Genomic DNA, 140,889 nt, shown 5'->3' with positions numbered 1-140,889 from the left:
TAGGGACTATTCGAGAAGCATCTGAAGATTGGACAGATGAATATACGGAAAACCTTTAGAACAATGCCTGGTACTGTTTGCCATAATTAAAGACAGCAAATCCCTCTTTCCAGAGATGCGTCACTATTAAAACTGAAATAAGGACTTGAAATGTATAATCAGCTTTGGCTTCTTGACATACTCTTTAAAAAGCTACACAGAAATTATTTAGTTAACAATTTATGGGAAGTGGACATGGCTCAACTGATAGAGCACCCACCTACCATACGGAGGGTCTGGGTTTGATACCCAGGGCCTCTTGACCCGTGTGGAGCTGGCCCATGTGCAAGGAGTGCCATGCCACGCAGGGGTGTCCCTGCGTAGGGGTGCCCCATGCGCATGGAGTGCACCCTGCAAGGAGAGCCGCCCTGTGTGAAAAAGGACAGTCCTCCCAGGAGTGGCACCGCACACACGGAAAGCTGACGCAGCAAGATGACGCAACAAAAAAGAGATGAAGTTTCCCAGTGGCGCCTGATAATGCAAGTGGACACAGAATAACACACAGCAAATGGACACAAAGGGCAGACAACTGGGGGGAAGGGAGAGAAATAAATAAATCTTTAAAAAACAAAAACAAAAACAAAACCCCACAACAATTTATTACTGATTGCTGCAAAATTCAGTGACTAGACTCCACAAAATAAGAGCTGAGCCAGAACAGTTCTCTGGGAGGGCACACCTAGGAGCTACCCAGACTGGCGTCTGTGCGGGCACCTTGCCTCCAGAAGGAAACACGTGCGTCAGAGAGTGGGACTGCCAACGGAGCAAAGCAGAGCCTGCTCTACAACCTTGAGGCTGGCCCCGAGGGCAAGCTCCTTGACCAGAGACGTGAGCACTGGGGGGTCCTGGCTTGCATGCAGGAAACTTCCAAAGACGCCCACGGTTGTTAGGGGTTTAAGCTCGCAACTCACTGTTGGTGGGTGAAAAGCACTTTCTGTGTCTCACCTGCCCATCACTGACACTTTGAAGGGAAACCTCGAAGTCTGCACGTGTCAACTTAAGAATATTATTTCTTTTTTTTTTTTGTACTGGTTAATTGAAAATTTTTTTGATATACCAATGTAATTTACATCGAAAGCAATGTAGCTCTGAAAATTGTCTTTCCACCTCAAAACACACTGAGATTTACATGGGGGGTGGACACACCTCATCCCGCTCAGGCTCACACTACCCTGCGCAGTGGCCTGGAACCCAGGCTCAGAGGCAGGAGTGCACTGCGAGCCCACGGCCGCCCCCAGCTCAGTGCTCAGCTCCCTTACGGCAGAGTGTTCAACAGATGGTGGCACCTCCTTTCCAATCAAACACAGAAGCAAGTTTCCAAAAGGGGATCTTCGGCTCTGCCATGTTCTAAAATCCACCTAACCCAAATTTGTAAACCTGCAAAATCAAATAATTGTGTAATCATAGAGAGCTGCAACGAAGTACAAATACAGTTACAAGATTAAAATTCACAAGGGACAGAATAAGATTAGTAATAAAATTCAACTAATTATTCATCAAAAAACTCTAAAAGAATGTAAAAAATGAGCCAGGTACAAAACAGAATTTAATGAAATATGAAAAATGCACCAGGTAATATTTGATGATATTAAGTAATTAATGCTAATTTTTCAGATGATAACGGTATTGTGGTTATGTTAAAAAAACAACTCTATGTTATTGAAACATTAATGGCTGAAATGAAAAAAATAAAAGAAGAAAACTGGACTTAAAAATTAACCAGGTCAAAGTCCAGAATAAAATAACATTCTTGCCAAATCCAGGCCTCAAGACCACTGAGCAAGCAGACACCACGGGATGGTGAGTTTCCACAGTACAAGAAGTCGAAAAAGTATTAAAGCTAATTTGGGGGCTGGAACTCTCAAAAAAGTGTCAATATTTTATAAGCTAAAGATGATATGGGGGTTGGGTAAAATAACAATCTAAATACTTTCAAACATTCAAACTGAGGAAATGGTCATTTGATTACTATAAATACCAACTCAAATTAACACTCTAAAACCGCATATGAATCAAAGAGTTACAAAGAGAATACACATATTACATACTCTTCCAAACATTAACTAAGGCTTCATCGACTGAGAATAAAAGTAATGGACCTGAATCATAACCAATGATTAACCATCAACAGGGGAAGAAAATAAAATTATTGCCAGAAGAGAGGCATTTAAAATATGTTGCAACATTTCATTTCTTTTTTTCCTTTAAGAGAATACTTTACATTGGTGTTGAGGGAAAAAAATAAATAAAGTAAAACACCTGGTGATAAAAGGCAAAGTGATCGTGGAAAGAGCTGGAAACACACAGACATCACACATCATCTAAGTGACTCAGAATGAAAAAGTGCCTGCTCCAGCTCCCTCCACACAGGCCCTAGACAATGCACGCAGCCGAGGCTCTGACCGAGCAGAGGCTGGGAAGCCACAGATGAATAGCAAACACCCCGAAAACGTCAAAACCTAGGAGAGAGGGAAGGTGGGCTTCATGTCTACCCCAACTATTGGGACCATTAAATGCCACCCTGCCTTTACACTCTGACTCCGTGTTATAATATGGCATTCAGAAAACACGGAGAGAACCAGATGATTATATTACTGATATGTCTGCTATAAAACCTATTTTATAGATACTATGTCTGATTATAATCTGGGCATTGCTGAAAATAAAGAACCATAATTATATAGCTACTAAACTCCTTTGCGTGTTTGAAACTGATTTTACTCTGCATTCTAATTCCCTTATTACTATCACTAAAATCTTACTTTTTGGTGGACTTTGCTTCTTGGTATTTGATCCAAGTCCTTTGTCACTCTTTCCTGATTCTGTGGAGAGAAAACAGGTAGAAGAAAGTCCTCGAAGTGCTGGTGCTTCTTGCAGCAGAATCTGGCAGAATGAACAAATATGAACATTTTAGAGTAATGCTTTGCATTCATATAGCATATTTTAATACACAGTTTTCTTAAACATGCTTTTTGGAGTTTTGGAAAATATAAAATAAAAGGTAGAAACAAGAAAAAAACCCCACCTGTGTTCAAAGACAACTAGTATTAACATTTGGGTACTTCTCCTACTGGGCTTTATCCTATGCATATATTTTTTAGACAATTTTATTCACACACTGCAGAAGCCACCATTTGCATATTTTAAAGCCTCCAATTTTCTATTAACTTACAAAATGCTAATTTTTTTGGTAAAATACTTTTCTATACTTAGAAAATAAAGTAGAAGAAATGCTATTCAGCCATTAAAAATGACATAGGCGAATACAATTACTTTGAAAGTTTTCACAATATATCTCAAGTGAAAACACACAGGAATCAAGTGTTAACTCACTCAGCATGTATTTACCAATGCCTACCAAATGCTGGGCACTCTTCTAGAAGCTGAACACACGAAAGAGGAGCATATATTTATTTTTACGTTTATGAACGTAAGCATTTGTGTGTATGCACCTGTACACAGAAAAGTGGGAAAAACCGTTTGGAACTAGATACTTCAGGAGCAAAGAGTGGATTCTGATTAGAGAGGCTTTTTTCTCCTCATCTGCACCTTATCATGAAAGCGGTAAAACTATATAGAGAAAGTCCTGCAGACCCCTCAGAGCCCAAAACCAACGCCCTCTAGTCAAATCTTTTGATGTGAAAGCCCCACTGAGGCAGGGTGCCAATCAAGTTCACTCCCTTCGACAAAAGTGCCCACCTTCCCTAAGCCCACCCCTATAAAACCCTGGTCCAACCAATAAGAGTCTTCCTTTTTCCGTCTTGGAAACTCCTTTGCCATCCACGGAACCCCAAGGCTGCTTCTGGCTTCCCCTGCGGCAGGGAAACGTTGGTTTCCCGAGTAAAACGCGGTAGTCTGCGAAATCGACTCCGACTGTCTTTCGCGCAGAGAACAGTTACTGCTTTTGTCACATGAGCCACTTTTCATTTAAAACAAGGGATGTGGTCTTGGTTTTATATATACATGGAGAGCCTTGCTCTCTCCCCGGTTTCACCGGTCGGGTAACGTAAGCCGGCCTCTTGGCGGCTGCCAGGTAAGTTACCTGGCCAGTCACCTCAAATCCCCCTCATTCCCTCTCTAGGTGAGAGACGACGTAAAGACGTTGTCCTCGGAGCAGCTGCACGGCAGAAGCACCTGGCGGGGTGCACGGCCGGAGCTGCCAGGCGAGCTGCGTGGGGTTCCGGGGCCAGCAGGGGCGGCCCCCGCGCGCTCGGTGTCGCCCCTGTGCAGCAGCGAGGCCACGCGAACGTCCCCGGGGCCCCCACGGTCGCGTGCGCCCAGCCCGGCCCGGGGAGCGGGGTCCGCGGCCCACGTCGGAAACCGAGCGGGAGACACGGCCCGGGCCCAGCCGGCGCCGCGCGCTCCCCTCGCTCTGCGCGGCAAGTCGCTCCTTTACCTTCAGCACCCCGGTTTGCCCTTGCCGCAGCAAAGCCCAGGAGGCCATGGCTGCGACACCGGCGTCTGCGCGCGCACCTCCGCCGCGAGGGCCCGCCCCTTGGGTCTCATCCGCCAATCACAGGTAGGAACGAGAGTGAGACGGGACGGAGGATGCCGTGGATAGCGAAGTTAGCGCCTGCGCGCTCTCCAGCCTTGGAAGTAGCACTAGCCAATCACACGCATGGGCGAGGGTGGGGCGGAGCCTGCGCCGCCTGCGCGCGCAGCCTCAGTGGCGTCTGGTGAGCCTCCCTTTGCCTCGAGGCCACGCCCCCGGGCCGAGGCCGCCAATCAGGGGCGGTGCGCGCAGCCGGGACCCCTCGGAGCTCGGTCGGCGGGGCTGGGGGCCGCCCTCCCGGAGCGTGTGCGCCGGCGGCTGTGGGCCCTCCGCCTCTCTGCTCCCATCTTCTCGGCCTTAAGTGGACCTGTGCCCAGGTGCACAGCCCGCTGGCCCGCGCGCGCTGGCCTTTCTTCTGGTCAGCACTGCTCGTCCTCCGTGCTGGGGCTTTTAAAGGGCGTCTGGACCCCTCCCGCCGGCCGTGTCACCCTTGTCCAGGCCCGCCCTACAGGACGGCCGGACCCTGGACGTGCTCAGGACGACGACAGCACCGATTTCGGAGTTATAGGAGAGTGTCGCCCCGAAGCGGGGGCTTTGCACTGGAAGAGTGATTGCGGAGTGAGGGTCGTTACCAACTCCACCCCCCGCCCCAGGTGCCCACGGATCCCCACCTCCAACTTCCAGGAGAGGAAAGGCCGTTCCACACGGGGTGTAAACGGGTTGGGGAGGGCTCTCGGGCTGCAAGATGAACTGGCAGAAACAGGTCCCACTGAGAGTCACCAAACGGGACTCACTTGCATCCAGTGGGACCTCCCCCACCCACCCTGGGAGGCAAAGAGAACAACCACTGGCAGTTACCTGCTTCTCCGGGTACAAAAGAGAAGAGAACCCTTTGTCCCTCCAAGATGAAGGGGAAAACAGCCGCAGGCCACTTTCAGCCGTAGCAGGGTGGTGTGTGTGCACCTGCCACGGTGGCTTGGAAAGGAGGGTACATATGTCTCAGGAAGAGTCTTGAGGAGGGAGGGACAGGTTAAGAGGGGCAGCTGGTCATCAGAGGAGCATAATTTTGACTGAGGGTAACTGGCAACGAAGCAAAAGCACGATGCTTAAGCCTGGAGGTTGCAGGGACTATTAAGCAGTCTTGTGAGGAAGTCGATGAGGACCTAAACTGAATTTAGCCAAAGGGACCAGAAAAGACAGAGCCAAGGGCAAGGAGTAAATATAAAGTACTGCAGAAAAATCAAAGAAGCCAAGGTCAGAGAAAGGGATGGCGGTTTCAAGAGCATTTGGGGAGAGGAGGAGAGGGCTTATATGGCAGTTTCCTATCAGCTGACGTTGTTCCTCCAGTAGTGAATTCTCTGTCAGTCTCTTGTACGCATCCTTCACCTCTGCCTAGAGCTCTAGCAACTGTTGACCCAGCATTTTTAGACAGAACCTCATAAACTTAACGTTTGTGTATATTCCTTTATTAAGCACTTAAAATTCTATCAAAACTACTAGAAAGCACTCCTTTTGTCTCCTAAGAGTAAATTAAAACTTCTTTTTAAAAGAATTGGTTCTGTGTTAAAGTAACAGTAGCTTGGAGAATCACTAGGACCTATACCCTGAACATTTAATTTAATTCCAAGCTGTTTGGGCCAAAGGAGAAAAAAGAATCCTCAGCTCACTCACCAGCCATAGGGATGCCCTAGTTCTGCATTCTTGTCTAACACAAATATTTGTTCATAAGCCACAGAGATGATGGTAAAATAACCAGTGCATTGCTGCATTAGCCTATTTTTAACGTTTTTCCCCCTCCCTGAGATGGCCCTCTCATATGTTTGCTCCTTGTTTTTGCTCATTCATTGTGCTCGTTGCCTGCTCTTTGCTTTTGTTCTTTTTTTGAGTTTGTTTTGTTTTGTTTGCTGTTGTTTGTTTATTCTTTATGAGGCACAGGGAACCGAACCTGGGACCTCCCGTGTGGGAGGCGGGCACTCAACTACTCGAGCCACATCCACTCCCTGCTCATTTGTTTTTCTTTTTTTTTAAACATTACACTAATTTTTTAAAAAAGTTTTATTTATCCCCCCTTGCTGCTTGCTTGCTGTCTGCTGTCTGTATCCATTTGCTGCACGCACTTGTGTCTGCTTATCTCCTTTTGTCGCTTCATCTTGCTGCACCATCTCTCTGTGGGCACAGGCCATCAGCTCTCTGCAGGCGCAGCCCAGCTTGCCTTCACAAGGAGGCCCTGGGAAGTGAACCCAGGGCCTCCCATATGGTAGATAGAAGCCCAATCGGTTGAACCACATTGCTTCCCTCTTGTTGTTTTTGCTCATTGTCTGTTGTTTGTTTTCTTTAGGTGGCACTGGAAACTGAAACTGGGACTTCCCATCTGGGAGACGGGCACTCAATTGTTTGAGTCACATCTTCTCCCCACTTTAGCCTATCTTAAAAATAAAATTTAATGGTGTCTTTTAAAAAATTAGAAAGCTTTAAATAATTCTGTGACTTTAACAGTAACTTGCCTTATTAGGTAATATCATTTCTTTAGGTAAAAGAGAATAAAAACTAGTAGCTCAGTAAACAGGAAGTATATTTAAAAGCCTTTTTTGGGGGGCGGGGGGTCAAGACAAAATAAGGAAGGACTAGTAAAGTTAATGTAAATTGGATGTACCTAAAACTGAGTTTTAAAGACACACATAATGGCTTCTGTTTCTGGCAGTATTAGCTAACATATTATGAAAAACCCTTGCACTACAAAGTATGCAGAAATTCTGGATAAATGATTACAATCAATAATTTCAAATAATCTTATGAAAGAGTAGGAGAGATCCTTAGGACCAAAAAGAAAAAGGGAATAAGAAACCAGAATAAGCCATGGCTGCCCTGAGAGGATTTGCTGATTTCAGTAAGCCAAAGCCTTGATTACCAGACCTCAGGAGAACAGGAAGCAAGACCTTGGATCTGCGAAACCTGGGAGCTGGGCTGGGAGCTACTGCAGAAAGCTGACACCCCCCCTTGATTGCATGAACCTGGACAAAGCCACCTGCTAGCAAAGAAAAGCCGCACGAAGTGTGTATCTCAGCCTTGGATTTGGTTGGGAATTCAGTGCCTCAAGATCTGCAGTCACTAGAGTCTGGGCTTCACAAAATACACACTTCTTGTGGTCTGGAACATTCTAAGCTATTTTTAAAGTGATCACACAAAATCAAGATAGGCAGCACTCAGAAGTGCCTGGCAGACTCAAAAGCCAAATCCACTCTGGAACAATTCACTTGCAACCCAGGCCTTGAGAATTCCCACAGATTGCCCCAAAATATATGACTTTCAAGTGTAACATTACATAGCACATAAGGACAGAACAACAGAAAACAGAACTGGAGCTATTGAAATTGCCAGATACAGACTATAAGATAAGTATGTGTGAAGTGATTAAAGAAATAGGAAGAGGGAATAAAAAGCATGAAATGCAAGGGATTATTTTTTTTTAAAGATCACAAAGATTTTGAAAAGAGTCAAAGATGTTTTCTAGAATTGAAAAAATACAGTCATTGAAATTTGACAGCTCTAGTATAATTAAATAATAAATTAGATATAATCAAAAGAGGTTTAGCACCTGGATTATATATTGGTAAGACATTTCCTAGACAAGAGCATATAGAGACACAGGTGCACCTTTATTTAATATGTTATGAACCTTCACTCTCCTTATTTATTGTTAGATTGTCCAAGATCTGGCCAGTGAGATCCCCTTCAAGCAGGCTCAGACAAGCATTTTTAAATAGCCGTGTTAAATTAAGTTCAAGGATGTAGATGAAATGTTGCTCATAATTAATGAACACATAGGAAGTCTCAGTAAAGAAAAAGAAACTATAAAAAAGACCAAAATGGAAATGGTAAAACAGAAAAATACAATATCTAAAATAAGAAATTCACAAAATCGATTTTAGAGGAAATTGGAGATGACAGAGGAGTCTGTTAACTTGAAGATACAACCACCAGAAATTACCCAAAATGAAGAACAGAGAGGGAAAGGAGTGCAGGAAAAGCAAAGCAAAGCATAAACAAACAGACCTTCAGGAACCTGTAAGAAAATGTCAAGAGTTATAAAGCATATGTATTTGAGATCCCAGAAGGAGAGGGGAAAGATAATGGGACAGAAAAATATTTGAAATAAGTCACCTGTGACAATTTGAGATTATTTTGTGAGTCCCAAAAAGAGAAAGGTTATGTTTGTTAACTACTCTATTCCTCTGGACATGATACCCATTGATTGTATTAAATTGTATTAAATTGAGGTGGCGGACTTGGCCCAGTGGTTAGGGCGTCCGTCTACCACATGGGAGGTCCGCAGTTCAAACCCCGGGCCTCCTTGACCCGTGTGGAGCTGGCCCATGCGCAGTGCTGATGCGCATAAGGAGTGCCGTGCTACACAGGGGTGTCCCCCACGTAGGGGAGCCCCACACGCAAGGAGTGCACCCCATAAGGAGAGCTGCCCAGTGCGAAGGAAAGTGCAGCCTGCCCAGGAATGGTGCCACACACATGGAGAGCTGACACAACAAGATCATGCAACAAAAAGAAACACAGATTCCCATGCCACTGACAACAACAGAAGCAGACAAAAAAGAAGATGCAGCAAATAGACACAGAGAACAGACAACAGGGGGGGCGGGGGGAAGGGGAGAGAAATAAATCTTAAAAAAAATAAATTCAATTGAGGGGTCTCTGGTTAGATTACTTGATAAGATCAAATTAGGGCTTTTGATTGGACTACATCAGTGAGGCATGACTGAGGTTAAGTCTCTGCCCCCTTGCTGGGTCTGATATAAAAGGAAACATAGGAAAAGGGAGCTGCCATATTTGATCTCACCATGTGAAAGAGAAAACACTCCAATTTTGCCCAAATTTGTGCTGCAAGAGAAGCCCCTGAGAGGCTCAAAGGGGCTGGAGCCACAAAGCAGCTTAAGAGGAGACAAACCCTGCCATATGCCTGGTTGCCCTTAGCTGAGCCCATACCTTGGCAGCTATCACCTTCCATCTTGCTTTAACACATGGCAGCTGATTTGGTGAGAAAGCACCTCTAATGGTGCCTCAATTTGGACTTTTCATGGCCTTGGAATATAGGCTTTTGCCTCAAATAAATCCACTTTATAAAAGCCAACACATTTCTGGTTTTTTGCATCAGCAGCCCTATGGCAACCTAAAACAGCACCCACCTCCCCAGGCTTGGTGAGAAACAATTTTGAGGTCATAGCTAACACAGTACGACAAGAAAAGATATGAAACAACAACAAAACAACTGAAGGTTAGAAAGGAAGAAACAAAACTGTTACTATTCACCAGTGGTATGATTGTAATTGTATCCCTTAAGAATGCATTTGATTTTAGGTAACAGAAAACATGACTGTGGCAGTTTGATATTATTGATGAATTATGGAAAGAAATATTATGTTTGTAAACTGGTCTTGATACCCTTTGATTATATTAAATTCAGGGGTTCCACTTTTACTTGATTGAATTAAGAGTAGGGCTTTGATTTGGCCACATCAGTAGGATGTTGAGTCCCTGCCCCCTCGGTGGGCAGAAACTCACACAGAAAATGACACAGCAGAGGAGAGAGCTTAGTTTTGATGCTGAAGCCCTGGGGAGAGAGCCAAGCTGTTTGCCTGATAGTTTATACCTGGTCTTGTAGAGAGTGGAGCAGCTGAGCCCAGAAATATATGAGCCCTGGGAAGAGAGAGAAGCCTACGCCAGCCTACAACTGAGAAGGGAAGAAGTGGGGACCATGAAGCCATAAGAGAAAGAGGAAGGCTGAACCCTTGCAGAACACGGTAGCCATCTTGCTCCAATATGTGGCAACAGACTTTGGTGAGGGAAGTAATTTACTTTTTTAAAAAATATATTTATTATTTATTTATTTCTCTCTCTTCCCCGCCCCCCCCAGCAGTTGTCTGCTCTGTGTCCATTCACTCTGTGTTCTTCTGTGTCTGCTTGTATTCTTGTCAGCAGCCCCCACAATCCGTGTCTCTTTTAGTTGCGTCATCTTGTTGCATCATCTTTCATGTGTTTGGCGCCATTCCTGGGGAGGTTGCACTTTTCTCGCACTGGGCGGCTCTCCTTACAGGGCACACTCCTTGTGCGTGGGGCTCCCCTACACGGGGGACACCCCTGCATGGCACAGCACTCCTTGTGCACATCAGCACTGAGTGTGGGCCAGCTCATCACATGGGTCAGTAGGCCCGGGGTTTGAACCTTGGACCTCCCATGTTGTAGGCAGATGCTCTATCCATTGGGCCAAATCCACTTCCCTAACTTATTCTTTATGGCCTTGTGACTGTAAGCTTCTACCCCAAATAAGTACCCTTTATAAAAACCAACAGATTTCTGGTACTTTGCCTCAGCACCCCTTTGGCTGACTAATACAGTGACTTAGAGTAGCTTTAAAAAGGTGGATTTATTTGTTCCATGTAATGAGAACCCCAAGAGTTGGCCATCTGGGACTGTGGTGGAAATTCAATGATGCCATTGATTTGGACTCTTAACATCTTTCTGCTAATTTGTGCTTAGGAGGTGGGTCTTTGTCCTCATGCCAGCCCCTTAGGGTGTAGGGTGGTTGCTGTAGCCCCACATTTGTATTCAAGGCAGGAAGAAGGAGGAGGAAAGTGGTCATGACTGTTCACCTGCCCATTCATACAAGGGAAACACAACCTCTCATTGCCCTTGCCACAAGAGAGCCAGGGGGAAGAGATTTTAGATAGGGATTTGGGGGGTGTATCAGAGAGATATAAGGGTGAGAGAAAAGCAGGGTAGCCGAAAGAAGACAGTGAAGCAACCTAGAGACTCACAGCAGAAGGAAACTGCTGAACTTCCGGGAAGATGGCAGACTAGAAAGACATGGGACTCTCTTCTCTCCCAGAAAAATAGCTACAGGTCAGGCAGAAATGGCCTGGAAAAATGTGTTTTAGGGTTTAGGACACTAGGGAAGGCTGGACACCACCCAGAAGGGAGAGAGGCAAAGGAAAAGAAACTCAAAGGCAAACAGAGTTAAAGCTGCAGCTGCAGCTGCTGGTGCCATCCACCCCCTGTAGACAATTTTTAATTCTCCAGCCTTGAGCCAGCTGCTACAGACAAAGGGGCCCACCTTGTATTAGTCAGCCAAAGGGGTGCTGATGCAAAGTACCAGAAATCTGTTGGCTTTTAAAAAGGGTATTTATTTGGAGTAAAATCTCAGTTACAAGGCCCTAAAGAATCTAACTCAAGGTTATTTCCTTCCCTAAGTCTGTTGCCCCATGTTGAAGCAAGATGGTGGGTGACATCTGTGAGGGTTCAGCCTTCCTCTTCCCTCTGAAGTCTCCATGGGGCTTCTTCTGTCGTTCTTGGTGCTGCTTGTACGGTGTGGATCCAGTACCTTTTTTGTTTGTTTTATCCATTTTTTAAAATTAAAGTTAATAGATCACACAGAACGTTACATTAAAAAACATGAGTTCCCATATAACCCACTTCCCACCCCCCACCCCCATCATTTTTGTAAATTGTATTTTTTGAAGATATATACATCACAAAAAATGTTACATTAAAAAATATAAGAGGTTCCTGTATCCCCCCCCCCCCCATTCCTCCCACACCAACGACCTCCCCCATCATTGTGGCACACTCATCGCACTTGGTGAACACATTTTGGAGCACTGCTGCACCACGTGGATAATAGTTTACCCTGTAGTTCACACTCTCCCCTAGTACATTCAATGAGTTATGGCAGGATATATAAAGTCCAGCATCTGACCCTGCAATATCTTTTAGGACAACTCCAAGTCCCAAAAATGCCCCCATATCACATCTCTTCTTCCCTCTTCCTGCCCTCAGCAACTACTGTAGCCACTTTCTCCACGTCAATGCTACAATTTCTTCTATTACTAGTAGAAATAGTTTTATAGTAGAATATCAGTAAGTCCACTCTAAACCATACTTTATTCCTCCATTCTGTGGACCCTGGAATGGTGATGTCTCCTCCACCTCTATATCAAGAGGGGGCTTAGGTTCCACAAGGATAATGGCTACAATTCTTCTGCTTGAAGTTGTAGGTGCTCTTGATTCCCTGGTGTGGTGGTTGACCATCTTCACCTCCCAGTTAGCTGGCCTGGCTAAATCCAACAAACCAGAGAGTAGGAGTTGCAACTCTGCTGAGGCTCAGGGCCCAGCAGGCACATGGGCAGTCCAGAAATTCAAGTCCCCTGAGTACACACCATCCCTAGTGCCAACCAGAGGTTCAGTAAAAGTGACAGAAGAGGTATGTGCAGAAAGGTCACATCTGAGTCTTGCTCAATCACACTTAGGAGCACAAATTCCAAAGTAGGGCCCACTGATATGGCATAGAACTCCAAATCTATCTGCCATGAACATATACCCCGTGGGTCTCTGTAGCTTTCAGGAGAACCAGTACCTAGGGTTGTATCTACTTTGGCTGTTTCTGGGGTCCTGCTGAGGCATGCACAAGTGTGACCCCTCTGATGCCCTCCTGACTCTTTTTTGAAGTCTCTTAGCCATATAAACTCATTTGTCTTTGCCATTTCCCCCTTTTATTCAAGGTCAAAAAGCAGTTTTTAACACATGATCCTACATGTAAGCTGAGATATTCTGCTAGTCTGAGTTGACCCTTTTATTCAAGGTCTCTTTATAGTTGCATCACCAGTTAGTGATTGGTAGTAATCCCTTGGTGCCAGGGAGGCTCAGCCCCAGGAGTCATGTCCCATGTTGGGGGGAAGGTAATGCATTTACATGCTGAGTTTGGCTGAGAGAGTGGCCACATTTGAGCAAGATGGAGGCTCTCAGAAGGTAACTCTTAGGCACCCTACAGCTCTAGACCTAGTTCATATCTCAGGCACACAGGCTCATAAGCATAGTCATCAGTATCAAGGGCTCATTCGACCATCCTTCCTTGTTGGTCTTTGCTGTTGCACTTCGGGGATTATTGCTGTTCCATTGGGGAATGTGACATTCCCCTGGGTAGGAACTCACCATTCCCTCAGTTGTCATTTGTAACTGTAACTATTATGAAAATACCCAACATATATCAGAGCATTTTTATGTCCCCTATATACATGCCCTGGAGAACTCCCTCCCAACCATGTGCCCCCCATCAATAACACTCCATACCACTGTCTGGTATCTTTTTTGTGAAGTGGCAGCTGCGGAGACTCCGGCTCTTGTCACGGCCAATGAAAAACCCAAGGAAGAAGTTAAGACTGAGAACAACAATCATATTAACTTGAAAGTGGTGGAGCAGGATGGTTCTGGGGTGCGGTTTAAAATTAAGAGGTACACACCACTTAGTAAACTAATGAGAGCCTATTGTGAACAACAGGGTTTGTCAATGAGGCACATCAGATTCCAATTTGACAGGCAGCCAGTCAATGAAACAAACACAAGTGCACCTTTGGAAATGGGGGATGAAGATACAAGTGATGTGCTCCTGCAGCAGACAGGTGGAGTCTATTGAAAAGGAAGCCTGCTACTTTACTCCAAAACTCTGTTCCTACAGACCAAGAAAACATTCTCAATTAGGAAAACCACAATTTGGTTCCACCACATCCTGACTACTACAGTATAGTTTTCTCTATTCTTTCATTTTACCCTTCCCTGTTTCTTTATTATACACAAAGTAACTGGTGTATGTGCCCAAGCATATTTCTTTTTTTAAAAAACTAAATGGCCAATGTTATGTTTTGATTGACATCAAACGGAGATGAGATGGGGAAAAACCACTGGTTCTGTGAAAATACCCTCTTTCTCCATTAATGGCGTGCTCATTCAGCTCTTATCTTTATATTCCAATAAGTTATTTTGCATTCACTGTTTAACAAAACCCAACCACATAAGAAATCCTAGCATAACTTGTTCGATTGGAGAATTTTAATGTTTTTTATTTATCATTGTAAAACCAAGGACAATTTTATAACTTTTTTGTACATATCTGTTACATGTAGGGCAATCTGTCTTCAGGGATAAATTACTCTAAAAGAAATGAATCCTAGATAGTTTTCCCTTCAAGTCAAGCATCTTGTTGTTTAAATAAACTTCTTGTTTAAAATGAAAAAAGAAAAGAAAAAAAAAAAAAAAAGGCTCTGTCGGTCCAGCTTCTTCCAGTCTCAGCTGTAGGCTGGCGTAGGGTGTATTTCTTTCCCCAGGGCTCATTAATTTCTGGGCTCAGCTGCTCTGGTCTCTTCACAAGGTCAGGTGTAAACTATCGGGTGAATGGCTCATCTCTCTTCCTGGGGCCTCTGCTGTGTCTATGGAACTCCCTTCCTCTGTGTATCTTCTCTGTGTATCTACTTCTGTGTTCTTGATTGAGCACCCATTTATATAACCCTCCAAGGGGGCAGGAACTCAGCCCTGCATGCCCTAATGGCATAGTCGAATCAAAGCCCTAATCTTGATTTAATCAAGTAAATGCAAAGCCTTTGAATTTAAATCAATCAAAGGGTGTCACGCCCAGAGGAACAGACCAGTTTACAAACAAAATCAATATCTCTTTTTGGAATTCATAAATAATATCAAACTGCTACACAAGTCCCCAGGAATGTGGAGAGAGAGGGACACAGCCCAAGGCTCACTCAGCTTCTGCCCCACGCATTTTGGTCTGCTGCATCCCAGGAGCCCTTCCAGGTCAGGAGGGGCAGTGCCACCGCTAGCCTTGGGAGCCCACCAGGGACTAGAGGTGCGACCCTCTCAGACTCCCTCTCCACTGACGGGGACTGGTTGTTGAGTGTGCAGAGGGGAGTGGACTTATTTCCTACCTGGGAAGAGAGGGGACTGCTGGCAAAGGTTGGAGAACTGCCTCTGAGAAAGTTTGATCTGCAAGTCTCTGAAGACCCCAGAGGCAGGCTCCTCTGCAGGGAAAACATTCAGACTGGGGTTTGAACTGAGAGGGCTGCTGAGGGGCGCCATCTGCTGGTGTCCAAGGAAGTGCATGTGAGGAAATTAAAAGTAAGGGAAGCAGACTTGGCCCAGTGGATAGGGCGTCCGTCTACCACATGGGAGGTCCACGGTTCAAACCCTGGGCCTCCTTAACCCATGTGGAGCTGGCCCATGCACAGTGCTGATGCGCGCAAGGAGTGCTATGCCACGCAGGGGTGTCCCCTGCGTAGGGGAGCCCCACGCACAAGGAGTGTTCCCCGTAAGGAGAGCCGCCCAGGGCGAAAGAAAGTGCAGCCTGCCCAGGAATGGTGCCACACACAGAGAGCTGACGCAGCAAGATGACGCAACAAAAAGAAACACAGATTCCCGTGCCGCTGACAACAACAGAAGTGGACAAAGAAGAACACACAGCGAATGGACACAGAGAACAGACAACTGGGGTGGGGGGGGGCGGGGAAGGGGAGAGAAATAAAATAATAAATCTTAAAAAAAAAAAGTAAGTAAGTGGAAAAAAAAAAGTAAGAGAGGCTTTCTCCAGCCTTTCTGGCCTCCCTTCCAAGGCCCTGGGAAGCAGGTCTGCAACCCATTCCTGGCAAGGCCCAGATTTGAGCAAGTGACAGGGACAACCCTAAAGACCCAGAGCAGGCTGAACCAAGAATCAAAGAGCAGCAGTGACACACAGCCTCCTGCCACTAGATCCCCAGGAAAGAGAGACAGACACACAGCCTCCTGCCACCAGCTCCCCAGGAAAGAGAGACAGACACACAGCCTCCTGCCACTAGATCCCCAGGAAAGAGAGACAGACACACAGCCTCCTGCCACCAGCTCCCCAGGAAAGAGAGACACTGAGCATCTGAGTAAACTCCCCATCCTAATCAGATGCCTAGACATCTGCAAAAAATTAGAAATAATACTAAGAAAATGGAAGAAATGGCCCAAGCAAAGGAATATATCAAAGCCCCAGAAGAGACTCGGGATTTGAGACAACTAATCAATAAAACTCATGCAAATTTCCAAAATTAAATTAATGGGTTGAGAGGCAATATGGCTAGAGAGGTCAAGGACATCAGGAAGGCTTTGGGCGAGGACTGGCCCTCCACCTTGGCGACCACCGCAGCAGTTCACTGTGTCGCCGACTCCGAGCTCTGGGTCACAGCTGTCAACTCCACTCCTCTCCCCGCAGGCAGGTGCAGGCTCTTCCAGCAGCACATCACTGGTCGTCTCCGTAACACTGGCCGTCTCTGCCCTGCAACAGAAGTGCTTTCCGTCTTCACGACATGGCTCTTGGCAAGGGTAAGGAGCTGGGGCCAACCCAGCCTGGGCTGCTGCAAAGGATGAGTGGATCGCCTTGAGGGGGCTGAAAGAAATACCTCCAAAGCGGCAGGGGAGTCTGAGGCCCCGCGCGCAGGCCACAGGCCCCTGTCGATGCTGGGTTCCTGAACGGTCTGCCTGACTCAGGTCTTGACCTCAGGGACATCCCGACCCAGGGCCCAGAGGTACAAGCCCCGTTCCCGAAGGAGCCTCACGACCTTGAAAGAAAGTGCTGCCTCACTCAAGCCTCTAAAGGACTTGAGACGTGAAATCATAAATTCAGAAAGCACTTGTCGTTGGAAAGTAGAGCTGGAGGAGTCTGCAATCAGAGAAGACAGAACACTGCAACGAGAAAAAGTCTGTAGAAAAAAAAGGTCCCACCAAAATAACAGACAAATTTGAAGAGAAAAGGATTCAAAGGGACATTCTGATGAGGGAGCCAAAGAAACTGCCAATATTAAAGGAATTCCTGGGTTTTGGTTGAGAGTTTTAAAAAATGTTCAAGCGCTTGCTTCTTAAGGAACATGATGAACTTGTTTTAAAATATTTGAAAGATAAGACAAATGAGTTTTACATGGTTAAGAGTCTTCAAAAGAGTCAGGAGGTCATCAGAGGGGTTGCACTTATGCACACCTCAGCGGAACCCCAGAGACAGCCAAAGTGGATACAACCCCAGAAACTGGTTGTCCTGAGGGCTATGGAGACCACAGGTTCTATGGTCATGGCAGATGGCTCTCGAGTTCAATGCCACGTCAGTGGAATTTGTGCTCCTGAGTGTGATGGAGTTGGACTCAGAGGTGACCTTTCTACACATGCCTCCTCTGTCACTTTTACTGAACCTCTGGTTGGTGATGGGGTTGGTGTATACTCAGGAGACTTGAATTTCTGGACTGTCCATGTGCCAGCTGGGCCCTGAGCCTCAGAAGACTTGCAACTCCTATCCTCTGGTTCACTGGACTTACCCAGGCCAGCTAACAGGGAAGTGAAGATGGTCAACCACCACACCAGGGAACCAAGAGTGCCTACAACTGCAAGCAGGAGAATTGCTCCCATCATTCATGTGGAATCTAAGCCCCCTCTCGATATAGAGGTGGAGTGGACATCACCATCCCAGGGTCCACAGGATGGAGGAATAGAGTATGGATTAGAGTGGACTTCCTGACATTCTGCTATGGAACTATTGTGACTAGCAATAGAAGAAATTATAGCACTGATGTGGAGAAAGTGGCCACGGTAGTTGCTGGGGGCAGGGAGAGGGAAGAAGAGATGTGATGTGGGGACGTTTTTGGGACTTGGGGTTGTCCTGAATGACATTGCAGGGACAGATGCTGGACATTATATATCCTGCCATAACCCACTGGCTGGACTGGGGGAGAGTGAAACTACAATGTGGACCATTATCCACGTGGCGCAGCGGCGCTCGGGGGGTGTGTTTGCCAAGTGCAAGGAGTGTGCCGCGGGCGTGGGGGTTGTTGATGTGGGAGGAGTGGGGTGGGGGGGTGTGAGGGGTATATGGGAACCTCTTATACTTTTTGAATGTAACATTAAAAAAAAGTAATAAAGAGATTGTGGGGAAAAAATAAAATATTCGAAAGATGTTGAACTAAAGTTCTCAGATTCTGGGGAGCCTCTAAACTACATATTTGAATTTTACTTTGAACCTAATGTATATATTAAAAATGAAATGCTCATGAAGACATATATGCTAAAGTCTCAACCAAAATCTAAACCAAGAAAATGAAAAAAAGAAAGAACAGAAAAAAAAAATAGAGAAGAAATCAAATCCTTCCTTTTCTCAGTGATTTGAAATTTAGAGCTGCGTAGAATGTGAAGTAGATTGGAAGAAAGGAAATAATGTTCCTGTGAAAACCATTCAGAAGAAATGCAGGGAAGCAGATATGGCTCAACGGATGGCGCTTCTGCCTGCCATATAGGAGGTCTGCCTACCATATAGGAGCTTCTGCCTACCATATAGGATACCCAGGGCCTCCTGGCCCATGTGGCGAGCTGGCCCATGTGGAGTGCTGCCACGTGCAAGCAGGTTACACTGCACAGGGCTGCCCCCACACAAGGAGTGGCCCCCACGCAAGGTGTGCAGCCCCAGACAGGAAAGCAGACCACCCAGGAGTGTTGCTGCCCTCACGGACAGCTGACACAGCAAGATGATGCAACAAAAAGAGACACAGAGAAGAGACAATATGAGACACAGCGAACTATGGAGTGAGGTGGCGCAAGAGAATGATGGCCTCCCTCCCACTCTGGAAGGTCCCAGGATGGGTTCCTGGAGCCGCCTAATGAGAATACAACAGACACAGAAGAACGCACAGCGAATGGACACAGCAGACAATGGAGGGAGGGGGAGAAATAAGAAAACAAAAGAGAAGAAATGCAATGTGAATGGAAAAATTCAGACAGTGAAATCATTTCCAATAATTCATTCTTGAACTTGCTCAGTCCCCTGTAGTTCCTGAACAAAGATGTCTTGGTAAAAAAGAAAAAGCTATCCTTGCTGAGGACTTCAAATTAGGTCAGATTTTGCATGATCATGGAATCAATATTTCATTTCTTCGGAGAATTTTCTCGCGTTTCTGGAGAGGAATCTGATAATGAATCTGACATGATGCTTGATGGGATGGGAAGGAGGAATCTGCAAAAAAGCTTAATGAATACAGAGTATCTGGCCAGACATGCTTAAACTGCAAGATATAATATATAACCTTGTTTATAATAATCTAAAACCAACAAATACTTCAGAGGCTTATGAGTATTTGCTTGTAGTATGCTTATGAGTATTTGCTTGGAGTATGCCAAGAAAGTTTTAAAGTACTAATTAATTCTACATGGCTTTTAATAGTATTATTTTTTGTGACATAAGAAGAATGAGTAAATTCCACAAAGCAGGTTAGTTGTTCCTACATATTTGGTTTCCATGAAGTCCTTTTGACAAGTATCTCTGAGACTCCAACTATGATAATTATTTGAACTATTGGCCAAGATAAATATAAATACACATATGTATTTTTTGGCTCAGTGGTCTGCTATCCCTAGAGGTATTTTCATTATTCTGGTAAAGCAAGTCAGTGGCTTATTAAACTAGAAAGTGGTTTGTTTTTGTTTTTATTTTTAAAGATTTATTTTTTATTTCTCTTCCTTTCGCACTCCCCACCAGTTGTCTGTTCTCTGTGTCCATTCGCTGTGTGTTCTTCTGTGTCTGCTTCTATTCTTGTCAGTAGCACCGGGAATCTGTGTCTCTTTTTGTTGCGTCATCTTGCTGTGTCAGCTCTGCATGTGTGCGGTGCCACTCCTGGGCAGGTTGCACTTTTTTCACTCAGGGTAGCTCTCCTTACGGGGCACACTCCTTGCACGTGAGGCTCCCCTATGCGGGGGACACCCCTGTGTGGCACGGCACTCCTTGCGCGCATCAGCACTGCGTGTGGGCCAGCTCACCAAATGGGGCAGGAGGCCCTGAGTTTGAACTCAACTCCCATGTGGTAGATGGATGCTCTATCTGTTGAGCCAAATCCACTTCCCTGGTTTGTTTTTTTTTTATCTGCTAAATCAATGACTAGTTTATTTTTTTAATGTCCAAAGTGGCAATTAATGTTAATAAATTTAGTATGGTTGTTAATGTGACAGTAATCAATAAGCTTCATCGTAAGTTTATTTAACACTGTAGTGTTAACAGAAAGCTTTTAAAAGTTTGCATGATTTTCTTGTGTATAAGGTGAGCAAACAGTTTTCCTGGAGAATATGGTCCATGTTGTATTTCATTGATAATCTTCATTTTTTTTTATTTTTTAATATTCACTAAGCTTTGTTCATGTTTATAATGGCTTGGAGCTGTGTACCCCTGAAAAACCCATTCAATGATATGTTTTAGCAGTATGGAAACTAAAACGCTTTTTGGTACCAGAAAGTGGGGTGCTGCTATTACCAACACCTAAATGGAGACATTACTTTGGAATTGCATAACTGATGGAGAGAGTAGAATTGTGAGGTGCTTAATGGAAAAGCCTGCATTGCTCTGAAGAGTCATAGAAATACAGATGATAAAGGTTCTTCTGACGAGTTCTTAGAAGGACATGATGAATGTGCTGAAAACTGAAGAGAGGTGACCCTTGTTTTAATGTGGGAGGGAACTTGGGGGAACTGAGTTCTGATGTTGGATGGAAAGCAGGATTTGAAAGTGAAAATTTAGGTATTTAGCTGAGGCGGTTTCTAAGCTAAGACGGTGCAGCCTGGTTTCTCCTTGAAGCATATAGTAAAAGGTGAGAGGAAAGAGATACTCTGAGAACTGAACTCTAAAGTACAAAGAAACCAGAAATTAATGGTTTGGAAAATTCCGAGCTTATCCAGATTGTGTGCTCTGAGACTGAGGCCAGAAGTGGCTCTTTCAGGAAAACCCCTGAGCGTGTCCCTGGAAAATAGAGCTCCACGGAGAGTTTAACTGAATGAGCATGGAACCAGTCAGTCATTTCAGGGAGGTCGGGATTGGAAATGTAGTTATGCAGGAAGGGAAAGTTCTGTTGTCAGATGGTTTGGACCCCATGAATGTATACTAAGCTGACAAGATTATTATGAAATTTTAGCAGAACTCCCGCTTGCCTCTACTGAAAGGGACAGAGAAGGGATGACCTGAAGGAGGGAGGACTTCAAGGGCAGGACCATGGAAGCTCAGGTCTGGACAAAGCTGCCTTCTCGGGCCAAGAGAGCAGGCCCACGGCAGTCTGTGCAAAGGGCGGGCTCACCCCTGCCCTTGGAGGGGGCAGGCCATGTGTTCCAGCGCTTCCAAGGGGCGGGCCTTGAGCGCCATTTTTCAGGGAGAGTGCCACCACCCCAATGCTTGGAGAGGGCAGGACCTGTGTCCCAGCATTCAAAGAGCCTCGCCGCTGCTGTAATGGTTGGAGAGGGTGGGGCCTTCACCCCCGTGTTCTTGGACAGATTGGCCACTGTGAAAGCACTCGGAAGGGGTGGGCTGCCACTCCATAGTCCTGGAGGACAAGCCATCCATTCGTAGATGATCTCAGGCTGTATTCACCAGCCAAAGGGGTGCCGAGGCAAAATACCAGCAATCGGTTGGCTTTTATAATGGGTGTTTACTTGGGGTAGAAGCTTAGTTGCCAGGCCATAAAGCGTAAGTTACTTCCCTCACCAAAGTCTGTTTTCACGTGTTGGAGCAAGACGGCTGCCGACGTCTGCCAGGGCTCAGGCTTCCTGGGCTCCTCTGGGCTCAGCTCCTCTGTTTTCTCCATTAGGTCAGCTGTAGACTATGAGGCTCTCTAGACTTTGCCTTGACGCACAAGGTCAGCTGTAGACTGCTGGGTGAATGGCTCTGTCTCTCTCCCTGGGGTTTCTGCTGTGTCTAAGGAGCTGTCTCTGTTCTTCTGTGTTGTTCTCCTGGCTCAGGTCCTCTCTTCCCGGGGCTGGCTTCTCTTTCCTCTGTGTGCTGACTTCCTGGGGCTTCAGCATCAAACTCCAACATTAAAATTCCAACATCAAAAACCCTCCAACTCTGTCCTTTGCCATGCCTCTTATCTGTGAACCCCCCCCCCCCTGCCAAGGGGTGGGGACTCAACTGCCCTAATGATGTGGCCCAATCAAAGCTCTAATCATAACTCAATCAGGCCCAGGTACAGACCGGATTGCAAACATAATCCAGTATCTATTTTTAGAATTCAAAACCATATCAGACTGCTACACAGGTTTTGAAATTTAATGGCATTTGCCCTGCTGGGTTTCAGAATTGTTAGGGACATGTGACCCCTGCTTTCCTTCCAGTTTCTCACTTCTGGAATGGAAATGTTTATCCTGTGCTTGTCCCTCCATTGTACAGTGGAAGCAGATAACTTGTTTTCTGGGTTTCTCAGGTGCAATGATAGGAGGGATCGTGCCCTAGGACAGACCACGCCCACAACCAATTTTGGCGAGACTTTGAATATAGTATTGTTACTGAAATGACTTGGGACTTTTGGGATGTGTTGATGGGATGAATGGAAAGAACGTGTCATTTGGGGTCCAGAGGTGGACTGTCATGGCTTGGACCTATGTATCCCAGAAAAAACATTTTCTTAACCTCAGTCCATTCCTTTGGGTGTGAACCCAATGCACAGGACCTTTTGATGAGGTTACTTCAGTTAAGGTGGCCCAAATGAATGAAGATAGGTCTTACTCCTATTGCTGGAGTCCTTTATAAGTAGAATGAAAGCCAGGCACATCAGGAGGGAGAGCCACAGGAATGAGCTGGAAGTCAACAGAACCCAAGAAGCCAGGAGGAGCTACCATGTACACTGACATGTGACAGAAAATCAAAACCAAAGAGCACAGGCACTCACCCCGGAAGCTATGGTCTTTCAGAAGAAAGCATCGCCTTGATGAAACCTTGATTTTGGACTTTTCCGAGCCTCAAAACCATGAGCCAAAAAATTCTTCTTGTTTAAGCCAATGCATTGCATGGTATTTGTTTTAACAGCCAGGAAATGAAAACAATGTTCTTTTATTGTATTCTGAAATGTCAAAAAATAAAATGAAGGGAAGCAATAAAAAAAAATAAAAGACACTGAGCAGAAAGAAGAATTTGAAAGCCTGAATAAAAAAATGACAACACATGGGAATGAAAGACATGATAGGTGAGACTGAAAACATATTAGAGAGAAGCAGATGTAGTTCAAGCAGTTGGGCTCCCATATACCATATAGGAGAGGTCCAGGGTTCAATTTCTGGGGCCTCCTGGTGAAGGCAAGCTGGCCCGCCTGGCCTCCTGGCCCACACAGGAGTGCTGGCCCATGCAGGAGTGTGCTGGCCTGCATGCAGCGCTGAAGTAGCAAGATGGCACGGTGAAAAGAGACACAGAGGAGAGACAATAAGAGATGCAGCGACCAGGGAGCTGAGGTGGCACAAGAGATTGAGCACCTCTCTCCCACTCCAGAAGGTCCTAGGATTGGCTCCCAGTGCCACATAAAGAGAAGACAAGCAGACACAGAGAAACACACAGAGAATGGACACAGAGAGCAGACAATGGGAGAGGGGAGGAGAAATAAATCTTAAAAAAAAAAGAATGGGTGTATTAGTCAGCTAAGGGGGTGCTGATGCAAAGCACCAAGCAGTTTAATATTGTTTATGAATTCCAGAAATAGATATTGGATTACATTTGTGAACTGGTCTATTCCTCTGGACATATTAGATTGTATTGGATTCAGAGGTTTCACTTTTACTTGATTAAATTATGATTAAGGCTTTGATTGGGCCACATCAGTAGGATGCCTTTGGTAGGTGGAAATTCACAGAGAAAATGACAAAGCAGAGGAGTTAGTTGGAGTTTGGGAGGCTGGAAGCCCGGGAAGTAAACACACAGGAGAAGAACACAGAGGAATAGAGACAGCTCCTTAGACAGGGCAGAGGCCCCCAGGAAGAGAGAGAGCCTGATAGTCTACAGCTGACCTCATGGAGAGATCAGAACAGCTGAGCCTGGAGAGGAATGAGCCCTGGGAGAGAAATGGACTTAGGCCAGGCTACAGTCAACATTGGAAGAAGCTCGGCCCACAGAGCCTTAAGAGGAAGAGGAAGCCTGAACCCTGGCAGACGTCGGCAGTCATCTTGCTCTAACACGTGGCAACAGACTTTGGTGAAGGAAGTAACTTATGCTTTATGGCCTGGTAGCTGTAAGCTCCTACCCCGAATAAATGCTCTTTATAAAAGCCAACAGTTTTCTGATATTTTGCATCAGCATCTTTTAGCTGACTAATACAACACCAATTTAAATGCACTTTAAATTTTAATGTGTTTTTCAATACATACACATGTAGGAAAAGAATAAGAAATGATAGACAACAAATTCAAACTCAGGATAGTGGCTGCCTTGAGAGGGGCTGCTGGAGTGAGGTCCAAATGGAAAGGGTCCCAGGGCGTCACCTCTCTTGGTAGTGTTTATTTCTTGAGATGTATTGTGGGTGCACAAGTATTTATTATATTACCCATACATTTTTGACACATATGAAATATTTCATAATACATTTTGATAAGCAAAAAAGAGAGTTAGGTTTCATTCGGTGTGCCAACATTATAAACGATAGTTTTCAATACCTACTTTTTAATGGAAAAATTGTAGATTCCAGGATTATGGCTGGAAGGTCTATGTCTATGTCTAGAGCGTGTTCGCCTAGCCTGACCTTGCGTATAATAAGCTTGCATACAGAAGCCGGCTCTAAGTCACTAGACACTGCTGTTTGGACAAAACTTGATCCAGCTGTGAAGATCTACTTCATTGTTCTCACATTTCACAAAGTGGACTGTTACAGGAAACTTCCTCTAGTCCTGAGTGGCCACTGGTCACTACATTGGGCTTGTACTAGAGAGCTGGTATCTAGTAAGTACCACTGTCCTCAGAATGAAAAGGTATGTCAAACCACACCAAATGAATTCTCTGTTTTGTTTTTGTATTATTTTTGCAACTTTACTTTAAGTTTGAAATTATTATATGTGTATATATTACATGTAATATATATGAGATTATATATATATACACACAGACACCAAAATCCACACCAAATGAATTACAAGTCACTTTAGAAAACAGTAATCTGGACTCCAGCACCTACAATCTGATCTATTGGACTTACCACACTCAGCTAAGATGGAGTTGAAGAAGGACAACCACCACACCATGGAGCCTAGAGTGATTACAACTGAAAGTGGGAGGATTGCATCCAGCATCCAGGTGGAATCTGAGCCTCCTCTTGACATAGAGGGGCAATGGACACAACCAATCCAATGTCCACATAGAAGAGGTGGCATTGGATTGGGAAAAGTGGACATGGTGGACGATGGGTATGGGGAAAGGCAGGAAGAGATGAGAGGTGGAGGCGTCTTTGGGACATGGAGCTGCCCTGGATGGTGCTTCAGAGGTAATCACCGGACATTGTAAGTCCTCACAGGGCCCACTGGATGGAATGGAGGAGAGTATGGGCCATGATGTGGACCATTGACCATGAGGTGCAGAGGTGCCCAAAGATGTACTTACCAAATCCAATGGATGTGTCATGATGATGGGAACGAGTGTTGTTGGGGGGGGGAGAGGTGGGGTGGGGGGGTGGGGTTGAATGGGACCTCATATATATATTTTTAATGTAATATTATTACAAAGTCAATTAAAAAAAAATAAAAATAAACCACATACCCAAAAAAAAAAAAAAAAAGAAACAGATACTCACAAAAAAAAAAAAAAAAGAAAACAGTAATCTGGCCTTCCATCCTTAATAGTATGTATTCCAAGGACAAAAGCTGCTGCAGTGTTACATCTTCTCACTCAGAAGACTCATTGCTGTTGATATTGTTGATATTATGTGAGGGCCTCCGATTTCTAGATAAGGCAAACTGCACCCCACCCCCATAAGTGCATCTGTTTAAAAAAAGACTTATTTTATTTCTGTCTTTCTTCCCACCGCCTCGTAGTTTGCACTTGCTGTGTCTCTTCGTCTTCCTCGTTTCATTTAGGAGGCTCTAGGAACTGAACCCAGGACCTCCAATATGGGCGGGAGGTGCCTAATCGTTTGAGCCATCCACATTCCCTGCTTTGTTGTGTCTCTCATTATGTTTTTCTTCTTGTGTCTCTTGTTGCGCCACCTTGCCACGCCTGCCCAGCTTGCCAACTTGCTGTCTTGCTCACCCTCCTTTAGGAGGCACTGGGATCCTCTGCTCCCTGCTTTGTTGTGTCTCTCATTATGTTTTTCTTCTTGTGTCTCTTGTTGTGTCAGCTTGCTGCACCTGTCCTTCATGCCAGATCACTGTCTTTTTAGGGACCGAACTAGGGGCCTCCCATATGGAAGGCAGGAGCTCAGTCACTTGAGCCACAACCACTTCCCTGTAAGTGCATCTTAGAGCACACATGCACATTCCTAAGCCTGATAGCTCTCGGTACTAGAACCACTCCTGTGGCATATCAGAAGCTTCAGAGACATGTTTATGATCTTGCAAATCCTGACTTGGCTCTGTGCCTTTCTTGTTCTCACCCTATATAGCCCCTCTAACCCGCTGAGCGGCGGGGAATGCGCCTCTGAATGGCCTGCGGCCACCCAGGACCAGCTTCCTGTGTGTAACTTCCCTAATAAACTGTTACATTTGCTCTGTGGAGTGGCCTGCTTTGTTTCTCCGCCTTAAGTGCCCATTGAACTTCGGCAGAACCTATTCTGTAGGGCCACAGCCTGACATATTAGTAGCATTGTTTTGGATTCTTTTTTATTGAAAGATGGAACAAATAAATAATGATGTTAGCTTTGTTAGGAAATATGATTTGTGTTAGAAGTATAATTGTGAAACAAATTATAATAAATGAGTCATATTTCTAACAAGGGACTGGTATCCAGAAGATAGAAAGAACTCTTAGAAATCAACAATAAAAAGACAGCCCAATTATAAAATGGGTAAAGGATCTGAATGGACATTTCTGCAGAGAAGACATATAAATGGGCAATAAAAATTTGAAAGAAAAGTCACTAGCCACCAGGGGAGTGCAAATCAAAACCACAATGCCATACGATACCACAGCCAACAGGATGTCTGTAATGAAAAGACAAGAGCCAGTGTTGGTGAGTGTGTGAGTCAGGGCTCTCTAGGGAAACAGAATCAACAGGAGACATCTGTCAGTAGTACGTGATTTTATCAGAGTCTCTCACACAGCTGTGGGGATGCACAGTCCAGGTTCTGCAGGCTTCTTATGAGTTCTGGGAGATGCTGGCTGTCTAAAGACGAGCTGGGAAATTCTCTCCCAATGCTGAAATCACTTCTCCTTTTAAGGGATTCAACTGATTGGCTAAAGCATCACTCTTGCTGATGGCAGTCTCCCTGATGGATGTTATTATAACCTGCTATCTGTGATTTACCACTGCAGTAAAGTCAGTGGTGACTAACGTCCATAAATGCCCTTGTATTACAGTCAGCCGAGGGCTTGCTTGACCAACAACTGGGCTCAGTCACCTGGCTGACACAATAGTCTAACCATCACAGTGAGAAGGTAGAGAAATCAGAGCTCTCAAATGCTGCTGCAGATGTAAAACGGTGCAGCTGTTTGGAAAACAGGAAGTCCCGTTTCTGCTTCGACATGTTAAAGAGCTTGGAAGTCACCCCTCCCATCCTCTCAAGTAAGAAAACTGAGAAACTTGAAAACCAACAACTCTTAGCTCCATTGGAGGACAAACAGCTGAAAACTAGAGTGAGGTGAAAATGGAGAATCAGAACCAGCGGGAGCCAGCGACAGTTTCACTGCAAGTCATTGCCCAATTGCCAGATTGCTGGAGCCTGAGATGAGGGTAAACTCCAGGGAGCCCCAGCCTTAAAACTTTCTCAAGTTTTACCTCCCTGAGGCCCCCAGCGTTCTCAGGGTGAAGACGGAGAGAAACCCAGGAGCCACCATTCTGAAGCCCGCCCCGCGAGCCCGGTCTGTCCCCCTCACCAAGGCCTGCTCCAGGAGCCCAACCAGCCCGTGTCTCACCTGGCCCGCTGGCCCCGAGGAAGGGAAGAGCCCACCCCAGGCCACCCCAGCCTTCTCGTCCCGCCTGAGGGGGAAGAGCGCCGAGGACCCTGGGGCTGCCCCTGCCCTCCCCCAAGCAGTGGGGCTCCCCAAGTGCGGGGGCCCCAGCAGGCAGACGCCAAGGCCAGAACCTACTGGGGAGCAGATCCCAGAGAAGCCCAAGACAAGGGGAGACCAAAGCAAGGACACCAGAAAACCTGTCAGCCTCCGAAACCAAGCGACAGCAGACAGCGATCGCGGGGGATCGCCCCGCCAGGGCACCCCCAGACCGCGCCCGAAAGGCCCGCTGACCTCTGCTCAGGTCCATGCGCGCGCGTGTCCATAGCAGCCTTACTCGTGATAGCTGAGGAGGGGACGGAGCCCAAGTGTCCATCCACTCGGGAGCGAACAGACGCAGCGCGGTGGCCAGACAATGGAGCACTGCTCAGGCGTGACCGAGAAGGACGTGCTGGTGCCCGCGCAGCCTGGGGGAGCCTGGAAAGCACGACGCCACGTGACAGAAGCCAGGCCTAAACACCACACACCGGACGAGTCCTTTTAGGTGTGACCCCGCAAATCCATGGAGACTGAAAGTGGGTTAGCAGTTACCGGGGGCTGGGGGAGATGAGGAAATGGGGAGTGGCCGACTGCTAGTGGACACAGGTTTCTTCTGGGGAGTGAGGCAAGTGTTCTCAAAGTAGATTGCAGTGATGGCTATGCAACTCTCGGAATATACTAAAACCCACTGAACTGTGCACTTGGAAAGGGTACATTTTAATGTATGTGAAATATATCTCAATAAAGCTGCTGAAAATCAAACCTTTGATAGAGGAAAATATTATAAAAGAAAGCAATTGTAATTTGGGCGAAGGAGAGTCCAGCTCAGGAGGCACGTGATGGGAGAACCAAGGTGGAAAAATCAACGAGTACGTGAGCCTTCCAAAATGTCTTTCCTTGCGTGCTCGCCGGTGTCCTGTGAACCATGGCACCCAGCAGCAGCCCCTAGATTTTGAGGCTTAATGCCATCTCCACTAGGATCCAGGTATCTGTAAATTTGCTGGTTCCATGGTTTTCAGCATCGAGAATTCAAGAGAAGCCTGGGATTCTTGTTGCCAGAGGGTAGAGATGCTTTAAAAGCTTCAAGACTGACGTTGGCAAGACAGAGGAACAGGCTGAAAGAGGCTCCCCCAGCTAAGCTGTGACAGGAATAATAATTACAGTTAATGAAACCAATTTAGCTTGCGAACAAGCTGTGACTCCATAAGGATAATCAAAAATAAAGAGATTTCTTTTTCCTTTTCACACATCTAGTATTCCATTCAGGTTGACTTTACAAGAAACACGCCATTCATGTTTAAAGGTGTACATGTTCTTAAGATGGGTGAAAGCCTACCTAGGAGCAACAATTGATAAAGTCGCTGCCAGCAAAAGACTTTCAAAGCGTCTCGTCCCTACTGCCCATCAAAGGTGCTGGAAACATAGCTTACATCACGAGTGTGTAGGAAATCTACAAATCCTTACAGATTCAACAATATTTACATTGCCTAAATCATGCTGATTCACTTGGGGAACATAAAGAAAATGAGATTTTGGAAAACATAAACTGACTTGTATTTTGTCATCAAATCCAACTGCAAATGGCCAAAACTTGCTCAGAGCTTTTGTGAGTATTAAACCTACAGCCAAAGCAATAATAGCCACAAAGTAATGGCATGACTCTGAGTATATGGCTAGGCCCTTGAGGTACCCTGCTGGGGGGCATTTCACTGCTTTCTGCTCGCAGCTGTGCATGGCCGGGTGAGGGGACCTGGTGCAGCCGGCCATGCTCGACAGCCTGGATTCTGTCTACTTCAAGTTGGAGATCATGTCCACCTTGGTTCAAGGGCTGGACCAGCTTCTACTCGCCACCAACGCTATGGTAAGTGGCAAGGCTTCCGCTTGTGGGTTTAGCCCTCTGCCCCAAAAGGAAGCATCTCTCCAGACAGCGCTTGTTACTATTTTTCAGGTCTTACTGGCTTTCTGGAAGCCCAGCTGATGCCTGTTCTTACCACTAGGTTTGACTGGAGTGGCTTCGTGAGCAAGGGCAAAAAATGACCATTATAAAGATTACAGAAAATTTACATCAAAGAAATGTTGGTGCAGGGATGGGAGGGGGAGCAGGGTGGGGGTTGGTTTGTTCTAGCCATGGAACTGGGAGGAGGAGAAAGGAACAGGGGGACACTGGGGACTTGTAAATCTGTGGTTAAAACTACAATGGTGGGGGAAGCGGATGTGTCTCAAGCAGTTGGGCTCCTGCCTACCACATGGGAGGGCCTTGGTTTGGTTCCTGGTGCCTCCTAAAGGAGACAGCAAGCTGGCACGATGGGCAGGCGGCAAGCTGACACAGCAAGATGATGGGACAAGAGACACACGAAGAGACACAACAAAGCAGGGAGCGGAGGTGGCTCAAGCAATCAGGTGCCTCCCTCCCACATCAGAAGTCTCAGGTTCAGTTCCCGGTGCCTCCTAAAGAAACAAGGAAGACAGAAAGACACAGCTAGTGTGGACAGCAAGATGGTGGGGAGGAATAAATAAATAGTAAATCTTAAAAGAGAAAACTACAATGGTGGAAATGTTCTTGTGGAAACTATGGCAGGGGAGGGTTACTGGTGCAGGGCATTGGGGTTGGGGGTATATGTGGGAAAGGGCGCCCCTGGGGCAGGCTTCTGTGGAATATGAAAATATTCATCGTGTCATAGTGTGTTATCTCAGTGGGTGGAGACCCACACAATAAACAGGAAAATATTAAACTCCCTTCCTGGGGAGTCCTGCTATATTCTCAGAGGGGCAAGAATCTCTCAAGAACATTGGCAGTGCCTAATAAAAGAAAACACCAATATTTCAAGCCCTCAGTATTATTGCATGCAACTGTGAATCTTATTCTTGAAAAATTGAAACTTGGTCATTACAATAGGGGTGGGGAAGGGAAGACTAGAATAGGTGGAACAGAGGCCATTTTCAGGACATTGGAATTGTTCTGCATGACATTACAATGTTGGAGACAGGCCATTTTAAATTTTGTCCAAATCTACAAAAGTGTATGGTGCAAAATGTAAACCACTGACCGTGGTTAGCAGCAATGCTCCAATATTCGTACATTAATTGTAACAAATGTACCACACACATGTGAAATGCTGTTAATAGGGGAGAGTGGAAGAGGAGGAGGGATTGGGTATGTGGGGATCCCCTATATTTTCTATGTGACTTTTCTGTAACCTAAAGCTTTTTTGAAGAGAAAGTGAAAAAAAAAAAAAGCATAGGTGGGAGCAGGTATAGCTCAGTGGTTCAGTGCCTGCTTCCCATATACGAGGTCCCAGGTACCTCATTAAAAAATAGGGACAGGGGATTCCATATAACCCACCTCCTTCCCCTCACAAAATTAGCCCTGTTAATTATATGACACCAGTGTGGTACATTTGTTACAACTGATGAACCAATATTGAAACATTGTTACTAACCAATGTCTATAGTTTACATTGTGGTTTACACTTCGCTCTGTACAGTTTTATGGATTTTGACAAGTGTATAATGACCTATATCTGTCACTGCAGCATTATACAGAATAATTCCAATGCCCTAAGAATGACCCATGTTTCATTCACTTAGTCTTCCCTCCCCTTCCCCCCAGAACCTCTGGTAACCACAATCTTTGTATCAATGTTACAAGTTCTTCCATTACTACAATAAAAATGAATTTCCTTTGGTTGGTGGTTGCACTTCTCCCTTAAGTTCTGTAGAAGTTTGATATTAATGATGAATTTCAAAAAGAAATATTGGATTATGTTTGTAAACTGATCTTTTCCTCTGGGCATGTTAGATTATATTGGGTTCATAGGTTTACTTGATTAAGTAATTGTGCAAACCTCTGTGTCAGTAAGGCATTGAGTTCCCACCCTTTGGTGGGTGGGGACTCAGAGATAAAAGGCATGACAAAGGACAGAATTAGAGGCTTTTGCTGTTGGAATTTTGATGTTGGAGTTTGATGCTGAAGCCTTAAAGCTGGAGCCGCAAGAAGTAAGCATGCAGAGGAGAGAGAAGCAAGACCCTGGAAGGGAGGAACCCAGGAAGCCTGAGCCCTCGCAGACGTCGGCTGCCATCTTGCTCCAACACGTGAAATAGACTTTGGTGAGGGAAGTAACTTATGCTTTATGGCCTGGTATCTGTAAGGTCCTACCCCAAATAAATACCCTTTATAGAAACCAACCAATTTCTGGTATTTTGCATCAGCACCCCTTTGGCTGACTAATACATGTTCATTCCTCAATCTTGAGGAATTTAGGATTATGCCCTCTCTGCTTCACACTGAGAGGGGCTTAGATCCCATGGGGCAGATGGAAGCAACTGTTTTGCTTGCAGTTTAGATACTTTTTGCTTTTTGAGATGGGGGGTTGTCCATCATCACCGTTTTGCTAGTCGTCCTGGGTGAGTCTGAAGAACTGAAAGGAGGTGTTGCTACAACTTTGCTGAGATTCAGGACTCAACTGGCATAGGAACTCTGTCCCCACATGGCCGTCTCTTCTGTGTCTTCTCTCCTTTTTGTCTAAGGACACTCGTCATTGGATTAAGCATCCATTCCAATCCCAGATGACCTCATTGTTACCTTAATTACACCCATAAAGACCCTTTTCCCAAATAAGGCCACGTTTTCAGGTTTGGGGTCAACATGTATTTTGGGGCCACCACTCAGCCCACTACAATTACCATGAAACGGGTCTTTATCTATTTCTTTATATATATTTATATGTATTTTTAACACAAGGACCTTCAGACAATGGTCACCTCCTGTCTCACCAGCATGTTAAAGATTTAAGTCTGTCACCTGAGTATATTATGGAATGGCAGGAAAGAGATGAACTAAAGAAAAACTGGCCAGTTTTCAATCCAGAATTTAGAGGACATATCAAGTTGGAAAAAAAGAATCTCATCTTTAGACACTTCAGCTGGCAAAATATTCTCAATGTAAATCAAACCCTGGGGACGAATGTCAAATCCTGGGTAGGATTAGTAAAATATGGCCTCAAGATCAATCAAAGCCAAGGTGAGTTGGGAGGCTTGACTGGTGCCCAGTGGATTCTCTCAGCAATACAAAAGTCTCCTAAGAATCTTAAGAAGAGAGAGGCTTGTCTCAAAAGGAACTGGGAAGTGGCTTTGGGGCATAGAGTGGGTCTGAATCGGATTCACAAGATGCCACAAAGTTCAAGAGAATTGTATTGAAGAAAGCACTGACATCTTGAACTGAAAGGGATGGGACAGTATAACATTTATGGGGAACCTCTAGTCTCCCAACATTCTAAGGGCAGGAAGTAGGTTGAGAAAGTTTCTCAAAGGGCACATATTCCCAGTGGTCAAGATGGTGCTGGGAAAGGAGGGACGTCCAAGAGGCCAGAGGCAGGGGCCACATTGAAATACGCAGTGGGGAGAGACTCCTGTTGAGCAGAACCCAGACCTACTCAAGGAACTTTACTCCTGGGGGCGCTGAAAACATTTCCCAGTGGATTTCAGAATCGCTGTGGGCCTGTGATGCTCTGTGCCTCACATTGTTTTTTTTTGTTAAATCATAGGAATCTGCCCTAAAGGAGTTGAAAGTGAGAATGGAAGTTAGGGTTTTTATGGGCAAAGGAGAGGGGGAGGGGTCGAGGAGGGTACCTGCAATTTCTCAGTCCTGTGTGTCTCAAGCACATCAAATTTATCCTTATTTTCAGAGACTACTTAACCACAGGTTAAGAAGGTCTTCATGAATCCTTTCTCAGCTGACTGCTCAAAGACATCAACATTTTTTTTCCCTCTGAGGAGATTTACAGATTTACTGGGTCATAAGTTGCTCTTGACACCACTCTGCTGGTTTTGCTTTAAGACATTATCTTATTCCTCTAAGGAAAACCGAGAAGGTCTGGCTAATATCCTTCAACCAGGTCGAGGCTACAGAGGCATGACCAAGACCTAGAGGAACCACCAACTAAACCCAACCCGAATGTCCCACCCAAAGAACTGTAAGCAACATAAATGCTTGTAGTTTTAAGCCACAATGTTTTGTGTTTGTTATGCAGCGTTTCTTTGACAACAGATAACTGATACAGTTACTAAGTATAATTAAATTAATATAAAACCGGCTCAGTTATTGTATTAGAAGTTTCAGAGCTGTTTAAGTGAAGAAATTTTTAGAAGTCCATTTTTCTGTCATTTTATCCCTTTAAATGGTTATCCCTCCCCATTTTGCTATTGTATGCTGATTCTGGGATGGGGCAGGTAATTCATCTTTTTAGGTTGCACCTGAGCTCTCATACAAACCTAATAGAGATGGAACAGTCACGGACCTTGTGCCTGATGTGGTGATTGGACATGACTTTGTGGATACTGGGAAGATGTGAGTGTTGTCCTGCGGAGCAGTGTGAATAACCGGTGCAAGAGGATAGACTCTGGGGAAGTGGACTTGGCCCAGTGGTGAGGGCATCCGTCTACCACATGGGAGGTCCGCGGTTCAAACCCCAGGCCTCCTTGACCCGTGTGGAGCTGGCTCGTGTACAGTGCTGATGCACGCAAGGAGTGCCCTGCCACGCAGGGGTGTCCCCTGTGTAGGGGAGCCCCAGGCACAAGGAGTGCGCCCCATAAGGAGAGCTGCCCAGCGCGAAAGAAAGTGCAGCCTGCCCAGGAATGGCGCCGCCCATACGGAGAGCTGACACAGCAAGATGATGCAACAAAAAGAGACACAGATTCCCATGCTGCTGACAACAACAGAAGCAGACAAAGAAGACGCAGCAAATAGACACAGAGAACAGACAACCAGGGTAGGGAGTGGGGGGAGAAATAAATAAATAAATCTTAAAAAATAAAAAGGATATACACTGGTATATTTAATCACAAAATGGCCCCAGTTTCCCATCCTCCCTTCATGCAGGCCTTTTGTCATGTAGCTCCTCCAAAAATCCGTGTAACTTTGTAGTTCCTCCTATGAAGAGATAGTCTATTTCCCTAGCCTCTGGCTCTTGTTGCCTTTGTGTGTTTCTTTGGCAAAAAGAATAGGGTAGAAGTTACAGGGCACTAGCTCCTGGCCTAGACCTCTAGAGGCCTTGTGTTCTTCATTTCTCTTGCCATGAAAGCAAGCTCTGGTGTCCTGCTGGAGGATGAGAGGCCAGGTGGAATAGAGACGAACCATTCCAGCTGAGGCCATCCTAGACCAACCAGTCCACTTCTAACCAGGCAGAGGGCCAGAGAGGCATGACCAAGGCCGCCAAGACCCAGAAGAACCAGCGACTGAACCCAGATGGCCAACCCGAAGAATTGTGACAGAAATGCTTGTTGTTTTAAGCCACAAAGTTTTGTGTTTGTTATGCAGCATTTCTATTGCAATAGATAACCGAGACAGCTACTAATAACACAGCTAACTCCCCTGACAAAATTACCAAGAGAGCTGGTACAAAATCAAGTGGCTCTTCAATTTTCATCCAAGCAGTGAAGGAGGAATATGTCCTTATTCCTGTGCAGATTTCAGAGAAGTGAGAATGTGGGTGTAGCAGTTTGATAAGATTCATGAATTCCCAAAACAGATACTGGATTATGTTCGTAAACTGGTCTGTACCTGGGCGTGATTAAATTGTGACCAGGGCTTTGATTGGGCCACATCAATAGGGTGTTGAGTTCCCGCCCGTTGGTGGGTGGGACTCACAGATAAAAGACACTGGCAAGGGACAGAGGTGGAGTTTTTGATGCTGGAGTCTTGAGGTGGAGCCCCGGGAAGCACAGAGAGGAGCTTGTAATGAGGAAAGAGAGAAGGCCCTGGGAAGAGAGATAAGCCATTTGCCCAGTAGTCTACAGCTGGCCTTGTGGAGATAACAGGGCAGCTGAGCCGGAGACAGGCAAGCTCCTGGTAGAGAGGAACCCAGGAACCCTGAACTCATGCAGACATTGGCAGCCATCTTGCTCCAACACGGGGCGGTAGACTGGTGAGGGAAGTAACTTATGCTTTATGGCCTGGTAACTGTAAGCTCCTACCCCAAATAAATACTCTTTATAAAAGCCAACAGATTTCTGGTATTTTGCATCAGCACCCCTTTGGCTGACTAATACAATGGGCATAAATGAACTAGTCATATTAAGAAAAACCTAGCCAAGTTATACATGACTGAAATTTGGGTTCTGGATTTTGGGGAATATGCTAAAAAAATCAGATAAAAAATATGCAAGGCATCATAATAATGCTGAAATTCATAGTTTACATATATATATATAAGAGTAATGATGGTAGAAGTCACTTAAATAATACCTTTGTAGACATTCAGAACATCAGATAGCACACAATAAAATAAATCCAGACATAGTGCCAGAAAAGGCATCAAAGAGAAGACTGTAAAAACAAAAATTATAAACTTAATACCATTTTAGTTCAAGGTTGACTGAAATTAAAAAGAAAGTCATAGGTTAGCATGAAATATGATGGGAGAATGACTTGAGACCAATAAAACTTGTTGGCAAAAGTACTGTAAGAACTCAAAATGTGAGGCTAAGTGAGTTATCATTTTAAAAAGATCAAAATGATTCAGACGAGGTGCGTGCACAGCTAGCTGATGGTCAGATGGCTCAATGGACAAAGACCGCTCTGACAAAAGAGCACAGTACTTTAAGTTTTCATTTGTTCATGCCCTGGACCTTGTAACCCAATGCATGACTTCCCTTAAGTCTTTATTTTGCAGTCTCTAATTACACTCTTTTTTTTTTTTAAAGTTGTTCTTATTTCTGAGGGTTGGAACCCATAACATGAAGGCAATGAAACCTCAAGACCAGTTTAAATAGGCATATTATAATTAAATGTATTTTCCAGAAGCTCTGTACAGTATATTTCATGAGATGTAACCCATGATTGTAAAGGAAGTTTAATTTTGCTCACTAGCCTGATGATAGCTAACTCTTCTCTAGGAATTCTGTGGTCTTGATATTGTTATTCTTACTAGTATATGGACTGTTTAGATTCACTTGCTTATCTGCTTACTACTCCAGGCCATGGGTATAGGCTTTCAGTATACCAGCTAGTTAAGTAAAATAGAAATGATGTTGATAGAAGATTCAACTGTGAAGTCTTCCCCTGTGGCTGTGGTTACTGCAAAGTGCCAGCCCCTCTGTTGATGCTCCTGTACAGAGCACACAACAAACAAGCACAAAGAGCAGAAAGTGAGCGCAAAACAACTGGGGGAAGGAGATAAATAAATAAATCTTTTTTTAAAAAAAGACCCACCCTGACTAAGCTGGGCCACACCTTACTTGCAGTAGCCTCATCAAAAGGTTCTACTTACAATGGGCTCATACTCATAGGAATGTAATGAGTTTAAGAACAAGTTTTTCTGGTGTACAGAGCTCAAAGGAGACCAGCAAACTGTGAGATTATTGTGGACTGGAATATAGTGGAGGCAACGGAGATGGAGAGAAAGGGTGTCTCAGAGGTACTGAAGTGATTAGATAAATTTGGTAAGCGTTGAATGTGGGCGGGGGTGAAGGCTAAATGTCAAAAGTGAGTCCTGAGAAACCAACTTAACTGGTGCGTGGTAATGCTGCTCCACTGCAAAGAAAGAGTGGGAGAGACCACATTTTGGATAAATTAAAAAAACAACAACACTTCTTTTTGGAGACTTTCTTTTACGGACGTGCAGAAGTCCAACAGGCTCCCTCCCAGCGCCTCAGCTTTGCTTCTGACCCCTACAGGTCTAGCTATGAAGAGAAACTCGTTCCTTTTTTCAAGAAATTTTTACCTAGCACCAAGTAGGTACCAGGTACTGTCGAAGGGACAGATACCGCGGGGAGAGGAAAAACGCGCTTCCGGAGCTCCCAGTGGAGAGAAAAAGACGAGCATTATGCAAGCAACTGCCGTCACGTGCGCTGTTCATTCCCATGGGAAAAAGAGGGTATGCGACTCCACGGACTGAACCCGAACCAGGAAGGCACGCTTGGAGGATTCGGGCAGTAAACATGGTCTGCGCATGCGCAGAGCCGGCTCTTCCGCAGGCGGAAACACCACCTTCCGGCGCCCTCTCGTGACGTCACACTCCGGCGCGGAGTGGAAGTGGCGGTTCGCCGGGCGCACGTGGAAGGCAGAGGGCGGGCATGGCGAGTTCCGCGGGGCTGGCTCTATGCGGGCAGGCGCTGGTGGTGCGAGGCGGCAGCCGCTTCCTGGCCACCACGACTGCAAGCAGGTGAGGGTCTGCGGCTTGTTGCAGGGAGGCCAGGCCGCAGGCTCGCGTCGGGGTCTGGGGTCCCCGGGCCGCCGCACCGCCGTGGCTGTGCCCTGCCGGGGCTTCCTCCTGTGGAGCCGGAGCCGGGCCCTCGCCTCGGCCCGTTTAGTGCCGGGACTGTGGCGCGTTTTCTCTCCGCGCCCCGCTCCCGGGATCCGCCCCCGGCCTGGGCACGCCCTCGTAGCAGATCCAGACACTTCCGGACACTGCGGCGGCTGCGTTGGCACCCCCGCGGCCTAATCACGTGGGAGGATCCCGGCCGCGGTTTGTGAGGGGCTGCTTCGGACCTGTGTTTTCTGGGCGTGGCCCTGGCTTAGAGGGGCTTTTGGCCCGTCACTGTTGGAGAAGCACCTTCGGGGTCCCTGAGCGCCAGGCGCTCTCCGTCTCCTCCTAATCCTCCAACCCCATCCTAGTTGCTCTTCGGGTCTTGCGGATCTTAACCGACACCCACTTCTCCGGGTACATCCAGAGCCCGCGGCGCACCCCTCTCTTGGCCCTTCAGTGGGTTCTCCTTTCTCTTTCCAGAGTTTTCCTTCTCCTTCCTTAACTATTTCCAAGCCTTAGAAGGTACCCCAGGCTTTTACATTAGAAAGTGTTTCTTGACGGAATGGACTGGACTCGGGAGCGTCCGGTTCTTATAGTCCTTGTCGACTTTGGCCGTCTGCCTCCTTTTTCAGGGTGGTTTTGATTCTTTAAACAGATCATAACCTTTATCAAAGGTGCTCTCTGACCTTTTTTGCTCTCCGTTTGTCTTCAGAAAGTTAATAGGCGTTACTTTTAGTTCCCACAGAAAGTTTACTTACAAACCTGTAAAGCCGCCCAGGTTGTTTGGCTTGGGGGGCATGGGCCTGTTAGAACCTAAAGTTCCTGGCCTGGAAGACTAATTCTTTTTACATTTCAGCATTCCACAGGAAGAGTATTTGGGTGCAGTCTCTTTTTACAGGATAAATAGGAGATGCAGTCCAGGTGCTAGGCCCTGAGGGTGGGGTCTGCTAGGGAAGATTCCTTCGGGGCCTGGGAGCCTTATCCCCGAGGATGTTATGCAAGACATTTTCCTAAATAAGCAATGATGGCTTTAAATTTGGGTTCAAGAAAGCAAAACCCTAACAACTCAATGGTATCAGAACACAATTTTTAAAATTAAATTTTATTTTTTGTTTATTTTTTGTTCTTGAGAACACAAATTCTTTTAAATGAACCCTGTAGCGTTGATTTTCTAGTGCCTGAATAAACTTCCTGTTGTTGCTCCCCACCCCTCTCGTTTATGTTTAACTGATGCTTTTTGGACAGAACCAAACCAGCTGTGTATGACATCTAAATAGAAAGTTAAACAAATAATGCTCTTTAATGGTTTCCTGAAACATTGTGCCTAGGCAATTTTCTTGTCATGATAGGACTCTTAATCTGTGAGTATATGGATTTTCTTGTTAGTTTTAGAGATAAAAAAGAAATCAGCATTTTTTAAAAACAAAGTTCTCTTTTTAAAGTTCTGTTATTTCTTTTTAGTGATGATGACAGCATCTTCATATATGATTGCAGTACTGCAGAAAAGAAGCCCCAGGAAAATAAAGGGTGAGACTACGGCGATAAATGGGACCCCGGTTAAAGATTTAAGTGGGACCCTGAGAGCTGTCATTTTACCTGCTTAACTCTTAACTTCTGTTACCCTGCTATGGATAAAGTGGGTACCTGCTCAGGAAAGAAACATGGAATTAACTTTCAAGTTAGACATAAAAGACTGATAAGACTTTCCTAAATACTCTTAATTAGTTTTGTCAGAGTAACACATTACCTTATTGGCTCCTTGAGGTAATGGTATATATCGAAAATGCACTGAAGGCAGATGTAGGAAAATAATATTACATAATTGAAAGATCAAAGGAGAGTGTGGCCATTTTATATTCTAGTATAATTTGTCTGTTGCTCTTTTTTTTTTTTTTTTATTTCTTTGTTTGAGGATGATTTAAGGAATCCTCACTTCCAAGAGGGGGTGGGGCCATAGGCTCCCTGGGGGTCCCTCCAGCTCAGCCCTTCAGATTCCGGTCTGTAGGCCGGGAGATTTCTCTGTTGAGTTAGATTTTGCTTCTCTAAAATCAGCCCTACTTTGAACCACCCCATGCCTATAGCTCTGGCTCCAGGAATCTCCTGTTACTTGCGGTCTTTGTTCACATTATCAGTGAACAAGCCATCACAGTGTTCTCTTCTCTCTCCCAGGGAGGACGGGCAGCCTGTGGAAAAGGGGAGCGACACGATTCTGGCCTCCACCTTCTCCACGTCGGGCAGCTATTTTGCTTTAACCGATGACAGTAAGCGTCTGATTCTTTTCCGTACAAAACCATGGCAATGTCTGAGTGTCAGGTATGAAATGGTAATGTTGACTCATTAAGCTTGTTTGCAGAGTTTGTCCTGGCATGGCAGTAGTGACACTGGCAGCAGCCTTACAGTTAACAGCAGTCCCAACCACGTCCCCTTAGTGCCGGGTGTGCAGCAGGCGTGCTGGCAGCCCTGTCCATGCGCGGACTGCTCTGGTCTGCGAACGGCCGTGGGAGATGGCTGCCTTCAGCTGGCTCAGCTCAGAGGGGCGGACCTGGGACCTGGGCCTCGCCACCCTGGCTGCAGGGTGGGTGCCCCTGCCTCCTGTGCCCTCCTGCTTTCCAGGAGTTCTTGAGGCACTTCCGCATGTGCCGGGAGAGCGCCAAGGGCTGTGTGTCTGTGTTGGCACCCGAGGCGCAGTCTCCGCTCAGGTGGGCTTTAAGTCAGGGCACCCCATTCTACGTATCTGAGGAAAGGGAGGGAGCCCAGTGTTGAGGGGCGGGAAGGTGGGTGCCTGGGCAAGGGTGTGACGTGCCACCAGGCCTGGCTTTCCCCCTTACCTAGCCGAGTCCTGTGAATGTATTCACCTTATTTATTCCTCTTTGGAGTCTTTCTCCATCGCTTTCCAAAAGGTACACTGCTGCGGTTTTGCAGCTCTTCATTTCTCAAGGGTTGTGGTTTCCCAGCGGCTAAAGCAAATACCATGCAATCGGCCGGCTTGAACAGCAGGGTTTATGGCACGGCTTTGAGGCTAGAAGTTATCGAGGTGCTGCTATCTCCCAGAAACCTGCGGTGTTTGGGCCTGGCTGCCGGGATCCTGGCTCCTTGGCTTTTCTGCCACACGGCAGTGCACGTGGAGGCTCTGTTTTCTCCTGGGCTGTGCTGGCTTCCGGCTTCTGGCCCCATGGCTTCTCTTTTTGTGGGTTCCCTGAGTAATAGGGCTAAGACCCCTCCTGATTGGGGTGGGCCCCTCCGTACCTGAAGTCATCTCATCAAAGGTCCTGCTTACAAAGGTTCCCACCCACAGCGGTGGGTTAAGGTGAAGAGCCGGCTTCTCGGGCACCTGCTCCAAGCCACCGAGATTCCTCACCGCCCCTATTCCGGTGTTCTCCCGAGAGGCGGTGATGAGGAGCTGGGCAGGCCTAAGGTTTTCCTGGCTGTGCTGTTCAGCTCCTGTGCTTGTCCTCCAGTTCTTTGTAGGTTTAGGGCCAGGATTATGCTAATGCTGTGGCTCTCCTGTAAGAGTAGCTCGGAGCAAAATCCACCCCCCGTTCCCTCAGTCTGTCCTCTCAGAAGATGCACAGGTTGTTCTTAGGTAATCAGAGGTAAATACATACAGGCTGTCCTATTCCAGTGATTACTGTTAAGGTGCTTCCTTTGTAGCTGGCTCACACCTGTACTGGAGGCAGCTATTACGGATTTTTATATCAACTTATTTTCTGAGAGGGTCAAAAGCCGAATTCTGGGTGGCATCGGAAGCAAGGAAAATCCATCCTGCCCTTTATTCCACTCAGATTGAAAGTGCAGTCAAGTAACAATACTTCATTTTACTACGATGGAGTAATAGATGCACATCACGTTCAGCTATTAAACTTGAAAATCTAAAAGGATGTACTGTTTAACCTAAATCTCCCTTTGCCACCACCACCCAATGCCCTTTCCAGCTAAAGGAGACTTTTAAATGTATATTGTCATGCTTTTGAATGATGCTTGGTAATAAATCACTCCTCCTAGCTGATCCTGGGGAACTCACACCATTGTTATCTCGAGTGGCCTGCCGAAATGCTAGAGGACAGAACACAGGAACTGTGTTGCGTGTGAGTGTTTTTGGAATTTAGTGTAAAAGCCGCAAGGTGGCCTTCAAGTTTCAGACCCTGAGCCGCCCAGGCCCTCATCAGGGAAGGCGGCTGTGCTGCGCTCTTTGCCTTAGTTTTGCTTCAGAAACGGTGGGAAAGGAGGGATGCGTTTAACGTAGGCAGGTGGTGGCCGAGCGCTCTCCCTTCCGCTTGCAGCCTGGCAGTAAGTTTACCTGTGCAGAGCTTCCTAGCTCAACAGATTCTCAAAGGGGTCTTTTTCACCAAAGCATAAAAAACAAATGGTCTAAAGCAGGGGTTCTTACTCTGTAGAGGTGGGACCCCTTTGCCAGTCAGCAAGAAAACCATGGACCCATTACTAAGTCCACACTGTCTTGTGTATTATTTAATAAATATATCACACCTGCACCAGCACGTTCCCACAAGAATGTTTTTTTAATTTCAAGCTCACAGACCCCTTGTTAAGAACCCCTGATCTAAAGGAATCTGATGGTAGAGTTAAAAAAAAATGTTTACGTAGAGAAGTGGTAGGTTTACAGAAAAGGCATGGTGAAAGTACAGGGCCCGTCTACTTCCTCTCATGCAGTTTTCCCTATTAACAGTTTGCATTTGTGTAGAACTTTTCTGCATTTGTTGAAAGTGATGAAATGGTGTTATTATAGTATACTATTATACTGTTAATTGTAGTCTTGTTTACATTAGGGTTCACTGTGTTGTAAGTCTCCTTAATTTTTTAAAAAACTTTTATTGTAACATGTATGTTTCCCATTTTAACCACTTTCAAATACAGAGTTGAGTGGTGGTAACTACGTTCACAGTGTGGCGGCCCCTTGCAGCCACTTAACATCACCTAACCTCGGCTGGTTGTGACGGTGCTCCTGAAACTCACGTTTGCACGAGTCACCTGGGGAAGGTGCCTTGTTAAAGTGCAGACTCTGCTTTATTAGGTCCGGGCTGGGGCCTGGGGGGTGTATTTGTAGCAAGCTCCCAGTCTTGCTGGGCTCTGGACCACTTTTTTTTTTTAAATGCTTTTCCACTGTCTTTTTGTTTGTTATTTTATTGTTTTATTATTATTGCTCTTTATTACTCTGCTCCCTGTTGGTTGCGGTGTCTGCTTGTCGTCTTTAGGAGGCCTGGACCCTGAACCTGGGACCTCCCGTGTGGGAGGCAGGTGCCCAATTGCTTGGCCACACCCACTCCCTCTGGACCACTCTTGAGCATCTCCGTGCTCCAGAACTCACACTGCTCTTTGATCCGCTTCCTCCCTGGCTCTGTGAGCCTGCAGCAAACTGCCCCTGTTGGTGAGGGGACTCGAGTGGTCGAGGGCCTGGGGAGCGGGGAGACTCGGGCTCTTGCGGGACCAAATGCAAATTCAGCTCATGCTCATGTGGCTCCTGGAGGCACACCTGGAACCAGTGACAGAAATGTCGGTGCAGGTGAAGACTTTGAAGAGTGAGGAGCTAGTGGGGGTGTCTGTTGGGTATTTTGCGGTGTGGGTGGAAGGTACTTTGTTTAACCACCTCTCTGCTGGTAGATATTTTTTTGTTCATGTTTCACTTGTTTTGCTCTTTCAAAAGTGCAGTGAGCATCCTTACGCAGACCTGAGCTTCCCTGTTGGTGAGCATGTCTGCAGGAGAAATTACCCCAAATGAATCACTGCCAAGGGATCACACTTGCTTACCTCCCCAGCGCAGGGCCACTGCCTTTCCCCACTGGGCCAGCACGGGTGCTAGAAGAGTGGTATCACCTGTACTTAGGAGTCAGGGCGAGCAGTTTTGTGCTTGCTTAGGAAGCATTTGTCCCTGCGTTTTGTGAACTGTCTTTTCATAGCCTTTGTTTTCCCATTCGGTGGATGTTCCTGTTACTGATTTTAGGAGCTTTTTATCTATTAGGAAACGCTCAGCTGTTCTTCCTGGCCCAGAATTGCAGCTGGCGCCATCCCATATAGACTGTCTCCATTTTCCCCACTTAATTTTAAGGTTCATACACAAAATCAGAAACCTAGCAAAGGACCAAGTGGAAACAAAGAAGCTGCTCTGAGCCTCCCTGTCCAGAGGTGGCCCCCGTGAACAAACACTGGAGTACGCGCCTCTGGTTTTCCCTGCCAGCGTGACCTGCTCCTGTTGAGCTAGCCTCCAGCATGTGCACTAGAGGCCGCGTCGCCCCGCTTCGCCGCTTTCCCGACGTTGGACGGGGGTGTTTCCAGGCCTCCACTGTTACCACGGCCTGATTCCTTGGGCTCTGCCCCTACCCCGGCACTCGAGTCGGGGTGCAGTGGAGACAGCAGCCCGCACAGCACTGCCCTCACTTCTGGCTCCAGCTGCAAGTTCGGGGTCCCCAAGACCCCTCAGGGCAGATATTTGCTGGAAGGACTCTCAGAACTCTCCGGAAGCCGTCATCCTCGTGGTTACGATTTATTACAGCAAAAGGATGCAGGTGACGCGCAGCCGAGGGAAGGCATGTGGAGTGGAGTCAGGCTCTGGGCTTCTCTTGTCCGTGCCCCGTGATGTTGCAGAAGGCGCTACTTTCCCGGCATCAACATGCAACAATAGGCGCGGAGTGTCACCAGCCAGGGACCTTGCTCGAGTTCTGTGGCCAGCATTTTTATCGGCTTGGTCCTGTATGGGGCCCAAGCCCCCATTGCAGCCTGCGCTTTTAGTCTTTCCGGTGGCCCCAATTCAAAAGAGGACATTTGCTAAGGTCACCTTGGAGGCCAGGCCAAAGGAAGAGTGGCTTTGGCCAGTGACCGTCAGAGGGTGGAAGCAGAGCCCAGGAGTGAGGCTGGATGCTTGAGGGCTGGCTGGGGGCGTCGGTGAGTTGGCGTGGAGCTGGCGCAGGTGCAGGTGACTGCAGACATGGGTTTGGCGTGCCAGGTGAGGCTGTGCGGAGAAGGCTTCCGAGTTGCCTGTAAGAAGGAGACGGGTGAAATGCTGCTCCATGCCAGTGTGTGTACACCGTGACGGGTGGCTTTTCACTGCGGCCTTGGGGGACGAGTGGACATCTGCACAGCCTGTCTGCTCTCTGGCTGCCACCGGTGGATCATGTGAGCTTACACGGCAGGGCGAGTGCCAGGGCGCCTGGGGCCTGGCTGCCCCCAAAGGACTTGGCACGGGCTTCACACCCAAAGCTCATGCAACAGAAGAAACGGCGGACAAACAGGACTGCAGCAAAATTAACAACTTGTGTGCATCAAACAGTGTCAAGAAGATGAAAAGACAACCTACGGGGTGGAAGAAAGTATTTGAAAACCATGTATCTCATAAGGATTTAATATCCAGAATATATATAGGATTTTAAAAACTCACCAAATCAAACTACAACCCAGATAAAAAGTGGGCAAAGGACTTGAATAGCTCCTTCTCCAAAGAAGATAGAAAAATGGCCAATAACGACGAATCCACAACTATGATTACACCAAACACCACTGGTTATGCACTTTGGATGGATCTTGTGTTTTATCAATATGTATCGATAAAATTGATTTAAAAATGGCCACTAAATTTGTGAAAGATGCTCAATATCAGTAGCCATCAGGGAAATGCAAATGAAAACCACAGCAAGACCCACTCTGCACATCCGATGGTGGCTTTTACTAAGGGACAGAACATAGGATTCAGAGAAATAGGAGCCCTCCTGCGTTCTGGTGGCATTGAATGATGGTCCCGCTGCCGTGGACAGCGGTTCCCCAGGGTTAATTACAGAATTGCCGCATGGCCCGGGAATCCTCCTCCTAGGGAAATATCCTGAAGAACTGGAAGCAGGGACCGACTGCTGTGCCGCAGCTCATAGCACCTTCGTCACAGTCACCAGAGGCGGACGCAGCCCCAGCGTCCATCCAGAGATGAACGGATCACGCGACGTGGGATACACGTACAGGAGGAGGAAGGCCTGGGGCGCGGGGCAGCGCGGGCGGTCCTCGAAGGTGCTGTCGCGTGACGTCGGCCGGACATTCAAGGACAAACACGTCCGACCTCACTGAGAGGAAGTCACTAGAGCCAGCAAGTTCAGAGTCAGAAACGGGAGTGCAGGACACCAGGGGGCGGGTGGGGGCGAGCGAGCGCCTGGTTTGTGCAGATCCTGTTCGTGGCGATGGCAGCACAACACTGGATGTAACGAGCAGCACCAGATCGCACCCTTGAAGGCAGCCAAGCTGGGAGATGTTAAATTGTACACGTCACCCCAGTAAAACAAGACAAAAGGGACGGGCCTTGAAGGGCGCCGTGCACACACTGCCTGTCTGATGGCGGAGGGCGGTGGACGCCTCTGGGGGTCTCCCCGCTCCCTGTGGCTGTCAGGGAAGACCACCCGGGGCAGGTGCGCCTCCATGCCCGGCCGATGGAGGGCGCCCACAGCGGCTCCCCTCACGCTCAGCCTCCCCGCCCTCGTCCGTGGGGGTGTCGGGCGGGGGGGAGCTGCTCCTGCTGTGTCTGGCTGGCTTGTCTCCAGAAGGCGTGTGGGTGACGGCTCTGTAGAGGCAGGAAACTCGGGAGGAGGGGGACACACAAGGGGGAGCACAGGGCATGTTTCCTTGGAATCCTGGGTTTGCTTTCGTTTTTTAAGTGGCTAAGAAAGAACTCTGTAGAGGAAACAGTTGCCCTAGGCGACATGGAAGACATGGTGATCTGATGCCACCGAGAGCAGGTCGCAGCGTCCAGGCCCTGCAGAGCTGCGGCTCGCTAGGCGCCTCTTAGGTGGCAGGGGAGCGCTGCGCCCCCCGCCATCCGCCTGGGGCCTTTCTGGACTGGGGCTGCGTTCCTAGCGCTGCCTCTCCCACGCATTTGCCTGAGCTCCGTGGAAGCCCTCGCGCCCCCTCTCCCGGTTGTAGACCCTCTGCCCTTCCGCCCGTCGTTCCTGCCCCTTCCCCCCCCCCCACAGTGCCTTGGCAATGCCCTCTGTGCTTTCTCTTCATTCTTGTAGAAATTGGACTTCGTGACGTTCTAAGCATGGGGCTGGGTGAAACCTTGGCCCTTTTGATTTGCCTCTAACGGGAAGCTGGAGGCGGATTCTGCGGAAGGTGGGTTTTGGGGACAGGACTGGGGAAGTTATTTCGTGAGGACAGAGGAGCTGCTGGTAAAGGGTGAGGTGTGGCACGGGCGGCTGGGGCCCAGCGGTGGTCAGGGGTGACTGCCACGGTGCTGGGGGGAGGGCTTTCACTTTTTGGGGGTAGAGACCCCTTTGGCATCTGATGGACCTTCTCCCCAGGAAACGCCCATCCTTGGCACATCTGACATTCGATTTCACGTGTTTCGTGGACTCATGGCTCATCGGCTTTGGCATTCCATGGCCCTGTCTCACTTGCTGCTGGGACTGCACCCCGAGGTGCCTAGCTGGGGGCTGCTGCTTTGTTGTGCTGCAGCTTTAACACCTAAAGAGGCTTGAGGAAGAGCCAAGACAGAACCTGGGGTGAAAATGACCCTTTTCAGGGCAGCCGTTTGGGATGACGGGGGCCCAGGGCCTGGAGCAGGCCGTGGGAAAGTCTCCCTGCCCCGAATCGGGGCCAGGCTGGAACAAGAACGCACCGAACGGGGTGACAAGGGTGCTTTGTTTTGACTGTGCATTTATCTCTGGGGACGCTTCCCACGCAAGAATGGCATCGCAGAAAAAGCCTGCGGTGACGCGGGGAGGCAGGGGCCGGCGTCACCAGTGCTCTGCGCTTCCCGTGGCCCTCATCTCCGGGTGAGGGCAGAATGAGCCAGGCGGAGGGGCTGAGTTTGGGGAGCAGAAGCTGGACGTTGAGCCCTCCACGTCCCCGTGCGGCCTGCGCACAGCCCCGACATGCAGTCTGGCGAGCCAACAGCGAGCGCGGGTCCTGGGGTTGGCCCGGGAGAGCGCCAGCTCTGTGGGGGATTTCAGGGTTCAGTGCCCGACTGGGGGCGCCCCCACTGGGAGGCCAGAAGGCGTTTGTGCTGTGACCCCCTTCCATGGAGACCCCGCTGAGGCTGGGGCGGGCGGCGCCCTCGGCCCCGCGATGGTTTTAGGCTGGGGCCGACCCCTGGGCCGGCTGCCTGCCCTCTGGGGCCTGCCTTCCCCGAGCCTGCAGACGCTCGCCTCGCCTCCCAGCCGGCCCGCGCGTGCGGCCGTCCGCAGACCACGCGGCTGGACCAGTCCCAGGGCCGGCGCGAGAGGGGACGAGCGAGGGGTCGTGTCCTTGTGTTGAGAGGGAGTGCAGGCTAGACCTGCAGGTGAGCAGGCTGAGACAAGGGGGGCTCGTCCGCGCTGCCGGCCCCTCTGTCCTGGGGGACCTTCGCCGGGGCCATTGCTTCTGGCGGGTGTGTGAGTGCGTGTGCGTGTGCACGTGCGCGTCAGCCTTTCCTGTGGCAGCCGTGGTCCTGCTCGTGTCACAGCTGCTCACTTAGCCAGTTAGGATGTGTCTGTGCGGCTGGCACAGCAGGGCTGTTTGAATTACAGTGAACTCTGAGAATTTTCTTCATCTTGCCCAGAGCTTAATTATCTTACTTTTGGCATCGTTGTCTCTGTTTTCATCATGTTGTGGCCTCACCGCAGGTCCATTGCCACTGAAAGCAGAGGAGGAGGAGGAGCTCTGGCACCTAAAAGGAGGACAGCCGAAGGGCCTTGTCCTTCTCTGTCCTTCTGTTCCTTTGCTCCTGAGGGAAGTGCCTCGGGACACTTGTTGGGAACGTAATTCCTTTACCCTTCAGGGTTTTTTTTTATCCTGAGGTATTGGGGTTGAACCAGCACCTCGTGTGGGAAGATGGAGCTCACCCGCTGAGCCACATCGGCCTCTGAGTTGGTTTTTTTGTTTGTTTACTTATTATTTGTGTTTCATTTTTAGGCGGCACGGGGATTGTCACCCGGGACTTCCTGTGTGGGAAGCAGGCGCTCAACCGCCTGAGCCAAACCCACTCCCCCATTCAGCTTTTGTTTCACCCTCAGGTTGGAAATCCAGCCGCTGCGCAGCCCCAAGCATCAGTCTGCGTGGATGTCAGCCCCTCCTGGGGAGAGCGGGGCTCCACACGTGGGGGGTGGAGGGGCGCGGGCCCTTCCCTGAAGAGGCGAGGAGTGTGACGTGTTTAAGCAGTGCTCTGCTTAGAGCACCGTAGAGTGAGAACGCAGGAATCTTGCCCTACCTGGCTACTTTGAAGAGGTTCTAGTAGAAATGAGATGAAAGATAACCACGGAAGGGAAGCAGAGGCCTGGGTGCTGGAGTTGAAGCCATTCCCCTCTTCCCCTGTGGAGGAAGACGAGCTGTAACTTTGTTTTTAGTTTGCAAGAGAAGAGGGAACTGTAACTTTGCTTGGAGGCTGTAAAGGAAGAGAGAGCTGTAACTTTCCTTCCAGGCTGGAAGGGAAGAGGGAGTGTAACTTGGCTTGGAGGCTATATATATAAAGAGGGAGCTGTGACTTTGTTTCCAGGCTGTAAGCGAAGAGGGAGTGTACCTTCTTTCCAGGGGGACACCATCATTGAACTAATTTGCAGCTGTGCCACTCTCCTTTCGGGGACTTGACTTTATGAGCGGGTGACCCTGATGTGGACTGAGAGCACCGACCTGCCGGGCAGTTGGTGTTGCCCTCGCTGCTCGCCCGGCGTGCCTGCCGTTTCTCTGCTGCCTGGTGCTGGTTTAGTCCCGACTCGCGGGCGTTGGCGACAGGCCTCAGGCCGAGGCTCCCCTGCCCCTGGGCCAGCTAGACACGGCAGGAGTGCCGCGCGGGGTCCTCCAGGAGGCCCGTGCTGCCTGGTGGGCGGGCGTGGCCCAGAGCTCACTGCTGCCACCCCCGGATACCTTGCAGTGGTTCCGGGTCAAGGAGCAGCACCCCCACGTTTTATTACGGATGTTCCAGCCTGGCGTTGGACACTGGTCACCTCCTCGGTCCCACCACTTGGAACCCTGTTTCATTAGGAGCGGGAGGCACAGAGCTCTGCGGCATCCGCTGCTGCGGCTCTTGTTCTGGCCCCCCCAGGGCTCTGCCCGCGGCGGGCGCGGCCTGCGGGAGCGCGGGCGCCGATGGGACCTCTTGGCCCTGCAGGAGCGTGGTGCGGCGGTGCACCGCCCTGACCTTCACGGCCTCCGAGGAGAAGGTGCTGGTGGCTGACAAATCCGGAGACGTCTATTCCTTCTCGGTGCTGGAGCCGCACGGAGGCGGGACCCTCGAGCTGGGACACCTGTCCATGCTGCTGGATGTGGTAGGTGGGGGGGGCCGGCGTCCACCGAGGCTCCCCACCGCCCAGGTCAGGGCGATGCCCCGGGGAGGGCCGGCACGGGCTGGGGGCACTGGCTCGTCCTGCTCGGCTGGGGCCACGCCACGTGCTTCACCGGTGCCCCTGGTGTGGCCCCATGGCAGCGCCGAGCGGGGCCCTCTGCTTCCCACTGAGGCTCAGGAGGGCCTGGAGCGGCGGGGAGGGGGCTGGGGCCGGCAGGGCAGGGAGGCTTGGGGGTGGCTGCGGAGGAGCGGGCTGGACGCGAGGGACTAGGGGGGCGACGCGGGGCTGAGCAGAGGGCGGGTCGTGTTGGGGGGCGGGTGGAAGAAGAGCGTGTTTCCTTGTGCTGGGCCGACAGGCTTAGTCCAGCACTGGACGCCCGGCGAACGCCCAGGGCGGGGGGCCTGGGGCTCTGCCTGGAAGGGGAGGGGGCGGGGGGCCACCTGGACGCCAGGGCAGCTGGGGGAGGGCAGGAGGCGGCCCTGGGTCCTGGCGCTCTCTGGGCTGCAGGCCCCCTTTGGGGCGCCTGGGGCGCACGGGGGTGGGCGGCCTTCGGGAGGCGTGCAGCGTGCAGCGTCGGCCCTTTCTCCCGCCCTCTGGACCCAGGCTGTGAGTCCCGACGACCGCTTTGTCCTCACCGCCGACCGCGACGAGAAGATCCGGGTCAGCTGGGCGGCCGCGCCCCACAGCATCGAGGCCTTCTGCCTGGGACATGCCGAGTGAGTGGGCGCCCGCCCTGTGCTGTGTGGCTCCCCCCCCCCCCCCCCGTGCAGTCCGCGACCTCGGGACGTCTGCAGGGGGCCCGGGTGGGTCGCCAGGGCCGCTGGGCAGCAGGCGAGTGCGCCCTGAGCCACCCCAGGGGCTCGTGGGAGCCACTGCAGCCAGTGCAGCCGCGCGCTCGCCCTCGTCCGGCCCTGCCCGGGTGTTCTGGGAGCTTCTTCACACTCAAGGCCCCGCCAGCCCGACTGAGCGGTGGCCACGGCTTGGTGGTCCGTTCTGCTGCCTTTAGCCGCCAGTGTACCAGAGGCGGAGAGCGGGGCACATACCCCGAGTCCCAGATGTCACCCGGGAGTCCCAGTCGGCCTGTTCTGGAACTCCTGGCTCTGGGTGGAGCGGCGCCGGCCTCTGGTTGGCTCTGCTGGGGGCGAGCCTCGGAGCTGTAGAACTTCCATTGCGGGTGAGGTCATGTCAGGGCCAGCAGCTGTGCGTCGTGCCGTCTGCCCTGGTGAACGCGTGCGCTGATGAACTGCGTTTCGGTGTGTGAGGAAGACGTTTCTAAGGACTGTTAGATCTGCAGCAAGGAAGAGCACTTAGCTTAATTGGCTGGAGTGTTTAAAAACAGTATTTGGGGAGGCTCAGAAATCGGAGGGATTTGGTTCCTTCCTGCTACTGCTTTGCATGGAATGCAGACGCCGGCTGTCAGGAAGGCTGGCGTGTGACACCATCTGTCCCCCTGAGCAGCTCGTTTCGACTGTCGTTTGGCTCCCCAGTCACTCCACTTTCAGGGGTCTTGGCTGCTCCCCGCCCAGGCTTCCTCCCCTGCAGGGCCTCTGCACCTGCTGCCTCCATGGCGGAAACGCTCCCCCAGGCAGCTCCACGTGCCTTTGCCCCCCCCCCCCCCCCCCCCCCCGTGCCCTGCCCGAAGCCCCCCTTTCCAGGAGGCTCTCGCTGGCTGCCCGTTCCTGGCACACGCTCCTGCCAGCCCCTGCCTGGCCCTGCCTGGCCATCTGGGACGGGAGCCACTGCCTCCTGGGCTCCTGGGCTCCTGGGACACGGGTGGGGTCTGCAGTGAAGCTGCTGGGTGCTACAGCTGCCTCTAACGACTCAGCGTGGAGAAGGTGCGCACGGCAGCTCGTTACCAAGCGTTGATGTCGCTTACCAGGTGCAAGTGATCACCCACTGCGTTGGGGCAAACGGGATGTAGTAAAACTGACTCCGCGGTTTCTCTTTGCCCGTGGCACTTGCACGTCTTAAATCCAGCGGGGCCGCACAGCCTGCGGTGCTGCGTGGGCCGGTCTTAGCCTCCGCTGGGGATTGGGCCGTCTGCGGCTTAGGCCTCCCTTGAGCCCCCAGCAGGGGCCTGTCGGCGTCTCTTGCTCTCCCCACCCTACGCCAGGCCCGGATGCCGGTAGAGGTTGGAATGACTGAATCAGTGGGTAACGGGTTTTAAAAGCTTCTTTCTTTAAAACTCGTGGAAATCGGGGTTTCTTTTCCTTTGCTCTTGGGACCGCAGCGTGACAGATCCTGTTGGTAATGGAGGGACGGGGCCACTGCAGCAGGAGCAGGGCTGCGTGTCTTCTGGAATGCGTACCCTGTCTTCCCCTTTCTGAGGAGCTGAGGCTAGACCCTGGGGCATCCTTGGGCAGGCGGCCCTTGTGAGGGGCTGATGAGGGCCTGGAGGGCTGGCCCTGGGCAGGCGGGGAGGGCAGCAGGGGCTGTGGGTGCTGGGCTGAAGCAGATGAAGTCAGCTGCACAGACCGCCACGTGGTCCGAGTCCTTCTGGGACCCCGGCAGCCCTGCGGAACCCCAGGAGCCCCGCGGGACCCCAGGAGCCCCACGGGACCCTGGGCATCCCCATGGGAGCCCGCTTTAGAGCCGGTTGGAGCGGAGGGAAACACCCCAGGTGTTGGCGGGTGGGTGCGCGGTGGGCAGCCCTGATGTGGGTTCCTGGTGGAGAGCCCGTGACGCCGGGGTGTGCTCTTGCGGGTGGCCTGGCTTCCTGGGAGCTGGCCTTCGCCCTGCTGTCCCTGGTCGATCGCCTTCTCGCCTGCCTCATTGGTCTTACCATGATGGTGCCCGGCTTGGCTGACCCTGGGCACAGGTTTCCGGAGGGAGGCGGGGAGGGCTGCGGGAAGGCAGGGGCTGCGGGGGTGGTGGGGGCCGCCTTCTCTTCGCCGTGGCTGGTGGCTCCTTCCAGGCTGAGAGCCTGCTCCTGCGGCGAGCGTCCTCAGACTTGCGTCGCGGCCTCTGCTCGCGGCTCGTCCCATGTAAGCGGCTCTCCCTTCCTTGACTCCTGCCGTGGTCGGGGCGTGGGGCGGGGCAGGCCCTTCTCTGAATGGCCAGAGGCTTGGCTGATGCCTGCTTCTCCTGCTCCAGGTTTGTGAGCAGAATATTTGTGGTGCCCAGTCATCCAGAGCTGCTGCTGTCCTCCTCCGGCGTAAGTGCTTGGCTCACCCTGCCCGCAGAGGGGGAGGCCGGGGCCAGCAGGCACGGGGAGTAGGGAGCGGGGAGTGGGGTGGGGGGGGTGAGGAGCCAGGTGCGGGGAGTGGGGGGCGGGAGTCGGGTGCGGGGAGCGGGAGTGGGGGAGGGGAGTCGGGAGCGGTGTGGGGGGGCAGGGGCCCATCTGTTTGCATTCAGAAGTCAACGTGTCCCTTTCTGCGGCTGCCAGTAGGGGGTGCCTCTGCTCTCCGAGTTGCAGAGCTTGTGGCTGCTTACTGGGGACACGTGGGTGTGCGTGTGTGTGTGTGCATGTGTGTGTGCGGAGCGGGGATCGCGGTGGGCAGCGTCTGTTCTGCACTAGCCACCTCATCTCAGCTGAAAGGTGGCTGGTGGGGTGCCCTCTCTGAACCCCGGGAGCCCCCGGCTCTGTCACTGGCTGAGGCATGCCCAGCACTTCAGCTACCTGGTGAGTGGGCTTCTGTGTGACTGGCGGACCTGAGGACAGGTGCTCAGACCCCTGGCCATGGACCCTGGTACTGCTTCCGTGTCCCAGAAGGTGGGCCCTGGAGCCCTCCCTGTGGAGCTGAGCAGAGCACCGTCCAGCTGAGGAGCAGCCCAGGGCCTGGGGCGGAGGCCGTGGTTCTTAGCACCTGCTTTGTGCTCACCTGGCCTCCTTCACCTTTACTGCCTTCAGCTCTTAGGGTGGCGGAATTCCCGGGCTGCACGTCTGCCTTCTCTCAGCAAGCTGCGCGGTCCGGAGGCAGCGCGGCTCTTTCCTGCGGCCCTCGTTTTACTCTACATCTGCACGGCCCGACTCCCGTCTGAGCCCCTTCTCCCCGCTTGTCCTCTGATCACTTCTTAATTCACTCAGCCACCCACACAGGGGGTTCGGGTACGGTTCCTGGTGCCTCCTAAAAACAAACAAATGAGAAAACCAACTCAGGAGCCCATGTGGCTCAGCGGTTGAGTGCCGCCTTCCCACAGACGAGGTCCTGGGTTCAGTCCCTGGCCTGGTACCTCAAAAGAAAAGGCGGATGTTGAAAAGCCACGTACTGCTGAAAGGTTACAAAGGGAAGGCCCCTCCTCTGCCACTGTCCTCCCCTAGGCGAGCCTTACGACCTTCGGTGGTTCCTGGTTAACATTCAGCCCCGTGGTTTGAAATAATGAGAATAGTCGAGAACCAGCTGGACGAGGCTCCCTCAGCCTGTCCCCACCACGTGTCTGCCCCTTGGACAGGACCACTTTGTTCCTTCACTCGGTTCCTAGCTGGCTCTGCACACCGGGAGCCCCCACCTCTCGTGGTTCGCTGCTTTGTCTTGGTGGCGTGCACCCCCCGTAGTGTTCTTTTTTGAAAACCTTCCAAATCATCTTTCCCCGATGATGATTTTATTTTTATTTACTTAACATTTTTAGGAAGTTCAGGGGATTGAACCCAGGACCTCGTACGTGCCAAGCAGGCGCTCACCCCACTGAGTTCATCCACTCCCTCTCGTTGTCTTAAAGTCCCCACTGCCGCCTTCCTGCTGGGGGCTGAAGCCCTTCCAGCCCGTCCTTTGCCGCGGGTCTGCTTCCCCCTGGGAGTTTTGGCGGCTCCTCCCGTTACCTCTGGGTTGCTGAGGTTGACGGCAATGGGCCTTGGTGGGCGTCGGCAGAGGCGCTGGCTGCTCAGTTATTCCCTCGGCTTTTGCCTTCTTGTTCACTTTTCTAGAAATCACACTAACCAGGTGTTGGGCTGCTGAGTTTGAGTCTGTGATCCACCCCCCTTCTATTTCTCCTCCTTGCTCTGCTTCAGGGAGATTTCCTCAGTTTCATCTTCCCAACCTTCTATTGAAATTCTCCTTTCTGCTGTTATTTTTAGTTTTCAAGAGTTCTTTTGTTCTTCAAGGTTTCCCTTTGTAAGCACTTATCTCAGGTGAGGAACTAGTATCTTTCTTTTTCTTTCATCGAGATAGTGTGTTTTTCTGGTCCAATTATAGTGTTTTTTTCCTTAGTTCATTTATTTAATTCTGTGTGTTTTGCCCACCTTTCTGGGGAAGAGGGGAGGTTTTCCACAGGGGCCCCGCGACCCCCATCTTTTGAGCCAGCTGGAGGCTGCTTGGAGAGGGGGGCCTGGGCGCTGCCCACCGCAGGCTGGGGTGAGGGTCCTCGGCCTCTCTCCCTGGCAGTTCCCCATCCCCCACGCCTGCCTGGGGTTGTCAGGCTGTCCACCAGCGCTGCGGGTGTAGCTGGCCTCCGATCAGACCCCAGAGGGGGCTCCTGTTGGGAGGGGACCAGGCGGGACCTGGCTGGGAGTCAGGCAGGGAGCACCTCTGCCAGACACAGGCCCCTGTGGCCTGCCCTTCCTGTCCCCCCCCCCCACCTTTCACTCCCTCCTCCCCTCCCACCGCCTTTCACCCGCCTTTCAGCCCCTGTTCTCTGCGGCCCCTCCCCTCCCCTCACCCCCTTCATCCCTTTACCTCCCGTCCGCCTCCTGCCCCCGTTCTCCCCGTGCCAAACCCGTTTAGTCCCTGGCTGCTGAAGCAGGTGCGGGCAGCGGCTGGCCCTGAGCAGTGGGGATTTATTAGCTCGCGGTTTTGCGGCTGAGGCAGGTCCAGGGAAGGCCTTCTCCAGGGGATGCTTTCTCCGCTTCTCAGGGACTGGCTGCCGAGGTCCTGGCCCGGGCTCCTCTGTCACACGGCAGTGCCCGCGGCCGCCTCCCCTAGCCCCTCCCTTCTCCCCTGGGTCCACTGACTTCCAGCCTCTTGCCCCCCATGGCTTTCCCTCCCCCCCGAGTTTAAATATCTTAGTAAGGAACTCCAGTAGGGAGCGCGCGCAGCTCAGTAGTTGAGCACCTGCTTCCCTTAGATGCGAGGTCCTGGGTTCAACCCCTGAAATGTCCTTAAAACAACAAGCAAACGTAAAAGCCAGCTCTCATCGGGGAGCAGGTGCAGCTCAGTGGTTGAGCACCTGCTCCCATGTACAAGGGCCTGGGCGCAGTCCCCGGTACCTCTAAAAAATCCTTACTCCAGTAATGGACGACGACTGGGCCACACCTCCACCGAGCAGCCAGGTCAGCAGGTCTTACTTAGAGTGGGCACACCCACAGGGTGGGCTAGGTTGAAGGATGCCTTCCGGTGTACAGAGCTCAGCCTCCACCGTCCCGTCTTCCACCGCTTTCCCCTCCACCGCACCCTGTTCTGGGTCCTGGTGTGAAGGGGCGCGGCGCTGGCCTTCCCTCCTGCCACCATTGCCATTGCTGCGCTGCCCAGCGCCCGGGACCGAGGCTGCCCCTCCGCGGGCACACCGGCTCCCTCCTCTCTCTCCGACGCCGTTGCGAGCTTTCATCCACCCCTCCCTGTGCTTCTGATTCTTTTCTAAACGTCACTGCTCTCGAGGCGCTCGGCTCTCTTGGGCTGTCTGGGTGACCCTCTCGTGGGCAGCAAAGAAGGCGCCCTCCCCACTGTGGGGCGTTTGGCACGGGCTTGTCAGCGTGACACACCTGCTGTGAATGGACCACGAAGGGCCTGCTCTGCGTGTGCACACGTGTTTGGTGGGTGTGCGAGGCATGCCAGGTGCATGCACGCGTGTCTGAATGTGTGCACATGTCTGGTGTGAGTGCACACGTGTGTGCCCCAAGCACTGTCAATCAGCCCAGTGGGCGTGGTCTTTGTTCTGTAGCCTGTGGCCTCCGGCTGCCCCATGTCCTGGCCACTGGCCCCGTGCAGCTCGTCCCCAAGCACCTTAGTGATCGGCAGGCGCTCTTCCCACCGCGCTCGACTGAAGAGCCGCCATGGACCCAAGCGGTGCTGTGTTTCCCAGACACACCCAGTCCTTTCAGCGTCACGCTCTGGCTCGTGCAAGCCCGTGTGTTCTATTGGCGCTTGGCGTGGTCCCAGGACCCCCATGGCTAATCGTGTCCATTATGTGTACAGGACGGAACCCTGCGCCTCTGGGAGTACAGAAGCGGACGGGAGCTGCACTGCTGTCACGTGGGCGGGCCGCAGGAGCCCGAGGGGACACAGAGCCCAAAGGTAGCGGTGCGTTTTTTTTTTTTTTTTAAATAATGGTAACGTATAACATTTGCCATTTCACCCATTTTTAAACGTACAAGCCAGTGGCACTGATGGCATTCACCATGCTGGGCTCCCACCTATTTCCATTTCCAAAAACTTTTCCATCATTCCAAGCACACACTCTGCACCCATCAAGTGGAAACTCCCCATTTCCTCTCTCCCCGTCCACGGAAACCAGGAATCTTCTTTCTGTCTCTATGAATTTGCTTATTTTGGATATTTCATATAAATGGAGTTGTAAGTATTTACCCTTTTGTAGCTTGGCTTATTTTACTCAGCATAACGTTTTCAAGGTTCATCCTTGTTCCGTGGTTTGGAACTTTCATATTTTGCAGCTAAAAAATCTTGTGTGTTTACCACGTTTTGTTTATTCATTCGTTGGTTGATGGACACTTGGGTTGCTGCCATCTTTTGGTAGCTGTAAATAACACTGCTCTGACCATCGGTGCCAATGTCTGGTCAAGCCCCCGTTTTCAGTTCTTTCGGGTCTATACCTAGCAGCAGGATTGCTAGGTCACTTGGAAATTCTGCACTTAACTTTTTGAGGAACTGCCAAACTGTTTGTTACTGTGGCTGTACCCTTTTACATTCCCACCAGTGACTGAGTTGTTTCTGCACACCCTTGTCAACACTTACTTTCCATTTTTTTAGTAGTAACCATCCTGGGTGTGTAAAGCGCTGTCTCGCTGTGCTTTGGATTTGCGTTTTCCTGACGGCTAATGTTGAGCGTATTTTCATGTACTTATTGGCCGTTTATACCAGTTCTCTGGAGAAATGTCTTTTCAAGTCCTTTGTCTATTTTTCATTTGGATGGTTTTTCTTTTTGTTGTATTGTACAAGTCTTTACATATTTTAGATATTAAACCCTTATCAGATGTATGATTTCCAACTATTTTGTGCCATTCTGTGAGTTTCACTCTTGATGTTTTTGAGGCACAAAAGTTTTTAGTTTTGATGAAGTCCAGTTACATATTTTATCTTTTGTTGCTTACGGTTTTCATGTCATGACGAGATCATTGCCAAATCCATGGTCACTATCGTCTCCCTGTTAGTGCTTAGTGCAGGTCTTGCCATGTATTTCTTTTTAACTTCTTATTTTAAAATACTTTCAAACTCACAGCACAGTTGCAAAAATAATACAGACCCCATGCAGAGAAGTCCAATACACCCCTAATGCCCCAGAAGCCCAGATCCACCAATTTCAACATTTTGCCATGTTTGCCATGTCATTCTTTATATCCTTTTATCTGTCTGTCCGTCTGATTTTCTCGCAGTCCATTTTCTGAACACTTGAGTGTAGGTTGTACACATCATGCTCCTTGAACACTTAAAACTGCGAAGGACGTTTCCTAAGAACCAGGATATTCGATTACGTAACCTCCTTAAGTCACTCTCAAGTTCAGGACCTTTGACATTGATATAAAGCTTATAATCTATATTCCAGTTATCTTTTCGTATGTCCTTGTAAGCTTTTCCCCTTGTTCTGTCTTGTCCAGGATGACACATTGCATTTAATTGTCATTCTCTTTAGTTACTCCTCTTTTAAAATTTTTTCTTTAACTTGTGGGAACATATATGCAGGGAACAGTTTCCCATCTCCCCAAACAGGAATTCCTCACCCATTACATGGTCACCCTTGTCCCCATCCCTCGCATCTTCCAACCTGCGCTCCACTTTCTCTGTGGTTATCGTGGTTAGCATCCTAAATCCATGCAAATTTGTGCTCACACCAACTTACCTTCAATAGCATATGCAAACTGTTTCCTTTACCCTTCCATCCCCCCATCTTTATGTAGTTTAAAATGCATGTTTATACAGTATCAGTAAAAAATCACTGGTAACATGTTACATTTTATATGTTTGCCTTTTAGAGACTAGGAAGTAAAAGAATTACAGAGTAAAAGTGCAGTAGTGCTGACATTTGTATTTACCTACTCATTACTCCTACCAGAGACCTTTATTTCTTCATGTGGCTTCATTCTATTGTTTAGTGTCTTTTCCTTTAAAGCTGCAGAACTCCCTTCAGCATTTCTTGTTGGGCGGGTTTAGTGGTGACACATTTCCCTCAGCTTTTATCTGAGAATATCTTAATTTCTCCTATTTTTAAAATACCGCTTGCTGGGTATAGAATTCTTGGTTGGCAGATTTTTGCTCTCAGCACTTTAAAAGTGTCCTCTCACTGCCCTCTTGCCTCGTGGTTCCTGATGAGGAATTGCCACTTAATGTTATCAAGGTGCCCTTGTACATGAACCATTGCTCCTCTCTGTAGCTTTCAGGATTCTCTTTTTATCTTTGGCATTTGAGAGTTAATATCCTCTCTGCCTCTCTTTTCTCTCCTTCTGGGACTCCCACAGTGCATATACAGGTGCCCTTGATGGTGTCCCACGGGCTTTTCAGGCTCTGATCACTTCATTATTTCCTCTTTCTGCTCCTCAGACTGGATGATTTCAATTGTCTTATTTTCAAGTTCATTGATTCTTTCTTCTGCCAGCTCCAATCTGCTGTTGAAACCCTCTAGGGAATTTCAAATTCTGTTACTGTGGTCTTTAGCACCGTTTGGTTCCTTTTCTTAATTTCCACCTCTATTGATATTCTCTGTGTGTTTATCTGTTGTGTTCCTGATTCCCTTTTGTTGGCCGTGTTTTCCTTCTGCTCTTGGAGCACTTTAAGAGCGTATTTAAAAGTCTTTGTCTGAAACCTCCCAGGTCTGGTCCTCCTCCTTGATAGTTCCTAGTGGTTTAAACTACTTTTTGCCTGGACCTCTCCTTCTTGTTTCTTTGCATGTTTTATCTTTTGTTGAAAGCTGGACATTTTCATATTCCAATGTGCTGTTGCTGGAATTTAGGGAAGCAGATGTTCCTCAAGCTTGTATCTGGCTCGCGCTATGACAGAGCTTTCCTTGAGTGCCAGGCGCTAACAGGAAAAAGGAGAGAGAAGGAGACACGCTCCTCAGTCCTCACAGGTCGGCCCGTGGGCGCGCGCTCCTCCAGGGCTCCCCCACGCGGAGGTTAGAGACCAGCCCGGGGGCCCAGCACAGGGCCGCCCCTCCTTTCTTTGGGTGGTCTTGTCTTGGGCCTGTGCGTGTGGCCCTAATTGTTCCCCCTTTACCTGGATAGGGATGTCCCTCTTCCCTAGGAAACGGTTTCCTCACGGCCCAGGCACTGCGCTGTGTGTCCCACAGCCAGCAGCCGCTGTCCGGGCTGTCCCTGGCCTGCTGCCCCGCAGCGTTCTCTAGGGGAGCTCGGCGAGCTGGCCTCTACAGGCAGGGCAAGTTGTGGGAGAGCGAGTCCCCCAGACCCGAGCGATCGGGGCACACACACCTGCTCCCCGCAGGTGCACGGGGCTTACCGTGCTCCCTCCAGAACTGGGCGCACAGGCCAGCTCCACGCTGGGCCTGTGAGCGGTTGGGGGACACCAGCCAGGGTGCCAGAGACCCTCCCCTGTCTAGGATGCCTCTTTCCTGGCTCGGCGCTCACCCTGATGCCACAGTCTTTCACTGCTTTCTGGAGCTTTGACAAAGATATTTCTGCCAGTTCTGGGTGTTAAAAGCTTCTGCGGCGCCATGGGGCCTTGAGGCCTCTCTCGCCATCTTGATTAGCGCGGGGCCCTTGCTGGGTGTTTTTAATGGCGGTTTCCTGCATGGTTCCCGGTCCACCTGGCCGCCTCTGGGCATGTCTGGGCCTCGTTTCCTGACCGGCAGGGGCTGCTCCAGGCCCGTGGCTGAGAAGGGGGCGGCTCTCTGCTGTTAGTTACTCCTCACGCCTTCCTAGGTTCCCACTTTACAGGGGGAGGGAGGAGGTGCAGGAGCGCCCCCGGGGTGCTCAGCCCGTGTGCTGCAGGGACGGCCCCCAGCCCCGTGCTGTGCTCCCCGTCGGCGCGCAGAGGGCTGTGGTCAGCTTTCGGGGTACGTTCCATGCATGGACAGGCAGCCTCGTTGCTGCCAGCTCAGCCTCCCAGTGCCTCTGCGGGCCGGCGGCCCCCTCCTGGCCGCTCAGCCACCAGTGGCGGGCCCTGTGGCCTGTCCGGGACAACCTGCTGCGTGCTCGGTGCAGCTGCTTGGCCTCCCCTCGTGTGGGCGCGTCGTGTGTTCTGCCGCGCACGGGGGTGGCAGGTGTCTAACCTGCACTTGCAGTTACCGATTGCGCAGTGACACCAGGGCTCAGTGTGGCCGGGTGCCCATGGCAGGGAGGCTCAGGTGGCCCGGGGTGGCCGTGATGTTCGGAAACCAGTGGTGCATCCTTCAGCTCCTGGCCTCTCGCCTTCAGCTGTCCATGCTTGTGAGCATGGCCGGGCCTGGCTTCCCGCTGCTCCCAGATGACCGCTTCCCGCTGTGGCCTGGTGTCCGCAGACCTGCTGGCCTGAGGCTGCACTTGGCGTCTCCTGGCTTGGGGTTAGTGGGGGTGGGCGCTCCCTGCTCTGCCTTTGCCCGTTAGCCACCTGCTTTGTCAGCCCGTCTTGAACTGAGCCTCTGTCTTCGCTGCCTCCAGCCGTCTCGTTCTCCGAATGCCCACACAGCCCGCCCTGCCCGTGCCGGGGCCTTTCCCTGCCGAGGAGGTTTTCAGCGAGACAGACGGGCGCTGCCCTGACCGGGAGCCTGCAGGGGTTCCTTCGGTGCCCGCCCCTTGGAGCTCATTTCCCCTGGGGACAGCCCCACTCCTTGGCGCCACGCTTTCTCCATGCACGCCCCCGGCCCCAGCGCTCTTCTGCCCTCCGGACAGCCCCCCCCCACATGTTCTTACTTCCTGTTCTGGATGGCCCCCTCCCCTCGCTTTCTCCGTGGAGAGCCCCAGTCCCCTGGTACCCTTGCTTCCTGCCCCACGTCGCCCCAGCAGCCTGGCCTGCCTGCCCCTTGCTGGCTGCCGGTGTCAGCCCCGGCCTCTCCTTTCCTGCCTCCTCTCTGGGTTCTGGTAGCTTCCGACATGTGGTCATGCTTCCTCCGCCAGGCCCTTGCGCCTGGTGAGCGGTAATGCTCTTCTTTTCCTCTGTTCCCTCTTCTTGCCCCCTTTGCTTGTCAATGATTTCGTCGTCTTTGGGGACATTTCACAGCCTCTGGAGGGAGGGCCAGAACTGCCGAGTGGATCGCTTGTGGAATGGGCCGTTGGTGGTTATCGTCCTCTACCTTCCCCGGTTTCTGGAAGGATCCAGCTCTGTCTACTCTCTCCACTTCTTTGGCGATATGTGGACCCTGCGGTTTCCCGCTTAGCTAAGGTAGAGGCGTTGGCGTGCTACACCCTTGCTGGGTGGTGGTGAGTGGACTGTTCCTTCTTCTCGCAGAGGTTTGCGGCGTCCAGGATCGCGTACTGCTGCCAGGAGAACTACATCGCGCTCTCGAGTGACTGGTGAGCTCACCGCCGGCAGCGGTGTGGGTCGCACGTGTGTGCGGGAGGGAGTAGGTGACGACTGTGCGTGACCCCGGGGCCCTCCGCCTGACACCTGGGCCCTCTGCCTGACCTCGGGGCGCTCCGCCTGACCCCGGGGCCCTCCGCCTGACACCTGGGCCCTCCGCCTGACACCTGGGCCCTCTGCCTGACCCCGGGGCCCTCCGCCTGACCCCGGGGCCCTCCGCCTGACACCTGGGCCCTCCGCGTAGGAGCTCTGGGCAGGGCTCTCCGTTCTCTCTCCTGTGGGCCTCGCTCTTGGAGACGTGACACGCGGGGCTGGGATTCTCCCTTCATGCTCCTCCCTCCCTGCGTGTCACTGCCCACAGGTGGCCTCTGCTGGTCTGTGTGTGGTGGGCCCTGTACGGGGAGGCAGTGGTGGCCCCGGGCGGTGCTGGCGGAGGGGTCGGGATGCTCGTGGACCTCAGTGGGAGCGGAGAGCCCCGCCCCAGGAGTTTCTCTGGCTTCTGGGCTCACAGGCTTCTGCACTCGGGGTTCCCTTCTCGTAGGAAGCGGGGGGTTACCAGTCTGCCTTCAGGCTATGCAGGCGGCGAGTGGGTGCTGGGTCAGCGGGGCTGCGGGTGGGGGTTAGAAAGGTGCGCCTGGGCAGCCTCTGAGGAAATGCCGCTGCGCAGAGGGGTCTGCAGGGGCGGGGGAGCCCCTCCCACGGCTGAGGGGCGTTGGGGATGACCCGGGCGGGGCCGCCTGGAAGTGCGTGGAGGCCCAAGTGGTGTGTGAGGAGCAGCCAGTGGCTGGAGCCCATGGGTGGGGGGAGCGGAGTGGGGGGGAGGAAGAGGGGGGAGGAGGGGGAGGAGGAAGGGGGAGGGAGGACAAGGCATGGGGGAGGTGTAGTGGGGAGATGCGTGGGGGGAGGGAGGAAGAGGGAGGAGGGAGTTGGGGGAGGGAGGAAGAGGCGTGGGGGAGAGATGTGATGGAGAGGCGTGGGAGTGGGGGAGGCGGGCCTGGTGGGCACCGCCAGGCAGGATGAGACAGCCCAGACCTGCCTGGAGAAGAGCTCGCGGGCGTGTGGGCGTGTGGGTGGACGAGCCAGTGGACGAGCAGAGAAGGGGGCTTGCGGACAGTTCAATGTGGAGGCAGAGCACAGCTGCTGAGTCACGCGGCCAGAGATGAGCAGGGCCCAGGGACGGAGCGGTGTGCGTGGGAGGCCTGCTTGGTGGCAGCCCCGTCCGCGCAGCGCCCTCAGCGGGCAGGGGACGGCTGGTGGCGCGGCTGTGGTCCCTGGCAGCGCCGGGCCCGTGGGGGCGGGCAGCCCAGGAAGCCTGCGGCTCGGGTGCCCCCTGCAGTCCCGGTGTCTGCCTGGGCCCTGGGTATTCGGGGTGGGCTCCGGGGGCCCCTGCCTGGCGCCCTCCTTTCCGAGGCCCGGCTCTGCCCAGGCCCGGGGTGGGACTGAACGAGCCCTGCTTGCCTGCGCTCTGGGCTGCTGCGCTCTGGGCTGCCGGCTGCACTCTGGGCTGCCGCCTAACGCCCATTGGAGGCTTGGCGGTGGGTCTTGGGAGCGCGCGCGGTCCAGCCGCCCTCACTGAGCGTCCTTGGTGGCTGCTGAGGTGTGTGGGGCAGCGGCTCTTGCCTGCTCTTACCAGCCTTGGGACGGAGTCTCGCCTGGCCCGGAAACGAGGTGGCAGGGCCAGAGGGCAGCCCCCGCCCCGGGGGCCTGGGCCAGGGCGCACACGTGCCCTCCTGCGCTTCCTTGTCCTGTGCCGGTCTGTGGCCGCCTGCCCTGCAGCACCGGGTCCTGGTGCCGCTCACCTGTTACCTGGTGCCACGCCCCCCGACTCCTGGTGCGCACGCCTGGCCCCTGCAGCGCACCTGACCATCTCGCGTTCCTGGGCCACGCGGCCTGGCTGGGGTTCTGGCCCTGGCTCTCGTGCAGCTTCCGCGGCTGGCTTGGCTCGTGGCCCTGGCGGCTTCGTCTCCCCGTGGTAATTGTCCTCCTCTCCTCGTGGACAGTGCCCCCGTGGTCCACATCTTCCAGCTCGACGCCCCCGGACGCCAGCTGGTCCACAGGCAGCAGCTCTCCTTCGACCGCCGAGTGTGGGACGTTGCTTTCGAGGAGCGCCGGGGGCTGTGGGTTCTGCAGGCCTGCCAGGAAGCCCCCCTCGTGCTCTGCAGCCTTGTGGGGGGACAGTGGCAGGTGAGGCGCTCGCTTACGGAGCACCCTGGCTCCCGTCGTCCCGCGAGCCGGGCGTGGGGCGTCCCTGTGCCTTTGGCCCTGCCCCTCGGGCGTGGTGGCAGGGGCTTCGGCCTGGGTGGAGGGAGCTGGTTTCTGGCCTGCTTGGTGACGGTCCCCCGGGTCTCACGGGGTGGCCATTAGGTTTCCAGGGCTGCGGTGGGCGTCCCCCTGGCCCCGCCTACACCCGTGGTCCCCGCCTCGGGGCCGGGAGGCCCTGCTGCACTCAGCCCTGCCTCTTGCTGGTGAAGTTTTCCCTTCTGCCCCATCAGGCTGTTCCTGACAGTGACGTGGTAAAGAGAGTCTCCAGCCACCTTCGTGGGAACTGGGCCCCGCTGGAAGGTGAGTGCATCAGCACAAACCGCTTTGCAGGAAAACGTCTAGGATTGTCCCTGGAAAAAGGCGGGGTACAGGGCGCTGAGAAGCGAACACGTGGGGCAGCTCGGACGGCGTGCTGCCAGCAGCCCATATTCATCAGCGCTGCGCAGGAACCCATGGGGTTGGCCCCCGCGTCAGGGTGGGCCTCGCGGTGCCAGCGCGGCTTCCCCGAGTACCCCCTGGTGAGAGCCGTGTGCTTGCGTCGAGGGCGGCCGTGTTGGGGACGCAATTCCATGGTGGCGTGCCCGGTGGGAGGCCTCCAGCTGGGGTCTCGTGCTGTGGTCGAAATCTCTGCTCTGAGGACCGGCCGTGGGGACCTGGGGGAGTCCGTGGCCGGGCACGTGGACAGCCCTTGTGTTCTGGTCATGCTCTAGCTTGGGGCCAGGGGTGCCAGTGTTCAGGAGGCAGCAGCCACGCGTCCCCGAGGTGCCCGGGCTGGGGTCGATGCAGGGACCCTCGGACGAGCCCCTCATCCAGCAGCACCCCAAGTGCAGTCAGGGCCTGGGGCGGTCGGCCCCTCCTGCCCCTGGGGACGACGAGGGGGCCCGCAGCCATGTGCAGACAGTGCCTCGCGCTCCACCAGCACCCCCGAGGCCACGGGCCCCGGGACGGCCGGGGTCGCGCGGCGAGGGCTCGTCCTGGGCCGATGTCCCACCACGCCTGCTCGTTCCTGCCCCAGGCGCAGCGGGCGCGGACGGCGGCTTCGGCAGCCTCTACAAGGCCACCTTCGATAACATGTCCACCTACCTGAGGAAGAAGGAGGCGAGGCTGCAGCAGCAGCTGGAGAAGAGGCGGCGGAGGGACCCGCAGCCGGGCCCCAACGGGCAGGCCAAGCGGGCGAAGCCGGGGGAGGCGGCCTTCAGCGCCTGACTCGCACCCGTGGCCTCGGAGAGGGCAGGCCCTCGCCACCCCCGCCCACCCCCGCGCTTCCCTGCACGGAGCGGCGACGCAGTCCCCGGCTCCACTTTCCCTGACTCTACCATACCCCCGGACAGGCCCTCAGCCCAAGGCCGGGGTCCCCGAGCCTCTGCTGGGCCCCGTGCTCCCCCTGTTGAGGGGAAGCCTCGAGGTACCACGCGCCACGTGGCGGCGGCACCTTTGCGTGTTTGTCTTCATATTGGAGGGAACACGTTGACCTGCAGTAGCAGCAGCTGTTGATTTTCCTGCTGTCCCCAAAACGCCACGTGCGCTGCGATCATTCTCCTCTAGGGAAACTGAGCGGCAGAACCCTGCCCGCGGCGCGATGTGTGGTTTAACCCAGTGCCGACTTGTCCTGACCGGGTCACTGCGCTGGCTACCGCCTGGCCGCCAGCCTCGTGGGGACGCTGCGATTGAGACAGACAGACCTGGAGCTCCAGCTCCACAGCCTCACCGACCGCCTCCCGCGTGCTTAGCGGCCACGCGTGGCTCCTGGTCATCACAGAGGGCGTGCTGGTCAGCGCTGAAGACGGACTCTTCCCAATGCGTAAGGGCACGGAACCTGCCTGGGAACGGCGCTTTAGAGGACATGGCTGAGGCTCTGTGCTGTATTTAATTTTCGTCTTTCTGTATGTTCTCACGTGAGCTCTGCACCCTGCTGAGCACCGGGACCGTCATCCGAGGGCCCGTTGCCGGTCTGCGGGGCTGAGCCACTGCGGCCTGCGGGGGAGGTGCGACATGCGTTGCGCTGCAGCGCCTGGAACGGCCCCCTGTAGCGAGCTGGCGCAGGCCCCCGGCTCCCTGGCCGTTTGTCGCAGCGAGCCTGTACCTGCTCCCTGCCGGCTGCGTCTCGCGGGGAGGCGGTGTCACTGGATGCCGAGAAATGCTGTGGCATGCATTAAACGCTGCGATGCAGCACGTTTTCCCTAAGTGCCTTGTTTCTCTTTGCGCTTGATTGCTCAGCCCTGCTGGCCGTCCAGTGCTGTGGACCACGTGCAAAGAGGGGGCCGGGGCTCCCGAAAGCGGCTGGGGTAGTTCAGGAGTGGCCGGGGCCACCCAGGCAGGGTCCTTCGCGTGAGGAGGCTGACCTGTCAGCTCTGCGGGAGCTACTCGGCTCCGACGTTCCTGCTTTAGGTAGAAATTCAGGTGGGGTTCAGTAGGGCCCACAGGCCCTAAGGCCCACTGCCTGATGGCGTGCAGCCCACGAGCGAGGAAGCGCTTTCACAATTTAAATGGTTGAACTGATGAAACCACGTTTCCTGACGTGGAAATAATGCAACTCTGATGTCGGCGTCTGTCGGTCAAATCTTCCTGGAACACAGCCGTGGCTGTTTCTTTTCATGTGCCGGCGGCTGCCCCGGTGCTGTCAGAGCAGAGCAGGTGGCCACACCGGAGACTGGCCGCAGAGCCGCACGCATCTGCTTTCTGGCCCTCGACAGGCAGGTGTGCCCACCCAACCTAAGGTCCCTTTTAGATCCATGTGTTTCGTAAATGAACAGGTTACTCTCTTAAAAGATGGCCTCATGCCTGTTTTCACTCTGGCCTCCTTCCCCATCCACCATTCATGCACGTTCTCCAGGGGTGGGCACAGTCGGCTTTGCAATGGAGACATCAGTCATGGGACTTCTGGGCTGCGGATTGTTCCAGAGGACCTGCAGGTGTGAGGTCAGACCAGGCCTGGGAGGGCAGAAAACCTGTCCCTGCAGGGGTCTTTTTTTTTTTTTTTAGGAGGTACTGGGGATTGAACCTGGGACCTTGCACATGGGAGGCAGGCGCTCAATCACTGAACTACATCCGCTCCCCTTGAACTTTTTTTTTTTAATCCGCTTCCTCTTGTGGCTTTTTGTGTGCTGTCTGCTCTCCATGTCCATTCACCGTTCGTTCTTCTGTGTCTGTATTTATTTCTCTCCCCTTGCGGCTTGCTTGCTGTCTGCTCTCTGTCCATTCCCTGCAAGCTCCTCTGTTCTCACTTGTCTCCCTCTTTTTGTTGCGTCACCTTGCTGAGTTGGCTCTCCGTGGCGCCCAGGCCGGTGGCTCTCTGCGGCATGCGGGCGAGCCTGCCTTCACAAGGAGGCCCCAGGACGCGAACCCATGCCCTCCCATGTGGTAGATGGGAGCTCATCTGATGGAGCCACAGCCGCTTCCCTTGAACTGTAATCTTAGGAAGTGACAGGGGCACGTTAGCAAGGCCAGCGGGGTTGATGGTGGCTCCTGGCCACAGCTGCTCTGCCCTCTGCCACTTCCCATGCCTTTCCCCAGAGGTCGCTGCCCTCAGCTTGGAGCTTCTCCACCCTCTGTCTAGCCCCGTGCTTGCCCTGGCTGCAGCCCCTCCTCCACGATGCCAGCGTCACGCCTGACACTAATAATCTGCAGGGGTGGCCGGTGGGGAGCACCAGCTGCGGCTGGGGGCAGGGCCCTGGGCACGTGGTCTGTCCTGCACATCCTCCCGTCCATCCAGGGCTGCTCCAAGGCCTCTCCTCCTGCACCCTGGGGTGTTCCGGTTCCCTGCTGGCGTCCCCGTCCCCAGCCCCAGCCCCTTCCACACCTGTGTTGCACTCCTCTGTGAAGCCCCTGCTGCACTCAGCTGAGCCTGACTTCAGGTCTGGCTGCAGGATGCGTCCATCCTCGGCCCCTGGCCTCCCAGTGATCCTTTGCGGCTGTCTGAACTCCGCCTCGGTGCACACGCTGTATCGTGTTTAACTCTTCACCTGGAACACCGGCCTGTTTTCTACCCCCTCCGAGACTCTCACTTGTTGAGAAAACCAAGTTGAGCTGTAAAATGTCACGCTGGAGCCTGCTGAGGTGTAATCTGGGCTCCTGCTCTGTCAGTTTTGTTTTCTCCTGTTACCGGAGCCCAGGGTTTGGCGTTCTTTCACACTCCTTTAATTTGATTATCTGTGAAATTTCTCATTACTTTTAGTTTCTGCATGGCTTACTTTTGTGTCAATTCCTTAGACTTTGAACTGTTATTAATTTAAAAAGTGCTGTAGATTGAATTCTGCCTCCCCCGCCCCCAAAGACACGCTCAAGCCCTAACCCCCCGCCGTGGGCTGGAGTCCCTGTAAGCAGCGGAAACCTGGGCGCGGTAGTGGACGCCGTGAAGGAGCCGGAAGGAGGCAGACGGCCACGGCATGGAGGCCGAGGCGGCCACTGGCAGGCCACCACCAGCACACTGGAGGAGGCGAGTCCGGCCAATACCTGATTTTGGACTTTTCGCCTCCAGCCTGTGAGCCAGTAAATCCCTGTGTAAAGGCAACGAGTCTGTGCTGTTTTGTTACAGCAGCCCTGGCAAACTAAGACGTTGGGTTTTTGCGTAGCTAAGTGTTCATTGAGGGTTCTTTGGGGGGTCCATTTTGACTGAAGTTCAGTGTACCCCTGAAACGTGCACGTATAATGCACCTAGTTGTTCACAAATGCACATGTGTGTGATAAGACCTGCAAGACAGAGCATTTCACCCACTCCTGGAAGCCCGCCAACTTCCCTTCCCGTCACGGCCAGCCCTCCCCAAGAACTGCCACCAGCCTGACCTCATGCGCGGGGGTCAGCTTTGGTTTTTGTTGCTTGTGGTTTCCTTTGCTCAGCTTTTTTTGTGAGCTTCATCCACATTGTCACACGTAGTGGATTGTGTAAAAATACTGCAGTCCACCCATTCTGGTGTAGGCGGGTGTTTGGGAAGTTTCTTCCAGTTGGGAATATTTTGAAAGCATGGTGGGGCCTTAGGAATATTCTGGCATGTTTTGGTGAACATTTCTTATGGCATATACTTGGGAGTGGAATGATTGGCCCCTAATAGTGCATACGTTTATCCGTGAAGATGCGCCAGCTTTCCAGAGTGGTTGTACCGATGTAAACTCAGCTGTGAGGCAGTCGCTATTGCCCCGTGCTGTCGCTGGTATTTTCATCTTCATTTCAGCCATTTTGGGATGGTATTGCACTGTGCCCGTGATTGGCTTTTATTTGCCTGATGCTTGAAGCTGAGCGCATTTTCTGTTCATGGTATGACACACCTGTGGGTATGGCCACTCTTTTGTCCATTTTTCTGTAGTTGGATTTTTCTTATTTCTTTATATATTCATTTAAAAGGGGGCAAAGAGGTTATTTGTCAGGTTATTTAAATAGATCCTACACTTGAATGGCTACATTGTTTTGTCATTTTTTCAGAAATGGTAGCATTTATATGAAGAAAAAATTGTGCTCAAACACCACTTTGTAACCTTCTCTTCTCCCAAGTCACGTTTCCAGGGGGTCTGTGTGTCCGGGCTCTCCAGGCCACAGCTGCCTCTCCACGTCTGCTCGCTGGCAGCGGGCCACACCCGCACGGGCCCTCCACCTGCCCAGCCTTCTTACTTTTGCCAGCCATTGCCGATTCAAGAGTCCCACTTCTAGACCTTTGAGTTCTCTTCTGGACAAGAATCGCTGGTATAAAATTCCTCGGTTTCTTTCCACATCAGTGGACACTAGCAGTTGGTTTTCTCTTGGGGGGCTTTTTTTGAAAGGGTTTTTTTTTTTTTCATTTTTCTCCCCTAAAAAAGTGAGAAAATGGAGGGAAGGGGGATCGTTAGGTGGTGGTGGAATACGCAGCCACCTTGTTGACTGCGGTCCCCTGGAAAGTAGCACGTGTACCTGATTAACGTGTGATCTAACTGAGGGGGTTTTGGCTGGATGCTGAAGCTCCTGCCTTGTTTATTATGTCTTATGATAAAAGGCGAGAGGAGAGAGGCAGCCAGAGGAAGGGCTGACGAGCAAGGAGCCAGGGCTGGGTGGTTTTGGAAATACCCCGTTTGTACAGCACACTGCAAAAAGTTAAGAAATGACTTTCAGGGAGAGTTAAAACCCAGAGAGCATTTTCAAGAAAGCAGTATAAAGCTGAAGCTAAGCGTGTGACTACAAAATCCTCTAAGGCCTCGGAAACGCCCAAGGCAGTGCCTCGGAGAGCTGTGCAAGCAGCAAGGCTCCTGGGAGGCTGGTGGTGCCTCCGCAGCAGGCAGAAGCCACGGGCAGAAGCCTCCTCCTGGGACTTGTAGGGTCAGGCTTGTTTCGTAGAACGAACCCCCATGAGATTCGCACCAGACCCAGTCTCAGGGGCCTGCCGGCTTGCATTGGAAGGGACAGAGCAAACGTGAAGAGGGTTTTGGAGGCCTGAGCTTCCACAGGCAGGACGCAGGCTGAGAGCACGACCCAGCTGCAAACACGGGCTGTTTTCACAGAAAAGGAGGAGTGGCTCGGGGAGAACCCAGATGCCAGAGCCAAGAGCCGGGGAGAATTATTCTCCCTGGAGTTGGCCAAACCAAGACGAAGGGCCAGCCTCCTGACCGCCAAGCCTGCCGAGGCTCCTGAGCCAACCGCGAGGATTTAGGGTCCAAAGAGGACAAGTCCTCAACACCAGCCACGCGTTTACACCAGCTGCGAGTTCACAGGTTTCACCAAACCACCCGCAGGCTCAGTGGTTGGTGGAACTCACTGAAAGCTCTTTTAGTCACGGGTACGTACTACAGAGAAACAATGCAGCCGCTGAAGGAGACACGGGCGGCGGGCTCTGTTTCTAGTGATAATTTTTCTCCTGCCGATGAGACACATTTTTTTCTGCGACTGAGTATGTCTGGTTAGTTTTTGATTGGATGCCTTATGTGACGTTTTCATGGTTGAGTGTTGTTTTGTTCTATTCCCTGAAAGAATGCTTCACTCTTTCTGGCAGGTAGTCAAGCTACTAGTGGATTCGTTGGACCATTTGAGGTTGATTTTAAGGTCTTCAGGTGGGTCTGCAGTAGCCTTTACTCTCGGGACACTCAGTCCCACAGCTGTGGAGTGGCCCACCTGGTGCCATGTGTGTTCCAGGAAGGCTCTCCGCGCTGGCTGGTGGGACCAGCTCTGGGAGAAGTTTGTCTTGAATATGCTGGGTGTTGTTCTTTCCTCAGAAGCTGCTCTCTTCTAACCTCATGGGATGTCCTGGTTGAACAGTGTCCCCCAAAGTTCATGTCCATTTGGAACCTGTGAGTGTGCCCTTACAGGGTCTTGGCAGATGTTATCACACTGAGGTCACGTAGGATGAGGGGGGGCTCTAAATCCAGTCCACCTAGTGCCCTTATAGAAAGAGACAGAAGGGAGAAGATGGGCGTGTGAACAAGGGGCAGAGACGGGAGAGGGGCCGCCACAAGCCGGGGAGGGCCGGGGAAGGCCAGGCACTGGGGGAGGCAGGCAGGACCCTGTCCTGGAGCCTCCAGAGGGAAGCTTTTGGACACCTTGATTTTGGACTCCCAGCCCCCTGAACGGGGAGAGAATCCGTTTCTGTCGTCTTCAGCCCCCAGTTTGTGGCACGTAGTTGCGGCAGCCCTGGTGCACTAAGAGGCGGGCTTCACCGCCATGAGTGCAGGTTGGCGCTGAGACCAAGCATCACGGGGACCCCCTGCAGGTTTCTCTTCCTCTGTGTGGCTCCCTTTTTTCAGGCCTGCTCTCCCACCGGCTCTAGCTGCCGCAGCCTCTCTGAATCCCAGTTTCCCTCTCCGTCTTGGGGTGTTGCTCAGCTCTTCTGAGTTCCCCTTTCAGCTCTAGGACACTGTTCCCAGGCACAAAGGTGAGAGGGTGGTGGGGCCACGCATTTCCCTTTTCTCCTGGTTGTTATGCTGGGATGGCAATTCCAGACCATCTCCATCCTTCCTTACAGCTTTTTTTTTTTTTTAAGATCTATTTGTTTATCCCCCCCTCGCCCCATTGTTTTGCGCTCACTGTCTGCTGTTTGTGTCCATTTGTTTTCTTCTGTGCCTGTTTGTCTTTTTTAGGTGGCACTGGGAACCAGTCCTGGGACCTTCCAGAGTGGGAGAGAGGTGTTCAGTCTCTTGCACCACCTCAGCTCCCTGGTCTGCTGCATCTCTTATTGTCTATCCTCTGTGTCTCTTTGTTGCATCATCTTGTGCCAGCCCTCTGTATGGACGAGCACTCCTGCATGGGCTAGCACTCTTTGTGGGCCAGCTTACCTTCAAACCCTGGACCTCCTAAATGATAGAGGGGAGTTCAGTCGCTTGAGCCACATCTGCTTCCCTCTCCTTGCAGTTTTAATTTACATTTATCTTTGATGGGTGAGGTGGAACAGCTTTTCTTTGCACTACCTGTGGGTATCCTTGCCAGATTACTTAGCACTGTTTTGGGGGTGAGAAGGGTTGATTTGAAGGTGAGTGTTCTATCCCTTTGTAATAGGAATTGCAAGTTTTTTCTAGTTCATTTTCTGGCTTTTTAAATGTTTTTTTAAAAAAGTCTGCATAACAAGTATGTGTTTTTAAAAGATATATAGACAATAAGTAATTTAATTAGATTTTAATTTCTGCCAAGTATTACTCTACTAGAATTGTTCCATCAAGTTCTAGCCTCTTATCATTTTAAATCCAATAATTGTCTTCCTCAGAGCCTGTATTAGTCAGCCAAAGGGGTGCTGATGCAAAATACCAGAAATTGGTTGGTTTTTATAAAGGGTATTTATTTGGGTTAGGAGCTTACAGATACCAAGTCATAACGCATAAGTTAATTCCTCACCAAAGTCTGTTTTTTGTTTTTTTTTTAAGATTTATTTGTTTATTTCTCCCCCCCCCCCAGTTGTCTGCTCTCTCTGTCCATTTGCTGTGTGTTCTTCTTTTTTTTTTTTTTTTAAAGATTTATTTATTTATTTAATTTACCCCCCTCCCCTGGTTGTCTGTTCTTGGTGTCTGTTTGCTGCGTCTTGTTTCTTTGTCCGCTTCTGTTGTCGTCAGCGGCACGGAAGTGTGGGCGGCGCCATTCCTGGGCAGGCTGCACTTTCTTTTCACGCTGGGCGGCTCTCCTTATGGGGTGCACTCCTTGCGCGTGGGGCTCCCCTACGCGGGGGACACCCTTGCGTGGCACGGCACTCCTTGCGCGCATCAGCACTGCGCATGGCCAGCTCCACACGGGTCAAGGAGGCCCGGGGTTTGAACCGCGGACCTCCCATATGGTAGGTGGACGCCCTAACCACTGGGCCAAAGTCCGTTTCCCTGCTGTGTGTTCTTCTATACCTGCCTGTATTCTTGTCCGCGGCACCCGGAATCTGTGTCTCTTTGTTGTGTCATCTTGCTGTGTCAGCTCTCTGTGTGTGTGGCTCCACTCCTGGGCAGGCTGCGCTTTTTTCACGCTGGGCCGCTCTCCTTAAAGAGTATGCTCCTTGCACTTGGGGCTCCCCTACGCGGGGTACACCCCTGCGTGGCACGGCACTCCTTGCGCGCGTCAGCACTGTGTGTGGGCCAGCTCAACACTCGGGTCAGGAGGCCCCTGGTTTGAACCCTGGACCTCTTGTGTGGCTCGTTCCACACAGCAAACGAGTGACGCTGCCTATGTTTCCAGGTCTGCCCTCGATTCTCTGGCTCCCTGCCTCTGTCCCCAAGAGTGGAGAGAAGGGGCTCCCCCACTTGCTGGCCTCGCGCCGAGTTAAACTTCCCCGTCAAGCTCGGCGTCATAGCGCTGCGAGGTCAAGGGCCCTGCTTCCATCGCCGGTCCCCACGTGAGCCACTGGTCTGAACCTTACCAACACCAAGTAACCACGCTCCCCACGGCGAGAAACTGGTAGGCACGTGCTGGAAAGCTGGTCACGCTACAGTTAAAAGAACAGTGTTAAAAACGAGTATGCATCGTTGCAGAGAAATAGAGAAGTCACGGAGGGACGTCCCCCCAGCACAGGGCTGGGTTTCGTGGGGGGATTGTTCCAGCTCCCAAAGATCACATGGGCCCAGTGCTCTCTGAAGTTTTCCAGAGTGTTGAAAGGAAGGCAGGCTTCCCAGTTCCCTTTACAAAGCAGCCGTGACACTAGTAACTGAGCCAAAGACTGCAGAAAAGCCCACCCTGTGTGCCAGCACTGCCTGTGAGATAGCGATCAGAACCCAGCACCACATTAGGGGAGTAAGACACCGTGGCCAAATGGGATTTATCTGAGGAGTGGAAGGGTTGCTCAGTGAAATAGGAAATCCACTAGCCTCATAATACGTCATATTAAAAAATCTCTGTAGATAGCAGCATTTTATAAAAATATCTTCATGATGACACTCAAGAAAATAAGAATTGGGGGATACTTTCTTAACAGGACAGCCTGTGTACTGGGGCTCGCAGCCGGCGCCTTGCTCTTCCTAAGAACACTGGTGGGGCCCCACTAAGGCCGGGAACCAGGAAGGATGCCCATCACTCCGCTGTGACTCCGCTTTGTACCAGCCGGGCACTGGCCGAGGCAGTTCGACAAGAGGAATCAGTCAGAGCAGGGGCTCTTAACCAGGGGTCTGTGAGCTTGAACTGAAATTCAAGAAGGCATTTTTCTTGTGGGGACGAGTTGGTGCGGGTGTGATACATTTATTAAAGAGTGCACGGCACAGTGTGGACTTAGTAAGGGGCCCGTGGTTTTCACCTGACTGGCAAAGGGGTCCGTGGAGCAAAAAAAGTTAAGAACCCTTGAATTAGGGGCTTTACTGTGGGAAAGAGGAAGTCAAACTGTCTCTAGTTGCAGATGACACGGCTCTTCTGGAAGAATTCCAATCAATAAATGGAAAAGGAGGGACTGAAGTCACCGCAGGGCAAGCCACAGTCCTAATCACTACACGCAGGACCCACCAATGGATGCTAAAATCAGAGGGCAAAAATAGGAGGAGAAACAGGATAATCGCATAGTTTAACAATATCTCCTCTAAGACACTCATGAATTACAAAGGGGAAAATAGAACTTCACCCTGGGAAAACCCAGCGGACACCACCTTCAAGTAATCAAAGTTAAAGTCACGTGAATCAGGGCAGGCCGTCATAGGTACTCGTGATCCTGCACGCCGAGGAGGACGTGGTGTTCTCGTGTGTGACCTTCCCTATGACGTGTGACCTCACGGGACACGTCAGGTCCACTCACACAAGGAGACGTGCTGCCAAGCCTCTGGCCAGCACTCACCCTTCAGGAGCGCCCCGCTTGCTTCCGTCCTTGCCAGCACCAGGTGCTGTTGGGGTTTTTAATTGCAGCCATTCCAGCAGGTGAATTGTGGGATCCCATCATTGTCTTAATTCGCATATCCCTGATGGCTAATGATGTTGAGTATCTTTTCATGAGCTTAACAGCCATCCATGTGTCTCTTCTGGCGAAATGTCTGTTTGAGGCTTTGGTCTCTTAGCCTTGCTAAGGTGGCTCGGTAAGCACTAATGAAGAAGGGGTGCTGTGTGGTGGCATGTCTTAGCCTTCCTCTCCGGGCTCCCCCATCCTGCATTTTTCTGGTTGCATGCAAGAAAAGCGGTGCGTGGCTTGCGCCTGTTAAACGAGACAGGTGGCTCCTAGGATAACTGCACGGTGCTCGGGGAAAAGAGCTCTCTGCTAAGTTTTGGGAGTTGGGACATCATTACTGTGCACAAATAAATCCGAGTTCTTGGCCCCACGGCCTGACCAAGGCCCCCTCAGCCCTGCTGCGTGGACTCAGCGCTGTTTAGACCCGGGCTGGTCGGGAAGCCAGGGGCTGGGCTCAAAGCAGGGTAGAGGGGCCGGCGGCTCTAGCCCGGGCACGTGGCACCAGGGTTGGGAAGAAGAGGCTCCTGGCAAGACTGGGGACAAGCGTCACCGCCCCGGTGGCCTCTGCTGTCCTCCTGCAGCCTGGCCCCAGCAGGATGACTGTGGACAGACAGCTGTTCCACTGGGGTCTGGCCCAGGAGACAATTCTGCTCCAGCTGGAGGGCCAGTCCGAGTCGGGCGAGGCGGCGCGAGCTGCTGTGTGCGCTCTGGCCTGTGCAATCTGCACCGCCCCGTGCACAAGGAGGCTGTGGGGCGCAGGAGGGGACACCTGACCTGGTACGGCCACGGTCTCGGCACCCAGGACCCCGACAGCTTGACCTGAAAGGCTCTTGCCTGCGTCTAGGGGTGTGCGGCTCCTTCCCTGACACCCCCAGACGAGAGGGCAGACCCGAGCCCAGCCCTGCATTCATCCCCGGACGAGAAGAGAATGAGCCTGAGTCCTGGAGGCAGGCAGCCTCAAGCCTGGGCCCCAAGGTCATCCCTGGAGAAGGACAGACTCCAGCTCAGGACCTTGTGGTCCTCCCTGGACAAGGGCAGTGTTGAGTCCAGGCCCCCCAGCCGTACCAGGACAGGGACAGAGTCAAGCCTGTGGTTCGAACCTGGGCTCCGTGGGTCTCCCCAGAGAAGAGGACAGATCGAGCCTGGGCCCTGGGCTGCGTCACAGTTGGTCCCCCGCCTGCTGCCACCCTTCATCCGGGGAGGGCCTGATGGTGCACCTTGGAGACCTCCACTCCCCTTTCTCCACCCACCTTGTGAGGTGGGACCTGCTTGCTGAGGCCACTGATGAAACCTTCAGTCCCTGAGCTAGACCTTTGTCCAGCCTCGCCCTAGGAGCCTCCCACCCCAGGGGAGGAGCTTCTGCCCTGGGGACAGGTAGAGTGGCCTCCTTCCTGGTCCTCCCAAGCGCCGAGGACCGTAGGCTGGCTATCCAACGGTCAAATGTCCCACGCCTGCCCCTCCCTCCTGGAGAGGGCATTTTTAACAATAAATTTTATTTTTTTAATAAGAATTTTATATTTTAAGAAAGTGAAGATAGTATAGGGAATTCTCATTGTTACATTATTGGGGTGCATCTATTACAGTTAGTGAACCCACACTGATACAGTATTATTAGCTAAAATCTATAATTCATTCAGAATTCCTTATGCTTTCCCTGAATGCCCTGTTTCTGTTCCAGGTTCCCATCCAGGAATACACGTGGCATTTAGTCCTTGTGTCTCCTCGGCTCCTCTTTGCTGTGGGAGTTTTCCCGACTTCCCTTGTTTTTGATAACCTGGCACCTTTGAGGAGGACTGGCAGGGGCCTTTGTAGGACGCCCTGTTAGGGTTTGCTTGACGTTTTTCTCGTGGTTAGCGTGGGTGACGGGTTTTTGTAGGAAGAAAACTAGAGATAAATACCATTTTCATCATTGCATATCAAGGGTGCGTAATCCTTGTGATATTTTTCTCGTGGTTAGCGTGGGTGACGGGTTTTTGTAGGAAGAAAACTAGAGATAAATACTATTTTCGTCATCGCATATCAAGGGTGCGTAATCCTTGTGACTTCTCCCTGTTGATGCTGACCTTGACCATCTGGCTGAGGTCGAGTTAGCATTCTCTTCTGTGCTCTCCCTTCCAAACTGTCCCCTTTGGAAGTCAGTCACTATGTGACTTAAGTCACAGGGAGTTATGCTTTACAACTTAGAGGGCAGAGGTTCTACATAAATAGATTAGAATTCTTCCTCATGGGAGTTTTGTTTCTTCTATTTGTTTGTATCAGTATGGACTCATGGATATTTTATACTTTGGATTATAATCCAAAGTATCTTATTTATTTTCTTGTGCAAAATTTTCTAGTTTTGGCCATTGGCAGATCTTCCAACTGGCTCATATAGCTCTTTGATTTACCCCTGTTGATTCCCCACCCCCCCACCCCCAGCCCACCATCTTGCTTTCTGACACTGCAAGGTGCTTCAGGCTCATCTCATATATTTCTTACCCCAATCCTAGATCCAGCCGCTTCTCCAGGACCCCTGGAGAATGGTATTGGAAACCACTATCTGGGTGCTAGCTATGCCCATTGCTCCTGGGGTGTCAGTGCTTCTAGGCCCTCTCAATTGAAAGAGGAAGAAACAACATGTGTGTATACTAACCCATGTATACATACAGATCTATAAACATTTCTATATGTAGCCGTCTGCATCTATGTTCAGCTAAACACGAGTTTGTATTGCAACATTAGTACATGGATTGTTTTCCTTGCTTATCTGGAAAGTTCTGTGCCAACAGTGAGAACCCTGACTCCCACCATCTGCCGTCCATTTACTTGTTCAATTCCAGGACACAGTTCAGTTCCAGTGCGGCAGTATCAGAATGGTTAACCCATGCTCCGGGGTGAACAGCTTTATCAACTGAAGGACAGTGCTTATGCACAGTTTCTTTTGGCTTTAGTTTTGTGGGCTCCACTCATTTCCAAAATTCCTTAGGTCAGCACCTCTTTCTATCTCCCCCTTCAGTGAAGTTGTGACATACATCTGTAGTATAATTAGATTGTTTTGTGATCCTGCATTGCATCCCGGGATTTCCCTCACCACCTAAATGATTTTTTAAAAATTTGCATACATTAAGGTTTATTCTTTCTGCTGTAAAGTTCAGTGAATTTTGAAAAATGCACAGTGCCCTGAGCCTCAGCAGAGTTGCAACATCTACTCTCCAGTTCGTTGGACTTACCCAGGTCAGCTGACAGGGAGGTGAGGATGGTCAGCCACCACACCAGGGAACCGAGAGAGTCGTCAGCTGTAAGCAGGAGAATCCCATCCATCAGCCATGGGGGATCTAAGCCCCCTCTCAATTTAGAAGTGGAGTGGACATCGCCTTCCCAGGGTTCTCAGGATGGAGGAATAAAATACAGATTAGAGTGGACTAACTGGTATTCTACTATAGAATTATTGTGACTCTAGCAATGGAAGAAATTATATCATTGATGTGGAGACAGTGGCCACAGGAGTTGCTGAGGGCAGGGAGAGGAAAAAAGAGGGGGCATTATCGGGACTTGGAGTTGTCTTGAATGATATTGCAGGGACAGATGCAGGATATTGTATATCTTGCCATAACCCACTGAATTGACTGGGTGAGAGTGTAAACTACAACACAAGCTATACTCCATGCTGTGTGGCAGTGCTCCAAAATGTACTCATCAAATGCAATGAATGTACCACACTAATGAAAGACGTTGATGAGGGAGGAGAGGGGGGTGTCAGGAGTGGGGTATATGGGAACCTCACATTTTTTAATGTAACATTTTGTGTCACCTATGTGTCTTAAAAAAAAAGATAATAGTTAAAAAAAACCACATAGTGTATGTAACCACACCCCACTATCACAGAGGGTAGTTGCAGTACTCTGAAAAGTCCCCTGTGCTTCATTTATTCACACTTCCTCCTACTCTCCCCAACCCCCTGGCAACCACCGATCTGTTCACTGTCTACATAGTTTTGCCTTTTCCAAAATGTCACATAGTTGGAATCATATACGTAGCATTTTTAGACTGGCACATTTCACCTAACAATATGCATTTAGGGTTCCTTCATGTCTTTTCATAGCTTGATAGCTAACTGATTTTTATCACTGACTAATATTCCATTGTGTGGATATACTACAGTTTGTTAATCCATTCACCTGTTGAAGGACATCTTGACTGCTTCTAGCTTTTGGCAATTATGAATAAGGCTTCTGTAAATATATCTGTGCAGGTTGTTGTGTGGACATAACTTTTCAAATCAGTTGGGTAAAACATAGAAAAGTGATTGCTTGATTGTATGGTAAGACTATATTTAGCTTTTTAAGAAACTGCCATACTGTTTTCCAACCAACTGTGCCATTTTGCATTCTCATCAGCAATTACCCAGAGTTCCTGTAGTTCTACAATTTTGTCAGCAATTGGTATTGTCAGTTTTTTTTGGATTTTAGCTATTTAGATATGTAGTAGTGTCATCTCTGTTTTTAATTTGCAATTCCCAAATGACAAATGATGATGAGCATCTTTTCATATGCTTATTTGCTCTCTCTGTATATAAAAGGATCTGCTCAACCCTTTTGCCCATTTTTAATTGAATTGTTTGCTTCTCATTGAGTTTTAAGAGTTCTTTGTAAATTTTATATATGAGTCCTTTATTAGATATGTTCTTATTTTTTCCCCAGTTTTTGGCTTGCCTTTTGATTCTCTTAATAGTGTCTTTCACAGAGGTTTTAATTTAATAAAGTCAGACATCCCTGTTTTTTCTTTCACAGGTTATGGTTTTGGTGTTGTATCTAAAAAATCATCACCAAATCCAAGGACACCTGGATTTCTCCTATCTTTTCTTCAAGAAGTTTTATAGTTCTGCATTTTACATTTAGAATCTGTGATTTTTTTTGAGTTAATTTTTGTGGAAGGTGTAAGGTCTATGTTTAGATTCTTCTTTTTTTTTCCCCGCATTGTTACAGCATCATTTTATAAAAAAAGATCTTTTCTTCATTTAATTGGCTTTTCTTCCTTGTCAAAAAATAGTTGACTATATTGTGTGGGTCTATTTTTGGGATCTCTTTCTCTTCTATGGATCTATGTGTCTTTTCTTTCACCAGTACCACACTGTCTCAATTACTGTAGCTTTATAGTAAGTTTTGGAATTGGGTAGTCTGAATTCTTCAGCTTGGTTCTTCTTCAGTATTATTTTGGCTCTTTTACATCGCTGGCCTTTCTGCATAAAGTTTAGGATCAATTTGTTAATATTCCCAAAGTAGATTTCTGGGATTTTAATTGGGATTGCATTGATTTCCAGCTTCATTCCATTATGATCTGAGAAGGTGCATTGTATAATTTCAGTCTTTTCAAATTTACCAAGACTTATTTTGTGACCCAACATGTGGTCTGTCCTGGAGAATGATCCATGTGCACTTGAGAAGAATGTATACCCTGCTGTTTTGGTATGGAATGTTCTGTATATGTCAGGTCTAGTTCATTTATTATATTATTCAAGTTCTGTGTTTCCTTGTTGATCTTCTGTCTAGATGTTTTATCTGTGGATGAGAGTGGTATATTGACATATCCAACTATTGTAGAGGGGTCAGTTTCTCCCTTTAGTTTTCCATTGGTTGCCTCATGCATTTTGGGGCACCATGGACCGGTGCATAAATCTTTATGATTGTTATTTCTTTTTGGTGGATTGCCCCTTTTGTTAATACATAGTGCCCTTCTTTGTCTCTTTTAACAGCTTTTTTTTTTAAGATTTATTTATTTATTTATTTATTTCTCTCCCCTTCCTCCCACCCTGGTTGTCTGTTCTCTGTGTCTATTTGCTGCATCTTCTTTTGTCTGCTTCTGTTGTTGTCAGTGGCACGGGAATCTGTGTTTCTTTTTGCTGCATCATCATGTGTCATTTCTCCATGTGGGTGGCACCATTCTTAGGCAGGCTGCACTTTCTTTCGCGCTGGGCAGCTCTCCTTAGGGGGCGCACTCCTTGCACGTGGGGCTCCCCTACATGGGGGACACCCCTGTGTAGCACGGCACTCCTTGCGCGCATCAGCACTGCGCATGGGCCAGCTCCACACGGGTCAAGGAGGCCCGGGGTTTGAACCGTGGACCTCCCATGTGGTAGACGGATGCCGTAACCACTGGGCCAAGCCCGCCACCACTTTTAACAGCTTTTGACTTAAAGTCTGTTTTGTTCAATATTAGTATAGCTACCCCAACTTTTTTGGTTACTATTTGTATGGAATATCTTGTTCTATCCTTTCACTTTCAACCTAGTAGTGTCTTTGGGTCTAAGGGGAAATCCTCATAAACAAAATATAGTTACATCATGGTTTTTCATCCAGTCTGCCAATCTGTGTCTTTTGATTGGGGAGTTTAAACCATTAACAGCCAGTGTCATTACTGTAAAGGCAGAACTTACTTCAGCCATTTTGTCCTTTGGTTTTTATGTCATATCTTTTTTTTTTTTTGTCTTTTTGTCTTTCTCATTTCCTTTATTACAACCTCCTTTTCTGTTTGGAATAAACATTGTGGCTCATGGACGAGTATATTTATGTCTTTTATAAGAGTTGGGACATTTTCAGCCATTATTTCCTCAAATATTCTTTCTGTTCCTTTTCCCTTCTCTTCTTCTGGGACCCCATGTGTGCTTCATGCTGTCACTTACATCCCTGAGACACTGCTTGGTTTTCTTTTCTCTCTCTGATCTTCTGACTGTATGATTTTGATTACCTATCTTCAAGTTGCTGTTGTATGCCTCTAGTGTATTTTTAATCTGTTATTGTGCCTTTCATCCCATGATTTCCATTATGTTTCTTTTTACATCTTCATATTCTTCTTTATGTTCACATATTATCTTTTTTTCCCCCCTCACCCCACTCCTCCCTCATCAACAACCTCTTTCATCATCACGGCACATTCATTGCATTTGGTGAAGACATTTTGGAGCACTGCTGCACCACATGGATAGTGGTTTATATTGTAGTTTTCGCTCTCCCCGAGTCCACCCAGTGGGCCATGGCAGGACATACAATGTCCAGCATCTGTCCTTGCAGTACCACCCAGGACAATTCCAAGTCCTGAAAATGCCCCCACATCTTATCTCTTCCTTCCTCTCCCTACCATCAGCAGCTACCCTGGCCACTTTCTCCACATCAATGCTACAATTTCTTTCAGTACTAATCACAATAGTTCCATAGTAGAATATCAGTAAGTCTACTCTAATCCATACTCTATTCCTCCAGCCTGTGGACCCTGGGATGGTGATGTCCACTCCCCCTCTATATCAGGAGGGGTTTAGATTCCACATGGCTGATGGATACAATTCTCCTGTTTGTAGTTATAGGCACTCTTGGCTCCCTGGTGTGGTGGTTGATATTCTTCACCTCCTTGTTCACTGGCCAGGGTAAGTCCAATAACCCAGAGGGTACGAGTTGCAAGTCTGCTGAGGCTCAGGGCCCAGCTGTCACATGGACAGTCCAGAGATTCAGGTCTCCTGAGTATGCACCAACCCCAACACCAACCACAGGTCTGGTAAAAGTAACAGAAGAGGCATATGTAGAAAGGTCATTATCTGAGTCCAGCTCCATGACACTCAGGAGCACATATTGTCTTAATATCCTTTAGCTTTTTATCCAGTTTTCTATCATCTCCTTGAATTTATTTAGATTTATTTGAATTTCTTTGATTAGCTGTTCCAAATTCTGTGTTTCTGAAGTTCCTTTTCTTTTTCTCTTTCTTCCTCCTTCCCTCCCTCCCAAGTTTTAATTTGTCCCTTTGGCTGGGTCATGTCTTCCTGTTTCTTAGCTTGTAATTTTTTGCTGGTGTCTGGGCATTTGATTAGCTTGATGAGTTAATTCTGAAGGTCAGTTTCTCCCTCTTGTCTATATTGTTAGTTGGCTTTGTGTTAAGTCTCTTCCTTGATGCCTGGTCCAACTTACTCTAGACCTTTAGAGTAGCCCATGTCTAACTGTTTAGATTTTCTCGTCTCTTGTTAATCTGATTCTTGCCCTGCAGATGTGGTACCATTTTTAAGATTGCACTCTTTGTGCAGCTGTTTCACTTCCAGGAGAAGCTTCCTTTCCTCTGATCCTTCTCTGGGGATCTTGATCTGTTCTGTTTGTTTTTGTGCAGAATTTTCTCCCCAGAGCCTATGATTTGTGTAAATTCTCCCTCTCATTTAGTGCTTCCTGTTCCTTACGCTTTTCAGGTCTGGGACCCTCCTGTCTTACAGCAGTTCAGGTTAGCCTCCCTTTTTCCTGTCAGGATTTTCTGCCTCTGGTCTTCCTTGTTAGTGTAGTCTACCAGATGTGGTCAATCCAGCAAAGGTAGGTCCCTCCAGAAAAGTCCATTTTGCATTTAGGTGGTCCAGCCAACAGAAACTGGATTGAGCAAGGCCACCTCTTGCCAATGGTTTTGCTGCAGTTTCTCCCCCTCCCCGGGGGTCCTTCTCTGTGCAGCATGACTTAGCAGCTTGTGTCCTTCCCTGGGTCCCTGTGGATTTGGGTCCCTGTGCCTGGGTATGTGTGGGGTTCTAGCTCGCTGCTGTGTGTGGCTCTTGAGTCTGTGTCCATGGTGGGAGGGACCTGGCTTGCTCTGCCTCTGCGGTGTGGGAGCAAATGATGGGGGAATAGACCAGCGGGCCCAGGGTCGGAATTTCCTACCAGTTCTTGTAGCTTATTCTTCTTTTTCTTTGATTCAACATTTGTGGAGTCCTCCTGTCTTTATTATCTTCCAAAGTTCTAAGCAAGTGGGATTTGTCTTTTTTTTAGCTGATTCTGAGGGAAGACTTTTCCAGGGTGTGTCTCATGTCTCCACGTTGATGATGTCCCTGTGCCGTTTCATTTCTTCAGTGCTATTGCAAATGGTATTATTGCCAAATATCAAATTACAGTTGTTCATTGCTGTTATATAGGAAAGCAATTGAGTTTTGTATATTACCTTTGTGTCCTGTATTCTATTCACTTATTAATTCGAGGAGTTTTTTGTCAGTTATTTGGGATTTTCATAAATTGACAATCATGTCATCTGCAAATGAAGACAGTCTTAATTCTTCCTTCTCAATCTCTATACTTTTCTTATCTTATTGTACTGGCCAAGACTTCCAGAATATTGTTGAAGAGAAATATTGAGAGAGAGAGCATTCTTGCTTTGTCTTAGGGGGAAAGTACCCAGTTTCTCACAATTCAGTGTGATGGCAACTGTAGGTTTTTTATATGTGTTGTTATGCTAAGAAAGTCCTCAATTCCTAGTTTGCTGAGAGTTTTTTTTTTTTAATCGTGAGTGTGTGTTGGATTTTTTCAAATGTTTTTTGCCTCTGTTGATAGGCTCCTGATTCTTCTTGTTTAGCCTTTTGATTGCTTTTTGAATGTTGAGCCTGCCTTGTATGCCTGGATTAAATCCCCTTGGTATGGTGTTAAATGCTTTTTATACATTGTTGGAAAGCACGTTTTTTTTTGTAGCTGGGAACCACAGGCTCACTGTCCCTTTGTGGGGACAGCTGGACCTGCCGTTGCCTTCTCTCCTCACCCTTTCTAGGCCTCCAAGTTGTTTTTCCTGATTGAGGCGTGAAAGAGCCAGTTTGTTTTCAGCTGGGTCCCTGGTTCCGTCAGAAGCTGTATCGTAAAGTTCCTTGGCTGGTGCTTCATGGCACCTGAAGTCATCCCAGTTTCAGGTCATCTGTCTTCCCTTATAAGAAATCCTCCAGCCTTCTCTGCGTATTGGAATTTCTTTTTGTCCCTTCCACACACAGCACCTAGTGCAAGCTGTCAGGGCTGCCTGGTGATTCCCCAGCACTGTCCACACACACGTCACTGGAAACCTCTTACAATGAGCTCCCATTTAGAGGAGAAACCAAGACAGGACGCAGGTAACAGAGAGGGAAGCATTTCTGGAAGGTACCATGACCTCTTCCTGATTTGATGAAACTGTTAATGTTACAATTTTTTAATAGGGCTCCTTCTTGCACTCTTCTCTCAGAGGTGCGTTCTTTTTACAGAGTTTTGTGGAATATCAGGGATAAACCCCGGGCTTGCTTTGGATCTAAATTTCAGAAAGATTCTTCTTAATTCTTGCATTGATCATTAGATTTGCCGCAGTGGACACCGCTGGTCCTCCTGACCACACACCTCCAGGGGGGAGTGGACCTCCAGTGCGTTACAAGGCACCTGGGCGGCCCGGAAGGGGGGCCCGTGAGCGTGGGTAGCCTTTTACGGGGGTGGATGGTGGAGCTTTGCTTTAAAAGGCGGCGGAGGGATGGGGCTGCGGCTGGCAGGTGCTGCGGCTCTAGGGAAGATGTGTGTAGACGTGGAGATACTGTGGTCCGTTCGTGTGTTTGCAGGGATGACCAGCAGAGAGGGCAAAGCTTACAGTGTGGGAGGGGGGGTGCAGGGGCCAAGTCCATGAGAAGGTGGGGAGGGGGTGGGATCCGCGCCTGGTTTTCCCGCCTCCGTGGGGCTCTTGCGTTTGGGTGGGGAGGTTAGAAGTACGTGCAGCACAACGGGTAGATGTTAAGAAGCTGCTGGGTGAGTGTGCTCACCATAAACAGACACCGTGAAGAGACGTGGTGTGCCCCTGCACCCAGCACCTTCCTTGTGCTCCGTCCCCGCCTGCCCAGGACCACTCCTGGACCCGGCAGGTGGACTGCACGGCTCCGGGGTGGGGCGGCAGTTTCCGCCAGTTGCACCTCCGCCTGGTGACCCTGGGGCTCCACGCTTTCTAAGTTCCCCTTTGGTGTGCGGGACTGGCTGGTCCCCATCTTCCCCGTTCGGGGGACTCTGGCCCTCTACCCCCACCCCTCCCTGCCATGTGGGATCGCTCAGCGTGCCCCTGACGCTGGCACTTGCTTCAGCCGTGTGCGTGTGTGTGCATGCGTGTGTGTGCGTGCGTGTGCGTGCGTGTGCGCCCAGCTGCAGCCAGCCCTTCTGCCTCCTGACTGCTGCTGCCTCCTTGTGAAGCACCCAGAGGTGATGGAGTGTAGGTTTTAGTTTCCCGCTGTGCTCCAAGGCGGAGTGCCAGAAGCGGGCTGGCTTTTATAGTGGGAATTTTATTTAGGGTAAAAGTTTACAGTTCTGAGGCCATGAAATGCCCAAATTAAGGCACTATCAGGGAAGCAGATTTGGCTCAACTGATAGAGCATCTGCCTACCATATAGGAGGTCCAGGGTTCGAACCCCGGGCCTCCTTGACCCATGTGGAGCTGGCCATGCGCAGTGCTGATATGTGCACAAGGAGTGCCCTGCCACGCAGGGGTCTCCCCCGCATAGGGGAGCCCCATGGGCAAGGAGTGCACCCCGCAAGGAGAGCCGCCCCGCGCAAAAAAAAAGCGCAGCCTGCCTAGAAGTGGGCCACACACACGGAGAGCTGATGCAGCAAGATGATGCAACAAAAAGAGACTCAGATTCCCAGTGCCGCTGACAAGAATCCAAGCGGACAAAGAACACACAGCGAATGGACACAGAGAGCAGACAACTGGGGGAGGGGGAGGAGGGGAGAAATAAAAAAATAAATAAAATTTTAAAAGTCACTGTCAGAGATGTTTTCTCACCAAAGTCTGCTCACCGTGATCCTGGGGTCCTGTCACATGGTGAGGCGAGACAGTGGCTGGCCTTTGCTGAGGCCCCTGCCCTCCCCTCTAGGCTCACCATCTCCAGAGCCCAGCAGTGGGTCCCCAGCCTTGAGCTGCTCTTGGGCAGTCCCTCGAGGGCCCTTTCTGTGCCTCTGTGCTCTGCTGATTCCCGTCCCTCTCAGCCTCTTGGGGCTTCTCTCTTTCCGTGCAGCTCTCTCTCTCCCATGGCAGGATTAAAACGGTGGCTTCCTTTCTTTCTGTGAGTCTCTTTTTCTGTATCTCCATTTATATAAGGCTCATCAAGAGGGAGGAGACCCCACCTTGCTCCCACCTCACTGACCAGTCAAAAACCCTAAAGCAGTTTAATCAAGTGATCTGATCAAAGGCCCCTTAACTGAAAATAATGCAATCAAAGGGCTCCACAGCCACCGCAGTGGATTAGTTTAAAAACATCATCTTTTTCTGGGATTCACAAAATTCAAACTGTCTAGGGTGGCGTTGGGCCCCTGTGGCAGGTGCTGGGGTCTGCTCCCACCTCCACTGAGGGCAGCTGAGGCTACTGCCCCCCCATGGCCTTGGTCCTCTCTCTCCGATCAGGGAGATGACACCTGTTCTCCAGGGTCAGCCTCAAGCCCTTGGGAAGAGGGGTCCTTCCTTGCACAAACGGACTGCTATTCACGCTCCAGCCCGAACCCCTCTCCTGCCCTCCCTTTAGGGGGCAGTGTGGATGCAGGGGTGCCGGCAACCTCGAAAACACTGACAGAGGCCACGTTCTAGGAAGGCAGTGAGCAAAGCAAAGTGCGAGCTGACGTGGCTGGAAGGTGCCTTTTTCTGCATTTAGACCATACTTTTCTGCAAGGTGAATTCAACATGACCAGAAAAAGAATTTTCCTTCATGTTCTCACATGCTGTTACACCATCAAAAGCCCCACAGCGGGGTCTGTGAGAGTCATGGGGAGTTGGCACCGTGCCAGCGTGGCTGCTGATGCACCAGCGGGAAATAAACAGCGCAAGGAGCCCAGGGCAGGGTGGTCAGAGGGTTTCAGTGCAGCCGTGCACTGCACACAGTTGCAGCGCTGCATCCTCTTCTGCTTGCAGCAGGGGACGCGGCATTGCCTGGGGAAGGTGTTTCACAATTAAGAACCTGGTCAGCTGGCGCCTTCGTACTCACAGCAGCTTCTGGGGCTCTGGTTGGACGATAAGCCTCTCCTCCATCCAGTGTTCTGAATCTTCCTAATCAGTGACCTGCAGAGCCTCACACTGGCCTGCGAATTTTGTAAAACATATATACGCAAATATATATATTTTAAAGTTTTTATTTTTTTAAATTTATTTCTCTCCTCTCCCCTACCCCCCCCCACTTGTCTGCTCTCTGTGTCCGTTCTCTGTGTCTGCTTGTATTCTTGTCAGTGGCACCAGGAATCTGTGTCTCTCTCTGTTGCATCATCTTGTTGCATCAGCTCTCCATGTGTGTGGCGTCACTGATGGGCAGGCTGCACCTTTTTCACACTGGGCGACTCTCCTTATGGGGCGCACTCCTTGCACATGGGGCTGTCCTATGTGGGGGACACCCCTGCATGGCACGACACTCCTTGCGCACATCAGCACTGCACGTGGGCCAGCTCATCACACGGGTCAAGAGACCCTGGGTTTGAACCCTGGACCTCCCATGTGGTAGGCGGATGCTCTATCAGTTGAGCCAAATCCACTTCCCCATATATATATTTTAAATATATATAGTTTATCAGAGACGTTGTAAGCTTACAAAACAATCATGCCTAAGGTGCAGAATTCCCATACGTCACCCCTCCACCAACACCTTGCACCGTGTGGAACATTTGTTACAGATGATGAAAGAACATCATCACGATGCTGCTGCTCGCTGTGCTCCAGGGCTTGCCGTACACCTGTTACTAACTGCAGGCGTGAGGACGGCACGCTGTTACAGTTCATGAGAGAACACGCTCGTGTTCGTCCCGCTAACCGCGGTCCATCTTCCACCACGTGGTCCTCTGTGTTCTACACTCCCTTGCCTTGTACAGTCCATCCAAAGTGCACACTCAGTGGCTCCCATTTTCATCACAGAGCTGTGCAGTCATTGCCTCAATGAACTTTTAATGTTTCCCTTAGTCCCAAAGAAAAAATCCCTTTCCCCCTAGTAGTGACTCAGTGTGGATGTAGTACCTTCCTTGACATTGATGCAAGAATATTACAATATCGCTGTTAACTATAGTCCATAAGTTACATTATTTGTGTTTTCCCATGCACCCCCATATTCTTATGTAATATGTATTTTTAACCAAATTGTTTAGATAGTCAGGGGTCCTTGCAGAACTACTCACTGGGGCATAGACCAGAGGCCACACTTGGTCTGGTTTGTCACCCTAGATCAGCGAGCTTGTTCTTGGCGGACATGGTGTCGCGTGTTCTGCAGCCCGCGACTCCCGGCTTCTTGGACTCAGCATGAAGTTTCCGGGCGCCGGCCATTTCACTGGGTGCGTTAGTACCTTTTAATTGCTGTGGATGTTCCCTTGTTGAAGGCGCCGAGCTGTTGGAAGGCTGGGTGAGCTGCGCCTGACGTCGTGGCTAGCCAGGTGGCCTCGCTGTGCAACGGGGGCCTGCCTTGCTAGAGCTGCCAAAAGCAAACGCAAAAGAATCCCCCTTGCTTATGCTTGCCCGCGTCATCCTTAGAATGCCCGGCACGTAACAAGCCCTTAATAAAAGTTAGCTTATTATAGATACGTGTGTGTATACACGCGTGGACGTGTCTGTGGGCATGTGTTGGTGTGATTCTTATATGGCACTGTAAACTGTGGAGCTTTCTAGAAATCTTTCAAGAATATGGATTGAGCTCCCCCGTGTCCCTGAGCTGACGCAAGACCAAGCTCTTACGGCACGTACAGCACAGCACTGCTCCTAAGCCAGCGCTCAGCTATGCGTGCGGGAGGGGAAGAACAGATGGCGAAGGAGTGGCGAGGCTCCATGGAAACAGCCACCGGGGCCCCGTGCAGCAGACCCCTCCCCTGCCTGCCTTTTCCTCTGCCCCCTCCTCGTTGACCCTGCCGGCTGGGAGTGAGGGAGGGGGTGGGGCAGGGCCACGGGCAACCTGCAAAGAGGAGGGGTGGCGGTGGCCCAGGTTCAGCGTGTCGGCTCATCTTACCTAAACTGCGCGGCCGGCACGCCATCCCCACAGTGGGGGGAACGCTCTTTGCACGACGGGCTTTACGGCCCACTCCTGTTCTGGAACTTACCGGGCCTGGAGGATTTGTGTTCAGGTGCCGGGCGCCGCTGGCCGATTTCCTTCCCTGGGTATTGAACTCTGGACCTCCTATATGGTAGCGGAAGTGCTACCAGTTGAGCCATATCCGCGTCCCCTTGTTTTTTCATATGGATATAAGTTTACCTTTCCACTGGTGAGACTGTCTGTTGGTCAAGGTGCCAAATCATAAGTGGACAATACGGAGACATGTCACTTGTGCAAGAAGCAGAGCTCCCTGCGCCCTGACACCCTCCCCGTCCCCCGCGTCCTCGTCTATTTCACAGCCCCCCAACCCGGGTACCCCAGCCCCTGCTCAGTACCATCAACACCGTGCATTGGTTTGCCTGTTCTTGAACTTGATGCCAGTGGAATCGCTCCCCTGTGCCCTTCTGTGTCTGGCTTTTTCACTAAGACCCCACGTGAGCCTCGCCCGTGTGGGCGCAGTACGGACGCCGTAGTGTTTGAATTGTTCTGGCTTTGGGCGACTGCAGGGTGTCCTGGGAGCTCCCGTTTGACGGACACTGAGGCCTTTCCAAATATGATAGTTAAGGCACAAAATGAATGAATGAAAGGGGAAGAGAGGGAGGGAGGGAGAAAGGTCTTGAATTAGAGTTGTTTTTTTTAAAAGATATATTTATTTATTTATTTATTTCTCTCCCCTTGCCCCCCACCCCGGTTGTCTGTTCTCTGTGTCTATTTGCTGCACCTTCTTTGTCTGCTTCTGTTGCTGTCAACAGCACGGGAATCTGTGTCTCTTTTTGTTGCGTCATCTTGTGTCCGCTCTCCTTGTGGGCGGCGCCATTCCTGGGCAGGCTGAGCTTTCTTTCGCGCTGGGCGGCTCTCCTTACGGGGCGCACTCCTTGCACGTGGGGCTCCCCTATGCGGGGGACACCCCTGCGTGGCAGGGCACTCCTTGCGCGCATCAGCACTGCACGTGGGCCAGCTCCGCATGGGTCAAGGAGGCCCAGGGTTTGAACCGTGGACCTCCCATGTGGTAGGCGGACGCCCTAACCACTGGGCCAAGTCCGCTTCCCTTGAATTAGAGTCTTGAGTTTACTTTTCCTAGAGCTCTGTTTGGTCCGTGGGTTGTACTTGACGTGGGGCAGCGCTGGCCTGTCCCTCCTACAGACCCACACGCCTGGCCATCATGGCGCGGCGGGCCGGAGCCGGCTGGAGCCAGCCGTGAGCGGCCTCTCCTTTCATTTTGAGAACGGAATCTCTTTAACCTCTGCAGGGCCAGTGCCACGCATGCCCCCGGGCCGCCTGCCCGCCAGCCCTGACCGCTCCTGCCCCCTCGCCCACGTCCCCTCGAAGGGGACCCTGCTTCTCCTGCCCTCGGTTTCCCGAGCCTTGCGTGGGCTCTGGCGCGGCCGAGGCCCTTGGGAACGGGCGGGTATCTGCGTGAGGGAGCAGGGCACCCTGCCTTCGCAGGGCCGGGAAAATCCACCTGCCTGCAGAGGGACGGAGGGACAGCCAAGGCGGGTGCTAAACCCCGCCGGTCGGCTCGAGGATTAACCGAGTCACTCATCCATTCCTCTACTCACCGCAAGACCATCCCAAGTGATTCGTGCTGCTCTTTCTATGTCGCGTAAGTCAGCTGCCAACATAGCCCCTAGCCCCGGAGACCCCCTGGGCGCTTCCTGCAAACCAGGACGTTTCCCTCCATGGCCACAGGCCGACCGTCAAGGCCGGGCAGTCGCCGCAGACCCCCTGGTCCGTAGACCCCGCTGACGCTCCTCCACCGGGCCCAGGAGCCCTTCGGAGCAGGAAGCGCCCACCCAGCAGCGCAGCAGCATCCGGGGCCTGCGCCGCCACCACCTGAGCGGCTCCTCCTCTGGGCCGGACTCCCGGGACCTTGCACTTCTGAAGATCACACCAGCCAGGTGGCAGGTCTGCTTTTTCTGGCCCAGGTCCAGGTGACGCCCCCCGGGGCGGGAACCTCACAGCCGCTGGGTCTCCTTGCACCCTGCCTGGGGCCCGTGACCTTGAACTGTCCGTTCCTGGGACGTCAGCCTGGAGCACTGGATTAAGGTGGTGTCGCCGCTTTCACGGTAACGTTGAAATGACAGTCACTATTTCCCCCTTTATAATCTGTAAGTATTTTGAGGGGAGGCACTTTGAGACTATGTAAATGTCTCCTCCTGCATCAAAGTCCCACCCACGCGTTTTGGCATCGGTTGACGTTCCACGGCTGACTTAATCACCGCCTTGCTTGTTAAATGGTAATTTTCTAGTCCCGTTGTTCCTTCCACACTCCGGAGTCAGCAGCGTTCCACTGTCATGCCGTCTCCTCACCCCACTGGGTGGTTGATTTATGTCACTATGGACGCAAGGACTGGCAGTCATTTGTTCCCCTCACTATTTGTTTTGCTGACCCGCTTGTCTCAGATTTGGCCAAAGGACACGCCTTGGCCATTCTTTCGGCACTCCCTCACTTTCTGTACAGAGAGCGTAGGGTGCAGCATGTGCCCTTCCTGCTCCGGCCCTGGGGTCATTCCTCTTTCCAGAGAGCCCCGGTTCCTTATGTTGGAGAAGGGGCTTTAGAAACCAAGATCCGGGTGCCGTTGTGCTCACCGCTTCTGAGGTCCACGGCTGTCTCCGTGCCCAGAGCGAGGAAGGATGCGTGTCTCTGTGCTCATCTCCCCAGATGTGTCTCCACATCTCTGACCTGTTGGAAATGCTGAGTTCACACTGACACCTCCAGTCTCACTCCGTGGAGGCCACCCTGGTTTTTTCTCTTCCCGCCTTTGTGATCCCCTTTCCCGACAGTGGGAACCCGGGCTCCCATCATACTCAGTGCACTTAACTTTTGGGGGCATCCTGCCTCTCACCGGCCCCCAGGGCTGTCCTGTCCATCATTCTCAGTCCCGCCACACCGCGGGCCGTCGCCAGGCCCACCCTCCCCGTCCTTCTGGGAACAAACCCTCCTCGCTGCTGGGCCGGCTCCTGCCCGGCCCTCTCCCCCTCACCCCGCTTGGGCTCTGACTCCCGTGCCAGGTTCCTGACCCCACAGGCCCCAGCCCAGACTCCTTTTCTTCCTGGGTGGGCTCCGACATCCTAGGCTGGACCCCATCCCACTTCAACCCACACAGCCCTTCTCTGCCACCTGCCCCAGACCGTGACGCTGCCCCCACCGCTGCAGACCCCTCCCCACAGGGTGAGGCCCAGCACCCTGCGCTGGACCCCTGCCGACCCCCGCCTTGCTCACCAGTCTCATGGCGTGGCTAAAAGCTGAATTATTAAGGAAAAGAGGCAGAATGGAAGGGAAGGAGAGAGGAAAGAATTTGGGGATTATTCCCTTCTTTTTTAAAAAAAGATTTATTTCTTCCCTCCCTCCACTGTTTGCATTTGCTGTCTGTGCTCTGTGTCTGCTCGTTGTGTGCTCTCTGTGTCTGCTCGTTGTGTGCTCTCTGTGTCTGCTCGTTGTGTGCTCTCTGTGTCTGCTCGTCTTCTTTTAGGAGGCACTGGAAACCAGACCTGGGACCTCCCATGTGCGAGGGAGGCACCCAATTGCTTGAGCCACATATGCTCCCACTCGTTGTGCCTCTCATTGTGCCAGCCCATTGCATCAGCTCACTGTCTAGCTTATCTTCTTTAGGAGGCACTGGGAACCGAACCCAGGACCTCCCATGTGGGAGGTGGGCACCCAACTGCTTGAACCACATTCACCCTCCCAATTTCTTCTTGTATTTTGGCTTTGTATAATCTGAAACTTCCGTTAGTGGCTCGTAGGCTCAAAATTGGCCTGAGGAATTGTTCCTTTTACTACAAAGCAAGGGCCCTCATTTTTCTTACTAATGTTCTTTGATTCAAAGTCAATTTTACTGGATATTAAAATTGTGACATCTGCTTTCTTTTGATTAATATTTTCTTGGTACATTTTCCTCAATGCTTTCCTCAGCCCTTCTTCCTTCATTATAGTTTAGATATGTCACTTGTGAATAATAGATGGCTGCATTTTTTCTTCTAACTCTAGGAAATCTCTCTTGAGTTGACAAGTTTAATATATTCACATGAAACGTAATTGCTGGTACAGTGAGACTAAGTTTTGCTACCTTATTCTGTGTTTTCTATGTATAGATCCTTTGTCCTAGTACTTTCCTCCCCCTGCCTTCTTGTGGATTTAGGTTATTTTACCACATACCCCCCTTCACTTTGTCCCACTCCACTGTTTTGCAAGTTATACAATCTGCTTCTCTTCTTTTAGCGCCATGATCCGATGAAGCAGAGGATGCTTGTTAAAGAAGAAAGGTGGTGGGACATCCAGCCCTTCTTGGTCCTCACCCAGTCCACCGAGCCCCGGCTTGCTCTCAGCTAAGGAGGAATCAAAGCCCCTCTTGGAGGAATTCTCAGGAGGAGAAGGGGTGGGTGTGTCCGGGCTCGCATCGCTGTGTTGCTTTGCCACCCCTGCGCAAGGCCAGGACTGTGGAAACCTTCATTCCGCTTCCGCTGATGTTGTGCCTGGAACCTGAGCTGCGGGGACGGTGTTGCTCGGCCTGCCCGGGCCTGGGGTGCGAGGAGCCGAGCATGAACCGGCTCAGTTGTTTGGTAAAATCTCTCCAGGGGAGGAAACAAATGGTGCAGATGGCACAACCCTGATTTAATGAAGATGGGATTTACTGTCGAAGAAAACGGCCGTATGTTTAGTGAGACCAGTGTGCAGCAGTGAGGAGTAACACGACTGTTTCTTTTCAGTGACGGAGTCTAGTTCACTTGAGCATATCATTGCCCGGCCCGGAGGCTGTGCTTCCCGGTGAGATGGGCGAGGAGCTGTGGTGTGGAACTCCAGGCAGTCTTCAATCCTGTTCTTCTTGGTGTGTAGTCATGATGGCTGGTGCTCTAGCAGCCGTTTTGACCCACGAGACACTGCACGGAGGGGATGGCAGAGCATAAGCATGTCTATAAAATTTTTATGTGCCAGTCCTTGCTCTAAGCGTTTATAAATATGAACTCATTTTGTCCTCACAGCAACCACACAAGGTCACAAGGGCTAGTTTTTTATTTTACAGGTGAGGAAACTGAGGCTGAGAGTGAGGCTAAGTCACTTGCCCAAATCCACACTGTGGGTGAGTGGCAGAGCTGGGTAGCTTTTTTTTTAGTGATCAAGCTACGCTTATTTTGGAAGCATAAACAGTGGGGCTGGGAAGGAGCAATGAGGACGAGGCCCCAGCTCCCCCCAAGGCCACACCCAGCTCATGTGGCGCAGGCCACGCCTGTCCGTGAGATCAAGCCGGCCCTGCAGCCTTTACCAGCCCCTTCCTGAGAGGAGAGGCTGTGGGGCAGCCTGTGCGGAGGCGGCTCTTCCAGGGGTGGGCTGGGGGCTGCGGTGCCCCCCTTAGGGGCAGCTGTGGCGGCTCCATTCTGGCTCAGGGCAGCCGCACTGGAACTTCTGCCCGCAGGATGGGGCTGCGCCAGCCTTCTGCGGAAGTTGCCCGCATGCCCCATGCCCGGTTCAACGCGGGCTTGGTGCCTCCTTCCGAGCGCCCCCTGGACCAGCCCCTCTCTCCCAGCCTGTGGTCCCCCTGGTTTGGACCCCGTCACCTCAGGCCTGGACTGTCAGGGGCCCCTCAGCCCGTCGGCTGCCCCCCACCCGGGGCCTCCTCTCGGCCGTCGGGGTTTCCCTGGTGACCGCGGCCCAGGGTGGTCTCCGCCTGCAACAAGAGCCCTCGCCGCGCTCTCGGTGCTGTTGGCTTGGAGATGTCCGTGTTGGCTCTGGGTGGGCCCCAGGCCTGGCAGGAGGACGCTGGGAGACCCCCGCGGCGAGGTCTCAAGAGGCAGCTCGGCTTCGGCCGGTCCGCCTGGGCAGCTCGTTCTCGGAAGGCAGCCGCCCCGCTGGGAGGAGGCCCAGTCCAGGTGGGCAGGCCCCGTGAAAGTGTGCTGGCCCCGCACGCGGTCCCAACGGCAGCCCGCATCAGCTCCAGATACATGGGGGGCTCCACAGCCCCCAGCCCCCAGCCGCGGGGCCTTCCCGGATGAGCCCCTGACGCCTTGTAGTGGAGAAGGTCCCCGCCTGCCCTTGCTGAATTCCTGACCCACAGTCAGCGTCAGAAAATGGTTTCATGCCTTTAGTCAGGGTGCTTTGTTACGCAGCAGTAGAGAACAGAACAGTGGACTTAGACGTCTTCTCACGGGAGTCCATGGCGTTCTTTACTCCTTACACGGACTGCTAAGTACAACGTCCTGCTTCCTTGGAGCCTGGGCATTCATTTGCACTTTGCACCCTGACCCCAAGGTTTGCAGCCCCCATAACCATCCCCGTGTTGCTGGGACGCTGAACTGCTGACCACTCTCTGCAGGTGTGATGTGCCTTCCTGCCGGCGCGTGGCGAGTGGCCCCTGCCTCTGCCTCTTGGGAAGATCCTTGTCCTTCTCGACCCCACTCTGTGGGCTTCGTGGTGTGGCTGTGGTTTTAATTCGCTGCTCCTAGCCTTGCGCCGTGAAGCTGCCAGTGAGACCGTTTGGCTTTCCTCTCTGCCAGACTTGGGACTGGTGGAATTGCAGCGTAGTTAAAGGAGAGCGCACGGCAGAGAATCGCAAAACGTACCGCCTGTGCCAGCGTTCAGTTGAAGTGTACAAGTGCACCTTCCTCCATTCGACGGAGGGCCAGTCGTCTCTGAGCTCTGGGTCGGCAGGCTGGGCCCCGTTATCCTTCTGGCGTCAGCCCTGAGCAGAACACCTGTCATTGCCAGTTCTCGTAACGTGGACCAAGAGCCTAAAGACACTGCAGAGCAACCCGAGCGTAGAATTTGTCTAAGCGTGGACAGCTAACGCCCACCTGAGCAGTCGTCTCCTCATGCACAGGATTTGACGGCAATTTTTTTTAAAAAAGAGATTTCCCAAAGCAGTCAAATAAGTTCTCAAAGAAACAACAAAAACAGCAGGTCTCTTTTCATGCTGAGTTGTTAGAAGCAGTCTGCAGGAGGCTTTAGTAAATCATTTAGTTTGAACACAGGGCACCGTGAGCAGAAGGAGGTTTGGGAGTCACAGAAGCAGCTCCTGCTGAGAAGCGCAGCAGGTGGAGGTGGCGGTGGCAGGCACCTGGAGGTGGCCGCTTGGCCGGGGTGACCGAGGGTCTTTCATGCACTGTGAGCATCGGTTGGGATTTTGTTCTTGGAAGTGGACCGGCTCAGGGCAGCCAATGAGGAGGTAAGTTGAGGTCAGTTAAGGAAGCACATGCCATATTATGCTGTTTAATTTTGTGTTTTTTTTTTGCCCCAAGTATTTTTAGTTTACTTATATACTTAGTTAGAACTAGTCTCATTCTTAAAAAGGATTTTCATTAATCCAGCCAAGTTAATTTTGGGGAATAATAGTTAATATATGTTGAGCGCTTACTACGTGTTGAAAGTAAAAGGATGAAAAAGATATGCAGGCAAATGCAGATGCAGATGGAGGCAGGAAAAATGAAGGCCTGACTAATAGGCTTTAGGGCGCACAGGCTGGTTAGGGGAGAAGAGGGTGGTCACTTGCCCACAGCTGCCCCTGCGCACCTCTGTGCCGAGCCCTTCCCTAAGGCGGGCACCTGCGAACTCGCCTCCCCCTTACAACCGTTTGCCCCAGGCACCCTCATCACCTCCCTCTACGCGTGGAAACGGAGACCCGAGAGGCGGCGTAAGGACCGGCCTCTGCCCCGTGTTCTCACCCCGGCGCCTGTTGCACGGCCCCGTCTCACTGCTGGAACGGAAGCTCCCGGGGGGTGCTGGGCACTCCCTGGCCCCTTCCCAGCCCTTGGCCGGGATCACGTCAGGGTCAGTGAGCGCCTTTTGGGATGATTGGATGCCTGCCTCGCTCCTGGGGGTATGTACAGGGCGCGACATGCCACGACTTCCAAGGCCTGCCCCGCTCAGACACCGTCCCCGAGCCCACAGGAGCCCACGGGCTGCGCCGAGAGGGACACGGCAGGTAGAGCCAGAGCACGACCCTCGCCTGCGGCTCTCCCCCCTCCCTGCCTCTGCTCCCTCTTCCTCTGGCTCCAACCCATCTTCTGCTGTGACATTTAGGTTTATCGGCCCTTCTCTTGACTGACCCCTGCCTCATTCCCCTGTTCGTGGTTTCGCACGTTCCCCATTTACTCACTGGCCAACGAGAACAGATTCTTAAAAGCACGCAGAGAGGAAAGCCAAATGACCTCATGGCACCTGTGGGCTAACAGCTGATAGCTCATTAGCAGAAGGTTGCAGAATAACCCAAGCATTCATTCAAAGATCACCTGTCAAGCGAGAATTTGTAAACTTGGAAAAATTATCTTTTGTGAGGATGAGATAAAGACATTTTCAAAGAAATGGAGAATGAAGAGGGTTTACCACGGAAGGACGTATGTGGAAAGAGGAAGAAAAATAATCTTGAGGAAATTTGAGATGCAAAAGGAAAGGCTAATGAAGGAAATGGAAAACATGGTGCAGATAAATAAGTACTAATCAAATAAAATAATAAGAAAGTCTAATTTTTGAGGCTAAACAAGACAACCCCCAAAACACTGAGCAACAGTAACATAAACAGAAGGGGGCAATCAGAGTTCAAGCATCCTAAAGTATTTTCATTTTGCTGGGTAGAGTTTGCAGCTTTAGATTTTGTTAATTTTAGTGCACATGTTAAAACAGATGTGGCATCAATAAAAGAATAGAAAGGGGTAGAATAACAATAGAACTCTCAAATAGTAAAGATTAAAATGGAAGAAATAATCTCAATCCAAAAGAAGGCAGGGAATAATTTTAGAAACTTCATAAATAAAGCAAGAGAAAAAGAAACAAAATGGCACAGTGAAGCCAAACATATCAGTAATCACTATAAATGTAAATGGACTAAATTCTCCAGTTAAAAGACATGAGGTGTTTTATGGTTGCATAAAAGGACACAATGTAGCCATAAGCAATCTATTAGAGACACACTTAAAACACTATGACAGAAAACACATTTAAGATAAAAAGAAAAAGACTATATAGTAGGCAAATACTAACAAAATAAGGCTGGTGTGACTATATTAATGGGAAAAAATTAAATTTAAGGTGAAATCATTATAGAAAAAATAATTATATAATGAAATTTTTCAACATTTAAAATTTTGAAATAATTTCAAAGAAAAGTTGCAAGAATTAAACTCCCATATGTGCTTCATTCAGATTGGCCAATTTTATCATGTTATTAATTTTGCTTTATCATGTTGTTCTCTCCCTACATCTACATAATTTATTTCTTAATTGTCTGACAATGTTACAGACATTATGCTTCTTTATCCCCAAATACTTCAGTATATTTCCTAAGAATAAGGACATTCTTTTCCATAGTTTAAGTATCCAATTCAGGAAATTAACATTGATTTAATACTATTATCTAATTTATAGACCTTATTAATATTTTTTCAATAGTCCCAATAATGTTGTGTATAGCAAAAAAAATTTCTGGTGTAGTGTCCAGTCTAGGTTTACTCATCACATTCAGTTTTTTTTTTTTTTTTTAAGATTTATTTATTTATTTCTCCCCACCCCCTTGTTGTTTTTCACTTGCTGTGTCTGTTTGTCTTCCTGGTTTCTTTAGGAGGTACTGGGAGCTGAACCTGGGCTCTCTGATGCTTGAGCCATCTCCACTCCCTGCTTTGTTGTATCTCTCATGTTTTTTGCTCACTCTGTCTCTTGTTGCATCATCTTGTTGCATCAGCTCAGCATCGTGTCAGCTTGCTGTCTTCTTTAGGAGGCGCCATGAACCTCTGCTCCCTGCTTTGTTGTGTCTCTCATTATGGTTTTTCTTCTTCTGTCTCTCATTGTATCAGCTTGCTGCACTTGCCTGTCATGCCAGCTCACTGTCTTCCTTAGGAGGGCTGGGATTTGAACCAGCAATTTCCTTTGTGGTAGGCAGGAGCCCAGTTGCCTGAGCCACATCCACTTCCCCGAATTCAGTTTTCATATCTCTTCAGTCTCGTTTAATCTGGAACAGTTGTTCAGTCCATATTGGTCTTTTCTGGCCTCCCATTTATTTCATAGAATGTCTCTCAATGTGGATTTGTTTGATGTTTCTTAATCATTGGATTATGTTTATGCATCTTTGTCAGGAATATCACTGAAGTGAAACGGATTCCTTCTTAGTGCCTCATATCAGATAATTCATCACATTGATTTGGCTCAGATCATATGACAAGTTTAGTTCATCAGGAAGATACAGCAATTTAAACCTTTTATGCACCTGATAACACTGTCTTAATCTATAAGAAGCCAAATGAGGATATTGACAAATCCACAGTCAATTTTGTTGACATGTCAACCATTGATGAAATAAAGATTTAGTAAGGATGTAGAAAATGTGAGCAGTACAATTAACAACTTGATCTGTACCAGCCAGTAGAGAAAGTACATTCTTCTCAAACACATGAATGAATGTCTCATGATGATGGAGGAGGTTGTTGTTATGGGGGGAGGAGTGGGATGAAGGGGGTGGGGGGTATATGGGGACCTCATATTTTTTTAATGTAACAAAAAAATATATAGACAAAAAATAAATATGTTCATATTTTTAAAAAAAGAATAGTAAGAATAGCAGTTATGCACAGAAGGGGAAAGAGAGAGATTGAGAGATGAGGAATTTCCGTGCTTATCTGTTATTTTTGTTCATTATTATTATTGAAATAATGAAAATGTTCTAATAATTATTGACGTGATGAAGGCACACACCTATGTGAATATACCAAATACCACTGATTGTACAATTTGGAGGAATTGCATGCTTTATTAATATGTATGAATAAAATCAATTTGCTTTAAAAAAATAAACCTCTACGAAAATGGATCACTTTCTGAGGCATAAAGTCTCAATAAATGTTAAGGAACCTGTATCAGAATGTTTTCTCTAACCATAGTGCATGCAGTGACTTAGAAGTCAGTAACATAAAAAGAACTAAAAGGCAGTACATTTGAAAATTGATAAGCGTACTTTAAAGATCACATGGGATGAAGAAGTTATAAATGAGTTCAGCAAAGTCGCAGGTTATAAGATCAATGCGCAAAAATCAGTAGCATTTCTGTACACCAATAATGAGCAAGATCAGGAGGAAATCAAGAAACAAATACCATTCACAATATTAAATAAAAAAATCAAATACTTAGGAATAAATTTAACTAAAGAGGTAAAAACTTATACACCGAGAACTATACAAGACTGTTCAAGGAAATCAAAGAAGACCTAAATAAATGGAAGAATATTCCTTGTTCATGGATAGGAAGACTGAATATTATTAAGATGTCTATCCTACCAAAACTGATCTACATATTCAATGCAATCCCAATAAAAATCAACACAGCCTTCTTTAAGGAACTAGAAAAACTAACTATGAAATTTATTTGGAAAGGAAAGAGGCCCCGAATAGCCAAAGACATATTGAAAAAGAAAAACGAAATAGGAGGAATCACACTTCCTGACTTCAAAACATACTACAAAGCTACAGTAGTGAAAACAGCATGGTATTGGCATAAGGAGAGACACACAGACCAATGGAATCGAATTGAAAGTTCAGATATAGAACCTCATGTATATAGCCATATAATATTCGATAAAACCATCAAACCCTTTCAACTGGGAGAGAATGGTCTATTCAACAAATGGTGCCTGGAGAACTGGATAGCTATATGTAGAAGAATGAAAGAGGATTACCATCTCACACCTTATACAAAGATCAACTCAAGATGGATCAAAGACCTAAATATAAGAGCCAAGACCATAAAGATCTTGGAAAGCAGTGTAGGGAAACATCTACAGGACCTTGTAATAGGAAATGGCTTCATGAATATCACACCAAAAGCACGAGCAGCAAAAGAACAAATAGATAAATGGGACTTCCTCAAAATTAAAGCCTTCTGTACCTCAAAGGAGTTTGTCAAGAAAGTAAAAAGGGAACCCACACAATGGGAGAAAATATTTGGCAACCATATATCTGATAAGAGACTTATAACTTGCATATATAAAGAACTCATATATCTTGAAAACAAAAAGATAAACAACCCATTTAAAAAATGGGAAAAAGATTTAAACAGACACTTCTCCAAAGAAGAAATACAAATGGCTAAAAAGCACATGAAAAAATGCTCCAAATCTCTAGCTATCAGGGAAATGCAAATCAAAACTACAATGAGATACCATCTTACTCCCATAAGATTGGCAGCTATGAAAAAAACAGAAGAATACAAATGCTGGAGAGGATGTGAAGAAAGGGGAACACTCATCCACTGCTGGTGGGAATGCAGAAGGATCCAACCATTCTGGAGGTTTCTCAAAAAACTAACCATAGATTTGCCATATGACCCAGCAATACCACTGTTGGGTATATACCCATCAGAACTGAAAACAAGGACACAAACCGATATATGTACACCAATGTTCATAGCAGCATTGTTCACTATCGCCAAAAGTTGGAATCAATCCAGATGCCCATCAACAGACTGAGTGGATCAATAAAATGTGGTATATACACACAATGGAATACTACTCGGCTGTAAGAACAAATACACTACAATCACGCGTGATAACATGGATGAACCTTGAGAATCTTATGTTGAGTGGAGCAACCCAGGCATTGAAGGACAAATACTACATGACCTCAATGATATGAAATAAGCAAACTGCCTCAGAGAGCTAGAGTCTGGAAAAGAGGCTTACAGGAAATCGGGGGGTGGAGGAAGGATGTGAGTTAACGTCTGCAGGGGTGGAATCTGTGATGAGCTGGCGATAAGTATGAGCACAAAGAAGGGACAAAATGGGGGCAAGGGGTTGCCTTCGGGTGGGGCTTTGTGGGTTTGAGGGGAGCTGGGGATGGGAAGCAGGGTAATATTGTCCAAAAATTGGGGGGAGGGAGGGGCAACATACGAACATGGGATAGTGTCAGGTGTCTGTTGAGAACAAAATGTTGAGAAAATCGTATCAAAGTATAAGTAGGAGGATCACCTGGTTAGGATGCTCAGGGGGTATGGTCTGATGCGGGACAGACTCCCGGGGAATAGCTGAAGGCTCATTTTGCCAAGGTGGGTTGTACCATTGGGAAGAGACCCAAGAAGTGAGAGTTGGGGTGGACCCACATCCTGGGGAGGACTAATGCCGTCAAATAGAACTGTATCTCTCGTGAGAAAAGATGGCTCCCAGGGCATTATGGCAGTTGAGAAAGTCAGGTCCTGAATACTGCTGCAAGTATCTCTGGACATGGATTCTTGGGAAATGGAGATTGGCTGGCATTGTGGGCCCCAAGGGGAAGGGAAAATGGATGTGGAATGGATGGAACCAAGGTAAATATGGGGGCAAGAGAGGAGTTCTGTGAGAATACACGAGGATGAATATAAAACATGTAATATTACACCAGAAACATATAGAGGATGACAGACTAATAATGTAAACCATAAGGCAAAACATAGGATAACTAAAAAATTTAGAAAACTGTACAATCTAAAGTATGGACCACATAGTAAGCACGGATGTCACCTTGTTTGAAAGCTATTGTCTCGGAATCTGTACATCAGTTTCAGGAAATATTATATGAATAAGCTAAAAGATTATCGCTGTGGAAGGGAAAAGGTTTTATGGTGGATCTGGGGAAGTACTGTATATTGTATATATGAATTTCGGTGATCTAAGACTCTTGTGAAGCTGACATTATGTTGGGATTCACTTTACAGGAAGTTTTGGATCACAAAGTGGTTCAACAATGGCAGTGGAGGAATACTGATATAGGATGTTATTGACAGGATATATATGGCTGACAGGGAGTTATACAGAGCATATGCCCAGGGTATATAGTAATGTCTAGATATACTCATAGTGGAAACAATTAAAAACAACAGCTGGGGGGGTACTGGGCCCCTGGCTGGGGGGTCACTGTCATGGACCCTGGGGGAGCAGCGGCAGCCCCCCAGGTGCAACAGCAAGAACCAGGAAGGAAGGAGGGCCCAACAGTGGGTTCCTGATACTAATGGCTATGCTTTTGAGCCTATACACCTGCAATAAGAACAAGGCCTAGAGTAGCACTGTGCCTGGGAGTTTCCTTCTGACAGCCTTCATGTTACTCAAATGTGGCCACTCTCACAGCCAAACTCAGCATGTAGATGCAGTGCATTCCCCCCAGCGTGGGACATGACACCCAGGGATGAGCCTCCCTGGCACCGAGGGATCACTACCACATACCAGCTGAAGATGCAACTAGAAAATGACCTTTAAATTAAAGTTTCAATACGGATCAGCAGAATATCCCTGTCTACATATAATAACATGACTTCAAAATGCTGTTTGACCTAATGTAAGGGGGAAATGGAAAGGAGAAATGAGATTATAAGGCTATGAGTCTCTAAAAAAGAGTCTGGAGGTTGTCAGAAGGAATGCCCTTATGCACAACTGAGCAGAGTCTAAGAGACAGATAAAGTAGATACAACCCCAGGTATTAGTTCTTTTGAGGGATAAAGAGACCCACGGGTTCTATGGTCATGGCAGATGGGGTTCACTGCCATGGCAGATGGCCCTTCTTTGGAGCTGGTGTTTCTGCACGATGGAATTGGACTTGGAGGGGATCTCTTCTCACAAGACTTGCATGCTACTTTATTGGAGTTGTAGTTGGTGCTGGGGTTTAAGATATATTTAGGGGATTTGAATCTCTGGACTGATAATATGACACCCAGGCCCAGAGCCTCAACAGACTTCAGCTCCTACGCTTTGATTTATTGGACTGACCCCACTCAGTTAACATGGAGTTGAAGAAGGACAACCACCACACCATGGAGCCTAGAGTGTCTACAACTGAAAGCAGGAGGAGTGCATCCAGTATCCATGTGGAATCTAAGCCCCCACTTGACATAGATGTGCAATGGACACAACCAATCCAATGTCCACAGAGAACATGTGGAATGGGTGTGGGAAGGGTAGCCATGGTGGCTGCTGGGTTTGGGGAACGGGAGGAAGAGATGAGATGTGGAGGCGTTTTTGGGACGTGGAGTTGTCCTGGGTGGTGCTTCACGGACAATTACGGGACATTGTTGATCCTCCCAGGGCCCACTGGATGGAACGTGGGAGAGTGTGGGCTATGATGTGGACCATTGACTACGGGGTGCAGTGATGCTCAGAGATGTACTTACTGGGTGCAATGGATGTGTCACGATGATGGGAGAGAGTGTTGCTGTGGGGGGAGTGGGGGGTGGGGGCAGTGGGGTTGATTGGGACCTCATATTTTTTTAATGTAATTTTTAAAAATAAATAATTTTAATTAAAAAAAAAAAAAGAAATTTAGAGAAAGTAACCCATAGTGAAAATAACCCCATCAGAACTTGAGGGATATAGAGGAAAATTTCTAGGATTAAAGTCTTACCTTAAATGCTTATACTGGAAAGGAAGAAAAGCTGCAAATTAATAAATGATGCACCCAGCTCAGGAAGGGGGAAAAAGCACAACAGAATGAACCTTAAGGACATGGAAGGAAGGTGATTAAGACCATAGAATTTAACGACAAAACCCAAAGCTGGCTCTTGGATGGGATTAATAAAAAGTAAGAGAATCGCAATAATGTTGGGCCACAGTGAAAAGGGGCGATGGTCTCTGGGAGAGGGAGGTCAGCGGTGCCCACGCCTGCGGGGAGGGCAGGAGGCGTGAGAACCAGGGGGCTTCTGCTCTCAGGAAGCCACCGAGGCTGGCTGGAAGGACGGGGGGGGGGGGGGCAGGGGGGGCAGGGGGTGGCTGGACAGTGGGGGCAGCTGGGAACCAGCGTTTCAGAGGAGGAGCTGGGATGCTGGGGGTCGCTGGGTCCAGGCCAGTGTTTTCTTTTTTAGTGACTAAAGATATTAAGGTGAAATTAGCATGTGAAAGTGAACAACGAAACGCTCCTGTTCATCTTGTTAATCTGTTGTCTTGCCAAAGCAGAAAGGTGCAGTTCCCCTCGCTGCTCCCAGCCCCTGCCTGCAAGCAGAGGGGGTGCCCCTGGAGGTCGTGGCGCTGGTCCCCGGTGCCCTGCAGGGTGTGGCGCTGGCCCAGGTGCCCTGCAGGGTGTGACTCTGGCCCAGGTGCCCTGCAGGGTGTGACTCTGGTCCAGGTGCCCTGCAGGGTGTGACTCTGGCCCAGGTGCCCTGCAGGGTGTGACTCTGGCCCAGGTGCCCTGCAGGGTGTGACTCTGGCCCAGGTGCCCTGCAGGGTGTGACTCTGGCCCAGGTGCCCTGCAGGGTGTGACTCTGGCCCAGGTGCCCTGCGGGGTGTGACTCTGGTCCAGGTGCCCTGCGGGGTGTGACTCTGGTCCAGGTGCCCTGCGGGGTGTGACTCTGGCCCAGGTGCCCTGCGGGGTGTGGCTCTGGCCCAGGTGCCCTGCGGGGTGTGACTCTGGCCCAGGTGCCCTGCAGGGTGTGACTCTGGCCCAGGTGCCCTGCGGGGTGTGACTCTGGCCCAGGTGCCCTGCAGGGTGTGACTCTGGTCCAGGTGCCCTGCAGGGTGTGACTCTGGCCCAGGTGCATTGCAGGGTGTGACTCTAGTCCAGGTGCCCTGCAGGGTGTGGCTCTGGTCCAGGTGCCCTGCAGGGTGTGACTCTGGTCCAGGTGCCCTGCAGGGTGTGACTCTGGCCCAGGTGCCCTGCAGGGTGTGACAATGGCCCAGGTGCCCTGCAGGGTGTGACTCTGGCCCAGGTGCCCTGCGGGGTGTGACTCTGGTCCAGGTGCCCTGCAGGGTGTGACTCTGGCCCAGGTGCCCTGCAGGGTGTGACTCTGGCCCAGGTGCCCTGCGGGGTGTGACTCTGGTCCAGGTGCCCTGCAGGGTGTGACTCTGGCCCAGGTGCCCTGCAGGGTGTGACAATGGCCCAGGTGCCCTGCAGGGTGTGGCTCTGGCCAGGGTGACCTGCAGGGTGTGACTCTGGTCCACGTGCCCCTGCAGGGTGTGGCTCTGGCCCAGGTGCCCTGCAGGGTGTGGCTCTGGTCCAGGTGCCCTGCGGGGTGTGACTCGGTCCAGGTGCCCTGCGGGGTGTGGCTCTGGCCCAGGTGCCCTGCGGGGTGTGGCTCTGGCCCAGGTGCCCTGCAGGGTGTGACTCTGGTCCAGGTGCCCTGCGGGGTGTGACTCTGGCCCAGGTGCCCTGCGGGGTGTGACAATGGCCCAGGTGCCCTGCAGGGTGTGACTCTGGTCCAGGTGCCCTGCAGGGTGTGACTCTGGTCCAGGTGCCCTGCAGGGTGTGGCTCTGGCCCAGGTGCCCTGCAGGGTGTGGCTCTGGCCCAGGTGCCCTGCGGGGTGTGACTCTGGTACAGGTGCCCTGCAGGGTGTGACTCTGGTCCAGGTGCCCTGCAGGGTGTGACTCTGGTCCAGGTGCCCTGCAGGGTGTGACTCTGGCCCAGGTGCCCTGCAGGGTGTGACAATGGCCCAGGTGCCCTGCAGGGTGTGACAATGGTCCAGGTGCCCTGCAGGGTGTGGCTCTGGCCCAGGTGCCCTGCGGGGTGTGACTCTGGCCCAGGTGCCCTGCAGGGTGTGACTCTGGTCCAGGTGCCCTGCGGGGTGTGACTCTGGTCCAGGTGCCCTGCAGGGTGTGGCTCTGGCCCAGGTGCCCTGCGGGGTGTGACTCTGGTCCAGGTGCCCTGCAGGGTGTGACTCTGGCCCAGGTGCCCTGCAGGGTGTGACAATGGCCCAGGTGCCCTGCAGGGTGTGACAATGGTCCAGGTGCCCTGCAGGGTGTGGCTCTGGCCCAGGTGCCCTGCAGGGTGTGACTCTGGTCCAGGTGCCCTGCAGGGTGTGACTCTGGCCCAGGTGCCCTGCAGGGTGTGACTCTGGTCCAGGTGCCCTGCAGGGTGTGACTCTGGTCCAGGTGCCCTGCAGGGTGTGACTCTGGTCCAGGTGCCCTGCGGGGTGTGACTCTGGCCCAGGTGCCCTGCAGGGTGTGACTCTGGCCCAGGTGCCCTGCAGGGTGTGACAATGGCCCAGGTGCCCTGCAGGGTGTGACAATGGCCCAGGTGCCCTGCAGGGTGTGACAATGGCCCAGGTGCCCTGCAGGGTGTGACAATGGCCCAGGTGCCCTGCAGGGTGTGACAATGGCCCAGGTGCCCTGCAGGGTGTGACTCTGGTCCAGGTGCCCTGCGGGGTGTGACTCTGGCCCAGGTGCCCTGCGGGGTGTGACTCTGGCCCAGGTGCCCTGCGGGGTGTGACAATGGCCCAGGTGCCCTGCGGGGTGTGACTCTGGTCCAGGTGCCCTGCAGGGTGTGACTCTGGCCCAGGTGCCCTGCAGGGTGTGACTCTGGCCCAGGTGCCCTGCAGGGTGTGACTCTGGCCCAGGTGCCCTGCGGGGTGTGACTCTGGTCCAGGTGCCCTGCGGGGTGTGGCTCTGGCCCAGGTGCCCTGCGGGGTGTGGCTCTGGTCCAGGTGCCCTGCGGGGTGTGACTCTGGCCCAGGTGCCCTGCGGGGTGTGGCTCTGGTCCAGGTGCCCTGCGGGGTGTGACTCTGGCCCAGGTGCCCTGCGGGGTGTGGCTCTGGTCCAGGTGCCCTGCGGGGTGTGACTCTGGCCCAGGTGCCCTGCGGGGTGTGGCTCTGGTCCAGGTGCCCTGCGGGGTGTGGCTCTGGCCCAGGTGCCCTGCAGGGTGTGACTCTGGCCCAGGTGCCCTGCGGGGTGTGACTCTGGCCCAGGTGCCCTGCGGGGTGTGACAATGGCCCAGGTGCCCTGCAGGGTGTGACTCTGGCCCAGGTGCCCTGCAGGGTGTGACAATGGCCCAGGTGCCCTGCAGGGTGTGACTCTGGCCCAGGTGCCCTGCAGGGTGTGACTCTGGCCCAGGTGCCCTGCAGGGTGTGGCTCTGGTCCAGGTGCCCTGCAGGGTGTGACAATGGCCCAGGTGCCCTGCAGGGTGTGACTCTGTCCCAGGTACCCTGCAGGGTGTGACTCTGGTCCAGGTGCCCTGCAGGGTGTGACAATGGCCCAGGTGCCCTGCAGGGTGTGACTCTGGCCCAGGTGCCCTGCGGGGTGTGACTCTGGTCCAGGTGCCCTGCGGGGTGTGACTCTGGTCCAGGTGCCCTGCAGGGTGTGACAATGGCCCAGGTGCCCTGCAGGGTGTGACTCTGGCCCAGGTGCCCTGCAGGGTGTGACTCTGGCCCAGGTGCCCTGCAGGGTGTGACTCTGGTCCAGGTGCCCTGCGGGGTGTGACTCTGGTCCAGGTGCCCTGCAGGGTGTGGCTCTGGCCAGGGTGACCTGCAGGGTGTGACTCTGGCCCAGGTGCCCTGCAGGGTGTGACTCTGGTCCAGGTGCCCTGCAGGGTGTGACTCTGGTCCAGGTGCCCTGCAGGGTGTGACAATGGCCCAGGTGACCTGCAGGGTGTGACTCTGGCCCAGGTGCCCTGCAGGGTGTGGCTCTGGCCCAGGTGCCCTGCAGGGTGTGACTCTGGTCCAGGTGCCCTGCAGGGTGTGACTCTGGCCCAGGTGCCCTGCAGGGTGTGACTCTGGCCCAGGTGCCCTGCAGGGTGTGACTCTGGCCCAGGTGCCCTGCGGGGTGTGACTCTGGCCCAGGTGCCCTGCGGGGTGTGACTCTGGTCCAGGTGCCCTGCGGGGTGTGACTCTGGTCTAGGTGCCCTGCGGGGTGTGACTCTGGCCAGGGTGACCTGCAGGGTGTGACTCTGGCCAGGGTGACCTGCAGGGTGTGACTCTGGTCCAGGTGCCCTGCGGGGTGTGACTCTGGTCCAGGTGCCCTGCAGGGTGTGACTCTGGTCCACGTGCCCCTGCAGGGTGTGGCTCTGGTCCAGGTGCCCTGCAGGGTGTGGCTCTGGTCCAGGTGCCCTGCGGGGTGTGACTCTGGTCCAGGTGCCCTGCGGGGTGTGACTCTGGCCCAGGTGCCCTGCGGGGTGTGGCTCTGGCCCAGGTGCCCTGCAGGGTGTGACTCTGGCCCAGGTGCCCTGCGGGGTGTGACTCTGGCCCAGGTGCCCTGCGGGGTGTGACAATGGCCCAGGTGCCCTGCAGGGTGTGACTCTGGCCCAGGTGCCCTGCAGGGTGTGACAATGGCCCAGGTGCCCTGCAGGGTGTGACTCTGGCCCAGGTGCCCTGCAGGGTGTGACTCTGGCCCAGGTGCCCTGCAGGGTGTGGCTCTGGTCCAGGTGCCCTGCAGGGGTGTGACAATGGCCCAGGTGCCCTGCAGGGTGTGACTCTGTCCCAGGTACCCTGCAGGGTGTGACTCTGGTCCAGGTGCCCTGCAGGGTGTGACAATGGCCCAGGTGCCCTGCAGGGTGTGACTCTGGCCCAGTTGCCCTGCGGGGTGTGACTCTGGTCCAGGTGCCCTGCGGGGTGTGACTCTGGTCCAGGTGCCCTGCAGGGTGTGACAATGGCCCAGGTGCCCTGCAGGGTGTGACTCTGGTCCAGGTGCCCTGCAGGGTGTGACAATGGCCCAGGTGACCTGCAGGGTGTGACTCTGGCCCAGGTGCCCTGCAGGGTGTGGCTCTGGCCCAGGTGCCCTGCAGGGTGTGACTCTGGTCCAGGTGCCCTGCAGGGTGTGACAATGGCCCAGGTGCCCTGCAGGGTGTGACTCTGGTCCAGGTGCCCTGCAGGGTGTGGCTCTGGTCCAGGTGCCCTGCGGGGTGTGACTCTGGTCCAGGTGCCCTGCAGGGTGTGACTCTGGCCCAGGTGCCCTGCAGGGTGTGACTCTGGCCCAGGTGCCCTGCAGGGTGTGACAATGGCCCAGGTGCCCTGCAGGGTGTGACTCTGGCCCAGGTGCCCTGCGGGGTGTGACTCTGGTCCAGGTGCCCTGCAGGGTGTGACTCTGGTCTAGGTGCCCTGCGGGGTGTGACTCTGGCCAGGGTGACCTGCAGGGTGTGACTCTGGCCAGGGTGACCTGCAGGGTGTGACTCTGGTCCAGGTGCCCTGCGGGGTGTGACTCTGGCCAGGGTGACCTGCAGGGTGTGACTCTGGCCAGGGTGACCTGCAGGGTGTGACTCTGGTCCAGGTGCCCTGCAGGGTGTGACTCTGGTCCACGTGCCCTGCAGGGTGTGACTCTGGTCTAGGTGCCCTGCGGGGTGTGACTCTGGCCAGGGTGACCTGCAGGGTGTGACTCTGGCCAGGGTGACCTGCAGGGTGTGACTCTGGTCCAGGTGCCCTGCGGGGTGTGACTCTGGCCAGGGTGACCTGCAGGGTGTGACTCTGGCCAGGGTGACCTGCAGGGTGTGACTCTGGTCCAGGTGCCCTGCGGGGTGTGGCTCTGGTCCAGGTGCCCTGCAGGGTGTGACTCTGGTCCAGGTGCCCTGCAGGGTGTGGGTCTGGTCCAGGTGCCCTGCGGGGTGTGACTCTGGTCCAGGTGACCCTGCGGGGTGTGGCGCTGGTCCCCGGTGCCCTGCAGGGTGTGGCGCTGGCCCAGGTGCCCTGCAGGGTGTGACTCTGGTCTGGGCACAGACAGAGCTCGAGCCGGGGCAGGACGGGGCGCTGAGTCTGCGCGGCTCCCTGCCTTGCCGCTGCTGTTACTCGGGAGGTGCCGTCCTCCCCGGTGTGCCTGATAAATACCTGCACTTTTCTCAAAGTTTCCTCTACATAAACCCTTCCCCTGCCCTTCAGCCCCTCCCCCACCCAGGTGCAGGCGACGTCCCCTCTGGTGGTAGATTGGGTCACGTACCCCTCCCAACACCATGCACGCAGCCTGCGTTCCTGCAGCGAACCCCTCTGTAAGCAGGTCCCTCCGAGGACGGACTATCAGAGCAGGTGTGTGCACCTGTTTGTGGGTGGGCGTGCCCAAGTTCCCACTAGTTGAGGCCACCGGGATGGGCGGGCCTCCCTCTGTGTTCTAGAGGCCTCTGTAAGCAGAAGACAGGCTGTGGTGACAGGAGCCAGAGGCTGGAAGCCAGACAGGGCGGGTGACGCGGCCACGTGACGGAGGCAGAGGGCCAAGGAAGCCCGAGGACGGTGGCGAGCCAGCTCCAGAGCGCCACGGACTTGGGGGAGAAAGCGCGGCCTTCCAGACACCTTGATTTACGATTTCTAGCCTCTGAAACTGTGCGATGATAAACTCCTGTTGTTTAAACCGAGCCACAGTGTGGCACTGGCCGTGGCAACCCTGGGAAGCTGAGACGCCGCAGCACTGCTCACTCTAGGAGTCGATCTCCCAGGTGTGTGCATGTCTGACCGCACCCCAACACAGCCTCGTTTCTGCACCCCCAGCCCGAGCCAGGCACAGGCGGGAGCTGGATGCAAGTTGATGAATGGGTGTGGGGGTGGAGGGACGCACGGGTGGTGGGATGGATGAGGGGTTTGCTCGGGGCCACAGGATGTGGCGTCCATCCCTGCTCTGCACTCAAGTGTGGGGCTGCCACTGAAGGGTCGACGTGGGAAACACGGAGGAGGGGAGTGCTGAAGGTGGCGCGAGAAGGCAGTGAAGGAGCAGCTCTCAGCCCTGCTGCAGGGGCCCTAGTTAACCAGCATCCTGGCCGCTGCCCTCCGGACCCACCATGTCGGCACTAAGGCCGAGCTTCCCCTGCACCCCTCAGTGAGCAGGACCGGGGCAGCTCAAGATTATTTATGAGTCCGAAAAAGAGAGATTATGTTTGTAAATTGGTCTGTTCCTCTGAGTGTGATACCCTTTGATTGTATTAGATTCAGCTGAAATGACTGGGTTAAATTATGTTAAGATTAGGGCTTTGATTGAACCAGTAAGGCTGAGTCCCTGCCCCCTTGGTGGGCTGATATGAATAGGCACTCACACAGAAGAGGAGGCACTTGGTCATTTCTGTCCTGCCATGTGACAGAAAGGGGAAGGCTCAAACAGCTAAAAGAGACGAGCCAGTGGCCTGATAGTTTGCAGTTGAAGAGACCAGAGCAGCTGAGAAGGCCCGAGAGACCCGGCAGAGATCGCCCGCCATGGTGCTTCAACACGTGGCAACAGACTTTGGTGAGAAAGCAGCCTTGAGTGGGACTCTTTAGGGCCTGGTAACTGTAAGCTTCTACCCTAAATAAATACCCTTTATAAATACCAGCAGAGTTCTGGCGCTTTTCATCAGCACCGCTTTGGCTGACCGATACAAGGACTGCCCAGGCAGGGTCGGTCCTGAGGGCCGTGGGCTCATCTGGGGCAATCCTGTCTCGAGAACCCACCCTGGGCCGGTCGGGACTTTCTCGGAGTTGTGTCACAGTCCGAGTCTCGCTCCCCATCCTCCTCGCTCCCTGGGACGGTTTGAGATTATTGACGAATCCCCAAAAGAGAAAGATGATGTTTGTCACCTCATCTGTTCCTCTGGGTGTGATCCCCTTTGGTTGCAGTAAGCCCAGCTGAGTGGCCTTTGACTCGGGACCTGTTAGGATTGCTGGGGGCTGTCTTGACTTGTCAGTGGGGCGTGGCTCAGGTCGGGTCCCCGCCCCCTCGCTGGGTCCGATGTAAATGGACTCACAGGGACTGAGACGGGGAAGGAGAGCGCTGCCGTTTTTGATCCTGCCCTGTGAGAGAGGAAGGAGAGGCTCAAACAGGCCCCGGGGGGAGATGAGCCGTGTGCCTGATACCTTATAGCTGAACTTGGAAAGGCAGTGGAACAGCGAGCCTGAAGGAAGCAGGCCCTGTGCCAGGAGAGGGGACTGCAGGGTCACCTAAGCGTGAAGCCCCAGGAGCTGGGCCCACGTGCTCAAGAGGAAAGGGCGGGCCCGGAGGGGAAGGGGAAACCGGCGGAGATCACCGCCATCTTGCTTCTCCAACGGCCGGCTTGGGTGAGAAACCACCTCTTACAGAGCCTTGAGTTGGACTTCTCACAGCCTTGGAACAGGAAGCTTTTACCCCAGATAAATCCCCTTATAAAAGCCGACACGTTTTCTGGTACCTTGCATTGGCAACCCTTGGGCAGAGTAATACACTTCCCCTAACCCCTCACAGGTGTCCCACCTGCATCCTGCAAAGCTGTCCTGCCCAGGCCTCCTGCTCTTCTCCCCTCGCAGGTGTCCCACCTGCACCCTTGTCCAGGGCTCTCCCTCCCCATCCCCCCCGTCCTTTCACAGGTATCCCACCTGCATCATGGTCCGAAGCTCTCCCTGCCTGCTCCTGGCTCCCCCTTTATCCTCCGTAACCCTTCCCCAATAAATCTCTCACACATCTAAACCTGCTTTGGCCTCTGCTCCCAGAGTACCTGAACTAGCACCAGGGGGCTGCTCTCCCAGCACCCTCTGCCCACCTCCCCTTTGCCACATCATCCCACGCAGGCATGTGTCTGTCCTGCAGTTACCAGGGGGACACTGATTACTCCCCAGAGCCTCTGCCAGCCTTTTCTGACACTGCGGCCCCAAGACCCTGATAGCCTTCCGAGGCCGTGAGACTTTCCTGCCCGCAGTGCAATAGCACATCCTTGATTCTCAGGGCAAAACCTCTCCCCTTCCATGCCCTTAACCCGTGGATTGCCCTGATCTGCTAGACTCCTACCCCCAGCATCCCGTGGACTTGGGGGTGAAGCTCCTCGGGACACGGCTGCATGAGGAGCGCGTGGTCCAAGCTGGTGACTTCCAAGAACGGCCAAGTCACAGAGCCGGAGCCTCAGAGCTGGCGAGCCCTGCAGAGGGCATCCCCGGCGAATTCCCAAACTCTGAGGTGCAGACTCATCACCCGGGGCTTGGGGAAGAGCAGGTTCTGACTCAGTGGGCCTTGGGCCTCAGACCCTTCCTTTCGGACCAGCTCCCAGTAATGCCAGTACCACTGGCGCGGGGACCAGGCCTTGAGCGGCAAGTCCAGCTCTTGCATGGAAACCCAACACATAGACCGAAGGCACAGTGTCTCCCCTGGAGGTGGGGGGGAAGGGGGCTGTGGATAGAACCCTGGGGTGAGCACTCGTAAGGGGCAGGTAGAGGAAGGGAGCGGTGAGCAGGGCTGACCAATAGGCCGGCGGTTCTGGAGTCCTGGTGAGCTGAGACCCAGGGGCATCTCTGGCTGCAGGTGGCTGTGGTTCTGCCAGCAGGTGGTCGGCATGGAGGCTGCACTGAAGTGGGTAAATGAGCATTTTGGGGGCAGCAGGGAAGAGGAGGAGATGGGAGAGTGTGCTCTAAACAAAGAGGGAGATAAGGTGGGAACTGCAGGGAAAGAGCTGTTAAAGGAGGGCATTTCCTCCTGTATTAGCTATCTACTGCTGTGTAACAAGTTGTCCAAACGGTGGTTTAAAGCAACACCCCTTTACTCTCTCACAGCTGCTGTGGTTAGGACTCTGAGCCAGGCTTCACTGCATTCTCTGCTTCAGGGTCTCACCAGGCTGCCGACTGGACATCGGGGGGCTGCACTCTCAGCTGAAGGTGCGGCTGGGGAGGATCCACTTCCAAGCCTGGGCAGCTGTGGCAGGAGGCAGTTCCTCGTGGGCAGCTGGCCTGAGGGCTCCAGTTCCCCTTTGACCATTGGCTGGAGGCCACCTTTGGTTCTCTGCCTCATGGACTCTCCAGCGTGGCGGCTCACTGCATCCAACAGGAGAGTGTGACAGGAGGATGGATGTGACAGTGGCTTGTAACCTAATGGCCTCCCGCCAGCCTCCCAAGACCTTTGTTCTACCGTGCGGGTTAGAAGTCAGCCACTAAGCTAGCCCGCGCTCAGAAGGGGAGGGGGATTGGCAGGGGCAGGGGTTCCACGGGGTGGGCTCATTGGAGGCCACCTGAGAAGCCTGCCTGCCACGTTCCCTAGGGAGAGAGGAACGTGTGGTAAGGTCCAGCCGGGCAGAAGGAGGACTTGGAGACTGGACGCTGGAAGAGAAGTGCTGGCTGGAGGTGGGGGCCAGGCGGGGGGGGGGGTGGCGAGGCTGGGAGGGGCCTTGGCCCTGCTTCGAAAGACTGGAGGAGGGGTGCTGGAGTCCGGACCCCTGCTCTTTTTTTTTTTAAATTTATTTTCTTTATTTTCTTTTAAATGCTACATTCAAAAAATATGAGGTCCCCATATACCCCCCATCCCACCCATCCCAACCCCTCCCACATCAACAACCTCTTCCATCACCGCGGCACATCCACTGCACCTGGCGAATACATTCTGGAGCACCGCTGCAGCACGTGGACAGTGGTCCACACTGTAGTCCACACTCTCCCCAGTCCACCCAGTGGGCCACGGCAGGACACACAATGTCCAGCATCCATCCCTGCAGCACCACCTAGGACAACTCGAAAGCCTGAAAATGCCCCACACCATCTTCTTCCCTCTCCCTACCCTCAGCAGCCACCGTGGCCACTTTCTCCACATCACTACTATAATTTCTAGCCTTACTAATCACAATAGTTCCCCAGCAGCACACCAGTAAGTCCACTCTAATCCATACACTATTCCTCCATCCTGTGGACCTGGGATGGCGATGTCCAGTCTCCCTCTACATCAAGAGGGGGCTTAGATGCCACGTGGATGAGGGATGCGGTTCTCCTGCTTGCAGCTGTGGCACTCTCGGCTCCCTGGGGTGGTGGTTGACCCGACCCCTGCCCTTGAGAACCGTGTGATTTCCTCCAGGAAAAGTAGCTGAGCTCATCCGGTGACATGTAGAGAAAAGTGCGACGTGCGGGTGCCCCTGGCTGCGGCGCGGAGCCGAGGAGGGAGCCCGCCCCCGTCTTGACCGCGCTTGTTTGGTGGAACAGAAGGCTGCGTGCTGCCTAAGATAAGATTACGATGGTGGCTCTTCCGGAAATTAAAAAATAAAAGTACTTCTTTCAACAGAATTATCTTCAGAGAACCATATGCAAATGTCAAGAGCTTCTTTGTCATAAATGTGAGCAAGTAACCTTTGGGAAAATACGGTTTTAATTAAGTTTGGAAAATGCGGTCAAATGAACTGATGGATTTTCCGAAGAGGCAGCTGTGGGGGTGGGGGGCTGGAGGGGGTGGGCGCTCAGAGGAAGGGCTGGCGGGTGCCCTGGGTCGGGCCTGCGTGAAGGCTACCCTGGGTCCCCGCCCCGCCTCGGGGCTGGCCGGCAGGGGCCGCCTGGGACCCCCGTGGGTGAGTTTGGCAGCCGAGCGAGGGGAAGTAGAGAGGAGAGAGGTCAGCGTGAAGCTTCCACTTGAGGGTCTCGGCAATGTCTGGGGCAGAGCTGAGGAACCCCAGGTACAGGGGTCCCCGCAGGCGGGGAAGCGAGGAGGACCTGTACAGACCGCGGGGCTGCACTGCTGAGCTCGGGACGCTTTGCCTCATTGTAACAAGGCTCTCGACTCCTTGCAAGTGAGGTCAGCGCCTTGCGTGGGACCCCTCCAGGCACTGGACGCTGGCTTTGCAGGCTCATTGTGACTTTCCACCTGTCGTTTAAATAAGCACGATGCTATAGAGTCCGCATTTCTTCCCATTTTATAGACGAGGGAGCAGAGCCTCAGAGAGCTGGGGTTACCTCCCCAAGGTCGTACTGCGGGAAAGGGCTGGGGTGGGCAGAACCTGTTCTCAGAACTGCCAGTGGCTGCTGTTGACAACGGTGACACTTGTCTGTCCGTAGTCTGTCCTCGTGGCTGGAATAACAACCTGTGGCCCAAATGCAGCGTGAGGTGGTACAGGCTGGACACAGGGAAGGCTTCCCGGCTTCCTCCAGGGTTTTTCTTGCTCTTTGGGGCACCTGTGAGTGGACAGATGGCATGGATGTGGCCTCTGGCCAGGCCAGCTGGACCTAGAGTCCTCGGCGGCTTGAAGGCAAAGCCAGGGCTCCCCGGGGCCCCACTTCTATCTCAGGGCCCCACTTGTCGGCTGGCGTTGTTTGTGCATGTGGCATGGGGGGTGGGGTGAGACTGACAGGCGGAATGGCAAAGACCCGTTTCCCAAATGCCACCTCCTCCCAGCGGCTGGGACAAATAAAGCTCCCCCTGGAAATCCCCCAAGGAAGGCTGCCCAGACGGGGGGAGGCAGAACCACCCGCCTGCAGGTGAACTGGACGGATGGAGGCAGGGCGGGGAGCTCGCTGCCCGTGAAGTCCTGTGGGCACCTGGCAGCGTGGGGGTGTCTGTGCCATCCCATCTAAGACCGGAGGGATGGGGAGGTGGGGTGGGAGGGGGCGGGGAGGCAGTGGAGAAGGGGGGGGCTGGGCTTTTCCCCATCACTTCCCACAGTGATCGAATTGTGTTCTATGTCTAGGTTTTTTCTCTCTAAGTAGACTGAAGTCTTGAGAGCAGAGACCATGCCTTTTTAAAAATGGTGGGTGGTCCCCACCCCCCACCATTTCTAGCTTTTGGGGAATCAAATTTATAGTGGGCGTCTCTCCTACACAAAAGAACAGGAATAGTTAGTAAAAGAAAGCTGGCCATCTGAGGCTTCCTGCCAACGGTGTCACTGGCCACCTCACCCCAGAAGCCGTCGTGGTTGTCTTAGCTTGCCAAAGGCCGCCAATGCAAAAATACCAGGGGTGGGTTGGGTTTTATAAAGGGAATTTATTTTGGGGTAAAAGTTTACAGTTCTGAGGCCATTTAATGTCCAAATCAAGGCACCACCAGAGATGCTTTCTCCTCAAAGCCAGCTACTGGCGATCCTGGGGCCCTGCCACGTGGCAAGGCAAGATGGCGGCCAATCGCTGCCCTCCGCCTTCCCTTCCAGGCTCGCTGCCTCCCAGAGCTCAGCCGTGGGCGTTCGGGATCTCTCCCGGGCCTGGTCTCATTAAGCCTCTTTGGGCTTCTCTGTCTTTTGCAGTTGTAGGTGCACCTGCAGTCCTCTGTCTCACACGGCAGGGTGAAAACGGCAGAGCTCCCTTCTCTGTGTCTCTTTTCTTTCTCTCTCTGTGTTCTCAGTATTTGTAAGACTCCAGCAAGGGGAGAGAGACCCAATCTGAGTCACGCCTCATTGACGTAGTCCAATCACATGCAATCTAATCAAGTGATCTAATCAAGGTCCCTTACCTGAATCTGATCAAAAGGCCCCATCTGCCCTGTGTTCACAGGCACAGGTACGGGTTAGCTTAAGAAGATACTTTCCTGGGGTCTACAAGATAACCCAGGGCAGGGTCTTGTTTGGGTTGTTGACATTCCGTGCCAGCACCCTTCTCCCTCCCGGCTCCGCTTTGGGCAGACGTCTAGCGCTGTCTAGTGCCAACCATGAAGAGTTCGCTCGCTGCTAGCTCTTCTGCTGGGAACAGGCTGGCCCGTTCTAACTAAGGAAGGAGAAGGGAGATGCGGTTAAACGAAGTGGCTCAAGTGGCCTTGCCTGGCTGTCCTCTGTCACTGCCCAGATGTTGGGAGCAGTGAGGGCTGCAGCTTGTAAAATCTTTCCCCCTTCTCTACTCCTCCATGCCAACCTGAGAACTCCTCAGTCCTGCGTCTTGGCTGATGTTCTCTCCTGTTTTGCTCTATGTTTAAAACAACTCACAGGTGTTCTAGTCCATATCGAGGGGGATGGTGAGCCCTTGGTGTGGCCACTGTAGTAGTCACCTCCTGCTGCGTAACAAATTACACCAGAACTTGGTGGCTTAAACAACCACCATTCACTATTTCACAGTTTCTGCGGGAATTTGGGAGCAGCTTAGCTGGGCGATTCTCTTTAGAGTCTCTTATGAGATTGAAGTCAAAATGTCAGCCAGGGCTGAGTCAACTGAAGGCTGAGGCTCTGCTCCCAAGATGACCCCTGCATGGCTTTTCCTCACACGTGGACCTCCCTGAAGGCCTGCTCCAGTGTCCTCATGACATGGCAGCTCAGCGCCCCAAGAGGGGTGTCCTCTTGGCCCAGTGGTTAGGGCATCCGTCTACCACACGGGAGGTCCGCGGTTCAAACCCCGGGCCTCCTTGACCCGTATGGAGCTGGCCCATGTGCAGTGCTGATGCGCGCAAGGAGTGCCCTGCCACGCAGGGGTGTCCCCCACGTAGGGGAGCCCCACGCACAAGGAGTGCACCCCATAAGGAGAGCCGCCCAGCACAAAAGAAAGTGCAGCCTGCCCAGGAATGGCGCTGCACACACGGAGAGCTGACACAAGATGATGCAACAAAAAGAAACACAGATTCCCGTGCTGCTGACAACAACAGAAGCGGACAAAGGAGACACAGCAAATAGACACAGAGAACAGACAACCGGGGTGGGGGAAGGGGAGAGAAATAAATAAATAAATAAATTAATTAATTAATTAAAAAAAGAGAGGGACGTCCCCATGACCAGCTCCAGGAATCAAACACTGTCATTTCTGACTTGCCAGAGTACCCTCCAAGGTGGAAGGAGATGCCTCAGGGGAACCAGGGCCCAGAGCCAGGGGTTGCTGGGGACCATCCTGGGCGGCCGCCACGGGTTGGCACCTGAGCTTACTCGGCTGCACAAAGGAGCTCGTGGTCTCTGCTGTGCCTCTTTCAGGGGTAGCAGTTTGATATTGTTTATGAATTCCAAGAATAGATACTGGATTGTGTTTGTAAACGGGTCTCTTCTTCCGGGTGCATTAGATTGTATTAGACTCAGAGGTTTCACTTCTACTTTACTAAATCAAGATCAGGGCTTTTATTTGACCATGTCGTTAGGGCAACTCGGTTTGAGTCCCTGCCCACAGCTAGCCGTCCCCTGTGGGCTATATAAATGGATGCTCAATCAAGGACACACGAAAATAGATACACAGAGAAGATAAACAGAGGATCCCGAGGCCCGGGAAGAGAGATGAGCCTGATAGTCTACAGCTGACCTTGTAGAGAGACCAGAGCAGCTGAGGCCAGAAAGAAATGAGCCCTGGGAAGAGAGACGAGCCTTATGCCAGCCAACCGCTGAGATCAGAAGAAGCCAGGACCATGGAGCCTTAACAAAGATGGAAGGCTGGACCCTGGCAGATACAAATGACTTTGAATGAGAAGGTACCTCTTATCGTACCTTGATTTGGACTCTTTAGGGCCTTGTGACTGTAAATTTCTACCCCGAGTAAATACCCTTTATAAAAGCCAACAGATTTCTGGTGCTTTGTATCAGCACCCTTTTGCTGTTGAATATAATGGGGATGTGAAGAAGATAAATGGGAAGATAGACAGGATGGGTTTTGAGCAAACAGTGTCATTTCCATGAGCTGGCAGTGCTGGGTGCCCTCACATTCTCCTGCCAGCTTACCCAGCTGTTAGGTGCCAAAACAAAGCTGAGCTTCCTTTCCTGCCTGTCCCCTGTGGCTGATAGATCTGCCTAGAGCCTCCCTTGTGAAAATACCTCCCAGCACAACGGGGGTTGGAAGACAGAAGCAGGGGCCTGGGGGAGGGGAGCAGGAAAAATAGCCCCTCAGTGGTGCCTGGGTATGGGTCACCTTACCATGGTGTAAGGGAAGGAGGGGCCATGGGAACCATCCTGTCCTCCAGAACCATTTATTTCCCATTCTTTGTCTTTGTAGATGAAGAGACAGAAGGTCAGAAAGGAGATTTGCACACAGTTGGACATCAGCCAAGTCTCAACTCTGCCAACACTCATTCTCACACACTTTGCACCTCCCCATGTGTCTGTCTGAAGGGAAGTCTACCCCTCTCACCTTCCAGTTTTTCCTCTGTGGGGGACCTCATCTCCTGGCTGCTGGGATTTGCTAACTTCAATTTTCCCCTTTCTATATTTAAAGATCTCCTGATCTGTCTGGCCATGAGCCTACAGAATAGATTCTGCCAAAGGTTTTGGTAGTTTTGAGATGAACATGCCCCAGAAAATCCCAGAAAATCATGTTCTTAAAGCGAATCCACTTTTGTGGGTATGAACCTCTTTGTAAGTTGGGTCGTTGGATGAGGCCACTTCAGTTAAGGCGTCACCCAGGTGGGTCTTAGCCCTCTACTGGAGTCCTTTATAAGAGAAGGAAATTGAGACAAAGAGGGAGAAAGCCATGGAAGCAAGACTCTGAGAGCAGCGAAACCTGGAAGAGAAGGGAGGGAGAGTAGCAGACACCGCCATGTGCCTGCCACGTGACAGAGGAGTCCAGGATCCCCTGCAGCTGGTGTTTGGGGAGAAAGTATCACTTAATGATGCTTTGACTTGGATATTTCTCGCAGTCTTTAAACTATAAGCTAATACATTCCCATTGTTAAGCCAACCCATTTCATAGTATCTGTTTTAGCAGCTGTTTTAGTCTGCTAACACAGGATGTTCTGGGGTCCATCCAACTTCAAACCATCCCAGCAGCCTAGGAAACAAAAATAGGCACATAAGACCGAAAAAACCGAGCAGACCACTCCATAAAGCAAAATAGTAACAGTTTTTTAGGGAACTTACAGACCGAGAAGCTGGCCCTGGGCGGCTGCAGGTGGTTCAGAGGAGCCCATCGGGTTAGAGGGGGCTAGGTAGGGTAAGATCAAGGAGGGCACAGAGCCAAGTCGGGATTCGCAAGATCGTAAACATGTCTCTGAAGCTTCTGATATGCAGCAGGAGCGGTTCCAGTACCGAGAGCTATCGGGCTTAGGAATGTGCATGTGTGCTCTAAGATGCACTTACAGTGTGTGGGGAGCTTATCTAGGAATCTGTGGCTTCTCTGATTCACAACCCACTCCTCAAAAGCCCCTCTTACATCCTGCACAGCCCTCTTCTGTGAATACCCCCAGCGGTATTTGAGGGGCTCATGCAGACAGAGCCCACAGCAATACTAGAAGGCGCATGTAATAATGCTAAGCTCATGCAAGAGCAGCTCCCCCAGCCCCACCTGCTGCGCTGGCAGGCCGCCCTGGCCGAGGGGGTCCCTCCCTGGGGGAGGTCCCACGCCCAGCAGCATTCCCCTGCCGCTGAGCTGCAGCCCCTTCAGCTGCCGTTTCAGAGCTCATTTCCTTCTGCTGTAAAGATTAGGAACCTCAGCCGCAGGCGAGCGCACACGACATTTGGGAGGAACCACCATGGGAGGTCCTGACCGTTCGGTAAGAGGCAAGTTCCCGGCCCGTCTGCTGACAGGGAGTTCCCCACGTTGGCTTCCTCCCAGAGGCTGCCCCTAACCGTAGCCCCCATGCCGTCGGCAGGCTGTTTCGTCCACTGTAAGCTACTCGGCCGTTACTGGAAACTGGAACCCAACCTAAACACTTTTTGTTTAAAATTTAAGTAAAGCTGCCTAGACCTCGTCCCCCTTCAAGGAGGAAGAAGCCCCCTTTGGAGTGGTGTCCTGGGGGCTACAGCTCCTGAGGGTCTCTTCTGTCTTCCGGTTTCTGCTTCCATCGAAGCTTCAGCCTCGGCTCTGCCTTCAGTCTCCAGAACTGACCATCCTGTTTTTGCACCACATCGCCCTGATGCCTTTTCCCCACTCCTGTCCCAGGACAGGGATGTGGGATCAGCAGACTTTCCACCTCTGTCCCAAGATGGGAATGTGGGATCAGCAAACTTTCCACCCATGTCCCAGGATGGGCATGTGGGATCAGCAGACTTTCCACTCCTGTCCCAGGACGGCGATGTGGGATCAGCAGATTCCTGCAGAGTCGGGTCTGTGGAGACAGCAGAGCCCTGCGCAGTCCAGGCGAACACCGGACTGTCAAGTGAATGCCAGCCTTTGTCTAAAGTGAATGGCAGCCATTGTCTAAAGCCCCATGGCCCAGCCTTGCTCCGACTGCAGCCCCTCCCTCTTCCTCCTAGCCTGCTTCCCTCCCAGCCACCTACCGTCACCCTCATTGCCCAGGGGTCTCGTCTCTGTGACTGAGACTAAGTCTGGTCTGGAAAGGCCAGTGTGTTTTCCTCCCCCTCCCCCCGCGAGAGTCAGCAGAGCCTGCCTCTGGGAGGCTGGCTCCTCCAGGTGCGGCGGTCAGAGCGCACCTGCCTTAGCTCACTTAATTCCCCAGGTGTGTGAGGCGGTGAAATGTAAGCAAAGAGCAGGGGCTGAATTTAGACCCCTCCCACCCAGTGTTCAGAGGCAGAGCTCAGACTCCCTGCCTGCCAGGGGAGAGCGTGGCCCCCCGCCTATCCCCCCTCTTCCCTCTAAGTCAGCAGTTTCCTAGTGGGATCACTGCACGGGCACCCAGAGAAAGGCAGCTTGCAGCCCCTTCCTGCTGCCCGGTGGAAGTTACCAAGGAGCTAATTGCCGCGAAGCTCTCAAGGCTCATCAACTCCTCAAGGGTATTTGCCAGGAAGAAGCTTCCCGCCCAGGAATTTCGAGGACTCAGTCAGAGCAGAGCCAGGTCAAGCCTTCCTTCCCTTCCCTGAGATTTTTCGATTTTCTCTTTTCGAGGTGCTTTCAATTTTTTCTTTGGAGATTGGGAGTCACCGCTGAAAATGTCTTCCTTCCATTTCGCATTTTAACAATGAACAACTCCTTAGCAGAGAGGAAAGCATCCGTGGTGGAGGAAATGAAGGAAGCGTGGGGACTTCTGGTGGCTTCTCCCCCAGCTGCCCCCAGCGCTGGGTGGGGAGGGCAGGCTGCCCGCTGTGCCCGCGCCCGGCCGGTCTTGGCTGCAGGCAGCGTGAGTGCAGCCCATTGCCCGGAGCGCGCCTGGCGAGCACCTTCTAAGCCCCTGCTAGCTGCAGGGCAAGTGGAAACCCCGGGAAGGACAGGCGAGCTGAGCTGCCGTGGGGGCCGAGCAGGGCCAGGAAATGCACGTCCTGGTCGCGCCTGTTTCCGAAGACCTTAGCCCCTGACACGGATCTTCAGGCGCTTGTCCTGGCCGCCCCCTCCCCGTAAGAGCGTCCCCCCCATGGCTGCTCCCGCTTCCCCGTGTGCCGAGAGGTCCTGCCAAGCACGCGCACCTCCCAGATGTGCACAGAACCCATCCCCGTGTCTGCAGAACGGTGCTCCTGGCCGCAGGGATTTCTTGCTTGTGTTTCATTTCATTTCCAGCGGATGCAAAGACACACTTCAAATGCGTGGTGACTGCTCCATCCTCCACCGCTGAGCCTGGCGACCCCCTGCAGCCCAGCTCTGCTCCCAGGAGGGCCCTGGGGGTCCAGAAGCCCAGGCCTCCCCCACGGGCCCGCTCCTGGGGGGGTGGGGTTTGCTTGAACTCACTCCCTTGCCTCCAGGGCAATCGCTGAAGGCCAGTTCTCTGAAGAGCCAATTTGCCAGATGACCAATTCCCAGAATTTGTTTCCTCGAACTAATTCGTTTTAGCTGAAGAGTTTTCAATTTGTTTTCATATCAGCACACACGGGCAGTTCATTAGTCTCTGCCTCAGCACCCTGGAGATGGAGGGCAGAGTGAGGGGCGTTGAGAAGGCATGAGCAGAATGTATTTAAGCATGCAACCTTGACCGGGAAGAATTCTTGTTGGCTCGTGGTTTATTAAAATCATCTTCATAAAACAAATATTTGTGCTGAGGATAAAGTCAAGATTATATTCAGTGATGCGTTTTTCATGGCTCTGTTTTTCATTCTTCCACCATTTCAGCCTGAATGTGTGCAAGAGGCTGCTTTCCTTTCGCAGACTCTCCTTTTTGGGGAGCAGCGATAAACAAATCACATTTTCCAGGCTCCTTGAGGGTCGGCAGAACTGCAAAGCTGTAAGCAGATGCCTTTGAGTGGCACTTCATAAGAAAGCCCCAGAAGGGACTTGGCTCAACTGGGGGGCATGCTCTTTGCCTTTCTGCTTTCCTTCTTCTTCCCTTCTGGACCATGGTGACAGTGGCTGGTGCTGTAGCAGCCACGTTGGGACTGTGAGGTGACCTTGTGGCTGAATGCCATGCTCTTAGTGATGCAGAAACCTAACAGGCCTTGGAATTCTAACAAAGATGACTTACTAGACGTGGACTGTCTATGTCCAGACTTTTTTTAATATATAAGAAGAAATAAGTCTCTAACACATTTAAATTACTCCTATTTTGATTTTTTTGTATCTAGCAGCTAAAAATAATATCTAATACACAATTTCGTGTTTTTTCCCCCAAACCTGGAAAGTGCGCTTGTCTTTGAAAAGTCTCTTCCATGCTCTCTATTCTCTCCTTTTTATGAAATAGATGTTAGAGCTTCTCATTTTAGCCTCCTTATCTCAACTTTTCTTTCATATTTTCCAAACTATATCTCTCTGTGCTATAGACCTAGTTTCCACTTCATTAATTCATTTCCAAAGTAAGAATCTGGCCGAGTGTCTAAACCTTATATTAACATTTTTTATTTCAAGGAGTCATGATGAATACATCTAAAAATTTTTTTGGCGTGTTTTCAATTCTGCTTCTGTTTTTTTTAAAAAAAAACGAGATCCTGTTTTATGGTTGATGGATGCTATTCTTTATATGTGGTCTATTAATAAAAGAAACCCATGTTAAAAATAAAGACACGGGTAGATTAAAAGTAAAAGGCTGAAAAAAGATACAGCATGCAGACAGGAATTTTTTTTTAAAAGCTGAGGGTCAGTGTCAAGGTCAGCCCGAGCGGGTCTCAGTACAGGCCCTGCCGTCAGGAATTAGGAGGGGCTGTTGTAGAGGTGAGGGGTCGAGCCCTGCGGAAGCCCTCACCATCCTAGGGCTGTGTACCTACCAACAGCTCTTCACACGCAGGAAGGAAAACGGCAGGAACTGGAAGAGGGGACGGCCACAGCCACCACTGGAGCTGGGGGCCCGGCGCCGAGGCCGGGTGCTGGCTGGGGGATGGCGCCCGCCCCTGGCTGGGGGCCCCAGGCCGTGACAGAGCCCCGCTGGGCGGGGTTCGCATGGCTGCGGCTTCCCCTGGGCACTGGGACGTCAACGCCAGCGGCAGCCACTTGTCCTGGGGGTGGGGGAGCCTGGGCGCTCGGCCTGTGTCCCACCCGCCGCCGGCTTTCGCCGCCTGGCCTGTCAGCTCCACGCAGGGCCTTGTCTGCGCCCACCGGGCTCCTTCCTCGCCCTCTGGGCAGCCTGATCGCCTCCACAGAGGCTGCTGTGGACGGCACGTCGCGCCCCCACGCCCCTGCCTCAGCCTTCCCTTTCCTTGGCAGCAATGGATCCCTGCCCTGGACTGGGGAGAGTTCCCTAGCCCTCCTTCGAGGCAGGTGCGGTCAGTGGGGCAGGTGAGTCAGTCATGGGGCAGGTGCAGTCAGTGGGGCAGGTGCAGTCAGTCAGTGGGGGCAGATGAGTCAGTCATGGGGCAGGTGCAGTCAGTGGGGCAGGTGCAGTCAGTGGGGGCAGGTGAGTCAGTCATGGGGCAGGTGCAGTCAGTGGGGCAGGTGCAGTCAGTGGGGGCAGGTGAGTCAGTGGAGGCGGTGCAGTCAGTGGGGCAGGTGCAGTCAGTGGGGCAGGTGAGTCAGTGGAGGCAGGTGCAGTCAGTGGTGCAGGTGCAGTCAGTGGGGGCAGGTGCAGTCAGTGGAGGCAGGTGAGTCAGTGGGGCAGGTGCAGTCAGTGGAGGCAGGTGCAGTCAGTGGGGCAGGTGCAGTCAGTGGAGGCAGGTGAGTCAGTGGGGGCAGGTGCAGTCAGTGGGGCAGGTGCAGTGGGGCAGGTGCAATCAGTGGGGGCAGGTGCAGTCAGTGGGGGCAGGTGCAGTCAGTGGAGGCAGGTGCAGTCAGTGGGGCAGGTGCAGTCAGTGGGGCAGGTGCAGTCAGTGGGGCAGGTGCAGTGGGGGCAGGTGAGTCAGTGGGGGCAGGTGCAGTCAGTGGGGGCAGGTGCAGTCAGTGGGGGCAGGTGAGTCAGTGGGGGCAGGTGCAGTCAGTGGGGGCAGGTGCAGTCAGTGCAGGCAGGTGCAGTCAGTGGGGCAGGTGCAGTCAGTGGGGGCAGGTGCAGTCAGTGGGGCAGGTGCAGTCAGTGGGGCAGGTGCAGTCAGTCAGTGGGGCAGGTGCAGTCAGTGGGGCAGGTGCAGTCAGTGGGGGCAGGTGCAGTCAGTGGGGCAGGTGAGTCAGTGGGGGCAGGTGCAGTCAGTCAGTGGGGCAGGTGCAGTCAGTGGGGCAGGTGCAGTCAGTGGGGGCAGGTGAGTCAGTGGGGGCAGGTGCAGTCAGCCAGGGGGCAGGTGCAGTCAGTCAGTGGGGCAGGTGCAGTCAGTGGGGCAGGTGCAGTCAGTGGGGGCAGGTGCAGTCAGTCAGGGGGGCAGGTGCAGTCAGTCAGTGGGGCAGGTGCAGTCAGTGGGGCAGGTGAGTCAGTGGGGGCAGGTGAGTCAGTCATGGGGCAGGTGCAGTCAGTGGGGCAGGTGCAGTCAGTGGGGGCAGGTGAGTCAGTCATGGGGCAGGTGCAGTCAGTGGGGGCAGGTGAGTCAGTGGAGGCGGTGCAGTCAGTGGGGCAGGTGAGTCAGTGGGGGCAGGTGCAGTCAGTGGAGGCAGGTGAGTCAGTGGGGCAGGTGCAGTCAGTGGAGGCAGGTGCAGTCAGTGGGGGCAGGTGCAGTCAGTGGAGGCAGGTGCAGTCAGTGGGGCAGGTGCAGTGGGGCAGGTGCAATCAGTGGGGGCAGGTGCAGTCAGTGGAGGCAGGTGCAGTCAGTGGGGCAGGTGCAGTCAGTGGGGGCAGGTGAGTCAGTGGGGCAGGTGCAGTCAGTGGGGGCAGGTGCAGTCAGTGGGGGCAGGTGCAGTCAGTGGGGGCAGGTGCAGTCAGTGGGGCAGGTGAGTCAGTGGAGCTCTGCTTATGCCCTGGGCCCAAGAGGTTTCCATGCGGCTCCTCCACGTGGTAAGAGGCCAGGAAAGCCTGCTGGCCTTGAACCTGCCACCAGCACCCCCTCCTGTGCGCCTGGGTGGCCAACATGCTCCCCACAGTCACAGCTTGCTCCCAGTCTCCCTGTCAACAGCCGGTGGGGCCCGTGGCAAAGAGCTCCCAAGAGGCTGCAGGCCCCACATCTGCGGGACCCCTGCTTTCCCCAGCTGCCACGCTAGCCCCCACTCGGCCTTCAGTAATCCCTTCCGCTTACCTGGCTTTCCTCACCCACCTGTGCGGTGGGCACCTCTTCCGTGCCTCGTCCAGGATGACACAGCCCCCGGGCTCCCCGCTCGGAAGCGCTGGAGCCTTTGGACCTGAGTTTCCTTTGTTCGCCTGTGACTCCTCTCTAACGCCTTGACGATTAGGGGGCTTTCTCGTGGTTAGTGTGGGACTGCTGCTCTTTGCATTTTCTGAACTGAACTGGAAGTCTCTGTAATGCATTTTATTACCGACAGAGCCTGGAGAACTCACTCTGAGAGCCCTTTCTCAGAGGGAATTCCTTCCAGAGGAGTTCCGGATAAGGGCTGTGCTAAAGCCACAGCAGGAAACGGGGCACGTGAAACTGGGTAATTGGCCTGTGAGCCTGTCCCATTGGTGTCACTTCCTGCTAACACCAAAGCCATTTCACATCCTCCTCGGCTCAAAACCTTGCAGTGCTCTCCCAGCTCAGAGTACAGGCCGTGGGCTGCCCTTGTTCTGTCCTCACCTCGCACTTGGCCCCTTCTCCCCTCGGCTCTATCCACGCGGCCTCCTGGCTGCCCCTCGCACCTGCTGGCATGCTTCCGCCTCAGGACCTTTGCGCACACTCCCTGGACGGCTTTCTCCCAGATGCCCACAGGCGTTCGTCCCTCACCACCTCCAGGCACTTATTTATTTCTGCTCTATCTCAACGCTTAGCCCGCTTGACGCTGATGCGGTTTTATTTCCTCCGTTTAGCGTCTCTCTCTCTCTCAAATACTAGGCATTTCACTAATTTATGTCATAAGCTTCACAAGGGCAGATTTCTATGTTTTGTCCACTGCAGTGTCCCCCACACATAAAGCGATACCTGGGGTACTGCAGGCACTAAGGCATCGCCTGTAGAATGGCCGGCTCACCAGGAGCACTTGAAATGCAGATTCATGGGCCCTTCGACCTCTCGGCAGAGCATCTCCAGGTAGGGGCTGGGAAGGTGTGCGTTGAATAGAGTTAGTGAGATGCCCTGGCACTTGAGAACCACCGAGCTAGACTCCAAACCCTGCTTTGCTTAATTGTAGGAAACGGTCTCTGACTTGGGTGGTTATATGCTGTAGGAGTGAGCACGGGGGCTGTCCACGGTCAAGGGTAGGGTGGGGGGATGAGGGCTGCCGGGCTTGGCAGGCTGAGAGGTCTGTGCAGAGCTGCGGGCTGGCTGCCTTTTTTTTTTTAAAGGGTTTATTTTATTTATTCCCACCCCTCCCCCCCGCCCTCATTGCTGGTGCTCGCTGTCTGCTCTCTGTTCATCTTTTTAGGAGGCACCGGGAACCGAACCCAGGACCTCCCATGTGGGAGGGAGCCACCCCTGCTCCCTGCTTGCTGTGTCTCCCATTGTGGCTCTTTGTTGTCTTTTTGGCATGTCATCTTGCTGTGTCATCTCACTGCCTTGCTCGTCTTCTTCAGGAGGCACTGGGAACTGAACCTGGGACCTCCCGTGTGGTAGGCGGGAGCCCAACTAATTGAGCTGCATTCGCTTCCCTGGTTGCCTTCAGTGAGTTCTTCCTGGGGGCATTTCTTAGTGCTCATTTCAGGCAAGATGGAGAATGGGAGACAAAGTGGCCAGAGCTTGTTACCACTTTGCTGTTCTCGGTGGGTGTGTTCTGGGGCCAAAGGTGTCAAATCGAAGAGGAGAGAAAGGTCAAAGGGACGCCCCTCTGTTGGAGACACAGAAGGTTCCAGAAAGCCAGGGCTGCCCCGAGCATTCTGATCCCTGAGCCAGGAGAGTCCTGGCACCTGGCTGGGATTGCTGCGTCACCCTGAGCACCAGGCTGGCCGAGGGGCAGGCGGCCGTGCTGCCCAGGTGAAGAGGGAACAGAACATCTCCACGGCAGGGCTCATCACCCCGAGGGGCAGGCTGAACGCGCCAGAAGTTGTCGGGGGCCAGCACTCAGCAAACAGGCTTAGTGGTTGGGGGTGGGGCCCGGCCTGCCAGGGTGTCCAGGGGCAGATCATCTGCTGGTGGAAAAGGAGGAGGTGCTGGGGAGGTGGGGGACAGGGGAGGAGAGGACAGGGGAGGGGGCACAGGGGAGTGGGGAGCAGGAGTGGTGGGGGAAGGGGAGTGGGGGACAGGGGAGGTGGGGGAAGGGGAGTGGAGGATGGGAGTGGGGGAGCAGGGTAGGGGGGATGGGAGGTGGGGGACAGGGGAGATGAGGGACGGGGAGGGGGGAGCAGGGGAGGTGGGGGACAGGGGAGGTGGGGGAAAGGGAGTGGAGGACAGGAGTGGGGTACAGGGGAGTGGGGGGCAGAGGAGTGGGGGAGCAGGGTAGGGGGGATTGGAGGTGGGGGATGGGGAGGGAAAGCAGGGGAGGGGGGGAGCAGGGCAGGCGGCGGACAACTAGGTGCTGGCTGCCCCCTGCGGCCTGCAGGAAGCCAAGAGCCCGCCTGGGGAGCGCTGGCCTCGCGATGGAGGTGTGGGCAGGTGCGTGCGCGGCCCAAGAGCGCTGGTGTGTCAAGGACAGGGTGTGGGAGCATGGCCGAGGCCAGCCCGCGCCTGGCGCCCAAGCAGAGACGAACTCACCAGTGTGCGGAAAGTGGGTGACGCTCCTCTTGCAGAGCAGCGAGGAGATGAGCTCCTTTATGCTCACCCCTGTGTCCACTCCGATTGCTCTAAGATGCCGGTTTTAGCCGGGAAATTCAGCCACCAAGTATCTGATGAAAACTTTAATTTGAGAAAGAGCGATGCAAGATGAGCGCAGGGCGGTGAGGCACCCACGCATCAGAAGCGACTCAGGAGGCCCTGGGACGTGGCCGGGAGCTGGGAGCACGTGGTCAGCTCACGCAGAACGGGTGGGGACGAGTGTGACTACCAGGCAGGAGGCGTCACCCACAGGACAGACAGCGGTGATGAAAACAGCCCCCACGAGAACCAGCACGCGCTAACGACGTCCGTGGTTTTTCTAGTCAATGGACAATCGTCGATCTTACAAACACTTCTGGATAAATCCCACCGACAGCGGGATTGCCAAATGGCTGAGTGCTGCATGTAAAAATTAAGCAGCTTTATTTTATCCTGCCCCAGACTATAGTGTGTCAAATCTCCTTTTCCTGTCCCTTTTGACCTCTTGGGTAGATTCCAAAGTTACCTGTTCCCTTTGATTAATTTTCATGGTTTTGCACAATTTAAAACCTCGAGACGGATTCCATGCAGAATGCTCCCTCAGCTGGCCAGACCTCCCTGAGAGGCTTGGTGGGGAAGGGGTGCTTGACGTGGCCGCTTTTACCCGCCTCCCTCTCTCCTCACTCTTTTAGGTGCTGGCTCCTCTGGGCAGGTGGGCGAGGAGAAACCATGAGTGGGGGGAGGGGAAGCCCTGCTGAGATGGGGGTCTGTGCTCCCCCACACTGAGGGACAGCCCTCTTGACCTCTTCTCTTGCACCCCAGCAGCTCACCCGCCCTCACACCAGCTTTTCTCTCTTCTCTCCCTCCAGCTCTGTGGGTGTGGAGCAGATCCACAAGTCTGCTGCTTGGCGGGTGTCCACTGGGCACAAGATGCCACCACCCCATCTCGTAGGCAGCTCCAGCCTACGCTTTCAGAGCCTCGTGATGCGAGAGAGCAGGACCTTCAACCTCAACAAGAAGCTTTTGGAGCCCACCCCCCATGTTGAGAGAGGGCAGGACCTCCAACCTCAACACCCCCCATGCTGAGAGAGGGCAGGGGCAGCCTCTTCTATGGGTCAGAGAGGTGGCAGGGGTGGGTGGTGGGTCAGTAGTGGGTCAAGACTTTTACCACCCCCAGCAGTAACAAGGCCACCCCTTTCCACCATGGGTGCCAATGGGCCCCCTGGGAAGCAGTTATGGGGGTACCTGCTGTGCCCAGCCAGGGAGGACTCAGCAGAGCCAAGTGGGGAGCTGGGACTTCTGCCCCCACCCAGCAGTAATGAGGTGGTAGCCCCCTTTCCCCACCAAGTGATGTCAGAGAAAGCCACCCAAAACAGAAGGCTTAAATAAGACCCAGAGTCTCCTACCAGCACACCCAAAATGCCCAGGCTCCACTAGAAAATTGCTCATCATATCAAGGAAGAAGACCTCAAATTAAATGGGATACAGTTAGTAGACACCAGCACCCAGATAGCAGAGGTGTTAGAAGTAGCTGACAAAATTGTAAAGCAGCCACCATAAAACGCTTCATTGAAGAATTACAAAGACACTTGGAATGAATGAAAAAATAGAGATTCTCAGCAAAGAAATGAAAAATATAAAAATGAATCAAATGAAAATTTTAGAACTGAAAAACACAAAACTGAAACAAAACAGGCAATGGATGGAGTCACAGAAGAGTGGAGGAGAGAGGGGGAAGAAATTGATGAAGTTTGATGCTAGAAAAATAGAAATTATGCAATCTGAAAAAGAGAGAAAATAGCCTTTGAGAAGTGAAGATCCTCTGGGAACTGTGAGAGTCTAACAAAAGCTCTGATATTCATGACATTGAGGTATGGAAGAGAAGAGAGAGAGCCCAGGGCTGAAAATGTACTCTGAGAAATAATGGCAGAAAATTTCTCAAATTTGGCAAAAGACAGAAACCTACAGATTCAAGAAGCTGAGTGAAATCAAAACAGTATGAACTTAAAGCAATCCACATGAAGACACATCATAGTCAAACTTCTAAAAACTAAAGATGAAAAAAATCTTGAAAGTGGCAAGAGAGATATGACATGTTACCTATGGAGAAAAATAGCTCAGTGACAGTATGGATTTCTCTTTGGAAACTACAGAAGTCAGAAGGAACAGGTACAACATTTTTCAGGCACTGAGAGAGAGAAAAAAATAAGCAAGTCGAACCAGAATCCAATGGCCAGCAAAAATAACTTTAGGAATGAAAGGAAAATAATCTCAGATGAAAGAAAACTAAGAAATTGTCACCACCAGACCTACCCCAAAAGAATATCTAAAGGAATTGATCTAAAAATAAATGAAATGGGGAAGTGGACTTGGCCCAGTGGTTAGGGCGTCCGTCTACCACATGGGAGGTCCGCGGTTCAAACCCCGGGCCTCCTTGACCCGTGTGGAGCTGGCCCGTGCGCAGTGCTGATGCGCGCAAGGAGTGCCCTGCCACGCAGGGGTGTCCCCCGCGTAGGGGAGCCCCACGCGCAAGGAGTGCGCCCCGTAAGGAGAGCCGCCCAGCGTGAAAGAAAGTGCAGCCTGCCCAGGAATGGTGCCACACACACGGAGAGCTGACACAACAAGATGACGCAACAGAAAGAAACACAGATTTCCACGCAGCTGACAACAACAGAAGCGGACAAAAGAAGATGCAGCAAATAGACACAGAGAACAGACAACCGGGGTGGGGGAAAGGGGAGATAAATAAATAAATAAATGAATCTTAAAAAGATAAAATAAAAATAAATGAAATGATAAAAGAAGAAATGGAATGCCAGGAAGGAAGAAAGAACACAGTAAACAAAATTTTGGGTAAAATAGATTTTCCTTTTCCTCTTGGGTTTTCTAAACTATTTGTGAAGGTGGAAGCAACAATTATAACACTGCCTGATAGAGATCTAAATGTATATAGAATAAATATTTAAAACAATTCTATTATAAATATGGGAGGGTAAAGAAACATAAAGGGAAGTCAAGTTTCTACATTTCCCTGAAACTGGTAGAATGACACACACTAGTAGAGCATGATAAATTATAAACATATAATGTAAAATCTGGAAAAACCACTGAAAAAAACTATAGTAAGAAGTAAACTCAAAACTACTATAGATAAATCAGAACAGAATTTAATAATGTCTAAATAATCTTTAGGAAACCAAAAAAGAAATACAGAGAAATGAAAAAAAAGAGAACAAACAGCAAACCAAAAGATAAAGTGGCAGATTTAAGCTCTGGCATATGAATAATTGCCTTAAGTGCCAATGATTTAAATAAATGATAAGACAGAGATTGGCAGAGTGAATTAAAAAACGACTCAACTATATGCTGTCTCAAGAAACTCATATGAGATATAATGATAGAGGTAGGTTGAAAGCAAAAGGTTGGAAAGAAGATATATCATGCAAGCAATAATCAAAAGAAAGCAAGAGTGGCTATATTAATATCAGACAGAGCAGCCATCCAGAGAAAAGAAATTTACCAGCAACAGGGCCATCATATAATGATAAAAGGTCAATTTACCAAGAAAATATAGCTCATGCACCAAAAAATAGAGCTACAAAATATGGGAACAAAAACTGATAGTTTTGAAAGGAGAAATATACAAAAATACAATTGTAGTTGAAGATGCCAACACCTCTCTTTCAACAACTGGTAGGACAGTTAAATAGAAAATAAACAAGAATATAGATGAACTCAACAATGCTATCAGCCAACACGAGCTAATCAATGTTCACAAAACTCCACAAACAATGCACAGTGCATTCTTTTCAAGTGCATTGAACATATACCAGGAAGGAGCACATAATGAACCATAAAAAAGACAACAAATTAGGAAGACAGGAAATCGTATGGAATGGTGACCCAGCAACTGTACTCTTGCAATTTATCCCAGATAAATGAAAAGCCAGGTTTACCCAAAGCCTGTGCACTAATACAGCAATTCTTTTCCTAATGGTAAATTGGAAGCAATCCAGAAATCCTTCAGTGGTTGAATGGATAAACAAACGTGGTGCATCCTCAGAATACTATGCAGCCAGAAGAAGGAGTGGACTACTGAAACACACAACAGCTTGGCTGAGTCTCTGGAGAATAAGGCCAAGGGAGAAAAGCAATCCCATTTACATAATTCATTGATACGACATTCTTGAAATGACACAGTTCTAGAAATTGGTGGCTGCCAGGGCTTAGTTCAGGAGGGGCGGGGGTGGGAGGGTGGCACCCGCCTGTAACAGGGCAGCACGAGGGGCCCTCGTGGGGTGGAACGTTCAGCATCCTGCATGGAAGAGTCACCCTCCAGCCGTGATGTCTTACTACAACTTCTGCAAGGTTTTGTCCCTGTAGAACCTGGGTTGGGGTGCTCAGGGTCTCTTTTGTTATTTCTTACAACTGCTTGTGAATTTGCAATTATCTCAAAGTAAAAGCTTTAATTTTAAAAGTGATCATTTTCTTGGTTATTACATGATTTACATTAAAGAGAAGTTCGTTTCTTGGACTTTCCTGGGTTTCCCAGACATCACCTTGCTGAGAAAACTCCCAGGGGGCAGCTCGCTGTGGAGTCCCTTGTCTTTTCTGTCCAGGGCTGATCTGGTCTAGCACTCTGCAGTCCAGGCAGGGGTCAGAGTCTGGAAACAGTCTGGCAAGGAACACCGCAGAGAACACATTTCTCACATCTGAGTCCAACTCTTCTAACACTTTTACTGAACCTGTGGTTGATGCTAGGTTTGGTGTATGCTCAGGAGACTTGAATCTCTGGACCGTCCATGTGCCAGCTGGGCCCTGAGCCTCAGCAGAGTTGCAACTCCTATCCTCTGTTCATTGGACTTACCCAGGTCAGCTAACAGGGAGGTGAGGATGGTCAACCACCACACCAGGGAACCGAGAGAGTCTACAACAGCAAGTAGGAGAATCCCATCCATCAACCATGTGGGATCTAAGCCCCCTCTTGATCTAGAGGTGGAGTGGACATCACCATCCCAGGGTCCACCAAATGGAGGAATATGGATTAGAGTGGACCTGCTGGTGTTCTACTATAGAGCTGTTGTGACTCTAGCAATGGAAGAAATTGTAGCATTGATGTGGAGACGGTGGCCACGGGAGTTGCTGACGGCAGGGAGAGGAGAGGGAGGAAGAGGTGAGATGTGGGGGCATTTTTGGGACTTGGAGTTGTCCTAAATGATATCACAGGGACAGATGCTGGACATGATATACCCTGCCATCACCCACTGAATGGACTGGGGAGAGTGTAAACTACAACGTAAACTACTATCCGCGTGGTGCAGCAGCGCTCCAAAATGTAGTCACCAAATGCGATGAGTGTGCCACGGTGATGAGCGAGGTGGTTGCTGTGGTGCTTCTCACGCTCCGTGGGCGCAGCAGGGAGTTAGCGTGGCTGCGCCCAGCGCGGCGGGCTTCCCGCAGAGGAAGAGGAGCGGTCCTCACACAACACCCCCCGCCCCGGGTGCCCCGCGGGGTCTGCGGAGAGGGCGACTGCTTGGGGGCCGCGGGGCTCGTGTCCTGCGGCCCCCCGCCCTCCCCATGGCGCGGGCACTGACCACCCCGAGCCCTCGGCCCCGCGTCCAGCCCGCGCGTGCCCTCCCTCCAGTCGGCGCAGCTTCCGTGGCCAGGGCTGCCTCCTCTGCCGAGATGACCCTCACGACAGTGAGAGAGGAGTCCCCCCCACAGGGGGCCGACACGCCCCTGCACCTTCTCTCTGCCCTTGATTTTCTGAAGATCAGCAGATGTGCTTTTCTTCCAGACAAATGACCTGAGAACCTGTTTGTTGAAATGGTCGGCAGCGCATGGCCACGGCTGATTGAAAAAATGTAGCTTGCTCAACCCCGCAAGCATTTTTGTGGAGTCTTATCTGAAATGAATAGTCAACATGTGCTATCAAAGAGCAGTAAATTTAATAATTCTACCAGGGCGGCTGTATAAGTCACGCTCCAAGTATCTGCCATTTGATTCCCTCCACTTGTTCATTTGTTCAATCACCTGTTCATTTATGTGCCCGTCAAACCCCCCGGGCACCTTCTCCTCGCAGCTCCTGGCTGGGGACACCAGGGAGGCAGAGAACTTCCCCTCGCCCGCTGCTGGGGCTCGTTCTCGTCAGCCCCGCTTGCTCAGCTCGTTTCTTGAGATGCCAAGGAAGGCAGACCCACTTGTCCAGATACTGGCTGTTTAAGAGAAAAACATATCTTTTTCAGCTTCATAATGCTCCTTGGACTTTTTCCAACTGACGTGACATGATGGTCACACAGGGCCCTGGCAGGACGTCTGCTCTCATCTATGTGCTCACACTGGGTAGTGCAAGGGAGGGGCTCCAGTTTATGCTCAAGGTGAGATTTTTTTCAAAGACTTATTTTTAAAATGTATTTCTCCCCACCCCTCATTGTTTGCACTTGCTGTGTCTGTTCGTTGGGCGCTCATCTTCCCTTTTTTTAAAGGAGGTACCGGGAACCAAACCCAGGGCCTGCCATGTGGGAAGGAAGTGCCTAATGGCTTGAGCCACCTCTACTCCTTGCTTTTTGTGCCTCTCATGTTTCCCTCTTGTGTCTCTTGTTGCATCATCTCGTTGCGTCAGCTTGCCACACCAGCCCATCACGTCAGCTCACTGTCTTGCTCCTCATCTTTTAAAAGGCACCATGAACCGAACCCGGGACCTCCCATGTGGTAGGCAAGAGCTCAGTCACTTGAGCCACATCTGCTTCCCAAGGTTAATTTTTTTTTTTTAAGAAAAGAGCTTTGTGCTTTATTTTTATTTTTTATTTCTCTCCCCTTCCTCTCCACCCGCCCCCCCTCCCGCCCCACTGCCTGCTCTTTGTGTCCATTTGCTGTGTGTTCTTCTGTGTCCACTTGCATTCTTGTCAGCGGCACTGGGAATCTGTGTCTCCTTTTTTCTGTTGCGTCATCTTGCTGTGTCAGCTCTTGCTGTGGTGCCACTTCTGGGCAGGCTGTGCTTCTTTCATGCAGAGTAGCTCTCCTTGCGGGGTGCACTCCTTGTGCATGGGACTTCCCTACGCAGTGGACACCCCTGCGTGGCACAGCACTCCTTGTGCGCATCAGCACTGCACGTGGGCCAGCTCATCACACGGGTCAGGAGGCCCTGGGTTTGAACCTGGACCCTCCATATGGTAGACAGATGTTCTATCAGTTGAGCCACATCTGCTTCCCCCAAGGTTAAATTTTAATGGTGCCCAACAGAAATGAAAAGAAAGGGCAGCTATTTCATAAACAGGTGCCCTCAGCACAGGTTTCCCCACACTGCTGCACTGACCTCCCTCTCTTCAAATTGCGTGATTGATTCTTGGTAATTAACTGCCTAACTATGCATCATCAATCATGGCTCTAACTAAGCTCCAAATACCCGAATGCAGGCGAGGCTTTGGGGCGTGCACATTTCCAAGGTCCCAGCCATCAGCTGTGACTTGTGGGACCCTCCAAGGACCCTGGGGTCCTTCGAATGGAGCTGGGCGGAGACCCCAGGCTGGGGGCTGCTGACGACTTGAGCATGGGTGCTCTACCTTTGGGTGTGGGGTGGGCTTTCTCTGACCAGAAATATAAGGAAAAAATCATCTCTTCCCTTGGCGGGCTGGGGAGCTCGTCCTCGCTCTGGAGAAAGCGGGTGCAGCAGGTGCGGTGGGCAGGCGTGGCTAAGGCTTTCCCTTCTGATCTGCCACCTGGCCTCACCAGGGGCCGCAGACACAGGCGTCACCTTCCGGCCAAGCTGCCCCGTCAGAATGGCTACCTCTGATTAGAAAGTTTCACGGGAGAAGATGAAAATGTGGTGAGAAAAATGTCCCTTGTATTTTCACCCAGAAACAGCTCCTGTGAAACACCTGTGGTTATTAACACTTTTCTTCAACAGAATTAGGATCCGGCTGGGCAAACCATTTGTATCCACTTGGCCCCGTCTAACATTATCTCATGAACACTTTCTAATAAAATTAAATGTCCTTTGCACAAACGACGGTTCCGCTGGCAGCAGCGTGCAACCTACGGATGTGTCCCGAGTTACTTTGTTTCTCCCACTTTTAGGTTCTGTGTTCCACCCCTCCTGAAAGTTGCCTGAAAATTCCAAGTCTCCTCTAA

At 51.8% G+C, this 140,889-nt stretch overlaps 2 protein-coding genes and 1 long non-coding RNA gene across 6 annotated transcripts in view; 2 read left to right on the top strand and 1 right to left on the bottom strand.

The window, feature by feature from the left end:
• The window catches only part of NDUFV3 (NADH:ubiquinone oxidoreductase subunit V3), a 10,285-nt gene extending 5,675 nt beyond the window's left edge, over window positions 1-4,610 (bottom strand). The window contains exons 1-2 of one of the 2 annotated variants that reach the window (XM_004452747.5): window positions 4,436-4,610; window positions 2,802-2,922 (exon numbers count right to left, since the gene is read on the bottom strand). In XM_004452747.5, coding sequence (XP_004452804.1) covers window positions 2,802-2,922; window positions 4,436-4,483 — 169 coding nt within the window. In that variant the 5' untranslated portion in view covers window positions 4,484-4,610. The remainder of the gene's footprint in view (window positions 1-2,801; window positions 2,923-4,435) is intronic. The other variant, XM_004452749.5, reaches the window with a different exon arrangement.
• Window positions 4,611-4,737: 127 nt separating this feature from the next.
• Window positions 4,738-6,999, top strand: LOC131278312 (uncharacterized). Its single transcript, XR_009185660.1, has 2 exons — window positions 4,738-5,184; window positions 6,870-6,999. It is a non-coding gene; the product is annotated as an uncharacterized lncRNA (long non-coding RNA).
• Window positions 7,000-38,290: 31,291 nt separating this feature from the next.
• Window positions 38,291-137,204, top strand: WDR4 (WDR4 tRNA N7-guanosine methyltransferase non-catalytic subunit). 3 transcript variants are annotated; one of them, XM_058296292.1, is made up of 11 exons: window positions 38,291-38,452; window positions 39,998-40,063; window positions 40,706-40,849; window positions 50,604-50,760; window positions 51,382-51,494; window positions 53,872-53,932; window positions 57,846-57,950; window positions 63,261-63,325; window positions 65,333-65,516; window positions 65,825-65,894; window positions 133,629-137,204. In XM_058296292.1, the coding sequence occupies exons 1-11, from the start codon at window positions 38,364-38,366 to the stop codon at window positions 133,709-133,711; spliced, it is 1,137 nt and encodes a 378-aa protein (XP_058152275.1). In that variant the 5' UTR covers window positions 38,291-38,363; the 3' UTR covers window positions 133,712-137,204. The 3 variants fall into 3 exon arrangements, with proteins under 3 accessions (XP_058152275.1, XP_058152274.1, XP_058152273.1); XM_058296291.1 differs by lacking the exon at window positions 133,629-137,204 and adding an exon at window positions 66,610-67,778 and having other exon boundaries at window positions 57,846-57,944; XM_058296290.1 differs by lacking the exon at window positions 133,629-137,204 and adding an exon at window positions 66,610-67,778.
• The last annotated feature ends 3,685 nt before the right edge of the window (window positions 137,205-140,889 follow it).

The sequence above is a fragment of the Dasypus novemcinctus genome, chromosome 4 (genome assembly GCF_030445035.2).
Source record: "Dasypus novemcinctus isolate mDasNov1 chromosome 4, mDasNov1.1.hap2, whole genome shotgun sequence".
NCBI lineage: Eukaryota > Metazoa > Chordata > Mammalia > Cingulata > Dasypodidae > Dasypus > Dasypus novemcinctus.
Note: the sequence above shows the minus strand (reverse complement) of the source record. Positions and strands in the feature narration are given on the sequence as shown.

Bases quoted from the DNA above. Each gene is read 5' to 3' on its own strand.
- WDR4 (XM_058296290.1), top strand. From the start codon at position 38,364: ATGGCGAGTTCCGCGGGGCTGGCTCTATGCGGGCAGGCGCTGGTGGTG. The intron at 38,453-39,997 runs GTGAGGGTCTGC...ATTTCTTTTTAG, and splicing joins GCCACCACGACTGCAAGCAG to TGATGATGACAGCATCTTCA. The intron at 51,495-53,871 runs GTGAGTGGGCGC...CTCCTGCTCCAG, and splicing joins TTCTGCCTGGGACATGCCGA to GTTTGTGAGCAGAATATTTG.